At 43.4% G+C, this 142,500-nt stretch overlaps 3 protein-coding genes across 5 annotated transcripts in view; all 3 read right to left on the bottom strand.

Moving 5' to 3' along the window:
• Positions 1-59,500: 59,500 nt before the first annotated feature.
• On the bottom strand, positions 59,501-89,880 carry LOC306930504 (zinc finger protein ZIC 1-like). 2 transcript variants are annotated; one of them, XM_079511508.1, is made up of 8 exons: positions 89,527-89,880; positions 70,782-70,915; positions 68,337-68,422; positions 63,214-63,289; positions 60,871-61,444; positions 60,454-60,840; positions 60,170-60,333; positions 59,501-60,032 (listed from the first exon to the last, which is right to left on the bottom strand). In XM_079511508.1, exons 1-8 carry the CDS (start codon positions 89,642-89,644, stop codon positions 59,856-59,858), a joined length of 1,716 nt encoding a protein of 571 aa, XP_079367634.1. In that variant the 5' UTR covers positions 89,645-89,880; the 3' UTR covers positions 59,501-59,855. The 2 variants fall into 2 exon arrangements, with proteins under 2 accessions (XP_079367634.1, XP_079367633.1); XM_079511507.1 differs by having other exon boundaries at positions 60,454-61,444.
• A 3,351-nt stretch (positions 89,881-93,231) lies between these two features.
• Positions 93,232-116,407, bottom strand: slc1a4 (solute carrier family 1 member 4; the record flags this gene model as incomplete). Its single annotated transcript, XM_079511775.1, has 8 exons — positions 93,232-93,779; positions 94,402-94,536; positions 95,646-95,840; positions 102,960-103,193; positions 104,827-104,993; positions 109,621-109,686; positions 111,862-111,904; positions 115,887-116,407. 8 exons carry the CDS (start codon positions 116,405-116,407, stop codon positions 93,542-93,544), a joined length of 1,599 nt encoding a protein of 532 aa, XP_079367901.1. The 3' UTR covers positions 93,232-93,541.
• Positions 116,408-123,298: 6,891 nt separating this feature from the next.
• Positions 123,299-142,500, bottom strand: part of sertad2b (SERTA domain containing 2b) — a 54,517-nt gene continuing 35,315 nt past the window's right edge. The window contains exons 1-2 of one of the 2 annotated variants that reach the window (XM_079511769.1): positions 140,927-141,108; positions 123,299-124,785 (exon numbers count right to left, since the gene is read on the bottom strand). In XM_079511769.1, the coding sequence (XP_079367895.1) occupies positions 123,315-124,781 (1,467 nt within the window). In that variant the 5' untranslated portion in view covers positions 124,782-124,785; positions 140,927-141,108 and the 3' untranslated portion in view covers positions 123,299-123,314. Of the gene's footprint in view, positions 124,786-140,926; positions 141,109-142,500 lie in introns of those variants that run through there. The other variant, XM_079511770.1, reaches the window with a different exon arrangement.

Raw genomic sequence — 142,500 nt, forward strand, 5'->3', positions numbered from 1 at the left:
AACGGCACACTTTACTACTTATTTTGATGAAAATAAGCGAATTAGCACAAAAACCCAACCCCCATTGAGGGCTTATATTAGGGGAAATAGACAATAATGCACTTTTGCACAAAATAACACCTGGACCTCTTTGGTGGGGACGTAACAACTACAAATAAAGGTAAGAAAGCCTTCTAGCATGGAATTCTCCTTTAACGTGAAAATAATCGATATTGAACAACTATCGATTAATTCTCGGCCAAAATGTTATCAGAAAGCCTGGTCTGATAGGAACAGCCAGAGTATGGTGCATCTGCCTGTGCTACAGCTCTGCAGTCTCCTCCTTCTTGACCAGTCTGCAGCATATAGGCCACATGATCACAGCCTCCTGAATTGTAGTGCAATTACTTTTCATAGGAATAAGTACAAACGGTGAGAACAGTCCCTGATATCGACTCATGCAGGGAAATAAAAGGCATAGACCATAAAGGGCAACAAACTCAAGCAGACGAGAGCAGAGTGCCATGAAACTCACATGTCTGTTCTAGTCTTTCTCTCACTTAGTCTCTCTCACACACACATTTTTCACAGAGGGGAACAAACAGACGTCGTTGTGTGTGTATGCTGTCGCTTGACTCGCTTCAGCACGAGCACACACATACACACATGCACGCGCGCACAGCCCACCCCTCACACATAGTGTGTAGTCTAATGTGGGTCTCCTAGCAGCACATTGTGTTGAGTTGGGCCTGTGGAAGGGCTGCAGCCAGGCTGTGAATCAGAGCTGGCACTGGACTCCTGCGGCCCTTTCCTTCACTGTCACTATTCATTTATTTCTACAGCACAATACATGCACAGACGCACGCACACGCACACACACACGGTTGTCGGTAAGTAATGTACACTCAGCAGGAATGAGATTATGTGTGAATTCACAGAAGTGCATGCAAGCAGCTTGCACAAACATGACAGCACAAATGGACTGTAGTATTGATCAACGTATGTGTACTGATGCATAGGCATCCTTATACATACCGTACAACTCACACAGCCAATAGAACACGCCCAAAACATGCACACATATACACCTTATCTGTTCACACACACACACAGCCTCCCCTTGGATACACCATCTGGTGAAGCAAACCAGAATGTGCACCGTCTCACACACACACACACACACACACACACACACACACACACACACACACACACACACACACACACACACACACACACACACACACACACACACACACACACACACACACACACACACACACACACACACACACACACACACACACACACACACACACACACACACACACACACACACACACACACACACACACACACACACACACACACACACACACACACACACACACACTTTCCGGTCACCCTCCCACTGCTCCTTGTCCCTTCATGCACCCATCCAGCATATCTCTCTCTTCCCCCTCTCTCCTTCTCTCTGCCAGCCATCCTGCTTTCATTCATCCGTCCCTTGCTTTTCAGTCTCTCACCATCCGTCCAACATTCTATATCTCTACCTTTCCCTCTCTCTCTCCACTGCTATCCGTCCAGCATTCATCCCTCCATCTTTTTTTCTTTTCCCCCAGCACTCTAGTCTCCACTAAACCAGTCAAGGTACTGTTACAACACTTTCTACTAAAAAGTGATTTTCTTTTTGTAGTTCTGTAGGTTTCCATTCACTTTTATGTATACTTGCTACCAATTTCTTATGGATATTTCAAATTACTACTATATATTTTACTACCATCTAGTGTCCTATGGTATAGTAGGCCACACTGTAAAATCTTGAGTGTTGAATCCCATTGTTTTGATGAGAGGATATAGATGCCACCATCAAAGAAATACATTTGGCCTGTGCCAGAATGTGCCACTGGGCCTACAGTACATTGTAAAATCCTACAGGATTTTACAACTGGACCGTTAATTACAGCGATTGTTGAAGCATGCATGGGAGGTTGGTTATGTGTTTTTCTCATTGTGTGTGTGGAAACAGGAACTCAGTTTGGCTCTGTGTTTGTTCCTATACTAAACACTACAGTACATGACATGTTTAGGGCAGTGGTCCTGACAGAATGTCAGACTTGATGCACTAAAAGAGGATTTCCTGCTGGTTATGTTTTGTACTTGCGCAATAAGAGTGCACATCCTCCGAACTGCAGAGAGCTATGCCCTGCATTTATGACATGTTGGCGTGGCCAGTATTTGCATATACAGTATCCTACTTTCTGCAAACAGAAAATGCATCTATTCTACAGAAAAAACATATAGCCAGAAGCTTATAGTGTAGGCCGGGGGAGCATATCCAGTATCCTACTGTATATGCATTATTGTAGCGGGCCACCACACAATCATGACCAGCCACCACACTATGATTTTTAGAACGGCGGCTCGTCGCGAATAGGCAAAAAAAAAAATATTTGCGTGGGTCCGACGGATGCACGCGTGCTGCACAAGCATGCATGCGTGAAAGCTCCCCCGGCCTACACTACAAGCTTCTGGCTAGGGGAAACACTGCTTGGCATGGTTACAGGCACGAGGAATTAAGCCAATATTAATATTGTTTTTTCAATTAAAAATACATTAAATTGTGTGGCACATTTTGCAAAATGAATTCAAGCTGCTCTTGGATTTTGGAAGACTTCAACCGTGTGTTCTGAAGAGAACACGTTTTCAGAGACAGGAATGTATTTTTTGCTCATGGTTTTATTTCCCATGAAACATTTTGTTAGATTAGTGTGCCGACATGCTGTAACCCCATGCTATACCTGTACCTGTCCCTGTCCAAGTCTATGCGCTGGGATTCCTTCATTACGAGGACTTTCCAGGGAAATCCGTGACAGGTCTGGTAAAAAATAATGTAGATACTGTAGAATAGATGCATTTTCTGTTTGCAGACCATGATCAGACACACATAAAAGAGTGCACGCGGTTATAGTGTAGGTGCAGTTGACTTTAATTTGTTGTTTTCAATAGTTTAAACACTATTCGATTTCCAAAGGCAAACGTGCTTAGAAACTGTGTTCATATGTGCAAAAATGTAAGATAATTTGAAAAGACACCATCAAAACGAGTGTTTTCTATGAATCTGGTTTAGGTACTGTATGTCGTGGGAAATCATTTTAAGATGAATTAAGCATAAATCCAAGAACATTTGTATGAATGAGGCCAGGCGGCCCCAGTGCTGTGTTCCTGAACTGCTGTATTGTCTGAACCAGGATAGTGCTACTTAGGTTCTTACATGAGTGTTCATGCATCCCTGAGCCAGCGACATCATGACAAATCGTCTCAATTTATTGTTCTTGGCAAGGAAAGTGTCTCAGACTCGCAGGCTTTTGTTCTCCCTAATCAACCAGCTGCACCACCACTGATGCGCCGCTACGCCCCTGAACCCCCACCCGAACCAGTGAGGGAGAGCGAGTTAGAATGGGAACGAGAGTGAAGGAGGAAGTGAGCGAGATAGAGCAAGAGAGAGAGAGAGAGATTGGTGCAGGCAGTGGTATCGAGGGAGAGACAGATATTGGAACGAGTTAGAGTGGGAGGTGGAAATGGATTGTGCATGAGAGAGAGAGAGAGAGAGAGAGAGAGAAAGAGGAAAAAAGAAAGCTCATGAAAGAGGAAGGACTACGAAGAGGTGGTTTGAACGAGGGAGTGAAAAAATGAGGAAAAAATTGGGGTGCGTAGAAACAAACCGCAAGAAAAACAGAGTGAAAGAATATAGAGGATGGTAATTGCAAATCAATGCGAAAAGCCAACTGACTGCACACTGCACATATTTATCACAGCATTGAGAAACAGCATGCGAGAGATTTATAAGAGAAGCGAGATTTGACACCCGACTGACATCAGGGAAATGAGTGAATGTGCTTTGAGAGGGGAGGGAAGAAGTGCAATGAAAGAGAGAACAAGACCGAGAGGGGAGAGAGATGAGGGAGGGAGACAGAGAGTGAGCGAGAGTCTGAGGACGAGTGAGAAAACGAAACAGAGAGAGAGAGAGGGATAACACAAATCCTCCCCTCCTACAAGGCTGTAATCGCATTTTTATAATTGACATATTTGCAGATAGTCTTCTCCGATCCCACCTAATAGCTGTGCACGCCATCAGTCGGCTGCTGCCTGGGCCCATAAGTGTGGGTGTCACTGGCTCCTTCCGCGTGTGGCACACTAATCACACTGTAGGAGAAATAGCCACCTGCTGAATACCAAGCTGGTGTGTATCAGTGGATGCAGGGTGTATGTGTGTGCTACAGTACCCTGTCTGTGTGATTGTGTGTGGGCGTGTGTCTATCATACATTTGTGAATATATTGTACGGTATGCGTTTGTGTGTGTGTGTGTGTGTGTGTGTGTGTGTGTGTGTGTGTATCCTTCCCATGCGCCTCTCTCCTGCAGTGTAAAATGCCAGTGAGTCTTTAGAGACAGGCTTCGCTCTGAGGCTCAGTCACACAAAATGAAAACATTACATTGTAGATGTATTACTGAACACCTCCACCTACAGTACTCTCCTGACTATGGCTGGGGTATCATTGGAAATTGAAATACTGGCCAGATGGGGTTGAAAAGAAGTAGTTAGAAGTACTAAACAACAGGTAACACACCTGGACAGTTGATGGACTGTGGACGATATGAACAGATATATATATAGGGATTTCAGGGATTTCAAATTGCCACCACAGCTTGCCAACTCAGACGGTCTGCTCCTTGATGCGGGAGACCTTGAGGTTCATGAGCTGTAAGGTGAGCGTGTGCCCCACCCTCACATCACATCGCAAGACTCAAGGCCTCGCTGTTGGCATGTCGGCCTTGCTTTCGAGTTTCAAGTGATGTAAAAGGTAATGCATGACATGTAAAACCATTCTTTATTCAGTTGAGACTTGAGAGTGAAATAAACGTGCATCCCCGTATCTCCAGCCCACTAACCACCCCAGAGAATTCTAGCAGACCGTTCATTCTCTGTTGGTTGTCAGAGTGCTTATTTGCTTAATGTCCTGGTCTGCTGGGAAATCTAGAGTATTCATAAAGTACAGCTGGGAAAATAGATGTTCCAACCTACTGGGAATTGACACATTCACCTACAGTATATATACTGTATCTATGGTATTTCAAAACTGTCCTCATTTACAATAAAATTATGTATAAACTAGAAAAAGTGCCCTTCTGGGCACAGGTCTCCACCAGGAGGATAGGAGTGTGTGTGTGATGTTTGGCAAAATGTTTAGGAGCAATATAAACGTGTGTGTGTGTGTGTGTGTGTGTGTGTGTGTGTGTGTGTGTGTGTGAGAGACGCGGCTTGGCCTGTTGTAGCGCCACCATGAGGCTGATTTGAAAACTGTCAAGTGGCATTTCTTCCAAAGCCTAGTGGGAATATGCATGCACAGTTTCACCACAATCGGACGCTGTGTTGAGTAGTTGTGGCGATTTGTACAAAACGGGTACAAAGCGGGCTACTCCTGAAAAGTTTAGAAGCCAATCGTAGCCAATGAGGGTGGATTATGAGAAATCAAACAAACCCGTCTTGATCACATGACTATGAAGAGCATGTGTACCGATTTGCGTGAAATTTGGATAAAATCTGAAGGAGTAATATTAGAAAATGTGTTTTACATATGTCGGCCTCCTGGTGGCGCTATAAAGAGCAGATGTGAAAAATTCCAGGCAAAGGTTTTTCCTTGGCCTCTAGGGAGTTGGCATACAAAGTTATCCACAGATCTGTGCAGTTAGAGGTAAAAACACTTTTCGGCCAGTTATAGCGCCACCATGAGGCCGAGTTGAAAATGTTCATGTGGCATTTCCTCCTCGGCCTAGTGGGAATGTGCGTGCACAATTTCACTGAAAATCACATGATGTGTTCATGATTTGCAGCATTTTGTTTGAAACTGAGCACTCCTGCGAACTTTGGAAGCCAATCTTAGCCAATCAGGATGGAGTCTGGTAAACCAGTAAATGCACCATTTACTGGTGGCGCTATAACAGGCCGTTCTGGAAATTTTGGGGCAGAGGTTCATCGTTGGCATCCAGGGAGTGTGTGTGCAAAATTTGGCATCGACCGGGTTAACGGTGCCGGAGATTAGCTGTTCACAGACGGAAGGACGGACACACACACACACACACACACACACACACACACACACACACACACACACACACACACACACACACACACACACACACACACACACACACACACACACACACACACACACACACACACACACACACACACACACACACACACACACACACACACACACACACACACACACGGGCGGGCGGACGGAGTGCAAAACATACTCTCTCCCCATGCCTTTGGCCTGGTGGAGACAATTATATCATATACATATATACATACATACATGTTGAGGTGACCTCATAGGCGCTGAATTCACACCAGATTCAACGTATGTCTGGTACTTTCCCCACTGCGGTGGAGTCAGAACATGCAAAAAGCGAGCAAAATTGAGAAAAGTTCAACTTTGCCAGCCGCCTCTGCGTGCCAAGACAGAGCTGCAGCCAACCAGAAGTGTACTGTGCTCTGAAGCGTACCTGTGAACTAGGCATACACACTCGACACCACTTGAGATGGACAGCAACGGAATTAATCAAGAAAGAGTAACTGCATGGCCTATTTCTTATTAAAAAAAATATATATATATATATATATATATAAGAGCACTTTGAAAACAACTACATGGTCGTGTGACAAAGTGAAAGGAGCTGATAAGCACTCAACGTTGGGTTCGTTTTTGATTCGGCCGGTGCTCAAAAAGCCATTCGCCACCCGGCCCTAGAACAGCTGTGATCACGTATCTGTGGATAGATGAGAGGATGAGGGAAGGGGTGGGGGGGGGGATTAAAATATGTGGGTGGGGGAGGTGAATATAAGGAGGAAATAAATTGGAAGTCAGGAGAGGAGCGGTGGAGCTGTGGAGGAGTTGAGAGGCGGTGGGGGTGTTAATCGATCCGGGGAAGAAGAAAATGGGGAACTGAGAGAGAGAGGGGCGGGGGGGGGGGGGGGAGAGGAGATGAGAGTCTAGGTGGGGGGCTGGCAGTGGCAGGGGGTGAGAGGAGATGTGAGTCTAGGTGGGGGGCTGGCAGTGGCAGGGGGTGAGAGGAGATGAGAGTCTAGGTGGGGGGCTGGCAGTGGCAGGGGGTGAGAGGAGATGTGAGTCTAGGTGGGGGATGGCAGTGGCAGGGGGTGAGAGGAGATGTGAGTCTAGGTGGGGGGCTGGCAGTGGCAGGGGGTGAGTGCAGCTACTGCTGACTATAATTGTTCTTCATGCCCGGGTCTCTAGTGACTAGTGAGCAGCAGGCCTGGACGGATCCCAGGTGGCATGGAGCTGATGTGGGCTGTGTGTGTGTGTGAGAGAGTGTGAGTGTGCGTGTGTGTGCGCGTGCGTGCGTGAAGAATGAGCCCATTTCCAGCTCAGGAACAGGTCATGTCATTTGTGCATGGTGAATGAGAGACGGAGAGTATACGCTCCCTAACAGGTCACTGCAGATTTGTACCCTGTGTGCGTGCGTGCGTGTGCGTGTGTGTGTGTGTGTGCGTGCGCACGTGTGTGTCAAAGGTCATGCTAGAGGGACTGCAGTGGCATTTCAAGGACCCCCCCACAAAAGAAGAAAACGAAAAACAACAACGCTATGTTTAATTCAACAAGCACTCTGGTGTTTCACTCTTCCTCCCTGCTTTAAACGCAGACTGTTGGAGAGATGGAGAGAGAGAGGGGCACAGCGAAAAACAACAGAGAGAAGGGGGGTGAAAAACACAGGCGGTTGTTTCATCGACTGTTCTCTCACTTGTCTCTCCAATTTATATCACACAGATGTACAGTATGCACACACACACACACACACACACACACACACACACACACACACACACACACACACACACACACACACACACACACACACACACACACACACACACACACACACACACACACACACACACACACACACACACACACACACACACACACACACACCAAGATAGAGGGACATAAAAAGCTAATTGCCAACTGTGATGCCTCAATATCAAAAGTATTTATGATGACAGAAACCATCCCGATGTCACAAGATTAAATAAGATCTACGCAACAACGAAAATGCTTTCTTTCTTTTTAGGAAGATCCAATTACACGTTTCCCTTCCTTTTTGTGTTTGCCAAACCTACAGTATGCTGACAATTGACAGTAAGACATGAGGAGATTTCCTAAACCCTTCCAACATTAACTGTGAGCTTTGCATAAGTAGTAGCCTAGTTTTACGTTCTTATGTGGCTTACCTAGATATCATATAGTTCATGCAATGTATTGCACTGTAGTACAGGTGCACAACAGCAGTGGAGTCGGGAAATTAACTCATACCCACATTAGACTCACATGTCAGTTTCTAAATCGTTCACTCAATAGAGACTGAAGCTTTCATTGGCGAGTTTTGAGAGTAAAAATAAAATTGAATCTGCTCCAATGTGAATCTTGGACTTCATGTAGTCAGCCTGTGATATCAGTCAACTGTTAAGTCAGTCTAGGACAGTGGTTCTCAAACCTTTCAAAATATTCATATTTGAACCGACCCCATCCTGACAAGCGCTTGGAATTGTAGGAGTTGACTACATATTGTGAGAATAATTAATTTTCAATGGCGGACACCTGTAGTTTGAAAGCCGACTTGGCCGGAAACTGCGAGTCAGGAAGTAAAAATCCACCCAAAACCTACCTTTGTAATCGAGGATCATATCGTTTAGAGATGTGGATCCCGAGATCCACATGATTCAATATTTTATCCTGTAATGTTAAGTATTATGTGTGTTAGTGAGAGTGAGAGAGAGTGACAGAAAGGCATCCTGCATGTCTGTCACTCTGTCCGTCAGTCTCCGTCTCTCCAAGGATGTCGGTGAAATAAGTTCCAAAGAGGAGACACATAGAAAGACTTTATTGTAATACAGTATGTGACTGTATCTCTGTCAATGTGACTGGCTCTGTGTGTGTGTGTGTGTGTGTGTGTGTGTGTGTGTGTGTGTGTGCTTTTTGCTTGTCAGAGCTACTACAGATCCCCTGTGTTGCAGTCTGCCAGTGGTGATAAGCTGACAAAGAAAGCATCTCTTTGTGTATTTGTGTGTGTGCGCGCATGTGCGTGCTTGCATGTGTGCGCACTACCTGGGTGAGATGTGCACTACTGGATGAAGGGAGAGGGTTGGACACCATTGGTCCAAAAATGTCCAAGTCCTCGCTGATTGGTTGAGTGCTGCTGGAGGCACTCCCACTGACACTGCTGACCGTTCCACTGGCAGGAGCATCTGAGACAATAAGAGAAATAAATAAAGAATAAATAAATAAACAATAACTACGACATCACTTACACCCAATACATTGTACTTTGTTGATTGGGGGGTCCCACAGGGCTCTATATTTGGAACGGTCTTTATTAATTTTATTTTACCTCTAGTCTACACTGTTATGGCTGGCTCGTGGTACATAACAAAGAGGGGAGACCAAACAGAGTTAAAGCAGCAAAAATATATTTTAATTAATGAATAAAGTTAATCAAACGATTCATTTTTGTGTTCCAACTAAAGCAACTGCCCAACTAACAAAACATAATGAAGAACAAGGATGCTCTAGTGAGGCTGCTCCTGCAGCCTGCCTGAGGAGGAATGGAGAGACCAGAACATTAGTGCTGCAGGTGTCTTATAGTGTTTGGGGTGGACACTGGACACTTCTGCAGATTGCCAGCTCCGCCCTCCAATCCAGCACTGCAATAGGATTGGATTAAGCATGGTCCTGACACAGAACAGCACACATTAGGCACAGGGGGCCGTCACAACACCAAATCTCTATGCCGAAAACAGCCGATCTCTATAGCACATTTCAACAACAAGGCAATTCAATGTGCTTTACACAGAACATCAAGCAAAGGAAACAACTATATAAAATTACATTAGGATGCATAAAACAAAAGAAGTAAAAATTAATAGCTATACAGTTACAGTTCAGAAGAGAAAAGAGAAAAATGTAAAAGAACTCAACCAAAGGCAAAAAGAACTGCCTTAAATGTGTTTTAAACGAAATAATAGTGGCAGCAGAGCTGCAGTTTGTCTGCATCAAGTGGCTGAACATCCATGGCTGACATTCATTACAATAGAACACAATAAGATGAGCAATGAATATGAGTAATATGTGTTCAATCTGTTCATGTCCTTGCAGTGTAATCTAATCTTCCATGCATGCTACCCCATCGACTAGCAGGGAACAATCCTGACAGTTGAAGGACAGACAAATTTGGATAGACAAATAATATCCATTTTAATATCTGTATTGACAAAGGTTCTCATGTTGCGGAATCATAGATGGCAGGATCTATAGAGGGCGCAGCAGTACATCAGGCAGCCAGCCAGCCATATATCCATCCATTCATCCACAGCTGTATGCATGTACGTACATGTATCTATCCATCAATCTATTATTAGATGCATAGACACAGATACTTAGCAATAGAAAATGTACGGATATGGACAAATCACTGCTTAAACTGCATGGAGCCAGGACTCATTCAAAATTAGATGCCTTGTTCCCAAAATATATATCTGAGGACCTTTGACCTTGCTATAACAAAAAAATGTGTATTCATAAAAAGAATGTGTGCACTCGTGCACTTGTAAAACATAACCTGTGTTTTGTGATTTTACTGCCACAAATCACATGATGTTACACTATTACACTATTACACCAATTACACTAATTACACTAATTACACTACGCAGTAAAATAAAATAAAACATCTGTGCAACTGAGGTTGCCATTTTTTCTGTTCGCAAGTTCAAACACAAAAAAGGTACAAACACAAGTTATGTTTTACAAGTGCACACATTTCTTTTTTTACGAATCCAAAATCTTTTTACGGATAAACTTTTTTTTTTTTTTTACTAATACACTTTTTTTCTTTATGAATGCGAAATCCTTTTACGGATACACATTTCTTTTTTACGAATACACTTTTTTTTAACGAATGCAAAATATTTTTACGTATACAAATATTATTGGCATGAAAATGCCTTTCAGCATTGGGAGCACGGACGCACAGCCATAAAGTAATCCAGCCTGATCCTTCACAAAATCCCATTTGGACCAATCCGGTCTAAAATGAGTTTGACACCTGTATTAGAGGGTTGAAACGAGCACGCCTGCATGATGAGGGTTTCACCTGGCTACAATCCCTGCTGCCATGATCACTGGAAAGCCTGGGGCGTGACACCTCATATAAAATAGTGTTTCAGTTACAAACAATTATCTTAAGTCTTAATAATTTACACTCTGTATGTGGCTACTAGCACTGGTGTTAATGAATTTGACTTTTTGCACTGACTGAGGCTCTTTTGCATAGAAAGCGGCCACTTTTGCACTTAATGTATGCCTATTAAATGTATATATATACGTTCAAATTGCACCGAGACACTATTTGCTTGGCACCAGTTAGGGGTGCAGTTAATCCTTGTTAACATGCACATGACTCATTGACCCTGAATGCAGGAGCCCTTCAGGGATGTATGCTGAGCCCTCCCCTCTATTCCCTGTGCACACAAAACTGTATGACCATGCACAGCTCCAATGTCATATTTAAGTATGCAGATGACAAGACGGTGATGGGCCCGACAGCAATGAGACAGCCTATACAGGGCTGAGGTAGGAACACTGACACAGTGGATTCATTCTCAACGTAAATGAGACGTAAAGGAGCTGATCGTGGATTTCAGGAAGCCAAGGAGAAAACATGCCCTGTGTAGCAGTGAAACAGGTCAGTGACTTTACATTTATTGATCTCAGTGGGCCTCAAATGGGCACTTCTGCTGTGACCATGGCCAGGCAAACGATACCGGGGTATGAGGAGGAAGAACACTAGCTCCTTTCGGAACCCTACGTTAAAGTTTCTGACATTTTGATGACTTTATGTAGGGTTCCTTATCACCGGATTCAAGCGACATGGGATGCAATCTGATTTCCCCTGACTTACCCCTGTGCTGCGGTGTGGGTGTCACACTGACATATTCAAAAAGAAGCATATGAACGCTATAGGAGACAACGAACCTTCTGACCCCCCCCGCGAACGGCTCAGAAGCCGTTAAGTATTTTTAATGTTTGTACGACCGTTTTGGCAGCTCTGAAATTCTCTCTTGTTGACATCCCATTGTACCGCCTCCAGCCTCTCGGTTGGCTAGCTGCGCCTCCCTACGCGCCTCGTAGGCGCAGCTAGCCAACCGAGATGTCAACAAGGAGGGACCGAAGAGAGAATTTCAGAGCTGCCAAACGGTCGTACAAACATTAAAAATACTTAACGGCTTCTGTGCCGTTCGGGGGGGGGGTGAGAGGGTTCGTTGTATCCTATAGCGTTCATATGCTTCTTTTGGAATATGTCAGCGTGACACCCACACCGCAGCACAGGGGTAAGTCAGGGGAAATCAGATTGCATCCCATGTCGCTTGAATCCGGTGATACCGGACCCTACGTGGTAGGTCCAAAGGAGCTCAACCCGGGGGGTCCGGAGACGGGCTAGAAGAACACCAGACTTCTGAACAGTTTATATCTATCAACGATCAGATTGAATAAGAGTTAAGCATGTTGCCATTGCTCAAACTCAACTGTGTGTTAATTGATTATACGTTTATACATACCTCTTAACAGTTTGACGCCATACCCCGCGGAACCCGCCTTTTAATCAAATATCCTACGCTGCCTGGATTGTTTTATTACCTTTAGATCATACGCTGAAGTATTTGGGCGTTTGATCCGTGAAAATCCGGTCTAGATCCGTTCCTCAGTTTGTTTTTGAACGATCGCACCACCCGCCATCTTGCCAAGCAGAATGGAGGGGGCTGGGAGGCTGTTGTAGTCAGACAAAACCACCGTCCACTTGCATTGGACTCAATTTCCCAGAAGCCCTAGCAGCCCAGCATAAGTATCGATTTCCGGTTTCGTCATCATAACATGAAGCTCTCTCCCCCTGCTCCGCGGAACGACTGACTTTCTTTTTTATTATTAAAATTTGGCGATTTAGACACATAAAACAAATAGCGGGAATGTCGTATTATGCAGCGGCGCAACACTGGATCAAACAATTAGTGGCAGTAGAACTGTTTTAATCCACATGATTTGAAACTAGACATTTTTCAATTTATTCTATTTTCTAATTATTTTCCTTTTGATGAGCCCACTTTTACTTGAAAATGTGATGTGAAAATGAAGATTGATAAATTAAATATTTATTTCAGAATTACAGATTTGGTGCAATTGGCAAAAGCCATACAGTACCATTTTTTCCTGAGAGGGCAAACACGAGTCCTAGTTTGTGCGTGTGATTGCTGTGCCATGCCAATATAAAAAAAAACATAAACACCAAGTGACAGTGTCTGTTCTGTCCTCACAGCATGATGCTGGAGCTGAACCCTATAGGAGAGGACAGCTTGTACTGAGAGAGAGAGAGAGAGAGAGAGAGAGAGAGAGAGAGAGAGAGAGAGAGAGAGAGAGAGAGAGAGAGAGAGAGAGAGAGAGAGAGAGAGAGAGAGAGAGAGAGAGACAGAGAGAGAGGGAGAGGGAGAGAGAGAGAGAGAGAGAGACGGAGAGAGAGAGAGAGAGAGAGAGAGACGGAGAGAGAGAGAGAGAGAGAGAGAGAGACGGAGAGAGAGAGAGAGACGGAGAGAGAGAGAGAGAGAAGACAGAGAGAGAGAGACGGAGAGAGAGAGAGAGAGGGGGAGACGGGGAGAGAGAGTGAGAGAGAGAGAGAGAGAGAGAGAGAGAGAGAGAGAGAGAGAGAGAGAGAGAGACGGAGAGAGAGAGACGGAGAGAGAGAGAGAGAGGGAGAGAGAGACGGAGAGAGAGAGAGAGAGGGAGAGAGAGACGGAGAGAGAGAGAGAGACGGAGAGAGAGAGACGGAGAGAGAGAGAGAGAGGGAGAGAGAGACGGAGAGAGAGAGACGGAGAGAGAGAGAGAGAGGGAGAGAGAGACGGAGAGAGAGAGACGGAGAGAGAGAGAGAGAGGGAGAGAGAGACGGAGAGAGAGAGAGAGAGAGAGAGAGAGAGACGGAGAGAGAGAGAGAGAGAGGGAGAGAGAGACGGAGAGAGTCCGATAATAAAACGTCTATGATTCAACCATTTACAGGGTGAACGGGAAAACAATAACATACAAGGAAGATTATTTTGAACCAGAGATAGAGGGTAAAAAAGATACACGGTGGACTGAAAAGAAGATAGACAGAGAAAGACAAGTAGACAGACTTAAATATAGAGACGTAGAGGAGAGAGAGAGATGAGGTGAGGCAGAGTGAGAAAGAGACAGTCTGAGAAAAATAAGATGTTGTGTTCTTAAATTAGCTGCTACCCCCACCATGCACACACACAAACACGTCACCATGGAAATAAGTGAGGGTGGGAAAGCGTCCCTATCAGTCCTTGCGGTTGGATGGAGGGATTGTTCCCTCCGTCTGTTTATTATGGGATGGCTCTACTTCTTGAGCCTGCTCTGGGCCTCACCATGGAAACCGTGCACACACACACACACACACACACACACACACACACACACACACACACACACACACACACACACACACACACACACACACACACACACACACACACACACACACACACACACACACACACACACACACACACACACACACACACACACACACACACACACACACACACACACACACACACACACACACAGCCTTCGGCCTGGTGGAGACAACTAGAAGGTCACAGCAAGTCACCATTGGTATTGTGACAGCGCTCCATGATTACAGAGGCAGACAGAGCTCCTCATGTATGGCTCCAGTGAGCTGTGTTCCGACAACGTCCAAGTGGACCACGCTGGCCACGTAGTCAGCATACTCCCTCTCCACCATGCAAGCTGAGAGAGGAATCTCAGGGCTTAAATACATTAAGACCTGAGGCAGATTCTATAAATATCTTCTCAATCCTATAGCAGTTGCCAGTTTCCTGAAAAACGTAGTTTCTCTATATGGTTCTCAAACCTTTTCATGTCAAGGGCCTCCAAAAGTATAATGTATTTGGCCGCTGACGCTGACCCACATTTCAAAATATTCTGGTTCCAGTGACGCTCAGATACAAAGATTTGAGTTAAAGATGTTTGCTTTAAAATATAAACATATTCTAATGTTGAATACACATATGTTCACGATTAAAAAAAAGCAGATCTTGAGGTGCAATGAGCTTGTAGGCTATATCTGCTTTTTTTGAATAGCCAAAGTATAAAATAATGGTAAAGTGGATAAAATAATAGCTAAAACCTAAAATGACACAGATGCTTTCCCGGATTGAATGGGTGAAATGCACTTGCACAGCAGAATCACTTTTTCTATTTTCTCATTTTAAAACACGACAAGGGTGTGTGCCGATTTAGCCTTTTCATAATGTTGACCGTTCGTTGACAATGTTGGGTCAACTTGGAGGGGCTTTATTTGGAAACTGTAGGACTTATGCCTCTAGTTGACAAAGCTGGAAGGTTTTTGGGTGACCTCATTTTCCTCCCTAGTGTGGCCTGTATAGAAAGAAGGCTACTAGAAGCAGTATTGCAGAAAAACAACCAGGAGTTTCCCAATGAGTCCCAGACAAGTTGTCAGACAGGCACCAGCTTTTCCTAGTGGGAACTGGTATAGAGGAGAGATTGTATTTACTGGTACAGACAGAGCGAAATAAAGCAGGATCGACGGAGTGATGAAGTGAATAAGGTCTGGCTATGTGAAAGTCCCGGGCAGTGTTGCCAGGTTTTGTGAGAGAAACAAGCAACCAGTTATATGAAAACAAGCCCAAAAGAAGTGACTAAGCTACACGAGATTTGAAAATAGCTGATCTACAAGCTCACAACGCATCACAATTTTATATATATATATATATATTTTTTTTAATGGAATACATAGCCCCTGAATGGCCATGCATTCAAAATATATTACAAGATATTATCTTGTACGGACAAGATAATATCTTGTGCGGAAAAGATAAAATATATTTTGAATGTATGGCCATTCAGGGGCTATGTATTCCATAAAAATAAATTAAAAAAAAGAGAATTATCTTGTACGTACAAGATAATATCTTGTACGGACAAGATAATATCGAGATATTATCTTGTACGGACAAGATAAAATATATTTTGAATGTATGGCCATTCAGGGGCTCCGTAACCACAAATATTTTCAGATGTCTACAGACAACTACATATTAATTTGGGGGTCCTTGACATGAAAATGTTTGATAACCACTAGTTTTAACTTTACACAGCAAGGTCAAAATAAGCAACTACACTTCAGAAACGAACCTAAAAAAAACACAACCTGCAACTGCCAATATGTTTAAGCGACTTTACAGAAACATAAGCCCAATGTCGCTTATAATAAGCGGACATGGCAACACTGGTCCCAGGCACAGGGCTTGGTATTTCACTTAGAGAAGCTCTACATCTCCTCCAAACCCTCTTCCACCTTCCCACCCTCTGTACCCGTTTACAGGAAATCAAATCCTGGTTCACCTCAAATTTCCTCAAACTCAACAGTGACAAAACCGAGGTAGTCCTCATTGGTTCAAAATCCACACTCACCAAGAAACCCAGTTTTACCCTCACCATTGACAACTCCTCGGTTTCCCCCTCCCCTCAGGTTAAGAGTCTGGGTGTCGTCCTCGACAGCACCCTATCTTTCCACACCCATATCAACAACACCATCCGGTCTGCCTACTTCCATCTCAGAAATATCAACCGCCTCCGCCCCTCACTCACTCCCCACAGTGCCGCAATCCTGGTTCACTCTCTCGTCACCTCCCGCTTGGACTACTGTAATTCCCTTCTTTTTGGTCTCCCCCACAAACTCCTCCATAAACTCCAACTGGTCCAGAACGCTGCTGCCCGTATCGTCACCAGAACCCCTGTCATCAGTCACATCACCCCTGTACTATACCAACTCCACTGGCTTCCCATCAAACACTGCATAGACTACAAGATCCTCCTCCATACATTCAAAGCCATTCATAACCTCGCCCCCCCCATACCTGTCTGACCTTGTCCACGTCAACATTCCCACCCGGTCTCTTAGGTCTGCCTCCTCCATCACTCTGAAAGTCTTCCCAGCCCGTCACTCCACCATGGGGTCAAGAGCCTTCAGCCGCTCTGCCCCTCAACTCTGGAACTCCCTCCCCCTGATATTAGAAACATGGACTCTATCACCATTTTCCAAACTCACCTCAAAACCCACCTGTTTAGGCAGGCATATGGCTGACCTCTGCTGCAAGCTGTACCTTAGCTATGTTTTGCTTTTAACTATGTTTGTATAAACTGTTTTAACCTGTTGTACGGCGACCTTGAGTGCCCTGAAAGGCGCCTTATAAATAAAATGTATTGTTATTATTATTACTTATTGAGTGAAACCTCGTCCAGAAGACATGGAGGAGGTGAGCAGCAGTGTTTGGATATTTATAACATGGACGCCAATGCATGCTCTATTGTGCTGGGATTGTCAGGGATTTTATATATATCGATGCCCCCTCCCCTCTCTCTCTCTGTTGCTTTCTCTCCCCTCCTCGCTGGCACATGCCCTGATCTCCAATGCAATATAATTCACATTCAGTCCCTCAAAATAATACCCATTATGGGTTGGAGTCCCACATGTGCCCTATTTACTATTGTAACATTGTTACATTTAAACAACATGCTATACACACTTATCCTTCCATGACTTGTCCAAAATATTGGTAGTCTAAAGATTCAGGACAACTTAGAGAGATGACCACAGTATTTATAATGCTGGAGAAACTTTCATTTTTCAATATCATCTGCAGACACCATTGGAGCGATGGCCTTTTCCAGTGAGCCTTAACGAGCCACTGCTCCACTGACTCAACTGCTGCTCGACTCCCAAGGACAGAGTGCTCTCTTTACTCCAACGCTGAGTTGGCTGAACCAGGGTTAGCCAACAGGTCATCTCACAGATTGCCAAATGTGAAATAGCAACGACAAGGGAGCAATGCTATAGTGAATGCTAATGCTTAAGGTTTGGTCAGTTCTCTTTTTGGGTTATGACTTGTAGACCACATTATACTCTGAAAGATGTTCCATTACAAATGTATCAGCCTCCAGGGAGAAGTCAATAACACATCTAAAGAAATATATTTTTCAGGATTAATTTTGTGCAGCCCTAATATAGATGTAGCACTATCGTAGAAGCTTGATAATGTTGCTCTATGTCTCACTGCATTATTGTATAATTGGTATTATTTATAAAATGTCAACTGCAGAAGTCAGAAGCTTTAATGTCATGAAACCTTTAAATTTGCTTCGGCAAAGAAATCTGTTTGTTTGCAAGAAGCAGCACAGCCTCTGTTTGCGAGAAAGGAGAAGTACAGACTCTAGAGTCAGGGCTGCTACTCTTGCCTCATTTTATTTGGTTTATTTAGCAAGGACAGTTAAATAAAATCCCAGAAAAGTCCCAGAATTAGCTACACAGCTAAATATATTATGAAGTCCCTGGACAGGAGATAGATGTACTGTAGCAACCAAACACATTTACAGATTTTGAACATACACAATTATACAGTAGTTATAAACACTTCATGAACCATTTTCTAATGACGTATACATGCTTTGGGGGGGGGGGGGGATCACGGCACTCCATCTTTAAGGGTCAACTGCACATGTCTTACCCAAGCCTAGCAAGTCCACTGCCGGCTCTGTGATCCTCTTGGGGCTGGCCCTGGAATCACACTGAAGATCATCCCTCTTCTAGGAGAAAGAGGAAGAGGGAGGGTAGGAGAGAGAGAGGAATGAAGAGATATGATATGATGGGAGATAAAGAGAGAGAGGTGGGTAAGAGAGAGGTGAAGGAAACAAAGAGCAAGAAAGGTATGAAATGAGGGACAGGGTGAGGGAGAAGGGGGGTAGAGTGATAAAGACAATGAGAGAGTGGTGTTAAAACCCAGGTTACAATATCTACAACATCAGTAACATAGCCGCGCACACACGCACAAACACAGATCGATGGGGGTATATTAGAATCAATGTCGTCTCAATCTGAGACAATGAAAACAATTACGGAATCCACGCCTAATCAACGATGCGTCAGGCCACCTATTGATGCATGTGGGACTGCGGCAGCTCGAAAGAGCGGAGGCACGTTTGGAGCTGGGGGAAGGTCGTTTGCACGAGGTGACAAAAAATTATCATTCGACAGAGCCGATGGGGGCTTGTGACGAACAGGGGTTGGAGAAAATTTCAAATGGCATCCTGTAGTCTCATAACACTGCATCTCACGCAAGAGTGGCAGAAAGACAGACAGAGACCAAGAGAAAAACAGACAGAGAGAAAGAGAGAGAAAAAAACAATCTCTAAATGTCAGACGGCATGAAAATGCCTTTCAGCATTGTGCCATTAACAACTGGAAGTTGACAGACGGATCCAAGATATTTTTTTCTTTTTACAAGATCGGTTCGAGGGCCGGAGGTGCTTCCCCATAATTGTCTGTTCACTATAGTAACAATGGACTGACTCCTCCCGGTTTGACAGCCGGGCGGTTGGTGACAAGCTGTGATTGGCTGTCGGACTCAGTTGAGGCTGAGGAGATGATGTCGTAATTGGAATGGGAGTCTGGCCATCGATTGAACCCCGCCTATTGGAAGGTGAATTTTGTCCTCGGCTGTGTTATCAAAGCACCGCGTTAGTTCATGCAGGACACGGAAATCACAGCTATAGCTGTAGTCAGCCTTGCATTTCTAGATTGCACCAATTTCATTGAGTGATTGAATACTTTATTAACATGCTTATTAACAGTAGGGATGCACCGAAAGGGAAATTCCGAATATGATTAATATTATATATCTTTTTTCCTACCATTGCTGTCATGGCAGTACCTTACAGCTACCTGATTTATGGCAAAATAAATGGTTATGGCAAAACTTAACTTAAATAATAATTACTATTATGGGTCCATAAAACATTTATTCAGCTCTTTTGAATGCATTAATTGCATACACTATTCGGTAAATGGTGCATTTATATAGCGCCTTTATCCAAGGCGCTTTACATAGATTGTGCATTACATTCACCCATTCACACACACATTCATACACCGATTGCGGCGGAAGCCATGCAAGGTACCAACCAGCACATCGGGAGCAATTTGGGGTTCAGTGTCTTGCCCAAGGACACTTCGACATGTAGACAGGAGGAGCCGGGATTCGAACCGCCGACCCATGGATCATTGGACGACCTGCTCTACCTCTTGAGCCACAGTTGGTGATATATTTTCTGCCTATTCGGGCCGAAACCGAATAGGCCGAAAATGCATTTTTAGCCATTTTCTGCCGAATATTTTCTGCGGCCGAATATTCGGTGAATCACTAATTAACAGTACAGGTATAGTACAGTCAACCTCCACCTAGTTCTAGTTCCTTTCGATTCCTTGAATGGCTCAAAGGTTAAACTGAAATTCTATATCTTTGTTTGGGCCCACTCTTGTATATGGTCTATAATATAGACCATATAGGGTGGGGAACAGGGAGCGCAGAGCATGGATATAGACTCTCTATCCATGCTCTGCGCTCCCTGTTTTAGCCGTTGTGGTCCACAAACACTGGTCACCTGGGAATACTAGTTCTCCTGGTTTCCCTATACTAAGTATCAGCATTCACCCGGAGTCCCAGGATGATGTAGTCTCTGATTAGACCACTAGGATGACAAGCACACCAAGTGAATGCATGTAACATTTCTCAAGATATTTTTGGGGCTTTTCTGCCAGTGGAGAAGGACAGGAAACAGGGAGAGAGACAGGGAGTGCCACCCAATGTGACTGCACACAGCGAAGATTGTTAGGCTCGGGAATCGAACCTGCGACTCACTGTCAGGCTGCATCAGAGGCTATATGCAGCATGTGCCTTAACGACTAGGCCATCAGCGCCCCAGATTCACTTAACTTTCCTTGTTTGTGACCAGATGTTTACCAGCTCAAAATGCTGGGAATTCAAGGAATGTCTGAGTGGGTATGGAAAATTGTGTTTGAGGAAAGCAAGTGAGAAACAATGTGCCCTCCCTCAGCAAGCACTCAGTGAGAGTGCTTGCTGAGGGAGGGCACATTGTTTGTCACTTGCTCCATTGCACTATGGTGCAGTTGAGCAAGGCACTTCATCCCAAATTTCTCTAGCATAATCAAGAAGGTTGATTTGTCACTTTACTCACACAGGTACACGCAGTGAAATGCAAGGGTGGCAAGTACTGTAGTTCTTCTCGGCGGCGCTGACTTAAAGTGTCAACAAACCAAGTATAGCATGATCTGCCTTGGTGTCACACCAGCTCGCTGTCAAGAACACATGACAGAAACAGGCATCAGACAGTGTCTGTCGGACAATGCATAGGAGGGGTGTCAAAGTGTTGTGTGTGTGTGTGTTACCGTCCTGTGTCGGCACGACAGCAGCCTATGGCCATACAGGAGTCATTTTGAAAGGAGTCTGACAGTTAAATATTGCCATATACTGTCCTATCTTGTCTCGTCACATTGGAAAACCACTGAATGGATCATTCTAACCATGTTTTGCGACGATTATTTCTGAGAAAACAAACAAAGGATGTTCTAGTGCTAAAGAGAGACATCTGGCGAATGCAATGCAAGGGATTCCGTGATCTTGCTCAAGGGCACTCTGACAGGAGACATGGAAAATAGACAGACCGAATACTATTAACAGCTTCATGCCACAAGACAATAAGTTCAGGTTCTAAGGTGTCACAGACCATCACAATTTCTTTCCAAATTATAGGGGGAAAAATGCAAATCGACCTGTCACCCTGCAAATGATCAATGAAATTGATTCAGTAGTTTATTTATTAAGAAAACAGAATTTTGTCCAAACAGTGAAGGACATGTTTAATCTTGTCAAGGGCAAATCTATAGTTGGCGAGACAAAACAACATAATCCACACACGTTCCCGAGTTGACAAACAGAACAAAATGGGTTTAAAGTGCAGCGTGGTAACATAACAACATTACACACCCGACAAACCCTGCCTCCCATGAGCCTATAAGCTAGAAAGCAATCACAACCAGGCAAACACACAGAGGCACTCGAGAACACACAAATACGCAAAAGTGCACAAATACACACCCAAATAAAGCATTCACATACACACACAGAAGCACACATAACTGCTCAAAAACACAAACTGAAAATGAGGGAAACAGATGGATAAAAAGACAGGGAGGGAAAGACAGAGAAAGACTGAGACAGAATGGCAGGGAGAGAGACAGAGATGAGAGAGAAAGAGTGAAGAAGGGAGTGGTGGAAGTGATAAGAGGAGAGGATGAGAGCCGGAAAATGTAATGTCAAAGACATGAGAAAAATATTGAGAGAGAAAAAATGTTTGGAGTTGTGAGAGAGAGCGAGAGCGAGAGGAACAGGACATTAGAGGAGATGAGGGGACATTAGAGGAGCTGAGTGAGGGGACATGAAAGATGAGGGAACTTGGGAGGAGATATAGGGACATGAGGATATGTGGGTATGTGAGAGGAGTTGACGATAATGACAGATGAAGGAGAGGAGATGAGATGACTCAAGTAGAGATGAGGAGATCAGAGGAAATAACAGCAGTAGTTTTAATAGAAGTAATAGTGTACTCATAACCAGCAGTTAGCAGTAGCAAAAGTACATATTTACAGGATGCTGCTTTGATAGAATGTGGTGTAGGACCAAGGCTGCCAGATGTCTTTATTATCACTATAAAGACCATAATAGAATGGGCAGAGAGATATCTACAGTGGAGAGAGTAAAATAGGATAGAATAATGAGTTATAAGGGAGAATTGTGTGTGTGTGTGTGTGTGTGTGTGTGTGTGTGTGTGTGTGTGTGTGTGTGTGTGTGTGTGTGTGTGTGTGTGTGTGTGTGTGTGTGTGTGTGTGCGTGCGTGCGTGCGTGCGTGCGTGCGTGCGTGCGTGCGTGCGTGCGTGCAGACTTCACTGCTATCCACTGGGGAGAGAATCTGAGTGGAGATTGCAGGACCATGGACAGCAACTGCAGCTAGAGAAAGGGAGATTTTAGGCCCAGGGACAGCAGTTGCAGTAAGGTGGTTACGGTGGTATTTCAGGACCAGGGACAGAACCAGCACCTAATGTGGCTGATGGACATTTCAGGACAGGGACAGTAACTGCAACTATAGGTAAGGGGGCTGAAGGGACATTTCAAGACCTAAAGTTTTAATCAGGCCTGAAAAGTTGAGCCCGACTCAGGCCACGTTCGTCAAAATTCAGTCCAAGGGCAACCAGAGACTGACATGGATCACCTTTTATTTAATCTCTCAAGACAGATTCAGCATTGCAGTTGAAATTCAAACAAATTGGGGCACCCGATGGCCTATTGGTTAAGGTGCATACCACATATAGGCTCTAATGCAGCCTGACAGCCTTTGCTGAATGGCATTCCCCATGTCTCTCCCCGTTTCCTGTCCTATCTTCACTCCAATAACCAGCTTTGTCTGTATGTCTGTGTCTATGTATGTGTGTACCTGTACCTGGGGCCACGTACAGGTGAGCATGGTTGCTATGGTTAGTGTGTGACGTCACTGACGTACTGCACCACTCAGTTCACATGGGGGTGATTTTTTTTATATAGCCCAACATTTTCTCTTAACAGCGACAATACCTCTTTTAGGCTATTATATTGGTTATTCATCAAGAACAATTCTTTTTTCAACTAGCAATTGCACTCAAGGTGATTTTTCAAAGCGACCGTCAGCACTCGGCAGATATTGATTGAATTTAACACACTATGAGGTTCAGGCCAGTACGTGGCCTTCACATCTAGAGTGCGGCGTAGTCACGTAGGTGTGTGTGAGGGCCGCTACGTGGCTCTCACACCTACATCACACCGCTGATTGGACAGATATGCCCATATATGGAGATCTCTGTATATGACAGTTCCTTTGTATGCCCATATAGAGATCTATGGAGATCCCTGGTGTCATCAGTATATGCCCCTCCCAGTGTGTCTTTGGCGCATCCATCCTCCTGTCACGTATACAAGTGATGCCTCCTTGGTTGAGGGGAGGAAATGAACAACAAGCTTAATTTGTGGGAAATAGCTCACAGCTGTGTTGGCCATGTAACTACTAGGTATGTTACAAAGAGAAGGGAGAGATGTGGCCTCAGGAGATGTGGCCAAGACTTCACACAACCTCCCCTTATACCTTTAGAGCCAATCAATGCTGAATGATGAACCGGCCCACTGCCTCTTGTACGCGAGATGTTAACCCTGTGCATGGTAGAAAAGGCAGCATGCGGCACATGTAAGAACCAAGCACTTCTACAACTACTCAATGTGTTAAACCCAGTCTGAGAACTGCAGACGATCGCTTTAAATGACAGAAAGAGGTGCTATCTGTGTGTGTATGTGTGTATGTGTGTGTGTGTGTGTGTGTGTGTGTGTGTGTCGATATATCATACAGCCTTACTGTACAATAATATTAGTCTATTTGTAAGGCTGTACCCTAGCCCTGTCTTTAGGACTCGAACCTTCGGCAGGAATGTTCGAGCGAACCTTCGAAACATTCGTTTCTAATTAAGAAAATAAGAGCCACATGTAATGATTAGTCAACACTAGTTTTATTTCTAAGTCTACTTACAGGACATTAACATCACATTTGAGTTCGGATTGCTCTACATAACTGTCTCAGCTGTTGGTGCGCAAATGCGCCTTGCATGCCTTTGATCTATGCGCAGAAAACATTTTGACGACGTATGTGCACTGGCACATCGGTTGTGTGCCCCCCTGATTATTAATAACATCTAAACATGTAACATGTAAACACAACATGAATATAGTACTCTTATTATGCATATCGCATTCTTGCCGAGAAATATTTTCGAGTTAAAAAAAGGGGGATATATATTTTTTTTTAAATAAAAAATAAAAAACGAATGGTTCAAGCCCATTAAGATTCAAGTGCCAACCCTAAGGAGCGAAGGTTTTTCGGCTATAAAAATCTCAGCTCATGTGTGTGAGTGCTTTGTGCAGCTGTCCGACTGCCTGTAAATGTGTATTTGCAGACTATAGGAGGTTTTCCACGTAGCTGTTTGTCCATGAAGAGCCTGCTGTGATTTGGCTCCATCTTTTAGTCTCATTGACAACCCCAGGTGTCACATTACGCTGACAAATAATTTAATTTAAGTCATGATACATTTTAATTTAATTGTTTAATTGTTTGTATGGGGATGTACGAGTTGAATGTGTGTTTGTGTATATGTGACTGACTAGGTATGAGGTGAGGAATCAAGAGAGAGAGAGGGGGGGGGGGGGATGAGAGGAATAAATTAGGGCAGGAGATCAAAGATAAAAGAATGTGAACTGTGTGTGTGAGTCTTGTGTGAGTGAGAGAGAGAGAGAGAGAGAGAGAATGTGTGTGTGTTTGTGTGTGTAGTGTGTGTGTGTGTGTGTATGTGTGTGTGTGTGTGTATGTGTGTATGTGTGTATGTGTGTATGTGTGTGTGTGTGTGTGTGTGTGTGCGCGCGTGTGTGCGTGTGTGAGTGCGTATCAAATGTATAATGTCACTCTGAGTCAGAGCTATGCGTACTACTGTTTCACATCACCATACTGTAAAGACAAAGGATTGTTTGAAGGAGGCATAAATACACTGTGAGTAGCCTACATTAAACTGTATATTTTCCTGACGATTGCATACACCCTCCTCTATAGGGCTCAGCAGTGACAGAAACAAAATGCTTTTCAATCTATTCATGAGTTATCTGACTGAACTACTGTGTACATCCTCCAAACAGGATGAAGCACCACGCAACAGCAAATGTTAGTCATCCAACATGAAATATGTATTTCCTCTTCTATTGCATTGAGAAGGGCCTTGTATAGTAAACAGCTGTACAAGTCACCGAGGCTTCTGCGATAGAGCAGCAGCCTCTCTCTCTCTCTCGGAATCCTCCCTCCACCTGGCTTTCTTCTCCAAGTTCTGGTATGTGAGAGACTGGTGTCTGCCTGCAGCCCGTTTGCCCAGGAAGACCATCAACAGACAGGCCCCTATTGTAGCCACCATCATCCCGTAGCAGGCTTTCACTCGAACTTTGTTTCTAGCAGCATCAATCATCTCAAAAGACACAAGCTCTGGGATTTGGTCGACTGTCTTGAAGCGTCCAGACCAGATCAATACCTTCCTATCCAAATCTGACGGTTTGTAGCCTGGGAGCCTGAAGTCAGGGCAGGGTGCGTGCGCTGGGACAGCAGTTGGAGGCTCTGGTTTTTCCACCAAGATTTTATTGCACAAACCTCTTCTGCTTCCTGCCTCCACCACCTGTCTGTGCCATTGACCAATTAAGTTAGCAGTGACAGTCCAGGATTTGATTAAATTCATCATGTTTGTAGGTTAACGCCATGAAACAGTGAGGGAACACGAGAGAATATCAGCAGCATATCATGTAATAAACATTGATCTCTAAAAGAGAATTGAATCTTACTGAGCATACCACCACCTACTGTATATTGGTACAGCGACACGTACGGCACACAAAGCCGATGGGTTGGTGCAATCAGGGAAGCCGATGTCTATTGATCGGCTTAATATGGCAAATTGATCACTACAGTAACCACAAGACCAGTATGTATTATTTTTGATCGGTGCAGGCGCTCCAATGCACAGTTTTGTGTGTATGTCTGTCTGTCCGTTTGAGCACGAAATGTCTGTGTGACGTCACGTTGTTGGCATCATCAGACGCTCGCTTCACACGCAAGTGTGATTTTTCAGGGGCGCTAGCCCCTCCTATATACAGCTTTTGTCCCCACACGTCTCATATTTGTATATGACGTAAATTTGTGGCAACACAAATATTAACCCATTTAGACCGTACGACGTGTGGGAACGTCATAACTAATCCAACCGACGGGTTGCTAGGACGTGTACACACGTGTACATGACGTGTACACACATCCTAGAGCATTTTCTTTGATATCAAACGAGATAAAAATATTCTGATTTTTTTTCTTTTTAAAAAAAAAGGTTGGCCTCCAAGGCCACCATACTCCTTGCTCTTCGCGCACGCGCGTTGTCGTTCACTTCCCTGTATACGGATCAGAAAGAAAGGCTAGGCGCGCGTAATCTAAGGAGCTCTCCGTGGTTTTGACCAGATCTAGGCTCTTCATTTCTGACTTAAACATGCCTCTCGTTCAAAATATGAAGCGAGCAATCATCAGCGACTTATATCGTAATCTTAGCGAGGTAAGCAAGCAAAAATATGTCTCACGTTTTTTGTCCGGAACAGAAGGGGGGGGGGGGGGGGGGTGGGGGGGGCTTTACAGAGTAAAAGCGGCCATATCTTCCCAGCACCCCGAGCTTCTATTTTGAAATAAATCCCGGCGCTGGTGGTGCCATTGACAATGAAGGGAAGATTTACGTCATATGTAGACGAGCAAATCGGCTAACCAATCACATAATTTTTGAGTGGTGCAAACCACTCCAACAACCAGCTTTGTCTGTACCCGTGTATGTACCTGTGTACCGGTACGTGTGTGTACCTGTACGTGGGACCCAAAAAAATGAGCATGGTTACTATGGTCACTGACATTACGTCAGACCACAGCTGATCAGGCTATATAAGACCTTGCACCACTCAGTTCACACGGGTGTGATTTTTTACATATTGAATGGATATTGAATGGGTTTTTCTACATACATACGATTTTTATTGAGTGAACAATAACAATAATAACATCAATAATGAATTTGTATAGCTATTGTTATACTTTGATTACACACTGAGAGATGCATGCCTGAACTATACTGAATGAAATTCCAACCTCTTCTATTGTATGTCTTCTGAGGAGGTTTTGCGATGACGTCAACTAATTCTGATGTGCATTGATCCCTGCTGGATCAATCTCTTTTCCTTCCAACCTGCAGGGTCGACCATGGTACTCCCCGTGCGGAGCTGGTCAGAGATTCAGCGTCTTGCTCAAGGACACGGCATATGAACAATGCAGGTCACTCTGGTTGGACGGCCATCTGTCTACGTGAAGCAATCAATTAACCCTTTCAAACCGCAGGAAAGTGTCTGCTAGTTTTTTATGTTTTTGAGAAATATTGAAAGTGTGAGAACTGATTTAGAAGGCATTTAGCGGCCTCATTCAAAGTCAAAAAGCAAATGCAGCAATAATACAATTGGTATCCCTCAGTAAGTCGGTCATGAGGTGTTTTCAATGCAGTATTAGGGCGTACACAACTACGCATCGCTGTGTTTGAAGAACCAGGGATCCTTTTGAGTCATTAGAGGCTGCAAACTTCTCAGACTGAGGGGAGGGGAGCATGTGAAGGTGTGCCGGTGTATTTAAGTGCGTGCACGTGCACATGTGTGTTGAGAAATTGGTCCAGACTGTTATCCACCAGTGGTATATATCTAGTTATTGATCTGCTTCCCTGTGGGAAGCCAGACTGCAAGACACCCACTGTGTGTGTGTGTGTGTGTGTGTGTGTGTGTGTGTGTGTGTGTGTGTGTGTGTGTGTGTTGGTCATTAGTTCCTTTGGCTGCCCTTCACACCAGCCGCTCAAACGATCACCCTTAGACACATTGCGTGTGTGCTTCTCTCACATCATTGCCCATAACAAGAATAATGCACGTTCCTCGCTTGCTACTGCCGACTGGCCAACAAACCGACCGTGCTGTGTCAGTAGCCTCTGAGCTTGTATCCACCAGAGCAGTATGCCCCAGAGCCTTCATCAATGTCAAGATTCTCTAAATTAGACAAGCATCGTCGTGGTTGTGTGTATTGTGCATGTAATGTGTGATTTATGTGCCCTGATGGTTGCTTGGTACAAAAATAATTTCCACAAGGGCTAATAAAAAGCAGTCAGTGTACACGTTGGGTACAGGATATGTGTGTCCACTAAACTCAAGTACATCAAGTAGCATGATGTATCACAATGAAAGCTTAGAGAGGACATTATAAAAGCATCTGAAATCCTATATTCCTCCTGCCTTGATATTGTGCCAACAGGCTTTTTCATCTGGTCTCAGATGTTCTACAAATTTAGCAGATTTGAATCTTATCAACCCATAATCACCAGTATGTTCTTATCAAGACAGTATGACATTTCCTACATGGACATTGTTGTTGTCAGCCATTGTCCGACTTTGTGTTTGGTGTGTTGTCCGACTACTAACCCTATTACTCAAATATCTCCACTTTTCCACGAGCTGCACCCGGACGACATTCTGTCTGGGCGACGGGCCCAGAATGATCGATGGACTGAATTTAACTAAACTTCCTTTGGGAAGCACAAACGTCATCACAAATTTGACCAGGGAAGCACAAATGTATGGGGCACACAATTGGCAGGTGGTGTGATTAATTACCCAGCACCAATCGCAACGTACCTGCCAATTGTGTGCCCCATACATCTGTGCTTCTCTGGTCAATTTGTGATGACGTTTGTACTCCCCAAAGGAAGCTTTGTTAAATTCAGTCCATCGGTCATTCCGGGCCCCCCTCGCCCAGACAGCGACAATGTCATCCAGGTGCAGCTCATGGAAAAGTGGAGATATTTGACCAAACACACGTTTTCTGACAGAACTTTCACATGAATATGAAACTCGAGGTCAATATCTGACTCCGTAAGTCGTTGGAATTTATTGGGTGAGTACACACGGAGCGCGGGCCACATTTATGCGGAGGAGACCGATCTATGGCTGTGAATTGTGTAATACGTGAAATGTATGTAACATCACGACATTCTAGGGCTATAATAACCCTAACACTAAATCTAATCCTAACTCAGCGCAGTTTCACGTTGTTTTCGCTTCGGCGGCAGTAATGTCACTTCCGCGTTTCCTAGCCACCTGCTCGCGCTAGGCAGTATGTAGGAAATGTCCATACTGGCTCCTCATGGTCTTGATAAGAACATAGTGGTGGGTTGATAACATTCGAAGCGGCTGACAAATTACACATCTCTTCTCTCAGGTTGCTTCCCGCAGGCCATGAAAACACTCAGGGTCCGGTGTTAACCCATTTTGACCTGAGATCAGATTCTAAAAATGTCTTCTACATCCTGACAGTTTTCTGAAAAAGCTATGTTTCTATGTCAGTGGTTCTTCGATTTAAAAAAAATAGCAGACCTACAAGCTCGTAGCGCGCCACTCGGTGGCGCGCTATGGCTTGTAGATCTGCTTGTAGATCTGCTAACACCAAAAGGGGTTCCCGCCCAAAATGGGTGAAGGTTGTCGTCATACTTGTCCTGCAGGGGAAATACGTCAATCAACTGGTCAATTCTTAGCACTAGAACTTGATATTTTCTGGACAGGATTTTTACTACACCATAACACGGAGACTGCTCTTGTCATGGTCTTCAATGATGTCCACTTATAAACACAGGCAGTAGCAGTCAGAATGCATTGGACATTTCCAACCACAGCATATCGCTAGACTGACTGGACAACTGAGTGACACTTTCTGGCACAGTACTGAAATGGTGTGAATCCTACTTGTCCATAAGTAATGAGACATCTGAGCGGACAAAAAACAGACATGCAGGGCTCCGCAAGGCTCAATCCTGAGATGTTTTCTGTTCAATTCCTACTCACAATGGCTCTGATTATGGAAACCAACTATGTTACCATAGTTATGCAGATGCCACACACATTTACATAACCGTATCACCAGGGGAGTATCAGTCCAGCATAAACACTGAGCAAATGCAAAATCAACGACTATTAAACAGACACAAGCGAAGTAATTGTTTTTGGAGCCAAGGAAGAATTATAAAAAGTCAGTGCTCAGCTTCAACTGGAATGTTAAAAATCACAACCCAAGCCAGAAATGTTGGTGCTGTCAGACTCAGACCTAGATTCCAACAACTACCTTATAAGACAATTTCAAAGTCAGCCTAGAAAGCCTAGAAAGAATATATCAAAGGAGGCGTTTCTGCAAGATTTGAAAAACCTTGAATGCATATGGGTTATGGGTCTTCAGTAAAGCTGCTCCTAGAGTCCTTAGTAGTATCCACAAAGTGGATCATATCTCTCCAGTTCTTAGATCGGTCTGTCAAATAATTGATTTCAAAATACAACTTTTGGTTTATACTTTATAGCATGCCAAAATAGATTTATGATGTTATGCATCACAAACCATCCAGACTTCTCTGGTTGTCTGGGACAGGCCTGCTTTAATCTGAACCCAGAGTCAAAGAGATAAATGTGGAGAAACATCGTTCAGTTTTTATGCACCAATCTTTGGAGAAAACTCACAGAAATCTATAAGTCTGCAAAAACGTTGTTCTTTTAGATCAAAGCTGAAGACCTTTACGTTGTTGTATCTGTGTTTGTAGCACGGAATGTGATGATTTGATTGGTTGACCACGGAATGTGATGCATGATGATAAGAGCGCCCCTCACTTCACACAGGTGTGATTTTTTCTTAACGCCTCAATGCTTACTTAATGTTGTAAGTAAAGCTCTTTGAATTGCCTTATTGTTGAAATGTGCTTGCCTAAACTTGAATTGCCGTGTGTGTGTGCGTACGTGCGTGCGTGTGTGAGCGAGCATGTGTCATATCCAATCTATGGTTCCTCTGAAGGCTCATCTAGGTCTAGATGTACCAATGAATACTAACAATCCCTAAATCCCTAGACCACACACACACGCACGCACGGTGCTCGCACAAGAATCAAGCACAATCAATCTTAAATAGATGCACGGACAACATACACACAGATATAAACAACCCTGCATACCCGCAGAACTCATGATGGCGCTAACGGGAATACTCCGTCCTCCACAATGCAATGCATTGGCTGTGTTTTCCATGTATGGTGCAGCTCTTGTTCCCTTTGATAACTTATTCATGGGCTGAAAGACAGACAACACATGCCTCTGTAACAATGGGACAACGTCGATTTACTGTTTGGACAGAAAAAGAGAATGATAGACAGACAGACAGACAAGCAGAGGAGGTATAGAGTGATAACAAGACAGAGAGGGGGTGGGGCAGATGGAGATGACAAGGAGAGTGACAGAGAGACTAGGAAAGGTAGAGGTATTAGAGAAACAGATGAAAGAAACACAGGCAGAGAGAGTGAGCGAAGGTGAGCTTATTTGTGGCACTGTAGTCCCTCTCTATTATGAGCGCGCACACACACACACACACACACACACACACACACACACACACACACACACACACACACACACACACACACACACACACACACACACACACACACACACACACACACACACACACACACACACACACACACACACACACACACACACACACACACACACACACAGCCTCCAATCACTGCTGGAGCTTAATTAGTGCCTACAGGCATTGGGCAGAGAGGAGGGGGAGAGAAGAGAGGGAGAGAGTGAAGAGGGAGGGTGCGGATAAACTGGAGAGAATACAGTATATAGACTGAGGGAGAGAGAAGAGAGGGAGTGAGAGGAGGGGGTAGAGAGAGAGAAGGAGAGCAAGAGAGATGTTGAGCTCAGTCAACACCATGCATAGCCAATAGAATCCTCCCATGAATGCAGAGCAGGAGAGACAGAACATCATGTACATACAGTACTGTTCACCTGTATTATGCTATGTGTTGATATCTTAGAGTTTTGCCTATCCCTGACATTTTTCTATTCACTGTCATTTATTTTCTCCTCGTTCTCCCTGTTCCCCCCACTTCTTTTTATGTTTTATTTCCTGAAAAGAACAGAGCTGGCACAAAAATGTATTTCACCCAATTCTTTACACCTGTGAACCTGTGATGTGACAATAAAGTTGTTTCTGATACTGAACATCAGAGAGGAATACTTAAGATTCTGCTGTGCCTGCTGTACAGTGCATGCGTTCAAATGTATGTGCATGCAGTTTACCCGCATGATTACAATGTCTATCTATGTCTATCTATAATATACCATATATCTAATATGTATTTACCAACTATCAGTAGTACTGTATATGTATACAGTATATCTATATAGTACATTATAGCATCTATCTGCATATCTATAGTACAATAGTACATCATCCATCCATCCATCCATCCATTCTCAACCCGTGGGTCGCCAAATTATTTTAGGGGGTCCCCAAATTATTTTCAAAAAAAAAAAAAAAAAAAAAAAGTTTAAATTTTATTTTCACTTTTTTTCAAAAATAGCAGACCTACAAGCTCGTAGCGCGCCACTCGGTGGCGCGCTATGAGCTTGTAGATCTGCTATTTTTCAATAGCTAAATTATAACAATGCTTAAAACACCAAAAGGGGTTCCCGCCCAAAATGGTTTAAGGTTATTGTAGCAGTCAATTTATATTGGGGGTTGGGAGGGGGCGGGGCGGGGGTCCCGAGACATTGCCAAAGCATTTCCGGGGGTCCCCGGCCAAAAACGTTGAGAACCCCTGTCTTAATCCATCTATCCATCTATCTCTCTGGTATCTCTCATGGGATTAGAGTGATAAGAGAACAAAGACTGCACTGACAGTAACAAAAAAAAAGGAAAGAAACAACACTCCTAGCATCAAAATTGCATTTCAAGTGCAGATGCAAGGAGAGTTAAGTAAGGTGAAGTCTACCGTCTCCCTCCAGAACACCAAAACCAGCACTCTCCTCTAAACACCAAACACTGAGAATTATCAGCATCCAGGCATATTGACAATGAGCAATAGTATTCGTAGCTGAATATAGCTCTTATGGCTTAGATAACTTCTAATAGCTTTGCCTTGCGGCCATACTTGCAGGCGATGCATTGTGGCGAGGCCAACTGAATATTCAGGACGGCGGTGAGAAGCACATACTCAGTGATTTCATAGCCCACTATTTCTCACGGCCTGCAGGCATCGATTAGCTTGTATCTCACGGATGCGTCTCATCTGGCTTCAGATACAACGTCTCTGCCTCTCTCCCTGGATGTCTGACTCAGCCGCTGATCCCACTCTGTGTTAACTTTCAGAGGACTTTGAGTCGGGGTGGGCGGTAATGACCAGAAGACCCACACAGGAGTGTTTGGAGTGGTGTCTATGAGGAGGTCATGTAGATGACTTTGGCCTGCTTGGATTAGATGAGATTTGCAATAGGGCGGGGCTGGGGCAGGTACAGGGATCAACACAGCTCAGAAAGTGGGTGATATTGCTGCGAGAAAAGATGGGAAGCATTAAGAACTACAGCAGAAACTCTTTGGCTTAAAACGAGGGTAGGAACGAGGGTGTTCCAAAAACTCTCTCATTCGAGTAAAATAAATACATGAATAACAAAACAAAAATAAAATAGCCTTTGCTTGCAGGCCGCACTGGGTAGATTAGAAGCCTTGTGAATTGAATTTACAGTCAATAACTCAATCTAATCTGTTCAAAATGAACGGCACGTGTGTGGATTCTCTTTCACTGTCAATTCTGTGAAGTCGCATTGACGTTTAACCAGGTGTTCTCATTCAGAGAACGACTTTAAAAAGTGGCTGAAAAAGACGTGGGTGTTGTTAGAATTATGTCTTATCTGTTTACAAACAAATGCCCAGTGGTCAATGTCCCATATCCTCCTGAACTTTGGCCCAGGCCGTGTCATTCATATTTGGTCATCATGCCCTTTTTATCATTTTACCTATAGTCTACTGCCTGTTTACACAGCGTTGTTCCTCTTATCCTATTAATGTCATGTCACCATCCACGTGCCTAATCATCTCAGCCCTATATTATCCTTCATATTATTTTATCATATTTATATTATGGGTTTCCTGACACCAAGTTCAGATTTACTGTCTCTATTAGGCTTTCCCCAGTCAAGTTAACTCGCAATAATGAGAGGTCTATTTAGATTTTTGCCTACATGTACTTGACCTTGGCCTAGTGAGAAGGAGTGCTTTTCTCTGTTAGAGTTCACAGCTGGCAGGGAAAGAATGTTATCAGTTCCGATCCATCTTGGAACAATTTGATTACTCTAAATTATTGATGTAAATTATACTAATTATCTGAACCATGTAGCACATTCTTCTGTAAATTGATTATTACCTACTAAAAATTAATGTTAAAACCTGAAACCTCTCAGAACTTTATTAGTCTGCCTCCAAAATATTTTTTAAGGTCTTTCTATTTTTTTAATGGTACAGTGGCTGTCATTCAAGATTTAAAGGGCTACTCACTCATTTTTTAAGGTAAAAACAGCACTATATTTGGGTCTCCCTGCTGGGCTATTGAAGGTATTTATTTACAGTCCTTTAAAACTATTACAATATTCATATAGGTATCATTTTAAATCCATCAATTGGTCTTCGATCCTCCTTTATTTTTATCCATTAGGTGTGTTTCTAATTAATTACTTTTTAATTTATTAATTAAGTATGTTATTAAAATGGTAAATGGTGCATTTATATAGCGCCTTTATCCAAGGCGCTTTACATAGATTGTGCATTACATTCACCCATTCACACACACATTCATACACTGATGGCAGCGGAAACCATGCAAGGTACCAACCAGCACATCAGGAGCAATTAGGGGTTCAGTGTCTTGCTCAAGGACACTTCGACACTAACTCTGGGGGAGCCCGGGTTCGAACTGGCGACCTTGCGGTTACCATCCGGAAACTCTACCCCTGAGCCACCGCCGCCCTATGGGACCTTACTATGGGGTCTCCACCACAGCAAATTCGGTGTCCTTTTTGGCATCTTTTGTATTTGCTTGTGTGAGGAAATGCATAAATGCATGTTCTGCCACAATAGGATAGGACACTGAATAATGTGTGCGTACGCATGGCACATACTGTATGGCCAAGCTAGTTCAGTCAGTGAATTTTTGTCTCCACCAGGCCGAAGGCATGGGGAGAGAGTATGTTTTGCACTCCGTCCGTGTGTGTGTCCGTCCGTCCGTCCTTCCTTCCGTCCGTCTGTGTACAGCTAATCTCCGGCACCGTTAACCCGGTCGATGCCAAACTTTGCACACACACTCCCTGGATACCAACGATGAACCTCTGCTCCGCATTTTCCAGAACGGCCTGTTATAGCGCCACCATGAGGCAGCTTTTCACATTTTTTACCTAAAACTGCACCGATCTGCGTGAAACGTTGCATGCACACTCCCTAGAGGCCAAGGACAAACCATTGACCTGCATTTTCCGCATCTGCTTTTTATAGCGCCACCAGGAGGCCGACTTTTGTAAAACACATTTTTTTATATTACTCCTCCAGATTCTGTCCAAAAATCTCACAAATCGTTACACAGTATCTCTATGGTCATGTGCTCAAGTAGGATCTGTCCGATATTTCATATTCCATCCTAATTGGCTATAATTGGCTTTCACAGTTTGCAAGATTGCCCCGTTTTGAACAAAAGCCTCAAATCATGAACGCAGCAAACAATTTACGTGAAATCTTTAACACATTTTCTTACTAGGCTGAGGAATATATCCCACCCTTTTCACATTGGCCTGTTATAGCGCCATCAACAGGTTGATTTTTGCAAAACACATTTTTGGAACAAAATGCCTCAAATCATCCAATTGCCATCAAAGGCAAACATGTTTATATTACTCCTAAACATTTTGCCAAACATCTCACACAGTCCTATCCTCCTGGTGGAGACCTGTGCCCAGAAGGGCACTTTTTCTAGTTTTAAATGTATTTTTGTGTGTTAATTTCTTCCCATGGCCTTGACGGGCAGCTTAAAAGCTGTGTTGTTGCACAGGACATGTTTAGGTATTCCTACAGTTGGAGGCCATCGATATTGTCCTTTTCTTTTTGCTGAGGTTTGCGTGATCTGCGCAAAAGGACAGTTAACCCATTTTGGGCGGGAACCCCTTTTGGTGTTTTAAACATTGTTATAATTTAGCTATTGAAAAATAGCAGATCTACAAGCTCATAGCGCGCCACCGAGTGGCGCGCTACGAGCTTGTAGGTCTGCTATTTTTGAAAAATCGTGAAAATATTTATTTCAGAAAACTGGAGGATTTAGAAGGATTTTTTTTAATTTTGAGGTCAGGCCTAAATGGGTCAAATGATAAGGGACAATATCGGTGGCACCCAACTGTATACTGCCAAAATACTTTCAGGAAATAAAGGAAATAGAAGGGAATTGCAAGGAAATTGAATACAGCGTGTGTAAAGAGCCCGGCATCACTCCAGATGCTCTGCATGTACGAATCTATTTTTGAAGCGGTTACCTCGGGAGGAGAGAGGCCCGACCCCCTCCCTCTGTCTCCAAGGCTTTCAGCACCCGCTTTCATTGTTCCCCCCCCCCCCCCTCACACTCACCTTCTCTCTTCCTATAGTCTAGTCTACAGCCATCCACTGTTCCATCTGTGTGCGTGCGTGCGTGCGTGCGTGCGTGCGTGCGTGCGTGCGTGCGTGCGTGCGTGCGTGCGTGCGTGCGTGCGTGCAAACCTTGTACTGTATCTCCATATTTCATCCTTTATTTCCATAAATGAATTCCCTACTCTTTCCTCTCTACTTTGTGCTATGACAGTGTTGCGCCAAAATTGCCAATCTACAACCTCTTGTTATGAGCTTACACCTGGGCTTAAAGCCAAAAACAATCCCAAGATTGAAAATGTTTTTTTGCAAATATGCACTGATCTCATTAAATGACCCCTATGAGATCCTGGTGGGATAAAGTAGACCTTTAAGCAGTACCATTAATTAACAGAGTGTGCACCCTAGCTGCATGTGCTCAAGCAAGGTCACAGAGCGACAGAAAGATTTCTATATAGGGTCTGAGAAAGTAGAGACACGTCAGAATTCTCCATGACAGAACAAGCCTTCTGTCCTGCTTCCAGGGGCCCCGACTGACGAGCTGATATGGAGCGAATATGATTCGAGAAATAACAGGTCGTATATATGTTACTCATATTCAAATGCTGTCCGTATTCATCTTAGGGGAGTGCCCCCGTGTAATCAATAAATATATGCCAGTCTAGGACTAATCGGTAACACTGAGTTCTGCCTTTCATTGTATGGTGGAATGAGTTAGAAGATCAAAGCTTTGGGTAGTGGGCAATCTCTGAGTGTGTATTATGCCCCCGGACCTCAGGATAAACAGAGCACCCGCACACCGTGTAGCATCAATCCTCAGGACTGAAATCAGTCCCCAGGACTGAGAACTTTAAGCCCTGGCTTACACATATCTGCTATTCTCAAAATTGTTTTAAAGATAAATTGCTGTTTCTTTGTGTTATTTTGTTTACCGATAATGACAAGCCTAAAATAGGCACGTCAGATTGAAAGTGGTTAAGTCTGTCTGTGGGTTTTTCTTAACTCTATCTCTACCGCTAGCTGTTAGCATAAACCCCAGTTCCCAGTGCCAGCATACGCGTTCACTTTAAAAGACGGAGTTTGCCCCTAGCATCAATGACACAGGCCATGAAAACACTCAGGTCACAGGATTTTTACTACACCATAACACAGAGACTGCTCTTGTCATGGTCTTCAATGATGTCCACTTATAAACACAGGCAGTAGCAGAATGCATTGGACATTTCCAACCACAGCATATCGCTAGACTGACAACTGATAACTTTCTGGCACAGTACTGAAATGGTGTGAATCCTACTTGTCATAGTTATAGTCATAGTTATGCAGATGCCACACACATTTACATAACCGTATCACCAGGGGAGTATCAGTCCAGCATAAACACTGAGCAAATGCGAAATCAACGACTATTAAACAGACACAAGGGAAGTAATTGTTTTGGAGCCAAGGAAGAATTATAAAAAGTCAGTGCTCAGCTTCAACTGGAATGTTAAAAATCACAACCCAAGCCAGAAATGTTGGTGCTGTCAGATTCAGACCTAGATTCCAACAACTACCTTATAAGACAATTTCAAAGTCAGCCTACTATCACATTAAGAATATATCAAAGGAGGCGTTTCTGCAAGATTTGAAAAACCTTGAATGCATATGGGTTATGGGTCTTCAGTAAAGCTGCTCCTAGAGTCCTTAGTAGTATCCACAAAGTGGATCATATCTCTCCAGTTCTTAGATCGCTCTGTCAAATAATTGATTTCAAAATACAATTTTGGTTTATAGCATGCCAAAATAGATTTATGATGTTATGCATCACAAACCATCCAGACTTCTCTGGTTGTCTGGGACAGGCCTGCTTTAATCTGAACCCAGAGTCAAAGAGATAAATGTGGAGAAAGTTCAGTTTTTATGCACCACCAATCTTTGGAGAAAACTCACAGAAATCTAAAAGTCTGCAAAAACGTTGTTCTTTTAGATCAAACGGAATGTGATGATTTGATTGGTTGACCACGGAATGTGATGCATGATGATAAGAGCGCCCCTCACTTCACACAGGTGTGATTTTTCTTAACGCATCAATGCTTACTTAATGTTTTAAGTAAAGCTCTTTGAATTGCCTTATTGTTGAAATGTGCTTGCCTAAACTACGTCCGTATATATACGTACCTGGGGGGAAAAAAGAGTTAACAATTAAAAGTATTAACAAGCGCTTGTGACAGAATAATAACTACATTGGAACACAGGTTATTGTTTCCACTTGTTGAAAGGTAATGGTTTTGTACATGCGGAAGGTTTCCATTCAACAGCAACAATTTGTTCCTTCCTTTGATTGTGAAGCAGTGAAAAAGAATGAATATGAAAAGAAAATAGCAAGAGAGATGAGGAAGATAGCAAGAGAGACTGTGAAAGTAGTGTGAGACAAGATAGAAAGGAGATAGGGAGAGATACTGTAGGGAGTGACAGAGAGAGAGAGAGAATAATAAAGAAGATTAGGTGAGAATGAAGTGAAAGAGTAGAAGGAAATGTTTGACAAAAGGGCTCCAGGGATGCAATGAGTGAGAGGAAGACAGCCAAAAACTGTGTGTGAGAGAAATACTGTAGAGAGAGAGTAGGAACGAGAGAGGAGCGAGCGACACTGTCAGCATGTTTCTCTCTGCTTTACTCTTACAGATTATACAGCTTTCAGCACGTCAGCATGCACTTAGACTAAACATCCCCTAAAGCATGCACACGCACGCACACACACACACACATGCACGCACACACCCTTAAATATCTCCTTGACACTGCAGCTCATCGACAGCAGGGGCTCTGCTGATAAGGAAGAAGAAAGGAAGATGAACTAAGGCACAAATCCACTGCGACTCTCGCACGCACACACACACACACGCCGGCCAACACTGAAATACACATGCATGCACACAGCCCAACAGGCAAGTACACACACACACACACACGCACAGTGCTAGAGTGCAAGCAAATGGACAGTTACATGCACACACTAATACAAAAGGCAGTCATTGTAACACTCTGCACAAATCTAACACACACACACACACACACACACACACACACACACACACACACACACACACACACACACACACACACACACACACACACACACACACACACACACACACACACACACACACACACACACACACACACAGGGCTGCAATGTACAGTTTGAGATTCTCAGCAGGCTTTGCCAAGGGTCACACACACACACACACACACACACAAGCTGATAGCAGCTGATAGAAATGTCTTCAGAGCAGCTCTACTGCAGACTTAGCAACTGACACAGGAGCAGATTCTGTGCCTTTGCTGAATATGCAGCTACACTCCTGTTCCACCCCCTCAAGGAGCTGTCAGCACTACTGCAGCATAGATGAAGCCAGCGTGTGCGTGTGCGTGTGCGTGTGTGTGTGTGTGTGTGTGCGTGCGTGCGTGCGTGTGTGTGTGCCAGCCATGTAGTTCTTGTACTGTATGTACATCTCACATTTTCAATTGGATTGTCCAATATATCAGCTTTACCAATATATTGTCCTGATATTCGCATTTTTTAATGTACATTTTGTAATTGAATGCATAAAACATTGAGAGAATGTTAATGCCTGCTTAGAATGAAAAGCATGTGCGTACATAGTGGAAACAAATGCCTTTTTGTTAACTACATTAAATTATGGACATGGGCATCTTTGAGCAGGAGAATAAAAGAGATCAGTTGATATTGGCCTATGTAATATTTTGTTAACATAATATTGGAATTTGGAATCAGTATCTGCCTTCAAAAATCCATGTTGGACGACCTCTAATTACCAGGCAAGACATACTGCCAAGATGCTATGCCAACAAACTCCAACAAACTGACGATCAAGTAATACATTTTTTTAATCTCGTTCATAATTTCTGATTACACGGAAACCGTCAAGAGCAGTAACAGGGCTATAATTAATTATTCCCTATTCCATTAAAATGCCAAATAATGAATACAAAAACATGTCCATGCCTAAAACCTATATAGTTTATCAGTCCGTTGGATTCCATCCCAAATTATCAAAAAAGCTTACATTGGGTTTTAACCAGATATCAAGCTGTCAACAGCCAGAGTCTCTTAGGACATAGGAGATCGATAGATGTCTTCATCAAAATTGAATCACATTGGATAGCTGCCCCGCTGCCTACTGCCCACATCTCTGCACTTTATTACGCACTATCAAAAGGAGAAGAAAGTAATTTGTTTCCTTTTGGCCAAATCCCATATACAGTAATAGATAGATAATAAGAACTTTAACAGCCTGGTCTTCTAGAGGAGATTGTTCATCTTATCATACATAGACTTTCACCAAGCTCTCATTGTGAGCTACTTAATGTGGATTTTGGGCCATCTAAAAAAGTAAGCTAATTATTTCCACAATTCCACATAGAAATCGTATATTTCTTGAAACATCCCATTCAGTCTGAGCTTTTTCAGCAGTGTTGGTGTGCAGCATTTCATTATGTTCTGTGGAGCTGTGTTCTCTGGAGGTTCAGATGCTCTCTGCCCTCCAAGTGACTCACCAGGGGTTTTTTTTGCATGCTTGAAAGTAAAAAACTTTTACACTTTTTGTATTTTTGCAAGTACTAAAGTAGCAATATGGTGGAGAAGCTGACTCACTCTGTATCCGGATTCCTGAAATAGTATACGGTTCAGCACATGAGGAGTGCTGTTTTCTCAGTCGTTCTAAAACATTTTCATGTCAAGGACCCCCAAAAATATATGTAGGCTAATTGGCCGCCGACCCCCATCTGAAAATATGTTGTTCCAAGGACCCCCCAGAAGTAGGGATGTCCCGATACACTTTTTTCGCTTCCGATCCGATCCCTCAATTTCTGTGTTAGCCAATACCGATACCAGTGTTGTGATCTCATGTTCTGTTTATAGCTATCTACTGTAGCTATATATCTCGTGTTGTGTTTATAGCAGACTCCTCACTCAAATGTGCACTTGCAGTTTGGGCAACTCCAAAGCAAACTCCACATGTCCCAATTTTTTATTTACCTGCCATAGTGTCAACCCCTTACCCCTGTGTCGGATCGTGGTTAGACTGGCATATTCACCGATACCGATATGACAAATAAGGGACGATCCGATACTTTTCTCAATACCAATACAGTATCGTGACATCTCTACCCAGAAGCAAAGATTTGAGTTAAAAGTTCGCTATGAAAGAATATATATTCAAAGATTTGAGCCACATTTTCAAGATTAAAAAAAAAATAGCAGATCTACAAGCTCGTAGCGCAGCGCCTCGCTATGAGCTTGTAGATCTGCTATTTTTCAATAGCTAAAGTATAAAATAATCCTTATAACACCAAAAGGGGTTCCCATCCTGAATGCGTTAAGTGCTTTAGTTTAATCAATGCTGGAGTCACAAATTATAAATTAGTTGTGGCATGACAAAAGACAGGCCAAGCAAAGAGAATTCACTCTGTTGCTTACATTTACAGTTCACTTGGCTGTAAACGGATATTGTTTTTGTTACTGGTGAAATGGACTCACAATTGCTGTAGGGTGATTCACACCCATAATTGATGAGCAGTCTATGAAACTGCTTTGGCGACTATTGGCTAATAAGGCAATAAGACTATTGGCTAATAAGCCAATAGTCAATTTAACTCCACAGCCAGCTGCTAGGCTTATGAACTGGACTGGCTTTTTAGCTTTTATTTAATGGGTTTAGTTTATATTTATGGGTCTATCCCTCAGGGTTTAATAGTATCAGGAGGATTAAAGGATTAGGATTAAAAGTATCTATCCATTTATCTATCTATATATCTATACAAATATTTTGACCAAATTAAGAACAAAATGGTCTCGTGAGTCATGTGACAATGACCGTCAAACTTTTTTTATGGCCTACACTGATTGCCTGTACTTTCCATCAAAACAAAACTTTGTGGAGTGGTCCTATTTCAAACAAAAAATGGCATACTGTACACACTACACTACAGTATATCATGAACGCAACATCCAATCATACCGAATGACTGACACAGTCTTGGGTAGGCAACCCAGCCTGGCAGAGATCTGCACTTTTCTAGTTTACTTCCATACCTCTATTTTTATCATTTATTTTACTGGACTTTTAATCTTAGAGAAAAAAAGGAGTAGTTTGTTGCTTTGTATGCTAATCAACTTGTGTCTACACACAGATGAGCATACTAAAAAAAGCAACTCTACTTCTCTAATCAAGGGATTGAACCTATGAACTTCACATCTCCAGTCTAGATAATATAGCCTACATACAGTATTTATACTGGGCCTCATGGAAAAAAACAAAATCTCATTAGAAATCCTGAATTTCACCGATTTATTTTAATGACCACAATCAGATATAATGCAATACTTTCTAATACACAGTTCTCCTTAATGATCTCTTTTACTTGCCGGTAACATTTCTTGGCTAACACTTGTCCTTGGGATATATGTTTAGGACAAAGCCAGTTGACTTCATTAGGCTGCAGGAAGAGTGCACTACACAAAAAACTACTGCCAACAGGGCAGAGATTTCATCCTGAGCCTTATAATCAGTGGTGGAAAGTAACTAAGTACATTTACTCAAGTTCTGCACTTAAAACTCATTTAATGCCAGAGTTTCTCTAGAACAGTCAGCAGCCACTGCCAGCGTTTGGGAGCGTTTTTTACTAATCTTTCAAGACCCACAGAATATTTTGTTCTATGACTAATAGACTAATATCTAACTAACACCTAATATCTCAAAAGAAAGACGTCGCTCTAAATTTGGTGAAGTCAGTGTTCTCCGCCGTGTTCTACCGGGGAGGGAGCCGGTGTCCGTTTCCAGTGCTAGTTTGATCCGTCCCTCTATGCCAAGAAAAGCTTGGGTACTTCCTGGCTAGGCACAAGTGGTTAAAGAAGAAAGTAGAGTGGCCATAGTTTCAATCCCCACAGCAGCCTCGTGTCCTGTCAAAGTGCCCTTGAGCAAGTCGCCTCCCTGTTCAGTGTTCACTCTCTCACGGCACTGGAAGCTGCTCGGGATGGAGCAGGAGCTATACCGTAACTGCAAGACGTTCATGGTTGCTGTCGGGCAGAAACCTCATATCTCCATATTTTCTGTTTTTGGCAGGATTGAGACTGCATCCTGCCGGAGCGGAGACCTCCTCCTTATGCTGTGCCCGTCTCAGCATAGCTCCCTCTGCCTCAATAACAAAAACTATGATTGGAGGTTGGGAAATAAATAGAGCGTATAAAGTATATTAAGTGAAGGAGTGCTCCTGTAGACCTTGGTGTGTGTGTGTGTGTGTGTGTGTGTGTGTGTGTGTGTGTGTGTGTGTGTGTGTGTGTGTGTGTGTGTGTGTGTGTGTGTGTGTGTGTGTGTGTGTGTAGTCAGTCAGTAATGGAATGCTGGGGACCCCTGTGTGTTGTGTGAAATATATATTATTCTACTGGTCTCTACAGGGAATAAACATACAGTATGTGGGCAGTGAGATATTTAGAGTCACAGTATGTAAACTCTATCAGTCACACACACACACACACACACGGGCCGTTGAAAACTACATTATTCAGTGCTCAGTTTTCGCCATGCTGTGGAATTACTCAGAATCTAACCGTGACCCAGAAAACACACACGTGCTCAAAACACACTCACACATAAATGTGCATGTGCACACATACAGACAAAAAAGATATGTGCACACACATGCAGTCACAATATGTACAGACATCCTCACACAATGAGCCAACACGCATGCATTCAGGAGTTACATATTCACATTCAGGCGCAAACTCATTATTCAGTGACCTGAGCTATTGTGAAAGAGCATTCATCACACACACACACACACACACACACACACACACACACACACACACACACACACACACACACACACACACACACACACACACACACACACACACACACACACACACACACACACACACACACACACACACACACACACACACACACACACACACACACACACACACACACACACACTCACACTCTTCGGTGACCTCAACTAGTGTGACAGAACATACATTTACATCACCCACACACACAAACAATAGCCCGTAAACACAAAGCATGATGAATGTCACTGCCGTCCCCTGTACTTCATCATTCTCCCCTAGCTGCAGCTCTCTCTTCCATTTATAACCGACACTAAGAATTATTTTCAGATAAACAGTTAAATGTACATGTATTTATTTTGTTTGGGTGTAAACAAAATACTTTTTTAAGTTGATGACTGGTGTCAGGCGCCATATTACGAAGCTGCAAACTGCTTTATGATTGCCGGTGTATACAAGTAACACATTTCGCCATTTTCATTCCTCTTCTCTCTCCGGCACAAAACAATGTCCCTGTGCTATTTAACCGTACCCTTTGCAGTGTGGCTTAACAACACTTCAATGGCGACTCGGCAGCAATGTATAAAATAGCTGGCCGTGCGTGGCCATTCTGTAGCTTTGCTACGGATAGTGTGATAATCACAGAATGAGGATAAATTGCGTGCTCAATGACATGCAGGCAGCACAGCAGCTTCATCACATTTTGACAGCAAACCTCTTCAGTTTGTGTAGGATATTTATTTTTCCTACTCACCAAAGAAGACTACATATGAAGCAGTTTCTCCACAGCAAATGAGTCGGATATTTGTCATGAAACAATTAGAAACATTTGCAGCCCTAGAAACTATATCAAATAATATTCTGTTGCTGTCGGGTGGAAACATCATATGTTCAAATCTATATTGAACTATGAAAATCACCCATTTTCACTTTTGTGCGACACTCTTGTATGATGAAGTAGGGCCTTCAGTTACAAAAATAAAAGATATGGAGATACAGTACAAGGTTTCTGCCCGACAGCAACAATATCCAAGAAATAAATTGGTCAATATGTTACTGCCGATTCCATAGCGATGGGATCATTGACATTGTATTGATGACGTACTGCTATACAACAAAGCACTGTGGGTAATGTAGTACCTTTGTGTTGCTGCTGGTCCTGTCAGAGTACTTCTCCGGCTTCTTCTCCTCCTTTTTCTTCTGTGGAGTGAAAGATACAGAACATTATTCACACACAATGTTGGTGGATGTGAGCAGACCCAATCGTCTATTACCTGAAGTACTTTACATACAGTACATACTTAATACACATTTCTATTCCACCAAACAAAGACAAACCTGCATGCATTATACATGTACATTTGTCCCCAAGTGTCTCCATAATAACACTTAAACAACTATATTTAGTAAACTAATACTTAGTAGACTTAGTAACCTAAAACTAACCTATGCTGCGGGTTAAAAATCACCCGTGGCTCCCGACATGTGCTATGGGTTAAAACTAACCCGTGGCGGGTTAAATATCATTGTGCCGTCAGCGTGGGGTTAGGGTTAGGTTAGGGTTTTGTTTTGGGTCTCGGACTCATGACTGTAGGACTGTTGGTATGTATAACCAAACACATGGACCCGCAGGTAGTACAGGAAAGGTGCAATTGTGGGGCACTGGGCAAGTGTGGTTGGCTCGATGGCACAGATGCCTTGGGAAATGTAGGCCCCACCCACTGATTTAGCTGGCCAATTACAATGTCAAGTCACCCCTGTGATCATGTGTAAATAATTAGAATTTATCCCCCAAAAAGCATGTTTTTGCAATACATTTAAAAAAAAAAAGTTTTAAAATTCCGCATTTGCGGCGCCACCTATGGATGAAAATGGAATTGCTTTGGGCTCTCGCTTGACTAAACCACCCTCGACATGTGAATGAAATTTGGGGTGTATTGGACATTCCGTTGGTGATTTGTGTCATTTTGTGTAAAACAGGCCACTCCCACTAACTTGGACGCCGATTACAGCCGAACGACACGGACTATGAAAATTCTGCCTGGTCCAGAGATCATGTGTACCGTTTTTTGTGAGATTTGCACAAAAGCTGTAGGTGGAAGAGCAAAAAGTGTTTTGAAGAAAAGTGAAAAAGGCAGACAATCTATCCTGAAATTTTGATTTTACGACCGTTCGAGAGTTATAAGGCGAAATGTAAAGTAGGCTGTTATAGCGCCACCATGAGGCCGACTGATGTAAGAGACAGACAGAGAGAGAGAGAGCTATGACCCAGCCTGCTCTCTAACAACACACAAGGACTTGGCTGAATGAACTTTATTTTCTCTTTGTGCACTGTGTGCTCCAGAGACTGAATGATCCATGAATCAATGAGAGAAAGGAACTTAAAGGGCTTCAGTTGGATTCGGACACATGAAGGAGAGAAAAGCAGTGAGAAACAACAACAGCGCAACAAAGACAGGGCCCCACTGTGGTGCGCTGTGCGTCAGTGCGTGTGTGTGTGCCGACTTGCACCTCCTGTTTTCTCATCAGCCTCCGGGGAGGAAGGGGAATAGGAGGAAGGGGTAACCTTGGATGACTTCTGCCAAGAACAGGCGCAGGGGCGGAGACGGCAAGGAGAGAGAAGAGAAAGTGAGGACCAAAAAGGAGGGGAAAAAGGGTCAATTAAAAAAGACGACAAGAAGACGAGAGCAAATAAAAAGCGACAGAAAGTCGTGGTACAGTGTCAGACAGGGGAGGACAGTTGGAGAGAAAGGAGAGGTAATTAGACAAATGAAGCGTAATCTCTGTGACGTCGCGGTTTAGAAAGACAAGGTCGTATCCAGCCTCAAGGCTAGAGAACACACTGCAAAAGTGTGTTAATAGTTAATTTAACTCTGACTGTAAAATATTATGCAACGCTCAGGAGTCACACATGAACAATATACCAAACAATATATAAACAAAGACAGACATCAACACATACACAACTAACACAAGGCACATGCATGTACAAAACATGCATGCACATAGCTCCCACACTGCATCACATTCACACATTTAATATAGCATACAGATTCACACATGTTCGCACTATAACATGCACTCACACAGCACCACAACTACATACAGAATCTGGCCCCCATTAACCAAAAATGTAAATGACAGAAAACAGAAAACAAATGTATACGCAAACTCTGCATTTAACAATTTGGATGTGAGCAGAGGCTACAGTACGATAAAATCTCAACTCTAGTTAGTGAATTGATATTAGGCCATTATATTCTGACTGGCATATGCAGCCACATGTTTGTTTCTTAAAATACATTAAAGTGTCAAAATGTTCTATTTAAAAGGCCTACATTGATTATGTAGACTAAGATCCTAACAGGTATGAATGAACCTCTGCCGTTTCAGTAAATACAGTTTTACTCTTAATTAAAACACATTGTCTGCTGTTGACATATATATATGTTTTTTTTAACACTTATGATGCTAAAGATGTGTCTACACGTCCTATCAAATATAACCGCGGGGTGCCTCGGACGTATGGAGATGAGATTAAAAACGGAGTTGTTCTTTAATCAAAACCTGCAGCTGTGTTGGAGGAGAATGAAGCTAAGGGAATCAAACTGGTGAGCTTCATTTTTATTGGCGTTTATTGATGTGGGCCTCGACACGTCATCACGCAGCACGTTTTCATTTCAGGAAGTAATTCAAAAAATATTTTTATGGACTTATGGATATAAAAACACACAAAAAAGAGAATTTGCCACGGATATGGTCTAAAAGTGTGAAAACTTATTTTTCATTTCACTACACCTTTAAGGTCTTTTATGTAAGGGATAATATCTGCCTAGGTGGTTATTCTCGGGAGATAATTCACCAACGGGGTTTAACCACCGACGCAAAGCAGAGGTGGTTAACTGTTTCCGTACATAGGACGTCGCCACACGTCCTAGGGGTCCCAATCGACGCGTACATCCGACATCCTCACACGTCTTAGCGCATCCTCAATGATACGGGGCGAGATAAGAATATTCTGAATTTTTTCCTTTTTTTTATTTGTCAGTTCGCCTTTCGGCTATATACCGTATGCTACACTCTAGGCAATTGTTAGCTTACCATTGACTTAGCCGAAAAAAAATTACTCGTCTCTCCTAATCCAGGGCGCTCCCCGTGGTGTTGAACGGATCGATATACTGGCACTTCATTTCTGCTTCTCATCGGTCTCTCCCGCAAAATATTAACGCTTTTTAGATCATATATCGTATAAACTAAAACGATCGCAATGTAAGCTAGCTATGTAAAGTAGTTTTTTGTGGATTGTTTCCGGGTCATGGGTTTCCGAGTAAAAGCAGCCATGTCTTTCCGGCACCCCAGAGCTCCTATTTTGAAGGACTTCCGGCACTGATTGTGTTAATCACCCTGAAGGCTGGCGTCTGCCCAGCGGCAGCACTGTCGGAAAACAAGAAAGTGAGTTGATAAAATAGAATCCATTTCCGGGTACTGCTTTGTCTATTTCTCGCTCAAATGTTTTCAAAAACATTTTTGAGAACAATGTTTAGCTGTAAATGGCATTGTGTGTTTACATGGCTGTCATGTTGGAAACAGCAGTAAATCAAGGGGGCACAGCAGGTGCTCCGAGGGTTTGATTAGGCATCGGCCTGTTATAGAGTGGAGCAGTCATTGTCTTAAGGTACCTGTACACAAGATGTAACAAGAAAGTAAAACCTTGAACCTACTCTCCCTCTGCCAACCAGGGGAGAGCCCCGAACTGAGCTCATACTTCCTTCAATGCATGAGTAGTGAGCAGGCCACTTCTTGTCACCTCACAGGGGGGAAGATTCCCCAGAAGGAACACGTTATTCCAACCAGTTCCTTTCCCCTCCATCAGGCACCCCGGCTGACCAGGGGGAATAGAGACCAGGATACTACATGTTTTTTGTGAGGGTACCTAGTACCTACCCTAGGGGACACGGGGAGAACATGCAAACTCCACACAGAAAGGCCCTTTCACCAAGCGTGAATTCCGTTTGTGTCCGAGCATAGGCATGGCTGAGGCATGGCAACGCCCCGCCTGCCTGTGATTGGTCTACTGACACTGCCCGTCTTGACTGTCCTCCGAGACGCGAGGTTACTCCATGGTGAGATTGAGAAATAAATAATAGGCTACAAGAGAATGACAGCTTGACACGCGTGACAGAATGCAGCCTTGTAAATAATTTGTAAGTTTTATTTTTGTAGAAAAGGCAAACTTATTGTTCATGCCGTTTGCTTTGATAGTGTTGATTATCGTGTATTAATCTAATTATAATAAACTAATACTATTACACTAAAAAGGATAAAGATGAAGGGAAAATAGACCTTTTTATAGTACAATAATGTTTCAAGTTTACACAAAACAAATTACACAACAAACACTTTATTTTAGAACACACCCAAATCAAATCATATTATGGCGTGCATGTTCAATCAATTATTCCATCAAAGCAAACGGCATAAACAATATTAGTTTGCCTCTTCTACAAAAATAAAACTTACAAGTTAGCGTTCTCTCTCTCTTGTATCATACCTACCATACTACTACCATATGTTGATCCTTCCTGTTCTGACAATCCATGTTGATCTGACCTGGTGCACCAATTATAGTACAATTATGGATATTTACGGGTTCATGTGGGTCCATTCTTACAGGTACAGTAAATGAACAAGGAACGTTTTACTGTTTGGGGTAAGTAGGTCGGAGTCGCTTATTGTCGGACTCAGCCGAGAATGTTAAGTTATATAACCAGCTGGGATAACCCTGTCCATTAAAAACCTAAACCCCAGCTGCTATAGGCAGCACTAGAAGACGGCAGTTGTACTCGGCAGCTCCCAGGTGTGTGTGTGTACAGTATGTGTGTGTGTGCACGCGCGTGCGTGCGTGCGTGCGTGGCTGCTATCAAAGAACACCTGAATTTACAGTTTTAAAAAATTGTCAAAAAGATGAGTGAAAGACTGAATTAAGCTCCATGTTGGGATGTTAGCGAACCACTGCTAACTGCTCTGTTTGAAAGCAAGCAGCCCAGGATTTTTTTTATTTTGGAGAAACCGTGAGTTTGCATCATCTCTCTCGCTCCCTTTCTCTGTATCTTGAATTTCTTTTCAAAGTGCCTGAAGGCAGAAACTTGCTGTGCTGCTTTCTGAAGGCACACAGAATCTTTTCCTCTGTTTTTTCATCTCTCGCTCTCAACTTAGCTGAAGGCAGAAACTTTCACTAAGTGCCGCTTCGTGAGGGCACAGCTAAGGAATATTTTGGTCTGTTATTTTAATCTCTCTCTCTCTCTCTCTCTCTCTCTCTCTCGACTGTTAAGGCATCAAAAGCAGTGTGCAACAGCCGTTGCCTGTGGTGCTGTTGCTGGTGATTCATACAGCGGAGAACAAGAATCATGAACAGTTTTTTTTCCCCCTCCTCCCTAAACTTGTTCCGTTGACACCTTTCGTTTTTTTTGTCTACCATTTCCCCGTCCAAACTTCTTCCTGCTCTGACTTTGATGTTGCTGCTGCAGATGCCAACGCAGCACTGAGAGGAGACAGATGGACCAAGGACGAGGATAAAGAGAAAGAGATGGGGAAAGATGGCTGAAGAAGAGAAGAAAGGAACAGAAGGAGCGAGGGAAGGAAGGAGAGAGTGGATAGAAAGGAAGAGGGGGAAGGAGAGGGGGATAGAAATAGAAAGGCAGGATATAAACAAAGGAGAGAGAGGAACAAATGAAAGAGGTACGTACTGTACATAGTGTATGAAATGATAGAGGAATGGTGTAACAGAGAGAAAGAGAGAGGGGGGAGAGAAGGGGGAGGAGTAATTGAAACAAAGCCAGCATGTACAGTAAAGATGAAGGAAAGATGGAGGGAGCAGATACAAGACAGGAAGGAGGGAGAGAAGGGTGGAGAGAAAAAACACATTACAAGGAGGAAGGGAATTAAAAAGATTATAGCGATTAAGAGATAGCTAATGAGGAGGGGAGATCATGAATGGAGCCTATATAGAGATCCAACAGATAGACTGGCATAGTCCTGTTTGTCTCTCTATGTACAGACAGACAGTCTGGCAGGCAGGTGTGAGATATGCTAACTAATGAGGTTTAAGTGGTTAACTTACATAAAACTACTAATAGTTAGGATGAGTAAATGGACAAAGTCTAGGTTTGTGCGAAATGTATTTGGCAAATACCCCAACACAAACTAAAAATGTATTATTTATGAGTAGTTTGGGAAGATTGAAAATGTAAACCCTTTACATTTCCAGACATTCTGGGCCAAGGCCCTGGACCACATTTCTCTTGAGGATAAAATGGACCATTTCCCATACATTTTGAGCTAATATAAACCTAAGCCACTACAGTACACAACACAACACTGTAATCCCTTTTACAATTTACACTCTCGGAGTGAAATGAACACTCAGGATTTTGAAGCATAGGCCAAAGGCAAAGTTTCTAATTTTGTCGTCTTGGTTCGAGGCATTTAATTAAAGTTTGGAAGAACTTATTATAAAGTAATTTGGTGTATAAAATGAATAATGTAATTGTGCGTGTTCAATGAAGAACTGAAATCACACATTTTCACCATTGGTCCCTGCTGAAAGGGTAATGACATTAACACTTTAATTGCCCGGAACTATTTAATCCATTACATTCATGTGCCCAGTCGATTTATAAAGTCGATCGACAACAACGGGAGACAAGAATAAATCTATCGAGACTAGCGACTGGACCGCGGAGCGCCGTCTAACACAGGATCTTTTTTCAGAAAAAGACGGGATGATTTAGATCGCGATTTATGAACGTTTTAAGATTTTCGTTTTCATCAGCTAAACAGAGGAGGGAGTTTTTTGATGACGTCTCACTCTTGCGCGTCACCGAGGAGAGCCCAGCAGGCGCGCCTGGGCTATACAGCCAGGCGATCCGTTCTCGTATCAATAAACTTCGTCTTTAGGACAATACTTCGTCCTGAGCGTCGGGCGTTACTAATAGAAAGGACAAAGAACTTCGTCCTGGGCGATGGGAGTGTTAAGTAGTAAAATAATTGAACCACAATTGATTTTTTTCTAGCATTTTCTGTCGAGTGATGCACAGACTTCCACTTGTACTGTAGTGGAAGTGGAGTGCAGATATAATTACATATTATACCATGGAGAATACTGGATTCTGATTGGCCGAAGGGTGTACATTAATTTCAGATAACATCAGCATTCTCATCACTGTAATATAATAATAATTCTACTGTATGAACCTTTGTTACTTTTAGAGTCGTACTGTCAAACATTCGTTTTAGTTGTCAGTTTCAGCAACAATGCTGTTGTCATTACAGCATTTGTCGATAAGGAAGGAACGCTGAAAAATGAACACTGCAGGGTCCTAGTGCCCGAGGATATATGTCTATAACGCCCTGCCAGGAAAGCCTCTGCTGCACATTATAGGTAAAATGTCCACATCCGTGCGACGGGTCTAACCTTACCAAAAATAAACTAAACCACTTTGCTAATCACCGAAACAAAGCCCGTTTTGTTTTGTGTTGGTGAAAATCTATTCTCCAGGCTGGGAAGCCTCTCAGCACCCCAGCTTCTCTCTATAATATACTTTTTGGGCATGAAATAAAACAAAATATTTTATTTAGAGCGACCCTCTACAGATATGGTCAACATAAATTACCCATTGACCAGATCTGTAGATGGCGCTCCAAATAAAATATTTAATTTCATGCCCAAAAAAGTACATTATATAGAGAGAAGCTGGGGTGAGGCTTCCCAGCCTGGAGAATAGACATTCGCCAACACAAAACAGGCTTTGTTTCGGTGATTAGCGAAGTGGTTTAGTTTACTTTTGGTAAAGTTGGACCTGTCGCACGGCAGTGGACTTTTTACCTGTGTGCAGCAGAGGCTTTCCTGGCAGTGTGTTAGTGAGAACTTGCTAATGCACTGGACCAGGGCTAGAGAGCAACAACACATCAGAAAACTGTATTATTAAAGCTGCACTAGACCCCCCTTCCCCCTCTTTCCTTTTCTTTACTTTATTCTTTTTATTCTATTTTATTTCTTTATTTATTTTCTTTCATGTCTGTTGAATTACTCGATCAAGATGTTGTCTTTCATGTTTACATTTCTTCATTATTATTGTTAGTATTATTTATGATTATTATTTTTCAAATGTGTTACTTTCTATGTTGCTGCTGTCTCCTTGGGGAGACAATTCTGTATTGAAGAACTGAATGATGATGCATATGTATAAAATGTATTGTCTACCCCGGCAATGACAATAAAAAACAATAAGCTGAAAGCTGCACTAGGTAACTTTCCCCCCTGTTTCGTGTCTCAATAGAAGAGCAGGGAGACCAAATTGTATACATTATATTGTATTAAAAATTAAAAAAAAATAATGTATGTATTATATTGTCATGGATTTGCGTGTTTGTGCGTACACCGTAATACAGATATGAAGTGAGTTTGAAGACATTAAGCTTACTTGCGCTTAAAGGGCTGGTCGTAACAGTAACCACCTGTGTCCAATGGGTTGCATTCTGTCTGTGTGTTATCCGACATTAATTACAGTAAAAAAAGAGCCATTAACCAACAGCAGTGTATGGTAAGCGTTTGAGGCAACTGCTGTTCAGGGTCTGGCTATGCCAGCTCACACCCACAGAGAAGAAATATAGCATTATCTTTATATGCATGCAGACACACGTCTGTACCACGTACCCAGCTCAGAACGCAGCACAAGAATGAGCAGGGTTTCAATGAGCCGTTTGTTATCAAAGTATAATGTCACACAAAGACACTATTCACTGCATGTACAAACTAAGCAGTGTGCGTCTTCGAAGAAATGTTAGCGTGTTTTGCAGGCCATGTTCATGCACACACACACACACACACACACACACACACACACACACACACACACACACACACACACACACACACACACACACACACACACACACACACACACAATATTACATTCAAATACAAACAGAAACACGTGCACAAACATTCAGCCACCCACACACACTTAATTGGGTCTTTGTATTCCACACAGGACATCGATTCCCCCCTTGTCTGTCTTGGGCCATGTTTCTCCAGCCGCATTCTTCTTAAACTTTTGCTCTGTGATTCTTCTCGAAGTTGCTCTGTAGGTCTTCCACTTGATTTGTGGGTTCAATGTCAGTTGAACTGTTTTTTATTGCAGTTTTGCTTCATCTTGCGCCTAGTTCAGAGTAAATATTCGTGACCACTTATTCATAACGCGATGGCGTTGCTTTCCAAAAATACCATCGTCTTTTTTTGCTTGGTGTGTTCCACAAGTATTCCAAAATATCTCCTCAGGAGGTGTCTTAAACAGTTAAAGAACGAATAAAGCTTGTTCGTAATGTTAGTGGTGGTCATCCAGGTTTCGCCTACAGCTGTATGGTCATGTTTTCTGTGAAATAAGTTTTGTTCTTGCTTTCTTGATTATCACCTTTACATATTTTTCCATCCACACTGCATAAGTGAATTTACCAGTCTCTTCAAGTGACCAACAATAGTAACCTTTTACGATTTCCGTTTTAATTATTGATCCACGTTATTTTGATTTATTTTGATTTTGAGAGCTTGCCCGGCTGCAGTTGTCTCCAGCAGTTGGGACATATCTTGCATCTGCTGTGTGGGTATGTGAGAATAGTGAGATCAGCAAAGCCAAGGCCCTCCAGATGTTCTGTCAAACTCTTTTTACTGATGCTTGTTTAGTTCATGATCCAGTCTGTGCATAAAGGAAAGGAGAAAGCAGGCAGCACTGCCTCACCACAGTGAGCACTTCAAACCTATTTTCTTCTCTGTGATGGAGCACATGGCACTGCATGCCCTGGTAGGTGTTCTTGATAATGGCAACGAATTTGTATCCATAGTATACCACAGGTTTCCATAGCAACTCTCGGTCGGGTCACATATGCCTCAATTAAATTGACAGGTGTGTGTGCACAAAGTACTGATACAGTACATTATATATATATATAATAATGTGTGGTTGTCATAAAATCCCAAGGCACACCTGGATTTAAAGAGAGAGGAAAAGATCCAAAAATCCAAAGAACTGGAGGAGAGGATATAAGGTTAAACAGATCTTAAAAGCCTAAAAAGCCACAAAGTCAGGTCCCAGCACACCAGTGTGTTCTGTTTTGGTACCACTGCACTACAATATTTGTACAGAGATTAGAGCTGTTGAATATAACTGGAAATCTATGATGCAATCAGGGTGTCCGCTAGGCATTTTCTTGGCCCGGCCAATGTGACCGACGACAAGATTCTATTTCTCCGGCCAAATGTTACATTACTCAGCCATGTAATGCATGTCACGTGTGTGTTTTTCTTCCCCACAACAACTTTATCAGAGATGCAATGCACTGTTCCTGCGTTTATCCATAAGTTTCCTGAAGATGGTGGGCTGAGGAGGGGGTGAGACTACTGTAGCTCCTACTGTCTGAGTATCCTTACACAATGTTGCACCACCTGCGCATCTATCTCCTGCGTTTATCCATAAGTTTCCTGAAGATGGTGGGCTGAGGAGGGGGTGAGACTACTGTAGCTCCTACTGTCTGAGTATCCTTACACAATGTTGCACCACCTGCGCATCTGTATTTGGCTAGCTTCCACATAGTCTCCAACTCTAGCCTGCCTTCAAAAACAGCTGATCTACAGTAGTTTTTCCTAGTGTAGTAAACACACTAGGAAAAACCTTAATATTGATCGATAGGTGACCTAGAAGTGTACATGATTCATGAGCCCAAAGTTTGCAGGTTCGCACCTGCATAACTAATCAATATATCTTCATAATCACCACACACACACACACACAGCCTACAGTACATAATCGGGATGTAGTGTTTTGAGCCCTCTTCACTCCTCGTACTGTATCGGCACCATATGGTTTTAAAGTGATAATGAGTTGGTTTTAATTAATATTTAATTTGCATATAAAAGCCATGTCTGTCGTCTGCGTGGGTGGCAGAGACAGATTTCAGATCACAGTCTGGCTCATGGCTAGGCTTCAGAGAAACGGAAAGAGAGAGAAAGAGAGAGGCTAGGGAAAGAAAATAAAGATACAGTGAGTAAGAGACAAACAAACAGACCACCAACATACAGTATATATACAGTTGGAGGCCATCGATATTGTCCTTTTCTTTTTGCTGAGGTTTGCGTGATCTGCGCAAAAGGACAGTTAACCCATTTTGGTGTTTTAAACATTACAATTACATTACATTACAACAATTTAGCTATTGAAAAATAGCAGATCTACAAGCTCATAGCGCGCCACCGAGTGGCGCGCTACGAGCTTGTAGGTCTGCTATTTTTGAAAAATCGTGAAAATATGTATTTCAGAAAACTGGAGGATTTAGAAGGATTTTTTTAAATTTTGAGGTCAGGCCTAAATGGGTCAAATGATAAGGGACAATATCGGTGGCACCCAACTGTATACAAAAGATAACTAATATGAAAGTGGTGTGTGTGTGTACGTGCGTGCGTGTGTAATCCATTACAAAGTCCATAATCCTGCTACTCACTAGTGCTGCTGAGGCGAGCAATATTGACAAAATCAAAGCACTATGTTTTACTTCAATATTGATAATGTGACAATATTTGGGGGGTTGTCCATTTATAATTTCAGAAGATATTTACATGCAATACATTTTTGAGAAATAATCATTAATGTGGATATGACGACAAAACAAATGCCAGACATTAGTTGTTCATTTCACTGAGCTAAAACAGTCTAATAAGTTCAGAGAATTGCATCACTTTACTTCAATTCAGCACAGACAGACAGCATTTGCAATAACCAAAACCCTACCTGCATCATATGACATTATACATTGTATGTCACCCAGTTCCACAACATGCCTACCTTCAACCTTAACCAAACTCTCAAATCAGCTCTGAAACTAGCCATTTTACTCTTTACAATTCTTCTCCCTATGTGAAGCCCTTGTCTGGAAGACCGAGCAGGCATTCACACACAACTCATCAAACAGAGCTACCCACTCTCACCAATTACCGGTATCTCATACACACATGCAAACACACATCACACAAAGACAGTCTCAAAGAAGGCATGAACAACATAATCATACATAATCGCAGTCTCTTTTTCACTTCAAGAAAATGGTTGGCAATTGCTCGCCGACACACAAATAGAAATGTACTGTACATACTAGTATATACAGGCCATTTCACTCTTGATAACGAACATTCTAATTGGATCTAAGTGTAGCTGTGTTTGTTCAAATCAGTAGCCGACAAGAAATAAACTTGAACCAAACTAAGCTGTTCCCTAGCAACACAATTCCAGTGACAAGGTTCATTGAAGGCAGTATACAGTGACAAGTTTAAACCACTATTTTTTGACAGACACACGCCCACAGACATCGTCGGTGGTCTATGACAAGTACAAATCACTAGAAACTTAGAATATGCATAATCTGTAACTGGAAACAATTCAGTAGCTTTGCTCTCCAGCACTTTCTGCCCCCGCAGATAATTCCCCTAGTCTTGAAAATAACCCAGGCCTCAGCACTGGTGGTCAAGAGCTTCACCTACCTCACATCTAAACCAAACACCCAGAACAAGCTGCAGAGCCACAGGGGGCATTATGGGTAATTGACTACACAGGGGGCATTATGGGTAATTGACTATCCAAACGTACTATCCAAATTGGCTTTTGTGCCTCCATCTAAGTTCATTATACTGCTGCAATACCAGTCTGTGCTTAGTGTAGTATCTATCCATTAGCACAGTAATTAGAAGCCACTCTATGAAGTCTGTACAATGACGTCATATTGATGACATAAAAGGTACAGACATGCCATTACAGACAGATAGTTGTGACACACACACACACACACACACACACACACACACACACACACACACACACACACACACACACACACACACACACACACACACACACACACACACACACACACACACACACACACACACACACACACACACACACACACACAGTTTGTATCTTCGATCCATCATGCACGAATAGAACTAAAAATAATTCTTGGTGTGTGCGACCCATTTGACTATTTACACCTTGTAGAATAGTTGTATATGTTATTACACAATTAGGAACGATTCATATATATGCCTATAATAGTGTAGAACATAAATGGTTATCCCGTCATAATTTGAATAGGAAAATCATTGTCTGCATGGATGAAATATATCTATTTAGTCCAATTCTCGTTTCAATCTGTTTGGTCGTATAGGCCTAATAGGCCTATATAGCTAAATAAGTGTAAAACAGGCCCATGTTAGAATAGAACATCACCAGTCAGCAAAATAGATTAAGGAAACAAGAACAGATTAATCGAGTAAATTCATTTTATTTGATGTACATTGTGAATCATAACAGTTACAAAAAAACGTCATATGAATCACGATAAAAAAATAATAACAATGCTCTGTCACAACATGATGTGTAGCCAAAATCTGGCTAGCTAATACTGACAACAGAACATTAAAACCACTATATAAATGTAAATAAATGCTATCAACACCGCGTGAAACGTCCGTTTGGCTGAAGAAGCCTGCCTCTCCAGTGTAAAAAAAAATTAAGGCTTTTTGTCGTCTTGGCGAAGCAGTCCTGGCTCCTAAGTCCTAATTGTCTCTGAGTTCCGAGAATCCTTTGCGCTGTTCTTCCCATCGCTGGCGTCTCAGACGTATCATTCACTGAAGTTAGGCGAGATGGCGCCGTGAGACCCACTGAGCGCCACAGAATCTGGTGACATTTCGCCATGCGTGTCCGAACCTGGCGACACCGTGGGAGTGGAAGAATCGTAACCACTGCTGGCCGCCGGAGAAGGCTCGGAGATTGACATCGAGGCCGAGGAGTCGTGAACCTATGTGAAGAATAACAAATGTGGATCAGTTTATTTGTACATCAGGGTTAACTATGTCTGTATTCAATACAACAGTGTCCTGTCAAGTTGCAGGCTATGTCTCACAGAACAAGCCGTGCGTAAAAACGGATGTTTACCTTCATGTGGTTTCGCAGGGAGCTGGGATGGGTGTAGGACTTGTCACACATCTTGCACACATAGGGCTTTTCAGACAAATGAACGTGCATGTGTTTCTTGTGGTCACTGCTGTTGGCGAAGCGTCTGTCACAGCCGAAGTAGTCACACACGAACGGTTTTTCCCCTGAGACAGAAACACAGAAAATTAGACACGTGTGCCAAACTCGACATTTACATCAAATAAGAATATAAAATACGTTGCATTAAGAAATTGTGCTATATATTATAACTAAACTGTTCCCACCTGTATGCGTTCGCTTGTGTATCTTGAGGTTCGCCGAGCCGGAGAACACTTTGCAGCAGCCGGGGAACGGGCAAGCGAACGGCTTCTCTCCGGTGTGCACGCGGATGTGGTTGACCAGCTTGTATTTGGCCTTGAAGGGCTTGGCTTCGCGCGGACATTCCTCCCAGCTGCACACATGTCTGCTCTGCTCCGGACCCCCCACGTGCTCCACCAAGACGTGCCCAACCAGGTCGTGCATGTTGCCATAGGTCTTCCCGCAGATCCGGTGGTCGCTCTGCTCCAGGACGATCCACTTGCACACCATGTCCTGTTTGATGCACTGTTGTCGCATGTAGCGGAAGAACGTCTCGGGGTGGTGGTGATGGTGGGCGGCCATCCCCATGTTCGTCGCTCCATATTGGCAATAAGGGTCGCCTCTCGCTCCATGGTGGAACTGCTCTCCCACTCCGGCGAGCCTGCCTCCGTGAAGCGCCTGCTCGTGAAGACCGGGGTACATGAGGTGCCCGTGCCCCTGGGCGTCTGCGTGATGCTGCTGCAGAGAGCCTGCCATGGTCCTGAAGAGGTGTTGGTGGACCTGGTGGTCGCCGACCGGTCCCGCTGGGAGAGGGGACTCGCCCACAAAGCCTCGGTTCCTCATCAGGAAATCCCGAGCGGAGTTGGCGTAGGAGGCCGCGTAAGATGTGCCCTGGGCCGCAAACGCTGCTGTGCCGTGGCCCTGGGGGGAGATCATGTGGTGCTCGGGGGGAGTTTGAAGACCGGGGTACATGAGGTGCCCGTGCCCCTGGGCGTCTGCGCCTGCGTGATGCTGCTGCAGAGAGCCTGCCATGGTCCTGAAGAGGTGTTGGTGGACCTGGTGGTCGCCGACCGGTCCCGCTGGGAGTGGGGACTCGCCCACAAAGCCTCGGTTCCTCATCAGGAAATCCCGAGCGGAGTTGGCGTAGGAGGCCGCGTAAGATGTGCCCTGGGCCGCAAACGCTGCTGCGCCGTGGCCCTGGGGGGAGATCATGTGGTGCTCGGGGGGAGTTTGAAGGCAGGCTATTTACAATATTGTGAATTCCAAACTAGTTTTCTGTGTAAAATGGGCCATGAAAACAAAGAATGCTTGAACTGAAGTTTGCATCTCTTACTTTCAAATGATTTTTTTTCATTTGAAAGTAAGAGATGCAAACAAGAAAGGAAAGAAAGAAAATGCAATATAGGACAAAATCATAGCCGTGTCCTGCAGGCCTCGGAATTATAGATATAAACTTGCCACAACAGAGGCCATTAAGCACTTATTGAGCTGCTATTGGATACAAATGTAATAGCTGTGGTTACAATTGGACAAGACAGTGGACTTACTGACTAACTCCCCAGGGGTGTAATTTATAAAACTGTGTGGGGATTCAAAGTATATGTGCGCCCAAAAGATAAAAATGGCATATGCTCAAAGTTAATCATATTCATAAATTGTGCATAATGCACCTGTGTGCAATTCTCCCATTATAAATCCCAAGCAACTTGGAATTGTGTGCACATTCACAGGCTTATTAAATATCCCGGCACGTTAAGGATTCAACTTCACCACGGCTGGTTGTCCATGCTCTCACATGTTAACGTCTTTTACATGTGTGGCATGCTGTGTAATATGAATGGAATTTAATGGAATCTATATTTGGACACGCCTGACACAGAACTCAGGCCCCTTTTACACGAGAACAGTTTCTATAGAAAACTGCAAAAATAAAGTATCGTTTGCATGGGTCCGTTTAGACGACAACAGCGTTTTGGGGGTTGAAAACACAACAAAGTGAAAAACGTTCTGCCTGGCGTCTCCATGTAAACGGGCAAAACGATGAATCCGCAAAACGTGTGACATCTTGGCTCACAACGGCAACGCTTATGTTTATTACATTGGTGCAGAGCCGTAGGCGATATTTGGAATGAGCAAGCGCTCTCTCCCCCCGCTCATCCTTCAAATACAAATGTAGCGACTAGTGAGCCGCTGCATTGGTGAATGTAAACCATATATGTAAACAAACAGCCATGTGATATAGAACGGAAGTGGTTCTAGTACCATGTGTGCCAGGTCTATCTGGCAGGCCGTCACCGCCACCTAGCCACCTAGCATGCACACTACAGGGTGTTCCGTCACTGTTGCGTCTGTGTAAAAGCTGAATAAATAGTGAGAAAGCAACAGGGACACAGACAGATACAGAAATCTCCATATATGGACAGACAGACGGGTACAATGGGTATTGCATAACCGGGTGGGGCCTGAATTTCCAACTTGCATTGTCCCCAAGGGTCTAAAATTTGTTTCAGCGAATGCAAAGGGGAGCTCATTACCACATTGGCAGCACTGGACAGGATGAGTTTCCTTGATGCGACATAAGCGAATGGAAGAGGCCTCAGAGGGGAAATGGGCTAGTCAGACTACTGTCAAATTATCACAAACTGCTCGAAGCAATGCTCACTTGATAGCATTTTGACTGGCCTTTGAATTAGATTTTACTGTGAGGAGACCTTCTCCACACTCAAATGTGTTCACAGACCACAGACACAGCATGCTTCATACAAAAAAAGTTTCAGGCTTGAGCAGCGTGCATATTTGAACAGTCCGTCCACAGCTAGTCATTGCTAGTCATTATACATTTTAAATAAAATAACCTTAAGCAGCCATTTATTGTACATTTGTGCAACTGTGTGTGTGTGTGTGTGTGTGTGTGTGTGTGTGTGTGTGTGTGTGTGTGTGTGTGTGTGTGTGCGCGTGTTACTTACTGGAGGGATAATGACGGCGTCCTTGTCGTAGTATTTCTTCCTCTCATACTTGTCGCGGATGAAGACCTCCACCGCTCTGACACATAGGGGTTAAGGACTCATTCATTCATTCACCTTTATTTAAACCTCTAAAATCACAAAGCTGGGAAACAAACAAGGATAGTGTGTCAACTACCTATTGTACAATCCCTGTAAAACACTGATAGGCAGTCAATCATGAAGATTGTACAATTAGAATTAACACACTCCCCACTAGGATTAATTAAAGAATGATTACTATATGCCAGGATATCTCCCTGTTCAACCCTTATTTTGAAGATCCAAAACACCGCGACCGGAACCGGATGTTGACTGAATGGTGTGTGTGTTGTCGGAGCGGTTGTTGCTCTTTCACTAGACGCGGAGAAGTACAGGCCGGCGCCATTACTGCGACCGTAATGGCGAAACCGTAGGTTTCGTTTTTGGCTAGGTGGCCCAGCTTTCATCCAATCAGGATAGAGAGGGGCCTTCTGCTCCGGTTCAGTCTCTATCCTTTTATTACTCTATGGGGTGGACCGGGGTTTTTTCCAAATCACCCAAATCACTGAATGCTCCTTTAAGGAACTCACCATGCCAAACCTGGACAAAACTCTGTTGCTGCAGATGAGTTCAAATTCATGGCCGAGTAGACACTGAGGCATGCAGGCACAAAGAAAACACAAAGCAGAAGGAAAAAAAAGTCCTTTGACGGTTCACTGAATGGCTGCGTAATGGCGTGGCTGGCAGCCAGTTTTCAATCAACTCCCTCCTATCCTAAGTCCCCATACTGTTGGGAAATCCTAGAAGCCATACCATTTCATTCCCGGGGTAGTCAATCTACAGTATTTATTTAATGAAAGTGATTAAATGAATAGTGAATAAGTAAAGCTATGCTATGTGATGAACAAATTATCCCAAAGACGACATTCATCATAATTCTTTGCTCGTCCTACTTCCTCAAACAAGAGTGTAGCACAAAAGCAGTGAAAATAGCATATCTACAAGCTACCTCTGGTCCATAGCTCTAATGCGTTGCATTTAGAGCTATGTTACTCTCGACTTCCGGGGCTCGCATTAATGCAGACCAGCCCCTCGTCTTTAGCGTAAATAAAAGAATGTTTTTGCTACTCCCCAAAACAAAGGCGGGTCGTGTCATTAGAAAGCTTACTTTCCTCAGTGGAAGCACTCTGAGCCCCCCACCACACGTATAAACAGTACTTTTTGGCCAAAAGGGGATTTTGTTTCCACCAGAAAGAAAATACTTTGTTACTCCACTGCGCCTTCTACCGATATTGCCCAGAGAATTGCCTCATAGAGAATATTTTGGTGAAAATAAATCACTTTCTGGCCAAAAAGTACCGTTTATACGTGTGGTGGGGGGCTCAGAGTGCTTCCACTAAGGAAAGTAGGCTTTCTAATGACACCGCTTTTTTTTGGTGAGTAGCAAAAACGTTCTTTTTATTTACGCTAAAGACGAGAGGCTGGTCTGCATTCATGCGAGCCCTGGAAGTCGAGAGTAACATAGCTCTAAATGCAACGCATTTAGAGCTATGGACCAGAGCTATCTAAAAGCACTATTTTATTTTTTGTAATACATATATAATAATAATAATAAGGTTTGGACAGATAAGATTTCCACCCAACACAATATGTAGTTTGTAGACGGGATTCATACCTTCACACACACACTGTAACACTCAATCTCACCAAACGACACACTTCAATTCACGGCACGCACCATCAACACTCAACACACAAATCTCTCTCTCACTCACATAACCTCAAAACACGCGTGCGCACACACACACACACCACACGTGCCAAACGTGCACATGATGTCTCTCCCAATCCTACTCTTTATCTCCTCATTTCAGCAGCAATTCCACTGTCTGATCACATAATAGACTTCAAAAGATTGAAAAATGATGACCACCCTCTCCGTCTGATGGACTGCTAGATAAGCGGCTGCCACCGCTGCATCTCAAACAGGATGCATATTTATGACCCACCGCTGGAGATGGCACGCCAGATAGAACACCCCAGTGCAACATGCAAGCGGCAGGCTAAGTGCTGGAGTGGATAATGTGTGTGGCACATCCAATTCCGCCCCCCTCTAAAGAGGTCGGCAGGAACGGAGCACTGAACAATTATAGCCACGCACTAGAGACTGACACACGGGTGGATTCTCACTCCTGTCCCATCCCACTCCCACAGAAACAATCCCATCCCATCCCACTCCTGGTAGAGTGACTCCCTTCCCATCCCGCTCCCACTCAAAATGACTCCCACTCCCCTCCCATCCCACTTCCGTTGATTTCTGAGGGGCGCTAGCCCCTCCTATATACAGCTTTTGTCCCCACACGTCTCATATTTGCCATTGACAATGAAAGGAGAAATTAGGTCATACAGTATGTCCCTCAAATATGAAGTAAACACAAACATTAAATGCCATTGACAATGAAGGGAAAATTTAGTCATATGTAGACGAGCAAATCGGCTAACCAATCACATAAGTTCAGTTGTTCATGAGATGATGTATAATAACTTCACACGGGTGTGATTTTTTTTTTTGAGGGGCGATAGCCCCTTGTATGTAACCCCATTTTTGTCCCAACACAAACATTAAATGCCATTGACAATGAATGGACAATTTTGAGTGTTTGTGTAAACACAAACATTGCGTAACACAAACATTGATGACGAAGGTGAGATGATGTATGATGATGTAAGATAAAGAGCGCCCCTCACTTCACACAGGTGAGATTATTGTTATTAATAAATTAGGAAAGGCTCAGGATTGTGTGTTCTCTTTAGATTACTGTGTTTCGTGCAGTTTCAATTCAAAAGATATGGTACCAATAACAGTTCTTCTGTGGTACATATAATGAGGCTAATTGATGTCAATCCCGGTCCTGCCCGCTCCCGTTGGCGTTCATTCCCGTCCCGTCCCAATCCCGGATTTAATTTAAAAAAAAAACATCCCACAGGAATCGCACAGAACCCACAGGGAATCCCATAAAAATGTCATCTTCTACCATGCACCACATATGACAAAAGCATAATATAGCGTGCACGCACACACGACTGGAAACATATAGCCTACACAGAGAAGGACTGGAACCATATAGCCTACACAGAGAAGGACTGGAAACATATAGCCTACACAGAGAAGGACTGGAAACATATAGCCTACACAGAGAAGGACTGGAACCATATAGCCTACACAGAGAAGGACTGGAACCATATAGCCTACACAGAGAAGGACTGGAACCATATAGCCTACACAGAGAAGGACTGGAACCATATAGCCTACACAGAGAAGGACTGGAACCATATAGCCTACACAGAGAAGGACTGGAACCATATAGCCTACACAGAGAAGCACTGTTGCACATACAGTACAGGCACCACGTAGATAAATGGACACACACACACACACACACACACACACACACACACACACACACACAGGAGTGAACATGATTGTACAAGGAAATTGCAGGGAAATGAAAAATGACCACAATGGAGAAAAACACACAAACACGCGCACAGCAAATAGCTTCCATTAATATAGGAAGCGGGAAAAAAAGAAAAAAAGAAAAGAAACAATAGCAAATATGGCAGGAAAATGAAAGCCCATTTCCTCATGCACACATAAACGCAGGAGTGCACGCACGCTATACAAAAAGCCTGAACTGAATCAAAACGCATGCACACTTATCATTTAACATGCACACAATCTTCTAAGCTGCAAACGTCCACATGACATGCAGTATGCGTATGTTCCAATTACATACATTATAATCTAATCAGTCAGCATGGCCGCACATGCGCGCGCGCACACACACACACACACACACACACACACACACACACACACACACACACACCCCCCCCCCCCATCAGGCAGTACCTGGCCTAATCCTGGGTGTGTTATCTGCAGTTTTCAGCCTGCGGCATGGCTGTCAGGACGACTAATGCACATCAGAACGTCTCAAGACTGATGGCCACACGTACAGACTGGGCCTGCCAGAGACCAGATACCACACCATCTCCACCATCCTGCTTATTGGTAACAACCTGCAGGCGGTGGTGGTGGTGGAGATGCAGGGTGGTGCCGTTAACAGCTGTCTGCTGGTGGAGAAGGTGTGACGGGGGTGTCAAGACAGACCAAGTTTGACAAGTCGTTTCTAAGGTTATAATAGTTTTGGATTTGTCATTATAGTTTAGTTTTCGTTCATTTAGATTTTGTTAGGCCCGAGAGGCATCCTAACCAGATAAGCTGGCTCCTTTCCAGGCGAAGAAGCAGCGACTCTACTCCGAGTCTCTCTCGCGTGACTGAACTTCTCACCCGATCTCTAAGGGAGATGCCAGCCACCTGAAAAGAAAACTAATTTCGGCCGCTTGTATTCGCAACCTTATTCTTTCGGTCATGACCCACACTTCATGACCATAGGTGAGAGTAGGAACAAAGATTGCTCGGTAGATTGCTTTGCCTTCTGGCTCAACTCTCTTTTTGTCACAACAGTGCGGTACAGGCTCACTGGTGGGCCATGAGGATATTGCAACTGAGGTTGGGAGCCACCGGTCTACAATGAAGACTACTGTAGCGACTGTACTTCATTCAAACATGTCTCAGTGGAGAGGGACAGGAAATGCCAAGGAGTCACAATGGTCTGATTTAAGGGTGTGTGTGATATCATTATTAACACATTGAGAGCCCACGCAAAACTGCCCAAAAATCACTTTCACCTAGAAAATCCATTCACATTTTTTATAATTCAGCTGACTGTGGAGACACATGCTGGAACTTTTTACTTTGAAATGTTTTATAGTTTCTGAGTTATTTAATTTAAACGCCAAATGCATTCTCAATGGCGAAAACACAAACTTTGGCACCATGTATAAAAAATTTAAAAAAATCATTGTTTTGATTTTTTTTAATAAAATTAAAATCCTTATTTAAGATCATGATGGTTCTGTCAATCCATAAAGAGCATGAAGCCCTTACACACAGACACACACGCATGAAGCCCTTGCACGCGCGCACACACACACACACACACACACACACACACACACACACACACACACACGGAGGATACTGGTCCGTCTGTGGTCTTCTAAAGTTGTCGGGGAGGTGAGCTTCATACATCTGTTTGGCTCTGTTGTTTCCCATGTCTACCATACTCTGGAGAGAGAGACACAGAGACCAGAGGAAGAGAGAGAGAGAGAGAGAGAGAGAGAGAGAGAGAGAGAGAGAGAGAGAGAGAGAGAGAGAGAGAGAGTATGTCAGTAATTTAAGATCAGAGGAAGCAGATGGAAAATACATTCTTTTGAAGACAGACGCATTCTGAACAAGCTCCTTCAAACATCACATTTACATCCAAATCAATTTGCCTTCAGGGATAGCTCCCTCTATCACAGAAATACATGCATGTACAATTGTACATTCACACATGCAGAGCTAAATATTACAACACATATACATTCAGGCACGTACAGAGAGAGAGATTACTTTCGTAATCACTTTTCCTTGACAGAAAACATCATGAGGTCAAAGAATACGATATTGGACTGAGGACAAGACAACCACAGTGCTAAGAGAATCTGGCTGCACTTACACTATAGGCTACTTAATTATGCAACGCCATTGGATCATATTGACATCGGTCTGCCATAGTGAGACTTCAATAATCACATGGACTGCAAAAAGTAGCTCAGACAAGAGATTAACATTAACAGTGCTCTTGTCTCTTTTCAAAGGAAAGAATAACTTCACACATAGTATAATTTTAGATAATAAAATATGAACAATGCATTTTGTATCAATACAGTCAGATCAGTCCATCATGCAAAGTATGAAATTATTTCCTATTGAGTTCCTTAAGTTTCCTTAAGTTACTAGGCTAGATGGAGAGGGCTATTGTCGGTATCGGGCATGAAGTGGGCGTCTATCCCCGTTTCAATGAGCAAGACTCCTCTCTCCCAGTACTTACCGCACGACTTGCCGCACCCAAGCCGTGCTACTCATACGCAGAGTTGGCGATGGCCGGGACATTTTGTAAAAAAATAATTTCCTTTCATAAAGGATGGTCCAGGGTACCCTATGCTAGAGGAGATATGAAAGGAAGCATTGAAGCACCATTCCTTAGCATTTAAAGAATTCGATTGGCTCTTATCATGGCTGCTGCTTAGATACTTCCAGGTCATTTCACTCAGTTACAGGGAAAAAAAGACTAGGGGGGATGCACTCTAGTTGTGTAGAGAAGACCGTGATAAATGAACTGAGGAGGAGAGGAATCAGCCATCCAGAATTAATTAGTTGGTGAAAACAAAGAGAGTCTCACTGTTCTCACGGATAGGCACTACATTTCAAGACTTTATAGGCATGCACACACACACACATGCACGCAGTCGCGCACATACACATACAGGTATGGTATACTCAGTGTTGGGTGTAACGCCGTTAAAATAAACAGCGTTATGTAACGAGAATACTTTTTTGGTAAGGCAATTATAAACGAGTTATATTTGCAATTCCAGTAATCCGTTACCTTTTCCAAAAACAATCCTGTTACTAGTTACATTTAAGACCTATATTTCCCTATCTTTTCTGTTGCCAAAAAAAAGGAAAAAGAATCCATTTGCGCTGTTTCCTGAATGAATGAGCTCTGTCAACGGAGACATGCAAGGAGCAGAAAGCAGCGAGACCATCTCCACAATGTTACACGGAAGTCTATGCTTTGCAGTCTGTGGCGATTGCATAATGATTGTAATGTACAGGATTCAATAGGTCACCACTTCTGGTGTGACATCACGGCTCTTGTTTACTATCATTCCGTTGTCAACACGACGTGTGCGGAATGACATGAGATTGAGAGAAGACACAGAGTTTATCCTTTAGTAAGGCTGTGGAAGTATTCACACTAGGATTTTTGGATTTATTGGGGAAAGGAGGAGCTCGACGTCAATGCAAATTGGTGAAGCTGAAGCAGCAGCTCTACAACAGTGGTTCCCAGAGTGGGGTTCGGGGACCTCCAGGGGTCCTTGAGGGAGTTACAGGGGGTCCCCAGCTAAATGATAATTAGGAACCAAATATCATTTTGGGGGTCCTTGACATGAAAAGGTTTGGGAACCACTGCTCCACAACACTGGTAGGGAGGCAGCATCTTTGGGGGGGGGTGGGGTTTAACCAGGCTTTAATCGTCAGTAACGCAAAATAACGCAAAAATAGTCTAACGAGTTACTTTTCTCAGAAAGTAATCTTGTAACGTAACAGGATTAATTTTAATGGAAGTAATCCAGTAACCTAACAAAGTCACTTTAGAAAATAACGTTCTCCAACACCGGTTATACTGTACTGTAAATATGAGCAGCACGTAAGCATTTCTGTGCAGTTCCTACATCTACCTGTGTACGTGCGTGCAAGTGTCGTATTGTTATGATGTATGCAAAAACAAAATGTAATTTGTACTTTTGAATACTTTATTGACTCGAGTATATACTGTATTTTGTCCACCACTGTATGCTCAGAGCGCGTGTTGCACCTGGATCTGCTCCGAGGTCCACTGGTCCAGGTTGACAGACTTCACCCTGGAGATGTGGACCCCCAGGTTGCGGTGGATCCCAGCACAGCGGATACACATAAACACACCCAGGTTCCACGACGCCCATCTCGGACCTGCGAACACACAGTCACACACACACACACACACACACACAGACACACAGACACACACACACACACACGACAGGCAGACACAGAGGATATTTTTCATTTGGCCATAGACACTCTTCCCTTCATCCCCAGAGAGAGAAATATAGCCAGAGAGGCAGAGAGATAAGACAAACCGAAACGAGACAGTGAGTGACACAGATAGACGGGGTCAGACAACGAGAGAGAGACTCACAGAGACATGGGAGGCAGGGGGAGAGAGAGAGAGAGAGACCAAGAGAAAGAGCGATAGAGACAGAGAGAAAGAGCGACAGAGGTTGACAGAAATGTATTTGAGGTTTTAATCAGTTAGATCTGGTGGTTTGAGAAAGCATCCCATAACATGAAAGACACAATCAATCACATGGATTGCCAGCATCTCCCTAGCATCCTGGAGGAGACGAACACACTCGGACCCTTCTCGGAAAACAACTGAAAAAAATAAAAATCGACAAACAGACTGATCGATGTACAGTGGTTGATGCTAGTGCAAAAACAACTGCTGCTGAATTTCGCAGTCAACTGTGTCAGGGAAAATGAGAAAACAACCCCAAACATGTTTTAAAGTTGTTTGAGTCAATAGTTAAATATTTTATATTCATTTGATCAAACGCACCCTCTTCCCATTCAACTTCAAACTCCATCTTAGACTACCCGGTAAGTGAAGATTGCTCCTGACTCCGATTATCCTTCCAATCTAACGAATGAGGAGACCTTCATTTTTCAACTCGTTACCGTATTTCAATTTAAACGTTAGATGCTAGAATGACAGTGACCTACTTTTTAAGCACAAGTCCACATAATATTAGCAAAGAAATACTGAAAAATGAAGGTCTCCCCATTCATTAGAAAGGCATATCAGCAGGATGATGTGTGTTTTCAATGTGTCTATAATGTGTCTCAATGTGGAGTTTGAAGTGGAGAGGCCCTGAGGGATTGTATAGGACACGGGTGTGTTTGATCAAATTAATATCCAATACCTAAATATTTAATCAAGCAACTTAAAAACTGGAGGGCTCACAAAAGCCCAAGTAGACATGAAAATGACCTAAAGTGAAATTCCCCTCAGAGGATTGTCCATAGATATACAGCAACATCACAAGTGTTGATTGATTGATTGATTGATTCTAAGCATTAATAAAAGTAAAATACATAGTCCATACCCGTTCAGGGATATGACATACAGTACCTAAAGTATGTGCAAAGTTTCTCCCTAACTCTCTCTCCATTTCTTTCTCTCCCCCCTACCTCGATCCCTCTCCCTCCCTCCCTCTCTCCCCCCCCTTGACACCTTCCAGCCAATCACAGCGCGCAATAACTGAGGACGCATTCCGTCCACACATTTCATCCTCAAATTTTGAGGACTCAATCTCTAGAATTATAGTAGTTAATAAATCATGCCAATAAACACGTAAAGTAATGCTAATTTCCAGTGTGGGGTAATAATGTCTGAGTGCAATAAAGTGTAAACATGGACCCATAAGAGTTAAATTAACATCAGATCAGATTTTATTCAGAAGGTGTCTCGGCTTTAAATTAGGGCCCGATTAGAGGTCCTGAATGAATAACAGCGGCACTCGCCTGGCTCCTCGGTAATGGAGTTAAGAAGCACTCAGCGGAAAGATGGAGAACGCTAGTCCTGGGAGAGGACCGTTGTTACCATTGTTATTGTTGACACATACATTGGTCTAGACAAGGAACAACGATGAAATTCTCCTCACCTCCACCACAAAAACAGCAAGCTACAAACTGTCCTGAAGCTTTCTGTCCACAATCATACCCAATTATCCTACTCCTGTAGAGCAGTGATGGAGACGACTTGGAAACAGCGGGCATGTTAAGGACCAAACGGCAGTGGCTCAGGGGTAGAGTGGCCGGATGGGAACCGCAAGGTTGCCAGTTCGAACCCAGGCTCCCCCAGAGTTAGTGTCGAAGTGTCCTTGGGTGAATGTAATGCACAATCTATGTAAAGCGCCTTGGATAAAGGGTAAAGGCGCTATATAAATGCACCATTTTATTTACATGGAACATGTACCTGCTCAGTAATGCTTAATTTATGCTCCATCATATGACGCCGTCATGCACCGGAAATAGCTGATCTACAAACTCACAAGTCACAACATGCAGAGTCTGCGACGCAGACACACACACAATCTCCCAGGACTTGAATCTACGTACGTACATACGTAGAATGTTTGGGATAATAGCATAGGGCCCGTAAGTCCATTTTAGGAGCTTCAGTCTGTTAGTGAAGTGCCAATGCAGCACAGTCCTACAGTGGTATTAAGGCAAGGATGGCCGTATATTAATCCTAAATGAACCAGTCTCAGCCACTATAAGCGGAACTCTAATGGATGCATATCAATAGTATGGATTTGACTTCACACACCCTGCTTTTCTTTTTGATGAGCCCTTTACAAATGCATCAATAGTGCCTGTGATGATTCTCAGGTCACTCATTTATGGAGGTTCTGGCCATGGACTGAATGCCACCAGAGCCTTCTGTCCTGTGTCTTACTGTCCCAGTAGTGTCAGTAAAGGACTGAATGCCTCCAGAGCCTTCTGTCCTGTGTCTTACTGTCCCAGTGTCCCTCTCTGCTGTGTCTCTCAGTAAAGGAAAAATCACACTTGTGTAAAGTGAGGGGCGCTCTTATCATCATACATCATATTTTGTGCCCAGCCAATCAAATCATCACACACACACATACACATGTGTGTGTGTGTGCGCGCACACACCACGGAATGTGATAATTTGATTGGTTGGGCACAAAATGTGATGATGTGTGTGTGTGTGTGTGTGTGTGTGTGGTCTCACTCACACATCAGTGTACCAGTACACATGATGATCTCTGGAGATGGAATCTTATACAATAAAAGGTATTAACTATAGATTAATAATACAGCATGCTATTAACCAGAGGTTAATACTACAGCATGGTATTTTACAGCATGTTGTTAGCTAGGGGTTAACAATATTATAACTAGGGGTTAATATAATACAGTATTAACTCTGGGTTATTAAAAGTTTCCGTATAGCTGCTGAATATTTCATAATAATTGCCCTCTTCACAATGCTTTTTTTTTTTTACTGCCTTCCGAGTCTTTCTATTGAGAAATCAATTTAGCAGAGCGGCATGCTCCAATTCTATTTACAAAAGTAAATGACTTGAACAAATTATGCACCGGAAAATAAAGTACTCAATTGTATGAGGTACTCCAATAAGCTTTATTCTCCTTTTGATTGTGTAATTGCAGTCACCGCACGCACGCACGCACGCACGCACGCACGCACGCACACACGTGCACACGCTAAAGTAACTGCATCGCCAAATCAATTAATTTCAATAATCAAAGTAAATGATGTAAACAGTGACATTATCGTATCGTTTGACTTTGTATCATATCTTAAGTAATAATTGTAAGAAGAAAAACAAAAAAAGAGGGGTTTAGGCTACTTTTCCATTCAATATCTCTACACTTGGTATATTAATAAATGTGTGTGTTCATGTCAATGTGTTTGTTCATGTCAAGGTTTGTCCATGTGTTCAAATACAATGTCCATGTATTTGCCAGATTATGATTGCGCTTACTTTACAATAGGCCTAATAAATGTTTCCCTTAAAAAAACCTGCACTACCGACATATTTCACCCAGATTTAATTTCTTTGCTAAATATTTACTGGATCGATTTTGAATCATTGAATCGTATCACCATGAATGAACCAATATTGTCCATGTATCCATTGTATCGTATCGTGATACGTATCGCTGTTAAAATGTTTGTTACACCCCTGATATCATCATCATCATCATCATCACTTTTATTTATTCTCGGAAATACAGTTGAGGGCAAGCCCTCATTTTCAGGATACAATTACAAAGGAACTTAAATGCAGAACCAGTAAAATAAATTAATTGAAGCAGAGCAATCACGGTGAAAAATGTTCTGGAGCATTCCTTTGAACTGACCGAAGGATGGCAGGGAGCTCAGTTTTAAGGAATTTTGAAGTTCGTTCCACGAGGTTGGGCCATTGACAGAAAAAGCTGTCTTGCCCAACTCTGTCTGAGCCTGAGGAACCTTGAGCCTTAAAAAAAAAATCACTAGAGCGGGTCTGATACGTGCTATCAATGTCTATAGAAGGAAATATATCAAATGTAACAAGGGATGACACCAATAATAATAATACTAATTTAATTCTATAAAAGGATTTCAGAAGTGACCTTAGAAAAATATAAAATATGAAGAAAACAATATTTGGCTCCTCATAAAAGGCACTACAGTTGACAAAAAGCACCAGGGACAAAACAGTAGGATGTTAGATCCATTGTCAAAGCGTATACCAGAATCTAGGATCCATTCCAACGGTAAAATGTAATTCAATATTATGCTCTTTCAGTGCTGTGTAAGTGGCTGCAACACACACAAACATACGCCTCAGTCAAACAAATAACGTGCAGTAGAGTTATACTGTATGAAGAACAAAGCCCGCCTGCGGTCCCATATCACACAAAACAAGCACACTGCAATAAATACACATGCACAGTTGCACACACTCACATGCACAGTTGTACACACTCACATGCACACATAATTGCTAATGCGCAAGCAGTTGACCTGATTGCAAACAAATGTCTACTTTCTCCGACCCCCCCACGCATTCTGCAAGCCAGCCCCCACACACACACAAATTTATGGAAGTTCTTTCTTAGTTGTTACTTGTTTTATGTGAGAGGGGGGGTTAATAATCCTACTATAAATGTGCCACGTCTCTGCGTGTCTGCGTGTCTGTCTGCGTGCGTGCGTGTGTGTACAGTTGTAATGCACGTAACTCGAGAACCGTTTGACCCACCGACTTCACATTCGACACACGCGTTCCACACCCCCACAGGGATATGGGGTATCGAGTCGGTCGGACCCACGGTTCTCCAGAACCACCACAAAAGGCTCTGGTCAGGCTCTGCCAGTGGGCCTAATGAGGCCAACTCCTTTCACCTGTGCAATTTCCAGCCTCTGCCTCAGCCAATTGAGGATCAACCAATCAGGCTCTGCCAGTGGGCCGAATTGATTGCCAAGTACACTTTTCAGTTGTGGGACACCGGCTGACAGTTAAAACGGGTGCTATGAGAACGTATATCATTAGGTTCCAAAGTTGCATCGTTCCCAAGTAGGCCGGTGGCCGACTGCGACGGGCACGTACAGGTCTAGTCCTACTATAAATGCGCCACGTCTGTGTGTGTCTGTGTGTGTGTACGGTTGTAATGCACATAACTCGAGAACCGTTTGCCCCACCGACTTCGATCTCCATGTGGGACACAGACACAGTTAAAATGGGTGCTATAACAAGTTGACAACGGGTATTATTAGGTTCCCAAGTTGCATCGTTCTCAAGTAGGCCAGAGGCCGACGGGCATGTACAGGTCTAGTTACAAAAATTCAAGAAACAAACAAAAAAGGGATATTTACTTAAGTTGTAATCCATAAAAATGGGTCTGCAGTGCAAACTCAAATGCAAACTATGGTCCCATAGTTTGGGAACCATTGAAGTAAACAAACGATTACTGTATTATGTGTGAGCGCACCCCGAGCAGACACACTGCAGAGCCTAGATGAGTGACAGCGGAACTCTCCAACTGGGGATTTGGTAATATGTGTGTGCGTGCGTGCGTGCCATTCAAGCATGAAATTAAGGCCCCAACTGTCAACACGCGGACTCACAGGACTCAAATTGGCAAATTGAAGTGTGCACGCACATTTATACCTTTATATTTGTGTATTTACAGGACATGCATTCATTCATATCTATACATATAGGCTGCACATTTTACACACACATATAGTATTCTATATGTACATACACAGCACTGTACATATTTGTGTGTGTGTGTGTGTGTGTGTGTGTGTGTGTGTGTGTGTGTGTGTGTGCGTGTGTGTCTGTGTGTGTGAGTCTGTGTCTGTGTGTGTGTGTGTGTGTGTGTGCATCTCAATGGGAAAGTGTGACGGTGACATTGACGAAGACGACAGCAGCAGACAACCGTGTCACACCGTTCTCTCCCTCAGACCTGTGGCCTTTCAACGGCCTGTCAACACTCAACACGTTTACCAGGACACGCCCTGATGACTGCCAACCAACGGTAGGGCAGTTGAAATGCTCAGCCTTATTTCTTGCCTTAAATCTAAGATTTTTTAGCACTCTGTTTGCGCCATTTCAGTGTCCCTGAAACTGCAATAATATATGATAAAGAACTCTACACCATTATGGCCATGTGCAGTTGTATTTGTCCTTATTCTATCTTTTTCCACTTCTATTCCCTATACAGACTTGGGAATAAATCACTTCTGAATTCTCTGGAACCACACATACCCCCTTAGTCTGGCCAATCCCACCAGAGACTTTTCTATTGTCTCTCCCTCACACTGTCTTCCTCTCAGATTTGTTTGTCTCTCTCTCTCTCAATGAAGAAAATAATTCAAAGAGGAGAAATTGAAGAAAAACCGAAGCAATTGAGAGACTGCTTAGTTAAATGTGACTTGTCTCCATCTTAAATGAAGGTCTCTTCTCTACCATCCCAGATGGAAACAGTCCGTGTGGTGCCTGTACTCAATGTAATTGCACTACTATTTTGTTTTTAAGCAATAAGCACCCATAGAATGGGAAAACTATATCCATCAAAGTGCCCATAAGGTGTCACACAATGTCAGATTTATTTGATAACCTGCCCCTGTGCTTTCCATAAGCACCCGCTGCCGGCCAAACATCCGGCCGGCTACTTTAATATACAGTAATAGAACAATATAACCATTACACATTTTGACAGATGTGTCCATTCAAGTCAGAGTGTAAAGAAATCACCGTATTCTTTCATGAATGACAGTATGGCTGCACTTGACCACAAGGCCACCATGTTGAGCAGTAGAACATTGTGAGCTATATGCCTGATGAGAGCACCTGGAGAGGATACATGGATGAACGGGAGTGTACCCTGTTCAATCTTGCACAAAACTATTTACCTACACTGAAAGTATTGGTCATAAATGAGCCAATAGCAAAAGAAAAATAAGTGCTTCCGCAGAACACTGGAGAACTCAGCATCAGTATGTTTAAGGAGACTGCTACTGTAGTTCATTCAAGTCAGCTGACCAGTCACTAAATAAAAGTTGCCTTGTAGCTACAAAATTCAATCTCATTATCAAATTTAATGAGATGCCTGGAGCGACGCCTTATAGCTAGAAAATTCAATCTAATTATCAGATTTAATGAGATGAACGGAAAAACAATTTAAAACCAATACATAAATATGGAAAATGGGGAGTGAGTCTGCAGTTCTTTCGAGTTCTGGCAAGGGGGAGTTTGTTAAACAGCTTGGGAGCCAGAAGGGAGAAGAGCCTAAGAAGATATGCAAACTCTGTATGGAGCATTGGCCAGCATGTTATTTTAAGGTCAGAAAACCTGTGAAATAGCTGATCCAAGTAAGCGGGGTGGAGACAAAAAAACAAAACAGCCAATCAGAGAGAGTAGCCATTTATCAACTTAATTTTTATTGTGTTCCAGTTCCAATTTTGTTTGCTAATTTCTTTGTGTCATCACTTACAATTCCACTTGTTTAATCTGCATCGTGACTGCGTTCTCTATCCTGATTGGATAAAATAGGTATCCTGACTTGAAAGTGCATTTTCTGTTTAATAAAAAGCTGGAGAGACATGGAGACTGCTGTTACTGAACAAACACGCTATAGCAATGAGTACTATCACAATATAGAGCTTTTTAACTCTTATTTTAAACAAAGACAATCACGTATTCTACTTACTCTCACCTTTCAAACTAAGAATTCTAAATCCCATTCTAAAGGTCTTACTCATAACTAATTCAACAAATATACCTCCGACACAATTGGTCAATTCATTATAGAACACAACCACTTCTTCAACCACTCACTTCAATTACCAGACCCTGAAATTACATTACACCTTCAGGTAAAAGTAGGTATGATAAGAATCAGAATCACTTCATTTTCACAGAATAGTTTTACGTCAGTGGGTCATTTATTTTATATATATTTCTTTGTGCGCACTCGAACATCGTTTTGTAGTCTTCCATGAAAGGAGAGATGACAAAGGTATAGTGAGAGCAAAGATCAAAGAGAAAGAATTGAACAGAACAAATAGATATGTATTTTTAACAGATGCATAGTCCACCATGGGCACCGTTATAGGGGATTCACACTGAGAGGGACTGAATCCGTTTCATTGGAACAGTTTCCGAATACGGTTGCCTGGTCCCCGATGGCCATGATTCACATTGCCCGAGATTCAACAGCGCACCCGGGTACACTTGCATAACACACTTTAATCCTCGAGATGGCGGTGTGCTTGATGGCTGGCTTGCACGGACACCGAGTCATTGACCATCAACTCTGCTAGCCTGGCTAATAAGCCAGACTCAAATCACACTGTCGTGTGGTATTTGAGTCTGGAGATGCTGTGTATGGATCTTGTTTCCCGGGGGGCGGGTTCAAACATTTTCTCTTTGACGCAATTGGTCAGAGCTACTGTCAGTCAAAGGTCTCAAGCATTGAACGTCACTGTACCAAAGCCCGCCCATATTGCATACCGTGTCCCGATTGGCCACACCAGTTCTCTGGTGTAGGAAATGGGCGTACAATTGAGCCTCTCCAGACCGTAATCCGCCGGCAGGCAATTTTTTTGCCAACGGCTGATTCGGTCTGGTTTATTAGCCAGGCTACAACTCTGCGACATTGTCTCCAATAAATCCAGACGCACTGCATTGCATTGCCTCTTTGCCGTTATACTACTTCGCTGTCAGCCTGCCTGCTATTCACTGGGTCAGTCAGTTCTGTGCTCCAGTGTCGTGTTTGATATTAGTTTGTTATGGATTCTACTTTAGCAGTATTATTATTATTTTGTTTTACTTTGGAAACTATGCCAAGCAAAGCCCAAGAGCCACGTGTAGTCCGCAGAATAAGATCAGCACGTACTGCGGTGCTGCGCGTATACGCAGATTCAGCAGGAGACGGGCAGCGTTGTGCAGCGTCTGTGTGTTTTTTTTTGTTTGACGCTTGGCTCGTCGACTAGAGATTATGTCACTTTCAAAAAAGTCTCTGTGACACATCTAGGGCCGCAATCTGCATTCAAAGATTTTCCTAGAAGCTTTGTCATTGGTCGATTTGCTTGTCTGCTTCCTGATTGGTTAGTCACTGCGACCGGGTTTTTTCGACCAATGACAAAGCTTCTAGGAACATCTTTGAATGCAGATTGCGGCCCCTAGATGTGAGACTAAATTCTTTTTGGGAGTGTTCTACCCATTGATGGCTGTCTGAAAAAAAAAGAATGGTGAATGTGGTACTAGGAGTCAACAGTTAAACCAAATGATTTAATCGATTATTACCAAAATAATCGATTTGAATACAATAATGGATATGAAAAAAGGCTGATCTACAATCTCACTTGCATGCAGATCTATGGTGTGCAGTTTCTACTTTTTATGATGCATTTGTCCATATAAAAACATTATAGCAAAAGAGCAACAAATATGCAATGACAAGATTCAAGGACTGGCTCTAAACTGGTTTCAAGCTGGAATACTACCAGGATATCTTGCAACCTACTTTTGGTGCCGACCCCTCTGGCTGATAAATGCTGCTCAAAGGCCTGAATAAAACATTACTATGCTGAAATTAAGTGCAATCCCCCCATTTAATGAAGGTTAAAAGCTTCTTTCCAATTAATAAGTGCTGCTCTTGGACCAAGTAAATCACCCCCAGCAGCTTCACATCTTCAATTAAGGCTGAGAATCTGCAGCCAGGAATCTGAGCCAGGCAAGAAAAGAGGACGCTTGTAGCTAAGTGATACACTGCTCCCTGGTGGCCACTAGGTGTACTGCATGGCTGAGTGTTAATAGGCTCCTTTGCCACACACACACACACACACACACACACACACACACACACACACACACACACACACACACACACACACACACACACACACACACACACACACACACACACACACACACACACACACACACACACACACACACACACACACACACACACACACACACACACACACACACACACACACTAAAGTAGAAAATAGACCAAGTATCAACAAAGAACAGTCATGTTATATAAGAAGAAGTGAACCCTGACTAAAATTGTCAGGGTTAAAGCAAGGTTGCCTTGTCCAAAATGACCTCCAGGCCTACTGGTTTATAAACAGTACTACTGTACAATAATCCCTTACATTACAACTACAAGATAGGAGATATTTGTAGCCATTTTGTGAGCAGAAATTAAGAGCCTGAGGATTGCAGCACCCAGATCCCTGAGCAATGATTCCTAAACTCTTGAAACACAGGATCTATTCAGACAGACAGATCAACAGAAAGTAAGCTAGGCGTGCCACCTGCTGGTGATGAGAGGAACAGCAGGGGAGCCAGACATCCCAATGGTTCTGAACTACCAGCCTGGGGACTCTCGGCTGTTAAAGCTGGTTTTAAAACTAATTAGCACTTGGTTGGGACAGAATCCAGATGGACCAGTTCAATACCTGGTGGAATCTGGAGGCAAGAACCATCACAGTTACGAGGATGACTCATAAAGAAATAATTGTGGTGCCTGCCTGGTAGCTCAGCCAGTTAGTACACAGACCATATGCTCCTTGTGAGTGCGAGGACTCGGGTTTGAATCCAAACCCCGTCAAGACTCACATGTCCTTCCTCTAGCTCTCTCTGCCCTTGGTTTCCTCTTGTCTCTCTACATCAGAGGTTTTTAAACATTGTGTGTGCCCAAGGCACACCACTGGGCAAGTCAAAATCTCAAAGCACACCTGCATTCATGGTGCAAAGAGCCAGTCTACAAACCATGGCATGCAGCCATAGACTTGGCTGAAACAACTATGACTGTCAAGAAAGCAGCTGACACACTAAAGACAGTTCCATTATCAAACAACACTCTGGCCCCTCAGATCGAGGATGTGTTCATTATAATGTTAGATAGAACAGATTTGGGAGAATCGTCCAAAGGCATGAGTGATATGATGGGGTATTAACTGGCATGACAAAACAGCTTAAGGGTTACACTAACAAAAGAGGATTAATGTAGTACAAAAATCATGGCACTTTTGACACAAACCCCAAAGTCATGTACTTGACAGGGTCACAAAAAGAATAGCCTCACGTAGCCAGACAACTATTCCACAATCTCCGAATGCTATATAGGGTCTGGAACTACACCTCCCTAAATCCGACAGAAATAAACTGCTAACTCTCATGCACAGCAAAATCCTATTTATATAAAACCTTACAGTGCAAATCAAATACAAAAAATAGACAGTAGACACGTCCACTTGTGTAAAACACGGCATGTAAGTGTAAGGCTTCCAGATATCACACCGCAGGGCAGGTGTGTTGTGTACAGTCCTCCGTGATGTGGTGGCAATGTCACGGTCGCATTTAGGTATTAAGCGCACCACAGATGGGAGATGGGCATGGAAGAGTGGTCCAGGCCCTGGAGCACAGAGCCCTGGACACACGTGTGTGTACTCTAAAACCACGATACTATGAGGGTGTTACTGTTGATGTACAAAAACAAATAAGACAAAGTTTCTATTGTGGTCTATTGTACTCAATTCATCATCATGACATAATATATACATTACATATCAAGATGTGCCATTTATGCCAGGCTGTGGGTGTGTAGCCTGGCTAATAAGCCAGACCGAATCTGTACATGTCTGTAATTAAAGGGGCATGACACCCTGATTTTGTCATTTGCTTTCTGGTGCAGGTTTTTAAAAAAAAGAAAGAAAGGTACAAACATGGCAGGCTGCATAAGGCTGACTTTATCGTCCCTATGTTGGATGGGGTGTGCAAAAGTTCTGGTCGTCACACCGTCCAAACTATTGCAAACGGTGGGCCATGGCACTTTGTTGTACGCATACTTCAGAAGAAAATCAGATGAAATGACTCTCCCTACCAGGAAGTGGCAGTAGTCTGCAGAAGCCTGCAATCCTCAGCTTGGCATTTTTGCGCTAGTTGATAGTACTGCTTTGCTTTGGAGCTGATCGGTATAGGAATTGAGAGTTGAGAATATGGTATCTATCTATCTAGTTAAAAATGTGCGACCGCCAAAGTATCTGGCTTATCTAGGCTTGCTCCTGCATTAGAAGCAGACAAGAAGGAAAAAACTCAAACTCAAACTCAAAATTTGCTCTGGCCCAACAAGCTAAACAGCCAACCAGGGAGCTCTACGGAGCCTTTACCCGCTCTCTCTCAGCCCTCTCCACCACCCCGCTGCTACCAACAGGCAGCAGCTGGCGGTAACCGACAAACAAGTTTGGTTGGCTTTCGACACTTCCATACAACATGTCACGACCCGACATCGTGAACAGTGAACACTGCCAGGTTTTCGTCCACAGGAGATTTGAAACGCTTACCACTGCCGATGTGGGTGGAGAGCTACCTAAAAACAAACCCCACATGTTCACATATCTGCCACTGCATGTTAGTGTGTTTCTTTCTCTAGAGGCGGCACGGCACGTATGTGTTTCATGGCACAGCAGAAAGAGGTACCAAGGTCCGGGCGGCTAGTGTAGCGGTCCGGGCACCTAGGCGTCAGCCTGACGGTGTGTCACGGGTTCGACTCCCGATCCCGACGACCTTTGCCACCCCCCCCTATCTCTCTCCCCATTTCCTGTCACCATACTGTACACTATCCAATAAAAGGCAGAAAAAGACCCAAAATATATCTTAAAAAAAAGAAAGAGGTACCAAGGTCAACACCACCATGCTGGAGTGACCGAGTGTGAGTGAGCGCGAGTGGCAGAGATTTTGGGTACTGGAATTTGGCTTCTCGCTCTCTCTCTCTGTGTGTGTGTGTGTGTGTGTGTGTGTGTGTGTGTGTGTGTGTGTGTGTGTGTGTGTGTTAGACTAGTTTATAGTTCTCCCTCAGATAGTACAAATCCTTTCATCTTACTGTGAGTGAGTGGTGTGAATTTCAAATCACATATGGAAGGATCGAGTTTGTGTGAAGTGTGGAAGGTGAAATTTTGAGGCTATAATGAGAAGAACCTATAGGGAAAAGAGAACACGCACGCACGCACGCACGCACGCACGCACGCACGCGGAGTGGAATTACAGCTGAGGAGCTCAGGTGAGTCACCACACTGCAGCAGTGATCAGAACAGAGACGCCACACCCAGATGCCTGCAGGCCCACAGAAAATTGTTAGTGGATAAATTAACACTGATGATTTATCTATAGAGGTATGCGCATGCATAAAGTGAGTGGCAAATCGAGTGTGTTTAACGTCATTTACTGCAATTAGATAGGACTTGTCTATTTGGATGTATGGGCTGTCAAGCAAGGCCAGAAAGCAGTTTTTTGCCACTCAAGGCCTATTCATACTCAAAAACTACAACATGAAACCACACCGTGGTGGTAAGCGATTCACCGCTCACCTAAACACATCTCTCTGGTTTTACTAACCACCGTTTCGGAGGTCACCTCACCTTATCACCTAAACCTGGAGTATGAATAGGCCTTCAGTAGGCGTTCCCGCATGATGATGATGATGTCACGTGCATACCCTCTATATGACTGTAGATATATAGTGTATACTGTATTTAGATAGATAGGTCTTCCCACAATACAAAAGCAACTGTGTTATTACTACCCTATAAGTGTGATGAGGCCAGAAATAGCTAGCTGTGTGACAGAACATGTGAGTCATGCGGTGAAGCTGGCCGAGTTCCAGCATATCAAAGGATCCTCCATGAACAGCAGTTATACAGTATATAGTCTATGTGGTTTGTGCTTTCCTTATAAACAGACACAAGAGATGATCACATGATCAAACCCATATAGACCTAGAACAGTTCCTTTTCGTTATTATTTTATTTATATTTACGTAAAACAAATGACTCCGCTCTCTGTTGTTCTGCACTGCATTACTTAATCCCCAGCTTCTCCATGATCTGCAATCAATGTCTTTTCACCTATTCCTGTCTGCTCCTCCATGTCCATATTGATCACATGACATGGAGATGCTGTGTACCGATTTGCAAAACCATTTTTAGCAGCTTTTAGCAGTCTTCAGTATAGAGATATGTACAGATACCAGTTTTTCCTTCCTGATACGGATTGCCTATGCGATACCAGTGTGTAATTAAAACAGTGGTTCTCAAAGTGGGGTTCAGGGACTCTCTGGGTTCCTTGAGGGGGTTCCAAATGGACCCTTACGACTCAAGCCTGTAACTCTAGAGTCTACAAAAGGAACCAAATGGAACTAAATGTCACCAATATTACCATGACTTCTGCAATTCGAGGCATTCAGAAAATGTTCAATTAACTGCCATAATCATGTTCAGAATTAGCATCAAAGCACACATTTTTCAAAGCCATAATGTTTAAAAAGTGTGGGCATAATTTAAAGTAAATATGTTTACTTGACAGTTCATAGTTATAATAATGTGTTGGTTACTGCTCATTGAATTATGCTGAAATCAAACATCCTCCACATAGGGCTCCTATACTGTAAACTACCCAATGCTTTAGTTGTGGAGTTTGACCTGTCTGAACTCTGTATCTGCATCATGCATCTTTAAGGCTCTCCTCCGTGCACTGTCATAAAAAACACTGGGATGTTGTCTTCATAAATGGGTCATCATTTTGGAAGTATTACTGTTGCACACAGTCAGTGTTTTATCGACATAGTTGTCATTGTCATACAGTAGGTAACAATACATTTGTAAAGCCTGATTACTATAGGATATCGAAAATAGCAGATCAAGCACAAGGTATTTGGTGATTTGACCCCCCCATGCGTAGACAATGTGATGTGATACAGATACAACCTGCACTACACTGTTTTTCATCTAGGATATCACACAACTATGTGAAGTTGGCAGCATGCAACTTAAGGAAAATGTAACTCATGAAGCATGCACACAACCAGAAGCGCACACACTGCGTTTCCTCGCCTGTTTGGAAAACAGTAGCTAGTAGTGTTGTGTGGGCCGGCTTTTTTGCATAACACACAGGACAGGAGTCAGACAACCTGCCCCTGTGGCGCCCCAACTTGTGTGTGTGTGTGTGTGTGTGTGTGTGTGTAGCGTTGCGTGGCGTTAGCGTTACAGCGCCACTGCACATTTGCATAGTAATAAAACTTTTCTTGACATTGACAAGTCTTAAAACTACGATTAACACAACAAAGAGGCTAAAACACCTGTTAGTGCAAACTAACTAACTATTAAGATAAAAGAAAGATTGTGTAAGGATTATGAACTCCTAGAAGCTCACTAGTTGCTTGTAATTAAGGCTTCAATAAACGATTATTTTGTTTTAATTAGTCAATTAATTAATTATATTACTTTAGACCATAAAATGATGGTAAACTAAGTGCAAAATAATGCTAAATGTTGAACAAAAGTTATCTGAAACCAGACAGACATCTTGAAATTTAGCCAGCAGTCAAGAACACAACATTTATCTTACTTCTATATGGAAAAAAGGCAAGCAATCACATGTTGGTGAAGAGATTTTTTACAAGATGCATCAATAAACCAATTAGGCCTATTTGTCTTCCAGAATTTTATTTAATACAATTTCTGTTGAAATTGATTATCAACAGATAATCCAATTAATAATTTTCTCTGAACATGTATAGTGTAGAATCCCTTAGATTACTCTACAGTGCATTGCTCTGGGTGAGTGCATCACCTAAATGGCTAATATTAAAATATATGGCTGCCAAACTTTTAATAAGCAGAGTTAGGAAACAGCGTAAGCAAGTCCATTAGTATGGGTGGGACACAGTCACACTCTGGGTTATATAGAGGGTAATAAGGTAATGATTAGGCAGAGCTATTTCCTCTCTCACTGTGTGAATGGAGAGAGCAGAGAATGAGCAGAGAGAAGAAAGACAAGGGTGGGATGGAATAATGGAGGGTTGACAGCATGGAGAGAAGAGATAAGCAGCACCTTTCTCTCTGCACAAGTCACGCGTGCCCATCATCTCTCCCACCCTGCCACTTTCTCTCCCACCCTGCCCCCCCCTCTCGGCAATAACACTGACACTGACGGTACATGCCTCAAGCTCCCACCACCTCAAAAACACCAACTAACACACTTATTAAGAAGATTAATAGGACTAATTCCTAACACACGGTATGAATAGCCCACTCAAAATGAGAATCGCACAAACAGAAGCTATAAGTCCACCTTGCCTTGCAATGTGACACACAACTGTAACATACAACCTACAGTACTAACAATGGGAACATTGTTGTAAGCCACACTATTATAGTGACCACCTGTCACCACCACCGGCAGTAACAGTGACACTAAATGTTAAAAATACAACTGAGAAAATAGTGCTGTAGTGCATTGTGTGTGCCATGTACTGTAGATTTCACAACAAAAGACCAGAGTAACATAAGTGGGGCGTGGGATACAAGGCTTTACAAAGTAGCCTGTATGGGTTGAGCGCTTGGAATTCTGGGTAACATGACAAACACTGCCTGCAATGCACTGACTCCAAACGTTTATCAAACAACAAACTTGATAAACTAGTCAGATCCAATAGCCCTGAGCCCTGTCAGTTCAGAGCTATTGGCTCTGCTTAACGTTTCACTCTTATTTGGTGACCATCATTCCATACAAGCTAACATTTAACCACTTTAACGCCGGTGTACCAATTTTGGCATTGTAATGCTGCAGTCACATGGAATCAGGCAAGCAGTAGACGGAAAACGGCAAAACTGCTGGACGGCACGGAAGGGTAAAAAGATTAAATATTTGAAGTTTAACATTGATGCCGTCTGCCGTTACCGTCGCCGGTTCTGGCTGCCGAGCTGCCGTGACATCCTGTTCCGTTTACCGTCCTGCTCCCGTCCACTAAAATTAAGTCTGGTTTGCCGTCTACCGCTTACCTGATTCCATGTGAATGCAGCATAAGTCAAAACAAATTAAAAGATTAATTTCTAAAATAGCACATCTACAAGCTTACAACACGTGCGCATGCAATTTCAGCTTGTAGATCAGCTACTTTTGAAATAATGCAATTTGTGTGGTTTATTAAGATCAAAACCAGCTTTCTAATCGGCTATGTGCGTCACTGTAGTACCAGGTGTCCAGAAGGTGGCATACTTCCGGTTCAGTATACTACAGCTTTGTTTGATTGGCTCAGAAAACACAAATTCCACCTTTATGTGCATCCAGTTCAAACCTGCTGTCAAGCATGAAACTATAGGGAAAACAACGGGAACAGGAGACAGGTATGCCACCTTGCTTCTAGAAACCTAGTTAGTAGTCGTCGATATATTATACAGTATATGTTCTTTTGTTTTGAACCAATCATTTCCTATATCATCTATACCAGATGATGTTTAACTGCAGAGACACATTGCCCTCTCACTGTGACTGTATTTTGGTGTTTTCACTGTTTGTTTTGGTAGATAGGGACGTTTTTGGTCTACCAAAGCAGTGAAAACACCAAAATACAGCAAGAGGGCAAATTGTAAATACAGGGCAGATGTAGCCTACATACTATGCATTTAACCCTGGCCACGCACCAGCAACTGTTAGTAAGGAACACCACGGTGCAGCGGACAGGCAACACTGATGTGGGTGTTTTTGAAGATTTCATACACAAACACAGTTAACTGTCAAGCTGGGAGTGGGAGGAGTCCACGTGACGTGGGAAGGTCATAAATGGCAATGACATAACATGTGTAAACTAACACAGTGTGCCACGTCACTCCATGTAATAACAGAAGGGGGATAGAGAGGCACGTGAGGAACCTCACAGAGAACGCAAGGAAACTCAGAGATTCGCAGAATGGCATCTGCAGGAAACCGTAGTGAAAACACGTCAGCACAGTATGATGACGTAAAACTCTAATCTCAGTCACAGGTGATTGGGGCGGGGGGGCTGTTGGTTTCCCAGCAAAAGATAATAATAAATAGTGTATTAATGCTGCTCTGCTGACGTGCTCTGCTTCATTCATTTGGGTAGCTCGTACACACATACACACGACGCGTTTTCCGTTCATAAATAAACCAGTGAAGGACATGACATGGATACTACTAAAGCAGTAGCAGGAGGGATGCGATCGTGCACGCGCGCGCCGCACTGTCTCCACACACACACGCTGACCGTGACATTGTTGGCGTTACGAGCGGCTCACGCACTGGTCATCACTACACTACACCTTAGAGAGTATACTACACTCACTCACTGACAAGCGCTACACCGGCATTGGTGACCTGTCGAATTTGGCGACTGCACAGGCTTGCTGACTCCTGGCTGCATGTTTTGCAACAGGGGGCGGATGCTTAGCATGGGAAGAACAGGTTTATGTTTTAGATCTGGTAGAATATTTTTGTATGCTTTATATCGGATGAATACTGTGGGGGTTAATGCTAAGTATATGGTACATATGTTCCAAAAAGCCTTCAAAATCTAGAAGAATGCAGTTTAAGCTTAAGTATAACAAACCAATCAAAACCCAACACCAATAAATGGACAAAATCAACACCAACGGCGTTTCAACTCACCTTTGGCCTCGCAGTCAGCACAATGCTTGTTGTCATCTTCCCTGAGCATTTGATTCAGAATAACCTGGTGCTGCTCGTTCAGTTTCTGGGCTTTCTCTCTCTCTGAGCGCGTCGTCATCTCTCCACAGTGTGTGTGCACGGCCTGCTGGGTTGTGGGTTTAAGTCGTGATGCACAAAACACACTGACACCTTGCCCGGATCAAACTTTTCTACTTATCATGTATTAAAAGCAGGGACATCATCACCATGCATGCAGAATCACACAGCAGCAGCAGCAGCGCAGTCAGCTTGCATTCAGCTTTGTAAACTGCTAAAGGAATATGGTTGCCATGCATCGACCGTTGCGTCACTTCAAGTTCATCTCACTGTCCTTTCAAAGTAAAAGTCGTAGACTCCAAACTGTCCACGCGTGGTTTTGTTGTTGGGCCAAGCCAGGTAACAAATTGGGCATGTCATTATGCGATAATAATAATAATAATAATAATAATAATAATAATAATAATAATAATAATAATAATAATTGCGACCCAAGGTTAACTATGGAATCGCACATTTCCCGTCAGTTGGTGTGTCTGGCATCGTATATATATAATTATTTTATTTTATTTATTTATTTTTGTGCCCACTGCCTAGGTCTCGTGACATCATGTGACATCATCAGGGTTTTGATTGATTGATTTTGATTGAAAATTGTATTAACAGTTTGCAGAATTACAGTACATTTCAAGCACAAACTCAATACAAAGGCTGTTAACTGTGAGTGGACGACCCAATTAAGCATTACACTTGTTTACAACAGGGTCCACCATGTTCAATTCATCAAAACATTTAGAGACGTACAAATAGACACTTCTATATAGACAAAGAACAGTACAGGAATTCATCATAATGGAGGTAAAAAGGGAAAAGAAACATATACAGTAGTGAGTGGAAAAAGGGGGGGGGGCGGTGGGGGGGGATTCAGATTTTACGGGGGCCAGTTTCGAATTGCAGCCATCCGTAGGTGCCCTTTGAGAGCGGTTTTGAAGGAGTCAAGGGATTCGCATGGGATGGATCTTTTCTACAGTCTATGCCCCCATAGACTCTATGGGATGGATGTGGAGACCCTGATTTCATAGTAAATGCGACCTGCTGTCGCAGTTAAGCCCATATATGGAGATCCCTGATGTCATCAATATTGGCCAGCAACTCTACATCTGACCTCAAACCTCAAACCCTTAGATCTCCATATATGGATATATGTCAGAACCTGTTCTGACATTCCATATGTTGATCCTTCCCCATCCATCCTTCCTCTCCCTTTTGACTTATACCTGTTCATTCAAATTTCAAACTCTAGACGGGCCTGCCCCAAAGTTATTAGTGCAGCCGCGCCCGGCAGCCGGCCGGGCCGAGTTCTCAACAGGCCCGAAAATTAAGGCCCGGCCGGGCCCTCATCAAACCCTGTATAAAGAGAATGTCCCCGCTACCTTAGATCTCCATATAGCCTTCTGTATGGAGCCTGTTCTGACATCCCATATGTTGATCTGATCTCATCAAACCCTGTACACTCAAGACACTTACCGGTATATGGCCAGTACAGAATTCATTCCATGTTGACCTGACCCCCCCAAAGTGCCAGTGCTCGCCCAGCAGTCTACCGTCAACGAGGCGGATGCGTGCACGCTTCTCGCCCTCAGGCGTCTTACTGGTAATTTAAGGCACACAAAAATAAGGAGCAATACACTGGTTTGGTTTGAATGGTAGACACACAGGGGAACATATTTTAATGTTCAAGGACACTGTTACACTAAGACATGGGCATGGCACAGGCACAATCTGTGTATTCATAATCATAATTTAATAACTGCTAATAAAATACTACAAAAATACAGTACATGTCTAACATAAGGCTTTCAGGAAAATGTAGCCAGAGAGGAAAGAATTAAAAACGGCATCATAAGAATAATAATACAAACAGATCTGACACCAGATCAGTAGGAAATCTGAAATAGAGTAAAAACGATACAAAGAAAATGTTAGAACAATCATAATAAATTAATGGCATATATAATACACGCATCATGTAATGTGCCATTACATGTGATTGGAACAGATAATATTCAACATAATCTACAGTCACAAAACTCAAACGTTGTTTGGGTTAAAAGAGGCTTTGTTACCTTATACAAAAGTTATTTGTGAAAAAACTAATGATAGTGACATCATTGCATGAGGAATATTCAGACATCGTATAGCCTAACTGAGAACCAAATGAGCTGATAATATCACCTGTATTCTTTTCATTGGCTCCTGATGCTTAATTCTTCAAAATACTTCTGCTATTTATTTACTGCTAACGCACTGTCTAGCAGAAACCGATTAGTAGTTATCAGTCACTACCAGTTTCCGTGTGAAAGATAAAGTGCACATCACAGACCTAGGTCAAATAGATATTGAACAGAATCATGTATATGTGGCATGTTCAAAGTCTTCAAACTTCTAAAGCGGTCCCAAACACAATTTGCAAAACAGTAACCTCACACCCTGAGTGTAAATTTAACCACGCCACTCTCACAGTTAAATTAACACTCAAGGATTTTACTGAGCATGAATCCACAAAAACAAAATACAAAAGTTGCTCAAGCCTACAGCTTGTTGCCACAAGGGGCAGTAAAGACCAACGCTATTGGTAAAAGTCCTGCATCCTCCAACAGGAGGACACATGTACTTTGGCAGCTTCCTACAAGTCACAGTCAAACAAATTATACTCTGGCCAGGTGGCCGAGAAGTTAGACAGTTTCACAACAGAATACTTAAAGGTTTGATCCCACCAGACCCATGCGTGATGCGTCCTTGAAGAAAACACTGAGCCCGCTATACCTGCTCACTCCAGTCTCTGGATAACAGTGTAAATACATACAAATGTAAATGTATTCAGATGTAGATGTGCAACAAAAATGGTGAGTTGCATTGTTGAATGAACTTTATAATTGGTACCGTGTTTCTGATTCCTTCACTTCATAAAAAAGTGAAAGTTCAGAGACAAAATTGTAACCAACTCAGAACAAAGTTCTACAGTATTTTGGACCAAATGGGGTACCATATTGGTCTGTATTAGTAGTATGATGGTCCCAGTTTAACCAATGAGAGGTAAATTGACCCCAGTACTTAGTAAACCTTGATGTCCACACAGAGAGCGGTACAGTAGATAGTTGGAAATGGTTTGTCAACAACAGCCCTCCTCTAGCATTTTTACATCATGTCATTTCAACCTTGGTGAATTGTTAATAACATACCCACTTGTAACGTTACACTGGGTAAGAGCATCAGCTAACTTTCCTAAATCTATTAATAATTGTAACTCCCTCTGAGAATTAGAGCTGTATCCTGTAACAGAATATAAAGGAATTCGTTATCATGTTATAGCTTATTTACTGTAAAATACTGTAAAAAGAAATTGTAAAATACTTGTTAATACTTGCGTTAATCTAACTAAAGTTCCTGATCAACAGGAAATCTCAAGAAGAGATTTTGGATGTTATGTTTTGGCCAAGGTTGGAGATGCTGCTTCGTAGAGTCCAAATTCCATAGCTTTACACTCCAGGCCAGCGTGTCACTAGTTCAATGGGTCATATGTGGCTTGTATTACACATAAAGGTCAGATAAGGTCCTAGCCTAGTCTTTTAAAGGGTTAATGTTTCACGTCATGCGGCAACAGAGGGCAGACTGAACTCTGGCTGCAGCCTGTAAACATTGTTCCGGACTTTCATAATACTACAATGTAAGATAGTGGAAATTAGAAAAATGGCTGTTGGTATGATAATAAAAAATAAAACAATAAGATGATCCTACTAAGTAAAGTAGTAATCATTGCACCTGCATCACTGCAGTTATGGCACCTTTGTTTTGTTTACACTCAGAATGACCAGCTAGCTAGCTGAAAGTCAATCAGCAGCAGTATCAGAACCATAGAAAGGTAGAAAGTTTAGGCAGCATGAGGAAACAAAAAGAACGACACACATGATGACAGTGTTCACAGGACAGATTCGATGGCCTCCGGCGTGGCCTCCAAGGCCTTGGTGTGGTGCGTAACGAGAGGCGAGGTCTCATGCTCGGCCAGGGTGTTGGCCTCTACCCTGACCTCCGCCAGTTCCTCCTCGTCCATGGAGGCCTCCTGCTGACGTTTCTTCATCTCCTTCTGGTTGATGTGGTGGAGGATCCCCGCGCCCAGAGCGTCACCTTCCACGTTGACCACAGTGGTGGTTCGATCCCTGTGTGCGTGTGGGGAAAAAAGAGAAGGAGGTCAAAACAAAGCATGGATCTGGATGTTTCACATTTGCGTGTTTAGTTTGGCACACGAGGAGATTCCATGCAGAATAACTAGGCCCTTTACACACTTTCACACACTTGGTGACCTCAACTAAATGACTGCTCATTGTATGCATGTGCATTGTGCTCTAATGTTTGTACATGTGTGCACCGCACGTGTATGACTGTGTGTATGTGTGTGTGTGTGTGTGTGTGTGTGTGTGTGTGTGTGTGTGTGTGTGTGTGTGTGTGTGTGTGTGTGTGTGTGTGTGTGTGTGTGTGTGTGTGCGTACGTGCGTGCGTGCGTGTGTACTAGTGCTGACCTCGATTAGTCGAATAGTCGACGAATCGATCGGAACGGGTCTCAGTCGACTGACAACCTCTCAGTCGATAATGATTATATCTGTTGTAGTTGTAGTAATTAAAAAAATGTTTTTGTTTCTTTTTGTTTTTTCGGGGCAGGGGGCTGTTCAGTCGACTATCAGTCGACAAACAGCAAATTTATTCATATTAATTTCGACTATACAAATCCTTAGTCGGGGACAGCACTAGTGTGTACTGTGTGTACTGTGTGTCTCTACTCACACTATCCAGTCCACTGCCAGCATGAGTGACAGGTCATTGGTAGGAAGGCCAATGGCCTCCAGGATGATGGCTATGGTGATTATTCCTCCTGCAGGGATACCAGCAGCTCCAACACTGGACGCTGTGGCAGTCACTCTGGAATAACATGCACAGAATGAAGATGAATGATATTATCATTACTTACTGTGTTGTTGTTGTTGTTGTTGTTAGTAGTAGTGGTGGTCTTAAATTCAAGTCTCAAACAGGTCCATTAATTTGCAATGAAGCAAGACATACCAAACACACATAGCACATTATACACAAACAAGGTACAAGCAATGGAAGGAGTTGAGTGAGACTCGAGACACATATAAATCTCCTATTGTGACCTAGGGTGAAAGACCTAAACCTCCTGTGACCTGGTATCATATATATTATATAAACACATACAAAGGATGATTTGTATGTGATTCAAAGATGAATGGACCCATTTGAGTTTGACTTTAAAACCCCCTGGTGTGCTTTAAAGAAGGGGTCCACTCCACACCCCAAACCTTATTAGAGTACATGTTCCAGACATACGGTCTGCTAACTCCTACAGGGCCTTTTTGAGATACCATAGCCACGTGCGTGCGTGTGAGTGACTCTGTGTGTGTGTGTGTGTGTGTGTGTGTGTGTGTGTGTGTGTGTGTGTGTGTGAGTGACTCTGTGTGTGTGTGTGTGTGTGTGTGTGTGTGTGTGTGTGTGTGTGTGTGTGTGTGTGTGTGTGTGTGTGTGTGTGTGTGTGTGAGAGAGAGAGAGAGAGAGAGAGAGTGAGTGAGAGAGACAGCAAGAGACAGAGAGAGAGAGAGAGGCCTCCAGCAGAAGACATAGATGTTGTGTAAATGGAGACACTGAAGTTGCCCCGCTGAGTTCTCTGAGAACTCTCCTGAGTTCTCAGAATTCTACTGCTTCAAAGACATGCACTTTGTTTATTTGCTTATGTTTATTCAATGCATGATGTGCATGTCGTACAACTACCAGCAGGTAGCAGCAGCAACAATAGTAGTAGAAGTAGTAGTAATAGTAGTAGTAGTAGTAATAGTAGTAGTAGTAGTAGTAGTAGTAGTAGTAGTAGTAGTAGTAGTAGTAGTAGTAGTAGTAGTAGTAATAGTAGTAATAGTAGTAGGATTTGCTGCATGCCATTCCATGAATCTATCCTTGTTTCCTGTACATTCGAAATAAAGAAATCCCCCGAAAAAAAGAAAAGAAAAAAAATCACTCACAGGATGGTGAAGATGTGCCCGGCATTGAGCGGAAAGTTGTTGAGCTGGGCGATAAAAACGGCAGCGACGCATTGGAAAATGGCTGCCCCATCCATGTTGACGGTGGCGCCGATGGGCAGGATGAAGCGGCTGATCCGCTTGTCCACGCCGTTGTTCTCCTCCACGCACTTCATCATGGTGGGGAGGGTCGCTGAGCTGTTGGGGGGGTTGGAGAGAGGGGGAAAAGGAGGGAAGGGAGGTGAAAGAGACAATTCATTGATTGATTGAAAGATGCAGAATAGGTACATTTCAACAACAACAACTCAATACAAAAACTGTTAACTGTGGACGACACCATAAGGCATTACACTTGTGTAGGGTCCACCATTTTCAATTCATAGAAAAATAAGCTACGTAGGAGCACAAGAAGCTAGGGATCGACCGATATGCTTTTTTCATGGCCGATGCCGATTAGTGGAGATCAAAGATATTATGAACCGATATGCATTTAAGTAAAAATGTTGTTTAAAATTTTTGCAGTAACAAATTCCAACAAAATAATTTATTTTAAATGCATTGGAGAACATTTATTGCTTATAAAACACATAAAAAACAAGTGCAACATTCCCCCCCCCCATCAAATACAGCTTTTTCAAGTGCAAACATGTACTGTACCAGCATAATGGAACATAGTAGGCTACTGTATGAAGTGCAAGCTTTGTTCGATGGCACGGGATTAGAACATAAAAATAATTTTCATCAATATAGGTTGTATTGCAGCATGACATGTTGAGAGCTTGTCATATAGTTATTATAGAGATTGCTTGCTTTTCAGAGGACAGTGTTACTTGAGGTCAGGAGGAGATCAAGTTCTACCAGTTCTACGTGACATCTTGATGAGACATCCTAGAGAGTCTTAGACCTGTCACCTTGCATATAGTTGTGATGTTATGCATGAGTCAAAACCATGATATACATGTACGTACATGATTTGATGAGTGATTAGATAACGATAAAGAGCATGCCAGGATTTAAGGAATAACTAGTTTCATGCAAGGGCGTACTAACTTTGATCAGAGGTGAACAAGCTTCTAAGTGGAGATTGTGGACACCCAGGCTGTGGATCAAGGGTCTCCACTGATTATGATTGTGCAGTGATATTATAGTTATATATTGTTACACCACCCAGATCAAGCTCAGTGAGCAGATGGAGGTTCTGAGTCTTTGCATAGACAGCAAACACGTGGACCAGCATGTGGACCATGCAGCCATCTGTCCAACATCTGCAAACACGCTGGACAACGTCTTGGAGCACCGGATGAATGCCTCTCAGACCACTCTCAGGCAGCTAGACCTTGTCCAAAAAAAGGCCTTAAAAATCATTGGGGTAGAGGAGGACCTTGCCCTATACAGCAGTATATGCCATCAGCAAGCTCAGTTATCGCCCAACAGTTGCAGCAACAACTGTTCTCTACAAGATGCACACTGCCAGCTGTCCAGTGGACCTCAAAGCACTGCTACCCCATGCTCACACCACAGGTCCAATCACCTGGAGGGTACTAGCATGCCACGCCCTGGAAAGCCCCAAGTCAAACACCAAATGCCTTGACAGGAACTTTCTCCACTCTCCTATAACAATATGGAACAGCCTTCCCCCTGCGGTTGTTGTTTGCATATCGATACAGAATTGTTGAAATTAAAATTGGAAAAATTGAAAGTAAAGTAAAAGTACCTCAAGTACAGTACTTGAGTACATGTTAGTTACTTTAGTTACTGGGTGTTACATCAGAATGTTGCGTGCAGTAGGCTACTTAACATCAGAAAGAATGGACATGTTACTAAGAAGATCCTGTATTGATGAGGGAATACCAAGTGTGAGCCAGAAAATAGCAGCCAGGAGAATGAGACTAGCAGGACACTGCCAAAGACATCAAGAACTGCCAGTCAGCAAATTTGTGCTGTGGGCATCGATCACAAGGACGTCCCACACTAAAACACGTAGAGGTAGCTACTCAAGAATGATACCAACAAACTGGGCAGATGTATGGAGAACCGGGATGACTGGAAGCGACGATGGAGGGCTCTGAGAGACCACTGATATTCAGTAAGAAGTTAACCCATTTTGGTGCGGGAACCCCTTTTGGTGTTAGCATTATTATGCTTTAGCTATTGAAAAATAGCAGATCTACAAGCTCATAGCTTGTAGGTCTGCTATTTTTGAAAAATCGAAGAACCACTGACATAGAAACATAGCTTTTTCAGAAAACTGTCAGGATGTAGAAGACATTTTTAGAATCTTATCTCAGGTCAAAATGGGTTAATTGACTGCTATCTTCAAAGTCATACACAAACACAACGGTCTGGCCTAAAAAGGTAACATATTTGCCTACATTCTGTCAACAGTTCATTGACTGCTCTCTTCTATGTCATACCCAGACTGCTCAACTGTGTTCTACATGCTGGTGTGCATGTTTATTATCTCCTCACTGCATTTGTCCCAACTCTAGTTTGATTTATTTGTGGTAAATAGTGTTTTTCAGCTGTGTACCCCACACAGTCTACTTTGACGTGTGTAAACGGATTTAGTCCACAGTACATCTATATCCAAACCGGTTTCAAGTTCAAAGTAATTGTCCATGCAAATACCGGATATAGTAAAACAGTCTGCGTCGAGTATCATGGCTGAATACTGTGTGGGTAACCCGTTTTTCAGCCAGCAGTGTCATCATTACCTGACACCGTCCTGACATGGGGCGAGGCACAACATGAAGCACAAGACAGGTCCCGATGGAGGCAGATCGTCGAAGCCTTATGTCCCACTTGGGACGAAGAGGATTAAGTAAGTAAGTAAAGTGTCATCATTATGATGCTATGGTGTAGTGTAGTCAGTCTACACAGCAAAATCCCTCATGTGTCCATTTACAGGTCCATTTTCATATAATTAACATTTAGGATTTTATTGTGCATCTTTCATTTAATGAAAGGCCTACCACAGTGGCCTTGTGGTTAGAGTGTACACCCTGAGACTGGGGCTGCGTTCGAATTCATTCCCTATACCCCATATAGTGCACTACTTTGGGGTTCCGCCATTTTGTTATAGTGTCCGAATATGTAGTGAGCATTTTTGCACCCTAATGTAGTGGACTGAAGTATCCCACAATGCACCCGGAATTGTAGGGACCATCCGATACACAGCGAAGCAAATCTGCCCCATAATGCATTGCGCAAGCTCGCTCTTGAGCGCACATGCACGCGTTTGCGCGCACGTGCGCTGCTTCTGCATGCATGCGCTTATTGCGCTCCAACTCAGAAGAGGCAGAAGTTGAACCAGCGAAAGAAATCAACACAAATGTACTTTTTAAACTTTCGTTTCCCCTCTCTTTTCTTCCCTGGCGGATCTCAAAGCTACAGATCTCGAGACAAATGATCTGTGCATTTATTTGCAATTGATTTGTTTTATTTATTTATAATAAAACAGTTGCTTGCTGTAGAAGGCCTTATATTTTAATAGTTTTTGGATTAAGGTTGGTGAGGTTGTAAAGCTATGTGCTAAAGTCCAATATATATTTTGTACATGCATGTGAGACACACGGAATTGTGTCTCCGAACATATGTTTTATTCATATTAATTAATTCCTGCCATTAAAAAATATATGTTATCTAACATGATTTCATATAATTGCGCTAAAATTTTATTGACTGCTGTTTCTGTTAACGTCCGTATTGTGAGCAGAGCTTGTAGATTGGCTACTTTTGGTAATTCTTTACCAAAAGTACCCGATCTACAAGCTCACAACACGGACGTCGCGTTGCTTATAGATCGGCTATTTTTACCGTATCCCCCCCCCCCCCCCCCCCCCCCAGGATTAGCGGGGGTTCATAATCATGCTGCTGATATTTTCATATTGTCAAGGTGGTGCACTGTTTTCATATTGCTGGATAATGGATATAATATTAATTTATTGATAATAATCATAGGCTTATGTTATTTTAAAATAATAACCTTTTTATCATCATTTCAGCAGCAGCGTTTTGACTGGTTTTTTGTAGTCAGTTGATTCTTCATATCCAATTGAGTGAAACGGCCGGGATGATTTGTTTATTTTTCATACAGTTCTTTATGAGGCGATCTGAAAAAACCCTATGGGGATTACAATGCAAATAAAAAGTACATGACCCCGCGGACCTATAGCGCCCTCTACCGATATTGACGTCAGAGTCGGTGCTCCCCATACAGGGAGTATTGTCCGAATTAATCACTATTTGAGTCCACTGAGTCTGGGTCCCCGTATGGGGAGTAGGGAGTAGGGAACAACCCTAGCAATTCGAACGCAGCCAGAGAGGTCGGGGTTCGATCCCCGGCCGGGTCATACCAAAGACTCTAAAAATGGGACCCAGTGCCTCCCTGCTTGACACTCAGCATCAAGGGTTGGATTGGGGGTAAGTCCCTGCGACATACTAGCGTCATGTCCAGGGGGTGTACTTGTACATCAAGCTGCCTCACGCTACAGAAACAGGAGATAGGCACAATCCTGCCCTATGGGCCTCATGGCTCGGCAAGGCTACTTACTTACTACCACAGTGAAGCAAGAATAAATCAAAACATTTTTATTCATAATATAAAAAGTAATGTAAGGTACATGTAATGTAATGTAATGTAATGTATATTACAGTGAAATCGAGAAACCAGTGAAATCGAGAAAAATGGAACGGGGGGATGCCCGTTTTTCCAGCGCGAGAGGCAGCGCCCGGGTCGGGGACAGATCTTTTTAAGGCCCAAAAGTTAGTGTATAAAATTCACACTGTCTTAAATAATAAATGCTCTGGTGTTGTTGGCCGATGTAGAGAAACAAAAATGACAAGAATGCCCCAATTTCCATGGCTGGATCATGTTTGGCAGAACTGTGCCTGAAGCCCCAAGCTGCAGAAAGACTTGAGGGTGAAGCGACAGAGCAACATGCGAAACAGGACTGAAATAGTACCGTTAGGATTAGCTATCCAGGTCAGGGTGGTCTTGTTTACATTTGTGTGTGTGTGTGTTTGTGTGCGTGCGTGCGTGCGTGCGTGCGTGCGTGCGTGCGTGCGTGCGTGCGTGCGTGCGTGCGTGCGTTGTTTGAACACTTCTATGAATTATTTTGTTGATTCTTTCCAGTTTTCCCCAGCTGATTAACCAGGTGTTCTATTAGAAAGCATGCACAGAAAGCAACAAGCTGAAGCCATCTCCAGACTGGTAAATATCCTTGTAAGCCCCGCCCCCACAGAATGAGTTCAATTCATAGCAGGTTAAAATGACCTTGTTGAGATAGTATTACTGTGTGTGCCCCTAGCCTAGACCAAAGGGGGGGGGGGGGGGGGTACTATGTTACCACTGCTATGCCGATGACACACAACTGTTTCTATCCTTCCCTCCCTCTGCCACTCAGGTGGAAGAGCGCATCACTGCATGCCTGGCTGACATCTCACAGTGGATGTCCTCCAACCACCTCAAGCTGAACCCAGACAAGACTGAGCTTCTCTTCTTCCCAGCTAAGTCCTGCCCTATGCGGGAGCTAACTATTTCCGTAGACAACGCCCTGGTAACGTCTGTCCCAACAGCCAGGAACCTTGGCGTTGTCCTGGACAGTCAGCTCTTGTTTAAAACTCACATCACAGCTGTCACTCGATCCTGTAGGTTCACACTCTATAACATACGACGAATTAGACCGTTCCTCACCCAGGAATCAGCCCAGCTCCTAATCCAGACAACAGTCTTGTCAAAACTTGACTATTGTAATTCGCTCCTTACTGGCCTACCGGCATGTGCACTTAAGCCTCTCCAAATGATCCAAAATGCCGCAGCTCGTCTGGTCTTCAACCAGCCAAAATTCTCACATGTCTCCCCCCTGCTCCGCTCCCTGCACTGGCTCCCAGTCGCTCCCCGCACAGAATACAAAACTCTGATGCTGGCATTCAAAGCAACCAAAGGTATGGCTCCCCCATATCTTGCAAGCATGATTGAACCCTACAAACCCTCCCGCGCACGCAGATCAGCCAACGCAGGAAAGCTGGAAGTACCCTCACTAAAAACGCCGGGACAACGCTCCACACGTCCCAAACTCTTCTCCCTTCTGGCCCCAAAACTGTGGAATGCACTCCCCGTTGCAATCAGAACTGCAGCATCACTCCCAATCTTCCGCCGTAGTCTGAAGACCCACCTTTTCAGACTCCATCATGGCCCATAGCACTTATCCTACCCCCTTAGATAGCACTTTTTAGACTTAGATAGCATTTGAAACAGACTTATAGCATGTCATGTAGACAGCACAATAATTGCATTGTATATAGTCATAGCACATCATAGTACATATGTATAGCATAGTATAGTATATATGTATAGTTAATATGTATAGTGTCATTATATAGATATGTTCTAGTTACGTTCTTAGCTTACGCATGTTTCTTGATAAATGCATTTTATATATGTGATGTATTCCCATACTTTTGTTCCTGCCTAATGTAAATCGCTCTGGATTAAGAGCGTCTGCTAAATGCCTAAATTGTAAATTGTAAATTGATTACCATCCTACATACTCTGCCTATGTATTTCTTATTTACCCAACAACCCCAATTTACAATTACAATTCAGGCATTTAAATTAGCAGACACTTTTATCCAGAGAGATGTTCATGAATGCACCCGTTCTCACTGGCCACGCACGCTCACTCCACTCGCGCATGTGAAGATTTATTTTCTGCTCCGTGCGGGCACAAACCTATGGGCACAATAAACTATTCTTTTGATGGATTCCCAGCACTACATAAAGCAGATCTTACTCCATATTTTATTTGCGTATACATATCAGTTTCCTGTCTACAGTACACCTTTCCCACCCTACAGCAGGGGTTCTCAACGTTTTTGGCCGGGGACCCCCGGAAATGCTTTGGCAATGTCTCGGGACCCCCGCCCCGCCCCCTGAAAATAAAATTTAAAAATATATCTTTTTTTTCTTTTTTTTCTGAAAATAATTTGGGGACCCCCTAAAATAATTTGGCGACCCCCCGAGGGGTCGCGACCCACGGGTTGAGAACCCCTGCCCTACAGTACCTACCAACCTAGCTACTTTGTCTGCTTTGATTGATTGATTGATTGACTGACTGACTGACTGACTGACTGACTGACTGACTGACTGACTGACTGACTGACTGACTGACTGACTGACTGACTGATTGATTGATTGATTGATTGACTAACAACTGATAACAAAAAGCCATTGCTGTCTTACACACTAACATCCAACTTGCTTAATACATACCTATTTATTTAGTTGAGGAAGAGAAGGATAGTGTGTGTGTGTACCTGGAGCAGGTGGCGAAGGCGGTGGTGAACGGCGTGATGAGTCCCGACAGGAAGCTGTAGGGATTCTGCCTGGTGAAGGCGAAGTATATGAGAGGCAGGACGATGCCTCCGTGGATGACGTGACCCAGGATGGAGGCGAAGATGTACTTCCCCAGGCTGGTGACCAGGAGAACCACGTCCTCCATCTCCACGATCTTACTGCCCACCAGGAACATGATGCCCACAGGAACATACCTGACAGAGGAGGAGGCACGCCCGTTAGGAGCTTAGTAGTAGTTCGTTACAAGGTTAATTAAATAAGGTTAGGAAGCGAAGACCGTACGGTGGACTCCATGTTGCTTCCTGGAAGGAAAGAAACATGCGCAATTGAGACCAAGGAAGCTGAACGCGGAAGTGTTGGCTGCATATAGCCCATTGCGCATGTTTCTTTCCTTCCAGAGAGCAACATGGAGTCCACCATACGGTCTTTGCTTCCTAACCTCATTTGATTAACCTTTGTTCGAGAGAGAATAGACAAAAACAGACATAAAGAAGATGATGTGATCAATAATTATAATAATGTATTTTTTTTGAAAAAAGGACAATAGACAGTCCAATTCCATTTTTATTTGAGTTGAATGTGCTCTTGTGTGAATTTCTTTCCACTGGCGTCACTAAAATGAATTAATGAGTCCCCTTTTCCTATCCTGTTGCTTCCATAAATCAATATTATAACCACCAATTTAGCAGTGTTGCCACCGGACAGAACAAACATTGGATCATGCGTGAGAGAGAAGCCATCCAGCTGTATCCAGGGTGTGCATGTGTGTGTGTGTGTGTGTGTGTGTGTGTGTGTGTGTGTGTGTGCGTGCGTGTGTGCGTGTGTGCATGGCTGTGTGCGTGTGTGCGTGGCTGCGTGCGTGCATATGTCCGTGCGTGCGTGAGAGAAAGAGAGCACATGTGTGTACCATAGACTGTGAAAGAATCACACTTGTGTGAAGTGAGGGGCGCCTCGTAAAGTTTGTTAGATTTGCTCTAAACCAGTGGTTCCCAAACGTTTTTCAGGGGACCCATTTTTCAAGATGGAAAAACCAGGTGACCAAATTCCCAATATTAAACATGCAAGGCATATGCTATACCACTAAGACACCCTGAGGGCGAGAAGCGGGTGCACGCATCCGCCTGGGTGACGGCAGACTGCTGGACGAGCACTGCCGCTTTGGCATGGGGGTCAGATCAACATATGGAATGAATTCTGTACTAGCCATATATGGAACGTGTCTTGAGTGTACAGGTTTTGATGAGGTCAGATCAACATATGGAATGTCAGAACCGGTCAGCTCCATATATGGAGATCTAAGGGTGGCAGCGGGGGCAGTGTCTTGAGTGTACAGGGTTTGATGAGGTCTGGCCATATATAGAGCGTGTCTTGAGTGTACAGGGTTTGATGAGGTCAGATCAACATATGGAATGTCAGAACAGGTCAGCTCCACATATGGAGATCTAAGGGTGGCAGCGAAGACAGACATGCTGCGTTAACGCAAACATTGAATGCCATTGACAATGAATGGCCATCTTTGAGTGTTTGTGTAAACACAAACATTGTGTAAATACAAACTTTGAAGACAAAGGTGAAGACGCAAATTGTGATTGGCCGGAATGAGATGTATAATGATAAGCACCCCTCACTTCACACGGGTGTGATTTTTATGTTTATGATTAAGAGTATATTGTATTGCGACCGGTAGAAGGTGAAAAGTCAACATCTGCTGGGACATTAATAAGAACTGCATGCTGAAAGAGAACCCAGAAGAGAGCTTCAGTTCCAGCGCCGGGACCGGGTTTGCCCCTTCATGTGTACCTGTGCGTGTGCATGGGAGCCACTCACCACATGATCCAGGACACCAGGACCATGGTGGCTTCGTTGAAGGCGTTGAAAAAGCGGATAAGCTCCTCCCCCTCGCCTCCCAGCTTCCTCAGCGCCACGCCAAACACCATGGCGAACATCACCAGACCCAGTATGTTCATACCATCTGGCTCTGTACCCACCGGCACCTGGAGGACACAACATAATACAATAATGATACTAAAATAAAATATTCAGGAACCCCCACAACAACCCCTGGGGCTCCCCGGACCACACTTTGAGATCCACTGGGTTAGAGGAGCCAGACAAGGGCTTTAGTGGATGACATGATGTGAGAGCAGAGAGGACAGGACAGACTGAGTCCCTCATTGTCCTGAGCTGTCCCCGTGTACGCTAGCTTCATCCCTCCCCATGTCCCCAGCTAACTTCCCATGGCAGCCTGTACTGTTAGCCGTGTACATAAGAGTCAGTGCCAAGAATGTATGGCACAAGCTTCTGCCTAATTCTAGGTCAATGGATGGTCCCAGGTGACAGTATCCCCATTTTATAGGGATACTAGGGTCCAATGTAGCAATGGATTCTTGCTCATTGCTCAATTCTGTGTAATGCAGACACACACAGAGACAAATGTGCACACATACCTCTCAATTCAAACAAGCCAAATCAAACAAAATGGGGGTAATGGACAGCTGCCCACAGAGCCTTTCCATGGCAGCCATATTGACATGAAATAGCAAGGTAAACAGTAACACAGGTGGTGTTACCAATCATCCCAATTAAGGTTTTTGAGGGGCGCTAGCCCCTCCGAAGCAGAAAAGTGAGGACGCAAATTGTGATTGCCAGAATCTTCCTTTTCTTCCTTTTTGTAATATTATTATTCTTTTTTAAGACAATAAATAAATAAAGCAGGACATTTACTTGACCATTAAAAACAGGTCTGTGACCCAATGTTTGGGAAAAACTGTTCAAAAAAACACATAACATCCTCATGCCCAGTCCAGCCTCCGCCATGTCTGAGTGCACCGGGACAAAAGCCCAGTGGTAATTTTGGAACGGATGCCCAGTCCTGCACTGGACACGCAGCCAGCTGGGCAGCACCTCACACACACACACACACACACACACACACACACACACACACACACACACACACACACACACACACACACACACACACACACACACACACACACACACACACACACACAGACAGACAGACAGACAGACAGACAGACAGACAGACAGACAGACAGACAGACAGACAGACAGACAGACAGACAGACAGACAGACAGACAGACAGACAGACAGACAGACAGACAGACAGACTCTTTACTTTCATACTGTACAACTTGATAATTATTTTCTTCTTGATTAAATGAAGGATTAGGCCTACTTGTTCTTTTTACTTCAGCATTAACACATTATTGTCTCCACCAGGCCGAAGGCATGGGGAGAGAGTATGTTTTGCACTCCGTCCGTCCGTCCGTCCGTCCGTCCGTGTGTGTGTCCGTCCGTCCGTCCTTCCGTTTGTGAACAGCTAATCTCCGGCACCGTTAACCCGGTCGATGCCAAATTTTGCACACACACTCCCTGGATGCCAACGATGAACCTCTGCCCCAAAATTTCCAGAACGGCCTGTTATAGCGCCACCAGGAGGCCGCTTTGTGCAAAACAAGTTTTTGGACAGTACACCTACAGATTTTGTCCAAACATCACGCAAATTGGTACACAGTCTCTCTAGAGCCATTGAACGAAACTGGTCTTTCAGATTTCTCAGACTCTATCCTGATTGGCTAAGATTGGCTTCCAAAGTTCGCAGGAGTGCTCAGTTTCAAACAAAATGCTGCAAATCATGAACACATCGTGTGATTTCCGTGAAATTGTGCACGCACATTCCCACTAGGCCGAGGAGGAAATGCCACATGAACATTTTCAACCCAGCCTCATGGTGGCGCTATAACTGGCCAAAAAGTGTTTTTTACCTCTAACTGCACGGATCTGTGGATAACTTTGTATGCCAACTCCCTAGAGGCCAAAGAAAAACCTTTACCTGGAATTTTTCACATCTGCTCTTTATAGCGCCACCAGGAGGCCGACATATGTAAAACACATTTTCTAATATTACTCCTTCAGATTTTATCCAAATTTCACGCAAATCGGTACACATGCTCTTCATAGTCATGTGATCAAGTCGGGTTTGTTTGATTTCTCATAATCCACCCTCATTGGCTACGATTGGCTTCTAAACTTTTCAGGAGTAGCCCGCTTTGTACAAATCGCCACAACTACTCAACGCAGCGTCCGATTGTGGTGAAACTGTGCATGCATATTCCCACTAGGCTTTGGAAGAAATGCCACTTGACAGTTTTCAAATCAGCCTCATGGTGGCGCTACAACAGGCCAAGCCGCGTCACACACACACACGTTTATATTGCTCCCAAACATTTTGCCAAACATCACACACACACTCCTATCCTCCTGGTGGAGACCTGTGCCAAGAAGGGCACTTTTTCTAGTTGATTATGGACTCCAACAAATGTTACTCTATCCTATGTTCATATACAACCCAGTTCACTCTCCAAGCAGACCTTACAAACCCTCATACGGCACTGGTCATGCAATGCCATCCTATAGAGCGTCGCAGTCCCGCCCCCTTTCATGACGACGAGTGGCCCGGAAGATAATTGCCCATTCATTTTTCCCATAGACGTTCATGGAGATTACTTTTTTGTTTTTGCTGCATTCCTGAGCCAGTAATACACAAAAACAAAATTAAAACGTTGTTTTTGAACCTGAATCATCAGTAGGTTCATGTGATTACATTGTGAGAGTGAGAGTGAGAGTTAATTATTCTTTTATACAGTTTAATTATGGTGGTTTAATTATGTAGTCCTAAACTATTTTTGTTAAGTATTCCTTAAATCAATGATCTACCTATAAGCTCTCACTGATGTCCTCATCCATTACCACCGCCCACAACGTGCTTATTCAGTGAATTAGTACCCATGAGTGACTGTACACACTGCTGCTCTCCTCTGTCTATTTACAAATTTTTCACACCATGTCCTTAATAACGTTGTTCTAATGCTCTACCAAGCAGACAACAAGGTAGGGAACGGACCGCAGGACAAACACAAGCTGTCCAAGGGGCCATGCTGTTAGTAACTGTCCCTTTCCACAATTGCATAATGTATTATGTATTCATTTTTGAGGGACGCTAGCCCCTCCTATATCCAGCTTTTGGTGTCTTTCCACAAACTTTGTCCTACACAAACATTAAATTCCCATTGACAATAAATGGAGAATTTTACGTCATAGTGTCTGAGCAAATAGACATAGGGCTCTATTTTCGTCCAGGCTTTCTAAAGCTACTATTTGGGGATTTACTGTAGCATTAAACTAAAGTGGCTATTTTGGTCACCTGTCTAAATCCCTAAAACACCTCCGCTACCCGTTACATTATGCATAGGTGTGGTTTGGGCGTTGCAATAACGAAACCAATCACTGTGCCACATTGAGATCCCTTATCGTAATGTGTGTGACCAAAAAAGCCATTTAGCGTGCCAACACGCCCATGACCACACCTCTACCGGTGTCAGCATAATGGATAGCAGATGACGCTGGACCAAAATACCATTTAGGGACAGAGCAAGCTCCTATACTCCTAATTTTCGGGCAGCGGCTGATTTTCGGGCAGCGTCGCAGATAACGGCAGTGATGAAAATAGAGCCCATATAGTGTCTATTTTACATCATGATGATGTACGATAATAAGAGCGCCCCCTTCACACAGGTGTGATTATATTATTATATTATATGTAATAATAGTGAAGAAGTCATGCAATTCACATATTAACTGTACACATTCTTCATAACACCACATTTGACCTATTTTATTCAGACAGATTGCACTGTACATCAGTCAGTGTCTACATCATTGGCCAATATTGCCAAGAAATGCCACAATCTACACCCAAAACATGTTTGGGAAAAAGATTGTCCAGGGACCAAAACATGTCCAAACCCATCTATATATATTTTTTTATAATACCTATAATACTGTAAATACATATTTTCATGTTGCTCCTATGGTGTGAACCGTCTAGAAGAGTGTGTTCAACCGTAGCTAATCTTGCGACCCAGTTGATCGATCAACGGCGGACGTCTTGTGCATGCTTTACTTGCATTTACATGCAAGTAAATCCCAGAATATTTTTCACATATTGTGAATTGTCTTTGCTGATCCATCTACCGACCATCAGTCTTGTCCAAATATGGAGTTCCACAGTTGATTCCATTAACATGACGTCATCATCATGACGTCAGAGATCTACAGAGAAGCTACATTGTAAGTGAGACAGGGTCTAATAACAGTTAGACCCCATCTTGTGTAGTGATTATGTATCTGTCTCTTGCATGTACACACTACTTAAGTAATGTACAGTGGGTCATGTTGCATGCAGGCACATGACTCTAGTTTGACTTAGCCTCATGTGATAATGTAACAGCTCTTGGACACACACACATGTCACACACATACCCTGTGTGTGTGTGTGTGTGTATGTGTGTATGTGTGCGTGCGTGCGTGCGTGCGTGCGTGCGTGCGTGCGTGCGTGCGTGCGTGCGTGCGTGCGTGCGTGCGTATGTGCGTGTGCATGTGTGCGTGCATGCGTGCTTGTGTGTGTGCACGTGCTTGCTTGCTTGCGTATGTATGTGCGTAAGAGTGTGCTTGTGTACAGTATGTGACTGTGTGTGAGTGATGTCACAATAACAAGTTTGATGTACAGTATGCTGTGGGCAGGTTCTGTTCCATACCTTTTGGTAAAGCATGGTTCCATTGGTATCGTTTCCCACGGCAACCATCTTGTAGTCTGTGGCGTACTGTATCATGAAAGAGAAAGAAAAAGATGTAGTTAATTCACTCTGCAAACATCCACCATTTGAGCACAAATCAACACCACATTTACTTTCTTTTGAAAGAAAGAAATGACTGGAACAATGGGCACATATGTAGGCTATACAGTAAAGAAAAAAGAAAAAAAGGAAAAATAAAAAGAAACTAATAACAATATTTAAATTAAAGGAATTATGCTTGGTACTCTGTGTGTCTGTCTTTCTACGGTGAATCGAGTGCCCAAGACATAGTTAGACAGACAGAGACCTCCTGCTGTGCCTCTATGCCAACCTGTTGAATGGGAAATTACGGGGAGGGAAGTTCAGTATTTGGGCATGCAAGTAAACACACAGTTATGTAATTATGGAAATGACAACACACTCGCATGAACAGATAACAGTGTGGATCGCCGTTATCATCCACTTTTCCAGTTACACTCACAAAACATAATTTCTGTTCCATCTTTCTCACTCCTTATGAAGACACAGATCATAGTCACATGACAAACAGCATACAGGGCCTTTTTAATGTCCCTGAAACAGCTGCATGTCATCATATATAAATCTCCCCTCTTTTTACCAGTCTTGGTCTCATCCAATGCTGGAATCCTGCTAGCGGAGGCTACCAATGTATAGAATTGAGGGGAGGCAGTGAACTTTTTGGCCTCCGTGAACTTTAGTACTCGATTACTCCACTCTGGGTACTTAGTATGTGAGCATTCATGTGTTTCTATGCCTCCATGTGTATATCCCAATACGTGCGTGCGTGCGTGCGTGCGTGCGTGCGTGCGTGCATGTTCGTTCACTCATGGGCAATGGGCATAACCACGTACGTCCCTCTACCCAAATATTGAACTCCCCCCACCCCCTCCGCACGCACACGCGCACACTTCGCGCGCGCACACACACACACACACACACACACACACACACACACACACACACACACACACACACACACACACACACACACACACACACACACACACACACACACACACACACACACACACACACACACACACACACACACACACACACACACACACACACACACACACACACACACACACACCGCCTAATTCAGCCTCAACAGACACTTGTGTAATTCTGAGAACCAGCGTCCGAGGTTCCACCAAGCAGCCAGGCTTGTTGCTAGGCTGGCTGGAATGGAACGGGTTCCCTGGTAACAATTGGTGGTGGGGGAAACAGAGGGAGGCATTTGGACAGGCGGGTGAGTGGCAGAGGGCAGCAGTCTTTGTTTGGAGACGCTCTTCATTAAGAGATATTGCGAGGCACTTGCAGCTACAGCTAGAATTTATAACAACTGTGAATGAAGTTGTGGAGGTGCAGGTGTATAGCCTAATACAGTGGGTGGAGTCTAATGGTGGGAGCTCAGAATGGAGCTGCATTGAGTATAAAACACTTTTGTTCCCAAGAGAACTTTGTTCATTTCAGCAAGACCTGCCTGCCAAAGCTGAAAAACACTGACTTTGTTTAGAGTTTGCTGACAGCTTTAGTATGCTGGGTTTTGGTAGCACAAATGCTCATGAACTACTACAGGGGTTCCCAAACCTTTCCATGCCAAAGACCCAGAAATAGCCATACCCTCTAGCTCCATATAGAACCTCTCCCTGCTATAGCTCCGAGATGAGGTTCCACTCTCCCAGGTAACGGCATATAGGGAGACAGTGCGAATATTTCCCACGATGGACTATTCTTACATTTTTCCGCACATCGTATCCAAAAAGTAAAGGTCTCACATTTTTATTTTCTAGCGGGCAAGAACATCAAACCGACAGGTTGAAACAAGCGTTTAAATAACTTTTTTAGTCAGCCTGTGCCATGTTTTCCCAATGCCATCTTACAAAAGCAGTACTGCAATGTGCATGCGGACGGGGTCAAGGTTAGCCTAGGTAGGTACTGTTTATTTGGTTAAGATTAGGGTTATGGTTAAGAACCATTTAATGTAATTTAATTTCCGGTAGAGCCGAACCGATATATTGTTTGCCGGCCTGTGTGCCTGAATCAATATTATATTGGACTATCACACATATAACCACAAAATCCAATATTGCTTGGGCTCTAATTTCTGTTTTAGACAAACTCACAGCTTGGCATGAGACCAGGTTGGATGGAGTGGAGTAAACTGGTGTAACTTACAGAACGGAAAGCAGCAGCCACCAAGTTAGCTGGGAACAAATTCCTGAAACACAAGAAGGGAAGAGAAAAAAACAAGGGGAAAAACACAGAGAAAGGTTATACAAATGTGACATTCAATAACAATTGCAACTTTTGACTATATCTCAGACCCTAAGGCAGCTGATAGTGATAAGCACTGAGAAATCCTCTAGTAATGTCTAATCCATTCAAATCCCTGAGCAAACCTCCAAGATTCCCAAGGCCTACTCAGTACACAGTGTGCTGACCAACCCTGATAAATCGACTACTGCAATAGCTAGCCATCAAACTTCTCTGTGCACTTTGGATTTATTCCCAGGATCCTCCACTTGGATCTTTGGCACCCTCAAACTCTGATAGAATGAGATTTGAGCAGCTGGGATTTAACATTGAGCGCCCGTTTGCACTTCCTTGAATCGAAAAAATGAGGAAGTAGAGGGTTCTTTCGGGTGCTTTAAAACGCCACCGAGCAACTTCTACTGAAATGAATAGCGGGGTGGGTGGGGGGGCTATCGTTCTGGTTCAGTCTCTATCCTTTTAATACTCTATGATTAGGATGCATACAGTAGGATACAACAAATGTACCTCAATCTGGCAAAGTTTGGGGAAACATTATGGTTGTTTTTTCAACACACTGTATAATGATTACCCCATTTTGTAGTGGTGTTTTGTGATTCTGATAATTAGTAGGCCTATAGAGCGTCGCAGTCCCTCCCCCTACCATGGACCAGGAAATGAATCCCAATACATTTTTCCCATAGACATTTCATAAAGTATTTATTTAAAGACGGTTACGCCACGGACAAAGCCAACTCGAGTCGTGACAACTCATGACAACACAAACAATATTTTGGACCAAACAAATAATTACAAAGAAGAAAAACAACAAAAAAGTGTTGTAACCTGCCGTTTTTTTCTTCTTTCTGATTATTTTTTCGGCCCCAAAAATCCATGGTAGGGGGCGGGACTGCGACGCTCTATACCCGGCCTATATAACGACTGATGGTCACAAAAACCGTATATACCATATGCAAGAAAAAGGGGTTTAAAATGCAAGATATTTATCTGGCACATTGTGCCTCAGCAATGACATAATTAACGGTAATCTGGGTTGTGTCTGAAAAGTGCATATAAGTGCACACACACACACACACACACACACACACACACACACACACACACACACACACACACACACACACACACACACACACACACACACACACACACACACACACACACACACACACACACACACACACACACACACACACACACACACACACACACACACACAAGAGAGCTAGCTCCCTTGGAGGAGCAAGTTATGGCCGGGTCTTTTTTAGGGTCATTACACTATATATATTGCCCCTGATAGAGCCCCTGATTTGTTGCATAAATCAGTACTGTGCTATTGAACATCTTTTACGTCTGTGTGTTAATTAAAAAATATTAAACCAATGAAAAGTAGTAAAAAGTGCTTCAGACAAAACCGCAACTAACTCCACCACCTCTTCCCATCTCATTCAAGTAATTGACAATTATATAAAGTCCCAACACCAACTTTGATGAGGCAGTATTGCTTTGTTTCCAAAAAAATGTATATTTTTCAGGAAATTAAAAATGAACATTTTGGAGTTGTTGGAGGTGGTTTCTTCCCGACAGCATAAATATTATACTAATCATCATTGTAGAATCAGTCCCTCGTGCACTGACTCCTGTCTATGACTCCTATCACATGACAGGGGATCAGGAGGATTAATCTACTGGGAAACTAGAATTGTGAGCCAAGCCAATGTGTTTTTTCCCACACAGCCTGTGGGTACTAGAGCTGCATGGAATTTTAGCCCAACATATTGCAATGGACCTTGAGTATTTATCAAGATTTAACAAATACCACTAGACTTGCTGTGTCATTACACGACCATATAGCGGTCTGGCATTTTTAGCCCATTGACTATGAGTCATGAACTGTATACTTGACATTAATGACGGCAATTTCCCAAAGCATATCGTAGTTTGGGATTTTGAGAAAGCCACTATATTCCATTAATTTCAGTACGGTCGATATGAAAATCTACTTGCAGACCTGCAACTTGTTGGTGATGCAGTAGGTCCTCCTCCCTTCCTTTGTGTTAAAGTTACAATGCCATTGCATTTTAAGCATGGATTGATTTGAAGAGACTAGCTGAGAATAGTCCCTGAAGAACATATTATAATATGTTTGGTTTGTAATGAATGGAGGGAAATGTAAACATGTTATGTACAGTACACAAACTCCCAATCTGGTGTGGGTCCTTTAATTAATGTTAGTATAAAGCAGGAAATAATGATTTTGTACTGAATACATATCTTAAGTTCTTATTTACACTATCAAGTTAATGGTGATCCAAACATGATTTTTGTTGTGTAAAATATATATTCTGACAGTAATCATATACATTACATATAGAGTGGCTGTTCAATAACAGAGGTCTCCCTGTCTCTCCAGTTTTTTAGTAAACAGAACATTACATTTAAATTTGGGATAGCAATTTCATCCAATCAGGAAAGAGAACTCACAGGATACAAAATAAATTGGATTTGATGAGAACACACCTGAAAACTTATTTTCTTTTTTTATTATAGAGCTGGAGAGACAGGGAGACCCCTGTTACTGAACAAACCTATATCAATGATTACAGTCAGAATATATAGACCAAACAAATATCACTTACAGCTAATTGAACACTGACATTTTATTTCTTTTCATTGCATTAAAAATACAACACAACTTTGTTGTGTTCTTCGTTGTGTTTCAATACACCTTGTTGTGTATTGGGGCTAGGTGAGAACCATGTGTCTATTTCTCCACCAGTCTCTCTCCTCAGAAGAGAATTTCTCTTTCCACCCTGATTACATCATCATAAGTTGGGTCTTAGCCATAGCCATTATCATCTAACAAGTCAATTAAAGTAAATGTAAAAATCGTTTTTTATTAGCTTTTAATTTGTATCATTACGTCTCGAAAATTCAGTGAGATAAATTATTGATTATAGTAGACCATCCATATCCCACTCTGCACATTTGAAATTCTTCAACTGCAGCTGTGTCTAATAGCTGATAGGTCACAGTTGCTAGTTATTGATCTTCATTGTGGACAATGAGTATGTTGTGCCCTCCATAAGATCTGGCCTGCAATACTATTCTGTCTCTTTGAATAGCTGCAGATTTCTTTGGAACTGTCAGGCTGTTCTAAGTGTTTGCCTTTAGCCAGTATTACAATAACATACCACCAATATTGGCAATATGTTGGATTTAATGACATTGTATGAGGGAAAGGGGGAACTGTAGAAAACAACACTGCAGTATTACAGCATGGTTGTGTATACTAGTGCTGGCCAGCCAGTAATGCAGGGAGAAAGGAGAGAGCAGGGGGAGGGTTGGGGTTAAGAGAGTGTCCATGTCTAATTGTAGACGTTGATATACACTGCCCCATCCATTAGAGAGCTCTCCCCTTTAAATGCACATCACAGACACAGTCAATGCCACTCTGCTATACTGGGCATGCGCTGAGGCATCCATGTGCGTACCGCTAACCTATATTCTTATTGCCCGAGGAGGCGCGAGGAGAGAAGCATGTGTGTGTGATAATGTGCCATGCTCTATCAATTCAATTGAATACGGCTTCTACAATTGTAAGATTTGAGAGTAGTTTTCAATTGTGAACATTAAGTACTATTGTATATCAAACACACCGTGTCAGGTCAGGACCGTGACCGTCCGTCAGGTCTATTTAAACGAGTAGCCAGCAAGCCAGGCCTATCTCGTAAAACCTACAGACCCTGTCTGTGTGTGCCACGCCACCTTGCCCTGGTATGGTGTTCATTCATGGAATAGCTGTAGGCTACTGATAGGCTACTGTTACTCTAGCGGCTATCCTATTCACGTCATGTGCTTAAGTTGCTTTTAATGAAAAAAGAAAGAAAGACAGAGATATTGGGCTATTCATCAATTAGGGACATTACCTCGCCAGGTCTAAAAACGAGTCAGCTGTCTCTTTGTTTGTGCTGAGCTTCTCCAGGTGCAAGTTGTTGCTGTTCAGGCCACCTGCACCCACACCGGGCTTAATGATGAACGCCAGCGCCACGCCAATGCTCGCGGCGATGAGGGTGGTCACCAAGAAGTAGGCGACGGCGATGCCCCCCAGTTTCCCCAGGGAGCGGGTGTCCAGGCTGGCAGCGCCAGAGACCAGGCTGCACACCACCAGGGGCAAGATGATCATCTTGAGCATCCTCAGCAGCATCTCGCCGGGGAAGGCGAAGTAAGTCATCTGCGCCTTGGTGAGATTCATGTTCCGGACCATCATGCCCAGTCCGACGCCCACCAGGACCCCCGACACCGTCAGGATGACCATTAGGTTCCGTTTCAGGAACGCTATTAACTTGGCGTTAAAGCTTTTCTTCTCTTCTCCCTTCTCCGACAAGATTCGGTCAGTGGACGTGGAGTTTGGCATGGCGTGCCCGTTAATGTCGATTTTGTTCTCCATCTTTCCCGTGCAAAATGTTCCCACTGTCTGTGTGAGAAGAACCGTGCAGGGCTTTGTGTCACGGGCTGCAGCAGCGTGGGTGTGCGGACTGCACTGGAGGAACGGCCGGCGGTTCACCACTGCTGCTGTCAAAAGCAACGTGCGTCTTTACCAATAGAGAAAGAGCGGCACGACATTAAAGGAAGAATCTGGATCCCATTCACGGAAGAGACGATCGCTATATGATTGGCTAGTTGGTTGTCAGGGATCAGTAGCACCAGAGCCTGTCTATATCGAAGGCTCTGAGTACACTAGCTGCTACTACATAGTATGGAGAAATAATTTAACACGCACGCACACGCACACACACACACACACACACACACACACACACACACACACACACACACACACACACACACACACACACACACACACACACCTGTCATATCGGTGGGGTTTTTTTCTTCTTCCTTTTCTTTATGTCAATAGGCATATTGGCTAGCCTTATAGTAGTCGACATATTGGATAATGATATTCCACACAGTCAAAACAATAGCTAGTATATACATTTAGTGGCGCCAGAAGTTCCCTGACAACCAACTAAACCAATCACAGCAACAGCCTTTCTAGGCTATGGGACTGATACAAATATCCATTACCCATTATTCGACAGGGCATGCGCACATTCTTTGACAAATATATGAAGAGCAAATGATGCAACAGTGGGAGAAATTGCTAGGGTCTCTAGACTCATCAGTATCCCCCGATGGAGAGGGGCGGGGGACCGGGTAGGGCAGACCAGGACAATGCAGGCTCTTAGTTAAAATACATTGCTTTAATCCATGTAGACTATTCCTTCACTTAGGACAAGCCCTAATGTTGGGCCTAGTGCTCAGATTTAGACATCCCAAAATATAACACCTAAACAATATGCTCATTAGATTGTTACTTATTTCATGAACTGATATGGCAGTTATTATAATAACCATCTCGTCAGATTCATAACCACCGCGAGCCGGTTGCGGCCAGACACCATACAAATACTTTGTTCCTAAAATAACCACAACAGCTGCCTAAAAGTGGAGAAGCCCTGGGCTTACCTCGCTGTCTGTGCTATTCCTAATCCATTCAACACTGTCTGTCACTGACTAGCCTTTTAAGGTCTCATATTAAGGACTTACAGTTACCGCCAGGTCAGTGTAATTAATTATCTCGTGGGACAGAAAACGAGCAAAAGCTGAATTCAGCACACTTTTCTACTTTTTTTCAGCCACCTTAAAGTCAGGTGTCAGCACCATGGCCAGCGCTCCGTCTCACAGAGGGCGCTATAATCTCTCTTTTTAACAACAGGTTAGATAACAATAAATAATGTCTACTACATGAAAAGAAAAATGCTGCTATTAAAGACCTACAACTGCAAGAAAGAGAAAGGTCTTTATCCAAGACATGACAGGACATGAGAAGGCAAATAAATAGGCTACACACACCTGCAACTGCCTGGGTATCTGATATGTTCAACATCTGATTGTCGTACCAGCTATGCTATCATCTGTAGAAGACAAAGAGAAAAACAAATAGCCTACATTTAAGACAGGACAAAATGGAGTGTATGACAGCAGGATACGATATATATCACACCCGCTAGATTTTTAAGATTTAACATATTTGTCCATCATGTGTTAATCATTATGGCTTAAGTTGCACTCCTTACAAAACGCCTCTAGATGGCGATTTTGTGAAGCTATTCGACTTGTGTGTGTGTGTGTTGTAGGCCTACCCTCTCAAAATATATTTCGCCTCGGCATGCTCGTTTTGTTGTCACTCACGAGTCACGACGAGCGAGAAAGATAAATGCACATTGTTAGCCTACGTGGAATGAATGCATTAGGCTAAAAACATGATTGAAGTAGATATAGTATTATAACATAGGTTGCAATGACGGCAAAAGTGGATTTGGTTACCACGTTTATAGTCTACTTTGGAGAAGAGTAGAATAACTTGCTTCAACAGGAGAGATCAGTCACTACCCAGCCCCACAGAGCCCCTTCCACTCACAACTGCATGTCCCGAGAGCTGGAAATAACCGCCGGCAGTGGAGTATGAGTCATTGTTTAACGGTGGCAAATGTTGGCTCAGAAGACAGAGGGTGGGAGGGGGGGGACTTGCTGATTTCCACCCCCATTAACGATCCATTCAAGTAGTGGGGGGGGGAGTGTTTTGTACACAGACAAATCCTCAGTAGAAGCTGTGTGGGAGCCTATTTAATATCAGTCCAATTTGTAGTTTAAAAGGGTCTACTCTGATTTGTTTTACAAACTAGAGAAGCTACTGAAAGTACGAGATCAACAGAGGCTAAAGTTGATTATACTAATTCTAAAAGCGTTTTTCAGCTCAAAAACCCAGAATGTATGCAAGTATCACAAAGTCAACAAACAATTTACATTCATTTTAATTAGTTTATTGTAAATTATATATATATATATATATATATATATATATATATATATACATATATATATACATATATATATGCACACATACACACAGTATATATAAATATACAGTATACATACTGTATATATACATATATTTATAAAACTACAAAAGTAAGACTGTTTCAAATTCAGACACCCGTCCATATATATATATATATATATATATATATATATATATATATGTATATATATAATCTACAGTCCACACTTGGATCCCAATACAGTAATCAGCTGATAGGGTCCTTTTCTCTTCTCTCAATCAGACGAGTGTGTGTTTGTGTTAAAATTGCATAGAAAAAGGCACAGCACTAAGGTCTGTGAAAAATACAGCCTTCATATTTGGACTGAGGGGGGAGTGGCCACAGCTGCAGACTTTAATGTGGTGCAGCAGTGTCCCATTATACACCATGGACGACCAAGCTGACACCAACAGTGGAGACAGGTGAGACAATTCCTCCCATAGTTATAGCCAACTGCGTCTCTGACACAATAATTCCTGTATTCAGCAAGAATCACTGACTGTGGTGAACAAAAAGGAATCAAGTGAAATGTTAATGAATCAGTAGCCTAGATAATGCAACTACTGGTGAAGTTATCAAATGTATGCAGGTTGTTATAGCTTTGTTTTTGTTTTGTCAAACACTAAACCACACAATTTCACTAATTAGTCCCCTAACCCATTGTGTGGTTGAAATGTATTGATTAGCAAAATCATCTGTAGTATTGGGTGGGAGTGAAAACTGGATGCACTTAGTCCTCCATGATACATAATAGGACATCAAGGTTATAGTGGTTAGTTAAACCAACCACACGTTTACCACTTTTTGTTAGGTAGCTGGACCCATACGCTCAGCAACCTTGTTGAAGACAGCGATAAAAACAGAATTGGTAACAAACACTGATCAAAAAGTCTCAGGAGTCACTATCGTCATTCATACTATGTACATTACTTTTGGCATTGACAGAGTCTATGACAGCCTTTGGGAGTTTTGACATCTGAAGTTGGGGACAGGTTTCTTTTTTTGTGAGTATTGCTGCACAAACCGCCATTCCCTTGCGCATAGAAAGAAATGCTGAAATCACAAACAAACAAACTAAATAAGAGGTGGACGTGTGTCGACTGTGCACAGGTATGGTTGTCACATCCAAAAATTCCGAAAACAAACAAACAAACAAACCAAGATAAAAGGGCTACTTATAAAAAAAGATGGCTTCCACCCACAATTCCATTCTCCTCATACATTACTATCAGGAGTACATTCCTACCACACATTCTGTACACACATTTACAATCCAAAAACACGTCAAAAATAAATATATTTACACAGGAGAGGGGGCAAAATCAGAGAATAAATAACTTCATTGATAAAACAATCACTCCAAAATTCAAACACTGAAATACAGAAACAGAAAACACAATATCATCTGTGAATCATTTTAGTTGGTACTGTTGTCCTTGTGGCTCGCACTCTGACTAGAATTCAGTTGAACGTGTATTAGTGATGCTCATGAATCTCATTAACATACTGTGGTCAAACGCAGGCTTTAGTTTGGAAATGTAAAGTATCTGCATGAAGGTACATATCTTGGAAGTTATTTTTGACATTCCTAAGGCTATTCTTCCATTGGAAAGTGAGCTATACAATGTAATGCAAGTCAAACTGAATTCCAGACAATAAACTCTGTCTCAGTAACTAGTTGGTGAGACAGCTCCTAATTAGTGACAATTAATTAGTGACAGTATTTAGTAGCTGAGTCATACCAACTCGGGTATGTGCTAGAAAAATCATAGTAATTCTGACATTATTTTACCCAGTAACAATGATGTGAACAAAGATTTTATATGTTGCAAATGTAATCTCTGTGACATCCTAAGTACTTTTAGCAGTTGTTTTTCATCGTTATTAGTAGTTTTGTGGTTTATAGTGGAGTAATTACTATTATTCCATTGTAAACCATGCGCAGGTTGCAGCCAAATCCCATTGCTTTAAAGCCTGATATTGGCTATGGAGTCCAGTACAATAAGTAATTGCATATTCTAACGCAATATTCCTATTTCAGCTGTTAAAAACAAAGCACACATTATGTGACCGATTGTGTGCATTGAGTTTGTTATGGTATAAAGACTAGTATGATTCATTTTCGTATGGAGTGAGAAGATGCAAATCCTGGAGCCTCAAATATAATAATTATTTGATTCTACACAAAATGTGTGTACGTACGAACATTTCATAAATGAGGCACCAGGAGTTATAGGGCTTGTGTCCACCAAAGGGCGTTTTCTTTTAGCGAAGGCATGAACATTTCAGCCATCTATGGCTCATACTGTAGCCTTGTGGGACACCAACAAACTTGACCCAAAGGTTGGTTAATCAGGCACTGTACACTATCAATAATATTTACATCCTAGGCATTAAGCGTATAGTTATCTTGAGCAACATACGAGTGAGCAGGAAGGAGTTCAGTGTCTTCCTACAGTACCTTTTGACAGAAAAGATGTACTAACTGCTGTGGGAATTGAACCGACAACCTTCTAGTCTACCCTGCCACCTTTCAGGAAGCATCAGCTGTGTCTCTTGTAAATGAGAAAATTATGTCTGAATGTAGTAATAAAATAAAAAATAAAAAGCCCTCAAGTGGACACAAAACATTGGGTTGATAAATCAGAATTTCCCATGCAAATAAAAATCCATCGTGTGTGTGGTATGGGAGTAATACAAGCGTAAAAGTGCCGTATCAGGACACTCATTTTGGAATTTGCAGTTAGCGATAACATTGTGGTGGTTTCAGTGCTAGTTAGCATGCATAGTGGCATTTTAGTGCACTTGCTGTGCAGGGGACTAGTGTGTTGAAATTTGAAATGCTGGGGCATTTTGCATTGGACAGGAGGTGCTGAAGTCCCTGGGTTGGGATTCCTACTATAATCCATATGTGAACTGTTCACTTGACAAATGTACTGTCTCATAACACCTTGGTTTCAGGTCAAAACTAACACTATAGGGTGTACACTACAGTATTGAGTAGAGCCCTAAGATTTGGAGAGTACGTATATGGGTATTTGTTCAGATTGTGAGAAAATGCACAATGCGAATATGGGTTGTGTGTAATGCTATACATCAACTGTAAATTCATCTGTCAGACCACTTGGTTGCTAAAACAAAAATATAATTTAATCTATCCAAACAAAAGAAACAGGGGGAGGGGGGCACTAACGACCTTGACAGTTGAAATTAATTTCAAGTCACATGGACCCAAAACTTTTAAAAAACAATAAAAACAATATTTTCAGGACCAACTTGTTTGGGGGCTACGTCTCTCATTCAGCTGACTTTGCAGTTCCTGTTTATAACAAGTCTAGGAGGCAGTAGCCTATTTGGAGCATCCACTTCCAACACCTCTTCCAATGTAAACAAGTCAAGCTTTCCCCTGTACGCAACTCATTTAAATTCAGCTGTCACTGAAGCAAACCATACCTGCTACTAACTAAATCATGAAGTGAGGGATTTAAAAATAACAACACTGCAATTAACAGAGTTCTATAGCCACCAACAACTAGGTCGTAAAGGGTTCACTTCACAAAGCTATGTTCTTGGTAGCCATTATAATTGACGCTTAATTATATAGCCAAGCTAATGTGTAGCACACTAGTAAAAAACTAAAACACATTGATATCCTTGCACAAAGGGCATAGGCTTGCTTTACAAATTCAAAAAACAACCTGGTATATGATAGGGATTAAATAACAATCAGTTATCATTATTTGATCATGTAAAATTACCTTACTTAATAATAACAATCATCTTAATACAATAAATTACAAAAGGAAAACAAGGAAAACAAGTAAGGAGTGACCTCTCCTAGCTGTCAAAGTGAGAAAGACAACATTGAAACACAGACTGTAAAAGATGGGAATTGAATAAGTGGTCGTTTTGAAAGGCACTCATCTGCAGAAAGCCACGGATCCGTTGTGTGTGTGTGTGTGTGTGTGTGTGTGTGTGTGTGTGTGTGTGTGTGTGTGTGTGTGTGTGTGTGTGTGTGTGTGTGTGTGTGTGTGTGTGTGTGTGCGTGTGTGTGTGTGTGTGCGCGCGCACATGCACATATCTATGTGTCTTCCCAGTTGCTTCATTTCCTTTTGCTTTTTGGAGGGGGAAAGGCGAGCACAGTGCATGCACAGTGTTGGAATTGGAGTAGTAGTAGTTGATGTAGTAGTAATAGTAGTAATAGTAGTAGTACTGAGTGACATCACCGTTGATGTTTACAATTTACCGGCATTGTAAGTGTATAAACCAGCAACGAAAAGAAACATTAAAACAATAATATACTGTATAAATCAATCAACCCCATATTCTATTCCAGTCAGATCTCCTCTGGGAAAAAACAACAAAGTCATTAGTCTATGTCTTTGAGGTGTTGTGAGTCATGTCGACAAGTCACGAGCCCACCAGCACCTCCATAATGTGGTCCAGTTCCGTCAGGTCGATCTTAAAAGGCTGATTGGCTGAGACCTGTTGGGTGGGGCCACCGTACGGACACGCCAGCGACTTGAGCAGATCGTCTGCCGTAACCACAGGCGACAGCTTGGACAGTCCGCCCCCAGGTCCCGCGCCAACCGCTACCCCTGCCGCCGTCGCGGTGACCACCCCCAGCGTTCCTCCTGCGGCGGCAGCGGCGGCGGCTGCGCCGGAGGTCGTGCAGGGGTCGAAGTCGTACATGGACGTGTCGATGTCGGCGAACAGAATGTCGTCCAGCGCCAGGTCAGAGAGGAACCCTGCCGACGGAGAGGAGGATGGGGGAGAGGAGGGAAGTGAGGGCGAGGTAATGTCCGCCAGGCCGCTGCTGGGCACAGGGGCATGCATGGGCACGTGCGCGGCCAGGATGTCCATCGGTCTGACCTCTGTCGACACGACGCCGTGGACCTCCGGTCTTGGGCTTCCTATAGTTCTGGTACTGCTGTCTCTGGGGTGACCAGCAGCGGTGGTCAAGGGTGGGAGGGGGACAAGGGGAGCGGTCTGTGCGAGCGGTGGGGGACTGGGGGAGGTAGTACTAGTGGAGGTGGTGGTGGAGGCGAGAGCTGCTGCCGAAACCGTCCGGGATAATATGGCTGTGGGCGGGTCCAGCTCCATGTCAGTCGGAGTGGAGGGGAAGCTGTCATTGGACGAGGCGGGCGCAGATCCCCGGGGTGACCCATGGCCAAGGAGGAGGGAGGACAAAGGAGCAGTAGGAAGTGGAGTAAGAGCAGAGGGGGGCAGGGCGGGGGGAGGAGGAGAAGGAGGAGACAGCGGGGGAGTCGGCGGAGGAGAGGAGGAGGCGCAGAAGGCAGAGTCGCCATCCTCTTCCAGTAGGGAGGCCGGGGTGAGGCAGGCCTCCAGGAGAGGGGCGGGGCAAGATTGGGATGACAGGGAGGAGGAGGTGGGAGGGGCCAGTGGGTGAGGCGAGGGTGGGGCCAACGCCGGCATCAGTAGGCCCGACTGCGGCTGGTTGGACGGTTGGACCGCCACTCCCCCCGACAGCGCTCCGAAGGAGGAGGGTGGAGCCTCCCGGAAGCCCTCGTCCATGGGGTCGTCGGGCGGCGGGGAGGGGGGCAGGAGCAGCGGCCGCAGGCTGCCCTCCTGCTTCAGTTCGTTCTGGATGCGCCGCAGCATGTTGTTGATGAGCACACGGCGCTCCAGGCTGGGCTCAGTGAGTGGACGATGGCTGTACAGTTTCATCAGGGAGATGTTGAAGATGGTCTGCCGCTGCAGGGTGTAGGACACCTTGGACAGGCCCTCGGGAATCGACGGGCCCTCTGGGCCCCGCACGGGTTCCCCCGCCCGCGACGCCACCGCCGACGCCAACGCTTCGCCTTCCAAACCCTCTTCATCCTCGTCCAGCTTCCTCTTCGCGCCTTTACCCAACATATATCTGGGAGAAGAAAAGCACAGAGAGAAGGGATTAAGACAAGCAAAGGAGATGATACTGTGGAAGGCCCCATCTAGGGAGCTTTTGTTTTGTGCGTGGATTTTTTTGAATTTTTTGAAACCCTGTACACTCAAGACACTGCTCCTGTTGCCACCCTTAGATCTCCATATATGGAGCTGACCTGATCTGGCTTGATTCCATATGTTGATCTGACCTCATCAAACCCTGTACACTCAAGCCACACTCCATATATGGCCAGTACAGAATTCATTCCATATGTTGATCTGATCCCCCATGCCAAGGTGCCAGCACTCGCCCAGCAGTTTGCCATCACCCAGGCGGATGCATGCACGCTCACCCCCAGGCGTCTTACTGGTAGATAGATTATAATAACTAGCAGCTTGGCCAGTCGAGTTCTCGCGCCACGGCAAAAAATAGAAACAAAAATAATAATACAAATAAATAGAAATGTATTAAAATTTTGATTAAAAAAAACAAAAACATTATATCCAATAGATGATTTTTTTTCTCTTAAATTTTATCCCACTATTTTGTAACCCATTTTGTCACACAGAGTCAATTATCTAATATCCTGGGCTCTACACTCCCTCTGACAACCTGGGGAGAGCAACGGACTGACCTCATGCTTCCTACAATGCATGAGGAGTCCAAACCGCTCCTTTTCACCTGACGGGGGAGTTTCCCCGGTTGGACATAGCGCGTGGAAGGAACACGTTATTCCAACCAGTTAGATGAAATATGAGGAAAAAAGGGCGTCACCACCTCTAGTGACATCACAGCCAACGTAGGTAGGTATTGCGCAAGAATGTATTGTCACAAAAGTATGTGTACAGTAAATATGTTGCATGGATGCAATGTAGTGCGTTTTATTTCCTATGGCATGCATTACTATTTGTGCATGGAGAAATCTGTGCAAACAGAGTGGTTTGGTAGAAGAAGACGAACGGATAAATGGGTCCCCCCTTTTCAATTAGGGTAGAAGGATAATAATAATACGCAAATACATTTCGAGGAACCTCTCTAAAGGCAGTACAGGGGATTCCAGAACACCACATACATTGAAAGCAGCTGTGGAAAGCTTCACCGCTGTGCAGGGCAACACACAATTACACATATACACAGAAAGTCAGACACATGTATATGCATTGGAAAACACACCAACACGTTTGCATAAATGCACGCGCACTCGCACACTCGCACACACACACACACACACACACACACACACACACACACACACACACACACACACACACACACACACACACACACACACAGTTATGTAATAGTAGCATGCATTCCTGCTGTAGCTCAGGATCATAGGGCAGATTTACAACCCACCCCTCCCCACTCCAGCGCACGCATATGCACAAACACACACACATGTTCCGGTGCGCCATGTTGGAACAGTACATCGAGTTACATGGAGGACAATCATTTAGACCAAACTGAGACCGATTGGAAAGGGCTCCAGTTTATAGTTGCCCTCTGTACTCTAATAATTTTGCTATATCGTCAATGCAGTGTGCTGGACTTAAATTAACTGAAAGAGAGGGATAGAGAGAACTCAGAGCTCTCAGAGTCGAGTTTACACTCGCAATTTTGCAGTGTACAGTATGAGTGTTAGCGGGAGAGAGAGCGAGATCACCAGACAAGACTCGCAGAGCAAAGAGGCGAACACACACAGAGAGAGAGAGAGGGGGGGGGGGGGGGGGGGGGGGTGGCAGTGGACAAGAGGAGAGCGAAAGCAGAGAGAAAAGGAGAGAAAGAGAGCAGAGAAGGACGCAGGCATCGCTGCAGTACGTTTTGAGTCTAATCCAGGCTGACAGGCTCAGGCACCCTGTCCCTGTCTGAACACACGAACACACGAACACACACACACACACACACACACACACACACACACACACACACACACACACACACACACACACACACACTAACGGGGGCGAAAACACGGCTAACAGTTTACATAAAAATAAATCACTATCCATTTAGGTCTTATTAACCAAAAACAACTAATGTAAATAAATAAATTATTAAAATATTGTGTATAACTATTATTTAAACTCAACAAATACTGTGCTTCATGCTGCCCTAACACTGCTAAAAATGCTTGCTCACTTTTTCAAAGTGACCACTGCCAGTTCCCAGACTGGATTTGACACATTCATTAAGTTAGTTTGTAGAAGTGCCTGCATGGTTCTAAATATGCAACATGCTTTTTCTATTACATCGCATGTCAACATGCACCACTAGTAGAGATGCTTGAACCAGTCTACTTGGTCCAAAGTCACAGAACAATTTTATGGTTAACTTTATCCTGTTGGATTTATGTATCAAATGTCCAGTGTCTGTGATTGCCACAAAATCAACAAATAGTAACTTAAAAACAAGCTGTAAAAGGGTAATAAAACTCATTTTCAATGTCATTAATAATTATACCTTAAAGTTGTTGTGTGGAAATAATAATAAAAACCTTTTTAGTGCTATCCCTTTTGGGGATGTATTGTAATTTTCATTTTGTATGGCTTGGCTTTGAAAATTAATGACCAGAAAGATATAATGACAATTTAATTTGATTTTAACACTGTTCACGTTCTAGGTTCTGTCTGTAATGAGACGGTTGGCTTTGTTTGCTGCGCACTGATGTCAGTTTCATAATGTAGCTAGGCTTGTGATGGCGTCCGGGTTATGCAGGGACAAAGTACCTGCCTACCACTCTGTGGAGACTAAGGTTCGACAGTGGCACCGGCTTTGCAGGCGTCTTCAACGTTTTTCAGGCCAGGCCAAGGACCCCTTAGCTGAGAGAGAGATGAAGAAGGGACCCTCCACTATACATTCATGTTAAATATGGGTATTCAGACATTTAACCACTTAAACCCTCAATACTTTGTAAACTTGACCTTTGGCTCCGTAAACTTGGTCTGCTCTTTTGTTCCCTATATATCAAAGCTCTTCGTCAAAAATAAATAAATACAAAATAAAAGCTCACAACGCGTCACAGCTTGTAGATCTGCTATTTTGAACTAATGTCCCCCCCGGAATAGGGATTCAAGGGTTCTAGTGGAAGATAAAAAAATCACGCCCATGTGAAGTGAGGGGCACTCTTATCATCGTACATCATCATGACGTAACATGTCCATTTGCTCAGACACTATGACGTAAAATTGTCCATTCATTGTCAATGGGAATTTAATGTTGTGTAGGACAAAAATAGCCGATTTGCTCAGACACATATGACGTAAATTCTCCATTCATTGTCAGTGGGAATTTAATGTTTGTGTAGGACGAAAATAGCCGATTTGCTCAGACACATGACGAAAATTCTCCATTCATTGTCAATGGGAATGTAATGTTTGTGTAAGACGAAAATCTACACTAATAGCTGAATATAGGAGGAAATCAAGCCCCTACCACACAAAGATCCCCCCCCCCCCCCCCCTGCAGTATCTCTGAGGACCCCCTATGGGTCCTGGACCCCCTGTTGAAGACCCCTGCTCTATTGAATGCCGATGCATGCAAGCCAGCTGGGGAAGGGCGTTCTCTTGTCACTGCGATAGCGACACATACAGGCGCCTGTTCAGCCTGGAGTGGAACTTTGAGGGACGCGGTGTTGTTATGCTCTCCCGGTGAAACTCCTCACTGTCAGGTGAAACGTAGCAGCTGTTTGACTGCACTTCTATCTGAGGAGACACATGGTTTCCTACTCCCTCACCAGACCAACAGTAGGCGCTTTACATGATGGCATAGCGCCAAAATTGGGGAGGAAACGAAACAGTTGTAATAAATAAATAGCCATGAACACTCTAAATGTACACATTTACAAAATAAATGGCTAAACACCCATCCATAACATTCACACACACGCAAAGACGCAGACACGCAGACACACACACTGTACACACACACACACACACACACACAGGAAGTGAGTGCTGCGGGGCCAGCCACCACGATGTTGGTTGCCATGACAAACAGAGTCAGCTGGGAATTTGAGACGACAAAGAATGAGGAGGAGAGAGAGAAGGGTAAAGTAAGAAGAGTTTGGGGGCTGACAGAGAGGAGGGATGGGGAAGGAAGGAGGGAGGGAGGAAGAGAGAGAGAACGGGTGAGGAAGATGAGTGAGGAGAAGAGGAAGGAGTGGATGAACATGCTAAACATTCAATTTAGGCAAGGGAGAACAGGAGACTGAGACACTGTGTGTGTGTGTGTGTGTGTGTGTGTGTGTGTGTGTGTGTGTGTGTGTGTGTGTGTGTGTGTGTGTGTGTGTGTGTGTGTGTGTGTGTGTGTGTGTGTGTGTGTGTGTGTGTGAGACTAAGCATCAAAGAGTTGAAAAAACTTTCTGTGGTTTCAAATGTGTTTATTGAGAAGCCTGATGTTAGAGAGATTCCTCTATAAAAAAAACATGTGCACATGCTTTTTTTTGTTTGAGAAACATTAAACAACATACACAAAAAGATATTATACACAAAAACTAATTTAAAAAAAAGACAATAAATACATAGAAATATATACAGTATATATCTTTTTTTTTTCCAGTTGTTCCTCTTTTCTTGATAGGGAAGTAAAGGTCACCATATTTTCTAAAAAAAAATTAAGCTTGTCCTTCAAACCAAATCTAAAAAAGTTTGTGGGTCTGCTCTGCAGCAGCTGCGCATGTCTGAGTCACTGACTCATGGTACAACACACACACACACACACACACACACACACACACACACACACACACACACACACACACACACACACACACACACACACACACACACACACACACACACACACACACACACACACACACACACACACACACACACACACACACACACACACACACACACACACACACACACACACACACACACACACACACACACACACACACACAGCAGGACTGACATACCAGAGCTACCCCACCCCTTACATTCCACTTTATTACCCTCTGCTCCCTCCTTGCTTTCCTTCAGCTATACTCTTCTTCCTCTTCTCACTAAATGCTTCCTCTCTCTCCTCTAGTCTAGTCCCTATTCCCTTCCTCCTTCTCTCCTCTAGTCCCTTCCTCCTTCTCTCCTCTAGTCCCTATTCCCTTCCTCCTTCTCTCCTCTAGTCCCTATTCCCTTCCTCCTTCTCTCCTCTAGTCCCTATTCCCTTCCTCCTTCTCTCCTCTAGTCCCTATTCCCTTCCTCCTTCTCTCCTCTAGTCCCTATTCCCTTCCTCTTTCTCTCCTCTAGTCCCTATTCCCTTCCTCCTTCTCTCCTCTAGTCCCTATTCCCTTCCTCTTTCTCTCCTCTAGTCCCTATTCCCTTCCTCCTTCTCTCCTCTAGTCCCTATTCCCTTCCTCCTTCTCTCCTCTAGTCCCTTCCTCCTTCTCTCCTCTAGTCCCTATTCCCTTCCTCCTTCTCTCCTCTAGTCCCTATTCCCTTCCTCCTTCTCTCCTCTAGTCCCTTCCTCCTTCTCTCCTCTAGTCCCTATTCCCTTCCTCCTTCTCTCCTCTAGTCCCTATTCCCTTCCTCTTTCTCTCCTCTATAGTCTATTCCCTTCCTCCTTCTCTCCTCTAGTCCCTATTCCCTTCCTCTTTCTCTCCTCTATAGTCTATTCCCTTCCTCCTTCTCTCCTCTAGTCCCTATTCCCTTCCTCTTTCTCTCCTCTAGTCCCTATTCCCTTCCTCTTTCTCTCCTCTAGTCCCTATTCCCTTCCTCCTTCTCTCCTCTATAGTCCCTATTCCCTTCCTCTTTCTCTCCTCTAGTCCCTATTCCCTTCCTCCTTCTCTCCTCTAGTCCCTATTCCCTTCCTCCTTCTCTCCTCTAGTCCCTATTCCCTTCCTCTTTCTCTCCTCTAGTCCCTATTCCTTTCCTCCTTCTCTCCTCTATAGTCCCTATTCCCTTCCTCTTTCTCTCCTCTAGTCCCTATTCCCTTCCTCCTTCTCTCCTCTAGTCCCTATTCCCTTCCTCCTTCTCTCCTCTAGTCCCTATTCCCTTCCTCCTTCTCTCCTCTAGTCCCTATTCCCTTCCTCCTTCTCTCCTCTAGTCCCTATTCCCTTCCTCCTTCTCTCCTCTAGTCCCTATTCCCTTCCTCTTTCTCTCCTCTATAGTCTATTCCCTTCCTCCTTCTCTCCTCTAGTCCCTATTCCCTTCCTCCTTCTCTCCTCTAGTCCCTATTCCCTTCCTCCTTCTCTCCTCTAGTCCCTATTCCCTTCCTCTTTCTCTCCTCTAGTCCCTATTCCCTTCCTCCTTCTCTCCTCTAGTCCCTATTCCCTTCCTCCTTCTCTCCTCTAGTCCCTATTCCCTTCCTCCTTCTCTCCTCTAGTCCCTATTCCCTTCCTCTTTCTCTCCTCTATAGTCTATTCCCTTCCTCCTTCTCTCCTCTAGTCCCTATTCCCTTCCTCTTTCTCTCCTCTATAGTCTATTCTCTTCCTCCTTCTCTCCTCTAGTCCCTATTCCCTTCCTCCTTCTCTCCTCTAGTCCCTATTCCCTTCCTCCTTCTCTCAGTCCCTATTCCATTCCTCTCCTCTAGTCCCTATTCTCTTCCTCCTTCTCTCCTCTAGTCCCTATTCCCATCCTCCTTCTCTCCTCTAGTCCCTATTCCCTTCCTCCTTCTCTCCTCTAGTCCCTATTCCCTTCCTCCTTCTCTCCTCTAGTCCCTATTCCCTTCCTCCTTCTCTCCTCTAGTCCCTATTCCCTTCCTCTTTCTCTCCTCTATAGTCTATTCCCTTCCTCCTTCTCTCCTCTAGTCCCTATTCCCTTCCTCTTTCTCTCCTCTATAGTCTATTCTCTTCCTCCTTCTCTCCTCTAGTCCCTATTCCCTTCCTCCTTCTCTCCTCTAGTCCCTATTCCCTTCCTCCTTCTCTCAGTCCCTATTCCATTCCTCTCCTCTAGTCCCTATTCTCTTCCTCCTTCTCTCCTCTAGTCCCTATTCCCTTCCTCCTTCTCTCCTCTAGTCCCTATTCCATTCCTCTCCTCTAGTCCCTATTCCTTTCCTCCTTCTCTCCTCTAGTCCCTATTCCTTTCCTCCTTCTCTCCTCTATAGTCCCTATTCCCTTCCTCCTTCTCTCCTCTAGTCCCTATTCCTTTCCTCCTTCTCTCCTCTAGTCCCTATTCCTTTCCTCCTTCTCTCCTCTATAGTCCCTATTCCCTTCCTCCTTCTCTCCTCTAGTCCTATTCCCTTCCTCCTTCTCTCCTCTAGTCCCTATTCCCTTCCTCCTTCTCTCCTCTAGTCCCTATTCCATTCCTCTCCTCTAGTCCCTATTCCTTTCCTCCTTCTCTCCTCTAGTCCCTATTCCTTTCCTCCTTCTCTCCTCTATAGTCCCTATTCCCTTCCTCCTTCTCTCCTCTAGTCCCTATTCCTTTCCTCCTTCTCTCCTCTAGTCCCTATTCCTTTCCTCCTTCTCTCCTCTAGTCCCTATTCCCTTCCTCCTTCTCTCCTCTATAGTCCCTATTCCCTTCCTCCTTCTCTCCTCTAGTCCCTATTCCTTTCCTCCTTCTCTCCTCTAGTCCCTATTCCTTTCCTCCTTCTCTCCTCTATAGTCCCTATTCCCTTCCTCCTTCTCTCCTCTAGTCCTATTCCCTTCCTCCTTCTCTCCTCTAGTCCCTATTCCCTTCCTCCTTCTCTCCTCTAGTCCCTATTCCTTTCCTCCTTCTCTCCTCTATAGTCCCTATTCCCTTCCTCCTTCTCTCCTCTAGTCCTATTCCCTTCCTCCTTCTCTCCTCTAGTCCCTATTCCCTTCCTCCTTCTCTCCTCTAGTCCCTATTCCCTTCCTCTTTCTCTCCTCTAGTCCCTATTCCCTTCCTCCTCCTCCTCTCCTCTACATCCTTCATCCTTCCCTCCTCGACTCATCCATTTGGGTGAGGTGAGGTGTGTTTATAATGAATTGCAGTTGGCTATGTCACTATGATTATGATAACTGTTTAACTCTGCTAGGCTGCTGCTGTGAACTTTTTCAGCCCTCATGAGTTTGCAGGTCTGCCTTCAGTCCACTCAAAATTACGTTAATAATCCTTATGTTGTTTATGATAGTCACTGTAAAATAAACGAGTATGTCAATACTGGAATCAATTATTTGGGGGTCAATAAAAAAACACATTTAAATATCATGAGGCAGGAGGGTAATGCCGTTCTTATTTATTTATTTAGTTTTCATAGCAATCCTCCAGTGAAACCACATTATAAAGACAGACCTGACCCTAACTCCCCTAAACGAATGATACTAATTAAAAGATATTTTAACTATCTGTATTGATTGGGAAATACATATTTGTATATATGTAGCCTAAAACTATCACATATTTACATTGTCTATCCAGAGTTCTGTAAAGCCTACAACTATTTATGTATGTATACTTACTAAATACTGACTTATTGCATCAGAAGCTGTATAAGAATCCCTTTCTCACTGGAACCACATGCACCACTGCTGCATGGCCTACGATCAAATCCTGAGTCCAGAGTCCAGTCTCCTGTGTGTCTCTCCTATACTGTCTCTCTCATACGTTCTAACTGTCTGTCTCTCCGACACGTCCCTCTCTAAACCTGGCCTACACTATACCTCCATCTAAACCTTCTAACTTTCTGTCTCTCCTACGCTGTCTGACTTCTCAGCATTCCCACTGTTCCTACTAAAGGTTTATAATTTGCATGCAGGACAGATGGAATCATAAGCCAACCAATGACGAGATGGGGTAGCAGATGACACCGGAGTGTGGGAGTCTTCCAGGCTAAAATGGAGCCATGACCTCAGTGGTGACTCAAGGTCACCCTCACAGATGGGTCAGACTGAACACCCCTTCCCCTAAAGGCTAATTTATACTTAGTTGAAAGATGGTGTCATATGACCACAATGACTTATTTACAATAGACTGAATATAATAGAGGATCCAAACAGTGAAATGAAACCATTTTTGTAAACATAATAAAGTTTCTGTATTATTAGAAAACACAGTATAGAGAGAGTCCAGGCCACAGATCACCGAAAACCGATGACCCCAGGTCCCCCCCTCCCCAACACGCATGCACGCACGCACGCAGTGTCACGCACACACACACACACACACACACACACACACACACACACACACACACACACACACACACACACACACACACACACACACACACACACACACACACACACACACACACACACACACACACACACACAGTCACGCAGGACTTCACAATCTTCTGGGACAGCATTGTCTTGGTAGAACCAAGGCAATAATTGATAGTTGCAGCCCTAGCACATCTATTTATTTCTATTTTTGCTCATATTACATTACATGTAGGACTTGTTTTCCTTATTTCTTTCTCTATTCTTCGCCCCTTTCTTGAAACTGCAAATTTGGAAGAATTACACCCAGTGAGCTTGTTGCACCTTAACTTGTTTTGCGACAATAAAGTTGATTCTGAATCATCTATAATATAATTAGCTCAGCATGTCAGTTAATCACAGAAGCGTGAACTGGAGGAGCAGAGATGTGCTACTGACTACTACAGGAGAGAGGATTATGAACAGTGAACACCTGAGTGTGAATGACTCTAGATCTAGATCTCACTTTTCATTGTGAAAGTTGTAACCTTACCCCTTATCAGAGACAGAAGAGGTTACAATTATTTACAGCTGATAAGTCACACAATGCAACAGAGCTGACAGAGACTTTAGTGTGTGTTATGCTTAATTTATAGCCCGTCATGTGCCTAAAATAGATGATCTTCTGCATCACCTATTTTCTAGATTTTGCACACGACCCCGTCGTACGACAAAGTATAAATCATTTTGAGATGCCGCTGACTATATCCACATGCTCGTGTGTTAAAATGCACATGTATCACTATCAGGTTGTGTACTATGTGCACACACATACACAACATGATAGATAAACTTCTAGATGCATGTGTGTGTGTGTGTGTGTGTGTGTGTGTGTGTGTGTGTGTGTGTGTGTGTGTGTGTGTGTGTGTGTGTCCACACACACACACACACACACACCCTAACAACAACTCTCTCTGCATAATAGTACACCGGACACCTCAGTATGTGTGGTGCTGTGACTATCTAGCTACCTAGCTAGCCAGCTAGCTCCTGGATGGATTCTGCAGTGATATTCTGATCCTGTAACCGGATACGCTGGTTTCCATGCCTGAGCTGCACACGCTCGCTGCACCCCTCCCCCCTTCAGCTCTGCAATGGTCTATTTCCAGTCCTCAGGGTACAGAAAGTAAGAACGCACTCAGATACCCTCACTCGCACGCACGCGCGCACACACACACACACACACACACACACACACACACACACACACACACACACACACACACACACACACACACACACACACACACACACACACACACACACACACACACACACAGTACAGTAAGTGCACGTTACATTGCTGCAGGTATACACTGTAGTCTTGAGGTATTGCATATCGTTATGCAAATTTGCTGCATGTATGTATGGCCACACACACACACACACACACACACACCAGTGCACATGTACCAGTGCACATGTGTTGAGATGCGTATGGATCTCCACACGTGGGTACACTACACACTACACAGACCTATGTGGCAAATACTGTACATGTCATACGGACACGTGCACAGATGTACACACACACACATACACACACATGATTATGATTAGTAGCACCAAAGTCTCTCTCTCTCTTTCTCTCTCCCTCTCTCTCTCTCTTTCTCTCTTATCTCTCTCTCTTATCTCTCTCTCCCTCTCCCTCTCCCTCTCCCTCTCACACACACACACACACGCACACACACACACACACACACACACACACACACACGCACACATGTGACGCACACACACACAATGTAGCACTAGTAAACACATTCCTGATATTACCCTGCCGGAAAGACAGAGAGACAGAGGGACGGAGAGACAGCAGGAAGGGGGAGATAGAAAGGAAAAGAGACAGGGGACATGAGGAAGGGAGGACTGGGAGACAGACACAGAGAATGAGAGAGGGAGTGAGGTACACCGGCAGAGAGATGGTAGGAGGAGGAGGAGGAGAGGAGGGGCATGGCAGTGAACGAGAGAGGAAGGGGAACAGACTCTCTGTCTGTGTGAGGGTTTGGTGTGAGAGAATGTTGGAGAGACAGAAATAAAATGCAGAGAGAAAGAGAGGTTGGGGGGGTGAATGATGAGGTTGGGGGAGAGGTTATCTAAACTGTGCGTTTTAGTTTTAGAATGTCAGTGCATTGATTAAGGCCCTAGCCACATTATCGATATTAAGGTATTCTGTCAAAATATCGTATTTGATTGATTCTGTCAATATCGCCTAACCGAATCCAATTACACAGAGTAAAGCTGAATACACAACACATGGCTCTCCAAGACATGTACACCAAAAATATTATATTATACCGCCCTGTAGTAATAATAACTGTATTCATGATATAATAATAATAATAAGGGTAATAATAATAATAATAATGAAAATAATAGTAATAATAATATTAATAATAATAATAATAATGAAAATAATAATAATATTAATAATACAAATTATAAACTACAGTAGCCTATTTACATGATGTCCTCCTTATTGTAAGTCAATGGCCATATCCAAGTTACATTACACGTTTGAAATTTTCCCTGAAATGCCTCAACAGCATAATTTGCATTTCCTTGCAGTAAAACCCCAACCAGGCAAATGTGTGTTTGTTTTGTGTGTGCTCCTAACAGTTACACTGAACAGCATTAGGCCTGTGTGTGTGTGTGTGTGTGTGTGTGTGTGTGTGTGTGTGTGTGTGTGTGTGTGTGTGTGTGTGTGTGTGTGTGTGTGTGTGTGTGTGTGTGTGTGTTACAGAGCTTTCAACAAGAGTTGTAGCTGCTAAGGCAAACAAGGAAGTGGTTCTCAATTCTGACCCCGAGGATCCAGGCCAGGTTTGCCAAGTCCACTTATTATAAGCGACTTTGGCCTTGTTTTTTTTGTAAAGTCGCTTGTAAACATTGGTAGTTGCAGGTTGTGTTTTTTGGGGCTTGTTTCTAAAGTGCAGTTGCTTATTAGGGCTTGCAGTCTAATGGTGTTTAACTAGTCGTTCTCAAACATTTCATTGTGAAGGATCCCCAAATGAGTATTTGTCCACGGACCCCATCTGAATATATTTTGTGCCAGGGACAAGGTTTGTGTAATTAAAATGTTTCACAAATATTCCACATATTTGAAAATAGTCTATCTACAAGCTCACAGCACGTTGCATCACAGCGCTTTGTGAGCTGCTTGTAGTCTATTCAAGTGGTAAAACTGATTTTGATGCAATTTTAAAGTCATTTTGCTGGAGAGCCCCTGTGTGTGTGTGATTATGCAGCCTAGTCGCTTCTTTTGGTATTATGTTTGTAGACAACCTGGCCACATGTTTCTCTTGCTAAACCTGGCAACACTATAGTGTTCTTATACCAGCAGCCTGACCTGGGAGTGGGAACACTTTCTCTGCTCAAGAGTTTAATTAACAACTCAAAACAACTATATTATGCTATCTTTAGTAGGGAAATTGTGTCAGCTAACGAAACATTCAGGTTAGCTTTATTAAAGTTATTTGTATACATCTTTTGCCAATTTGTCAATGAGCAGAGATGGAGGTGGTAACAGGAGCTGGAAGGAGGACAGATGGTAGGAGAAGACAGTCTAAACTTAAATGAATGAGTAAGTCATGTGAGTGGAAACAAGGTCCACGTGTGTGTGTGTGTGTGTGTGTGTGTGTGTGTGTGTGTGTGTGTGTGTGTGTGTGTGTGTGTGTGTGTGTGTGTGTGTGTGTGTGTGTGTGTGTGTGTGTGTGTGTGTGTGTGTGTGTGTGTGTGTGTGTGTGTGTATGCGTGCGTGCGTGTGCGTGCGTGCGTTTACAGTAGTTCAGTGCTCATGAAACGTAAAGCTCACATGACATTCAGGAGGTCAGGCAGGCATCACACACACACACACACACACACACACACACACACACACACACACACACACAGTCAGAACTCACCGAGCAGCGACAATATCTTACATAATGGCACAGACACATGATTATAAAGCACCAGGGTTTTCACTGCACAATACACTGCCTACCAATCACACACAGCATACAGTATTGAAACAGGGAGCCTAAGTAGGTAAGCAAGGTTGAATTAATACTGACTGTATGAGAGAGTGCATATTACAAACATCTTACAAAGGAATGATTGAACACTTAATGTCTCGCTGACATTAATGCTCTCTCACTTCTCCTTTGTGCTTGCTTCTTGTCACGACTCATGACTGTGCTGCTAGCTTGCTTTTACAACACAAACACAAACAAAACAACAATGTTGCCATGTGCAGGGACTGGGGTTCACCTCTGATCAATTGACGGGGCCTATCACACAGACAAATACTCTTTTTAATACAGCAGAGCTGATAAACATGGATGGCTTGACAAACCATAGATCAAGACAGAACACACAGCTTAAAACCTCAAAGAGGATCAAGTCCCCAGCCAGCAGTCAGGACCTCTACTGGAAGGATTGTGTGTATGTGTGTGTATGTGTGTGTGTGTGTGTGTGTGTGTGTGTGTGTGTGTGTGTGTGTGTGTGTGTGTGTGTGTGTGTGTGTGTGGGGGGGGGGGGTCTACCTGTTTACGGGGAGTCATTATTTTCTGGCAAGCCGAGAAACGCACTGCACAACACGCCCTTTCTCTAACACTTACAGTATCTCTCTTTACCTCTTTCTCTCTAGCTCTCTCTTTACCTTTCTCCCTCGTTACCTCTCTCTCATACACACCTCTATAAATAAAAAACAGAACAAAAGGGAGGGAACAGAATTAGGTCAGCAGACAAGTCTACATGCAGCAGCAGAGCACGCCACTCTTCTTCCAGCAACACTCGCCACCAGGAACCAGCCAACGTCCAGTCTATACGTCTGAACCATGTCAACACCAGGAACCAGCCAACGTCCAGTCTATACGTCTGAACCATGTCAACAACAGGAACCAGCCAACGTCCAGTCTATACGTCTGAACCATGTCAACAACAGGAACCAGCCAACGTCCAGTCTATACGTCTGAACCATGTCAACACCAGGAACCAGCCAACGTCCAGTCTATACGTCTGAACCATGTCAACACCAGGAACCAGCCAATGTCCAGTCTATACGTCAGGAACCAGCCAATGTCCAGTCTATACGTCTGAACCATGTCATCACCAGGAACCAGCCAATGTCCAGTCTATACATCTGAACCATGTCAACAACAGGAACCAGCCAACGTCCAGTCTATACGTCTGAACCATGTCAACACCAGGAACCAGCCAACGTCCAGTCTATACGTCTGAACCATGTCAACAACAGGAACCAGCCAATGTCCAGTCTATACGTCTGAACCATGTCAACACCAGGAACCAGCCAATGTCCAGTCTATACGTCAGGAACCAGCCAACGTCCCGTCTATACGTCTGAACCATGTCAACACCAGGAACCAGCCAACGTCCAGTCTATACGTCTGAACCATGTCAACAACAGGAACCAGCCAATGTCCAGTCTATACGTCAGGAACCAGCCAACGTCCAGTCTATACGTCTGAACCATGTCAACACCAGGAACCAGCCAACGTCCAGTCTATACGTCTGAACCATGTCAACAACAGGAACCAGCCAATGTCCGGTCTATACGTCAGGAACCAGCCAACGTCCAGTCTATACATCTGAACCATGTCAACAACAGGAACCAGCCAATGTCCAGTCTATACGTCAGGAACCAGCCAACGTCCAGTCTATACGTTTGATGTCAACAGCTTTTGTGGTTGGTATTATACAACTAAGTACTGCCTAAATGAGTACTCTATTGAACCAAAATATCAAGGTTGTGCAGAGAGACTTTTTTTTAAACGTAATATTGCAATGCTTAAGTTATAACTGCAGCATTCAACTGCAGAATTGAATGTGTGAGGTGCGTCATGTGTCAAACAGCATGTGTAGTAGCCTATATTCAACATTAACATTACACAACTTGCAACTGAAATATCAAATATACTGCAGTATCAAACTTAAAACAACAGTATCCAATGTGTTACATAATAAGTAAGTGTCAAACTCATTATGGCATTATCCAACTTGAACTTCTTGAACAACATATCGAACTTGTGCAGTGACAAAGTGAGATGAGCAATACTGTAGCAGCAGAAACTTGGCCTGTCCAACTTATTGCAGTATGCAAATTGACACCACATTATCAAAATAGTTCATGCAGTATCTCTAATGTAGGCTGTGACTACAGGTTCCCTTAATGCACAATGATAACGACAATACTGTTTAAAAAATGTACAATATTATGTTAAAAATGTAGCCTATATACTTAATGTTGTCTCACAAGCTAGTGCTACACAATAAGTAAAATCATCTGTGGTCTATCCATTGGTGAACTGATGAAGAAAAATGACAAGTGAGGGTGTTACTGTGCATCTATGAATCATTGTAGACCAGCACACCATTTGGGTCACATTCACTAGTATCAGTACAGTAGGCAGAGCGCCACTGTCAACACTAGTGTGAGTTGCTGTGGTGCAACACGTTACGAAACAGTAGTCCCTTTAAATGGCAGAAACCCTCCGCTCGCCACAACAGCAGGAGCAGAACAAGAGCCACCACACAACAAGTCGGCAGTCCAAAGTGTCCCCACAGCGACCAATTCAGCCTTATTTCTTTGGTTCAAAAGTTTGATTAAGCGGGTTTCTATGATCAAGACGACGGTAAGCCCAAACGTAGGCTACCTCTGACTGGATCCCGCCTATTACAGGCGCCTAAGTTTTCGTCAGACAGAGGGATCAAATGAGTAAAAAAAAAAAAAAAAAAAAGGGAAAAGAAAAAAAAGAAGTCTAGTGTGGTGTAATAGATGTGACATTACCTGGACAAGTATCGATCATCTCTTGTTTATTATCGCGACAACACACTGAGAACTTTTTGGAGCTCTATGGTCAACGATAGGTATTTGGGTCTGAAATGACCCGGGCATTCTATTCATTAGAAATAAAAGGTCTCTTTCATATCCTTCATATTATGGTTTAATGCATGCATTCCTGCTCATGTCTGTCTGTTCTGCCCCCCAACCCCCCTCCCTCCACTAAAAAGCTTAAAATTAAAAGCTTGTCTTACCAACACATAGAGATCCACCCCCGGAGTTGGGGAGAAAAGAAACATCGGAGAAACGTCGGGATACTGTAAACAGTCCGTGTCAGTGATAATAGCGGGATAATAACGCCATTAATAGTGTTAATAATAGCGAGCCGTCCGCACTGCTCCTGTGTGTGAGCGGAGGAACTCACACCGTCACACAATGGCGCTGATATGAGGCTCTGGCTGCTCAGCACTGCTCCACTGCCCGACTATATGAAAGAACCTGTCTCTACATCCCATGGCTCGGAGGGATGGTGGGTCGGAGCGATTGGCCGGTTTGTTGTCACGGCGACCGTTTATATGATTCCATAATATGCCTCCATTCATTCAACTGTGTTAATTAACACCGAGGTATGTTAAAAAACGGAGTATTTTACAGTGTAAACAGAAAACAGCCATATGGTGTAGGCTACTATGATAAAGTAAACTGATATAGGCTAGCATTTGTTGAATAGGCCTACATAGCAAACTATTGGAGCATTTGGAGGAGGCAACTCAGGCAAAACTTGATGAATTTATCAGTGGCATAATCTGGTCCCCATAGTGAGTTTAAAGGCCGAATGCTAAAATGATCTCTAATTTCAATGAAACTAATTTAAATCAGACTGTCTATGTGTACGGCACTTTCTTCAGCGTAAACTCGTTTGTGTGTCAACTTGCGTGTTACCCTGACAACCAACCAGCCAATCACAATGCGCACCTCCGGGCTATGGGTTTCAGGCTGAGACTACCATTATGATAAAAAGGCTAAAACCCATCCGCCAATGGCCCTGCACACAGCTGCCCCGGGGAGTGACGTAAAAGCGTCGTCTGCGTTTGGCCCGACCCACGCACACGCGCACACACGCACGCACACACACGCACACACACACACACACACACACACACACACACACACACACACACACACACACACACACACACACACACACACACACAGGCTAGTAGGTTGTGTCACATTATACCCTATAGCTACCCTATATAGTCACGCAGTCAGCCACAAATTATATTGAATTGGATTCAAAGCCAAATGTTACATAAAATCTCCTTCTATTCTATTATGTTCAGTTCACTAAGATGTTGTGTTCTGTTGACCAGGGTCAGTACCAAAATATAAAATATTGTGACTCGCCAATAAGTCGCCATTGGGTCTCGAAGCATTAGCTGAGAACCAATCAGTAGTATTTTACAACACCTGGACATTACACAAACTTTGTGTAAAGTTGAAATTAGTACGATCACAAAATGAAATAGCCATGACAAGTTTATAAATTGTGTTTTACCACTTTATATCCAACCTGAGCAAATTAACTGTCGCCATTCTTATCCTGGCTCCAAGGTTACTGGAAAGAACAGATACTTCCAAGGGCCCTGGGGTGATAGCGGCCACAGTATTCAAGCTATCTTACAATAAACGCACAAAATCTCTGTACAGTAGTTCACGTATTTCGAGAACCGCCCAGCGCTCGCCCAACAGTCTTCTGTCATTCAGGTGGATGCATGCACGCGACCTCGCCACTTCTCAGGCGTCTTACTGGTTTAAGTAGAAATGT

Source organism: Electrona antarctica, assembly GCF_951216825.1.
Source record: "Electrona antarctica genome assembly, chromosome: 10".
Lineage (NCBI taxonomy): Eukaryota > Metazoa > Chordata > Actinopteri > Myctophiformes > Myctophidae > Electrona > Electrona antarctica.

What these genes read in the sequence shown, in the direction of transcription:
- LOC306930504 (XM_079511507.1), bottom strand. Translation starts at nt 89,644, where the DNA reads ATGACGACGCGCTCAGAGAGAGAGAAAGCCCAGAAACTGAACGAGCAG. An exon ending in ACGCCGTCATTATCCCTCCA is followed by an intron (nt 61,445 to 63,213) that starts GTAAGTAACACG and finishes ATCTCCCCCCAG; the next exon opens with GGCCACGGCGCAGCAGCGTT. An exon ending in ACACAAGCGAACGCATACAG is followed by an intron (nt 60,334 to 60,453) that starts GTGGGAACAGTT and finishes TTTCTGTCTCAG; the next exon opens with GGGAAAAACCGTTCGTGTGT.